The 143,589-nt window shown below is 50.0% G+C and overlaps 1 protein-coding gene across 1 annotated transcript; it reads left to right on the top strand.

Moving 5' to 3' along the window:
- Positions 1–29,027: 29,027 nt before the first annotated feature.
- Positions 29,028–81,126, top strand: Tmem132e (transmembrane protein 132E). Its single transcript, XM_074046355.1, has 9 exons — positions 29,028–29,161; positions 68,698–69,628; positions 71,150–71,296; positions 71,545–71,737; positions 72,122–72,265; positions 74,540–74,745; positions 76,521–76,809; positions 77,985–78,176; positions 79,027–81,126. The coding sequence occupies exons 1-9, from the start codon at positions 29,095–29,097 to the stop codon at positions 80,080–80,082; spliced, it is 3,225 nt and encodes a 1,074-aa protein (XP_073902456.1). The 5' UTR covers positions 29,028–29,094; the 3' UTR covers positions 80,083–81,126.
- Positions 81,127–143,589: the final 62,463 nt, after the last annotated feature.

Here is a 143,589-nt window from a genome sequence, read left to right as displayed (position 1 = left end):
CCTCACAATACATGATAGAATTCTTAACTGAAACAGGATCTTTGAGATGCAAATATAACCTGCAGTAGCATACTAGAATATGAATAAGTCTACTTAGATTTCCAGCTGCCTCCTCCTCCTCCCCCAAAAATACCCCTGAAAACTAGGATGACACACCGTGCATTTGATCTCACAGGACCTCTCCCCCGGAAAGGAGCATCCAGGGTGCTGTGGAGATCAGGGAGGCCTTCCCAGAGGAGGTGGCTTTGAGCTGTGTCCTGTAGAAGTGGGTAGAAAACTTCCAGGCAGATGGGAAGGTGAAGATACCCCTCACTTGCCTCTGATAGATCCACTCTCTCCACCCTGCTCTGGGACCCTTCCCCTGGCTTCCTGCCATGTTTGTCCAAAAAAGACACTGATGCACTCTCTGTCCCAGCCAGCACTGATTGCTGCCTGAACATCCATTGGAAGAATCAGGGGAGGGCACCTATGGCAGAGCTAAGGTGACTCCAATTGGGAAAGGTGACATGAAGTTTCCAGGTTGCACATAATCCCTGATCTGTGTGGGAAAGGATGCTAGGATCTTTGAAGGTGAGTTATAAACAGCCTGCTCACCAAACCTCCCAGTTACGCCAGCCTAGAGGTAAAAATACCACCCCAACCCACTGCAAGGGTCTTGGAAGGGGGCATTGCTGACCACCTGAGTTCTAATCACAAGTCAGAAGAGGTCACTTCTCGTACCTGGCATTTCTGCAGAAAGGACTAGAATGCTTGTCTAACACAGATGAGGTCACAGCAGGGCCAGTCACAAAGCCAGAGCCTGTGGTCTTGGAGAAGCTATGAGGGAGCAGCCTGGCTTCCGCTCTCTGCCCTCACATCCTTGGTCTCGTGGCGTCTTTCCAGATACCAGGCCCAGAGAGACTCAAAGACCAGGAGAGCAGCACTCAGGCTTCCTGCACATCAGAATTCATGGAGCTGGTGACAATTTGAACATCCGGCACAATTTGGATGGTTCAGGGCAGCTGTATGGTTCACCAGCTCTCTGGGTGACTCTGGGGAAAGACCCATGGGGCCAGGGTAATTCTGAGTTAGAATCGAAGGAGGGAACTCCTCTATTTACTGAGCAGTTATCATTTTTATTGCTATTATTGATATTATTGGAGGACTGAATTGTGTAGCAAGTGTTTATAACAGTCAAGTAATTGAGTAACGCTCTGTACTGCTAGCCAGGAGCCAGTGTCTCACACTTGCAATCCTAGCTACTTGGGAGGCTGAGGTTGGGTCAAGATTGGAGGCCAGCCTGGACAAATAGTTAGCAAGACCATATCCAAACTCATCAGAGCAAAATGGACTAGAGATGTGGCTCAAGCAGTAGAGTGCCTGTTTTGTAAGCTCAAAGCCCTGAGTTCAAACCTCAGCCCAACCAAAAGGAAAGAAAGAAGTCCTACTAATAATAATACCACATAACTTGCACCTACTAGGTGCCAGGTGTAAAATATATCCTTACCTAAGCAATGTGGTGTATTCGTAGGATGGAATATCATTCAGCCTTTTAAACACAGGAAATGTAGGCACGTGCTTCAGTGTGGATGAACCTTGAGGACTTTATGCAATAATGAAGTCATTATCATTGTTATTATGAGGTCATCACGTAGCTGTGAACGAACCCTGGCTCTGCCGATATGAGGCGCCTCACATAGTCAAATTCCTAGGAAAAGGAAGCAGCGTGGCGTTTCTCAGGCCGAGGCAGGGAGGAACAGGGAGTTACTGTTTTAATGGTACAGAGCCTCCATTCGGAAGATGGAAGGTTCTGGAGATGCATGGTAGCTAAGGTTGCACCACAAAGCAGTGTACTCGGTGCCACTGAACTGTGCATTTAGAAATGGATAGGATGGTAAATTTTATTTTAGGTATATTTTACCACAATTAAAAAAAAATCCTTACAATAAAGGGAGCTAAGAAAAGAACCATGAACTTGAGAGTCAGGCAGGTCTGGGCATGGATCCCAGCTGCCTGAGTGCTATTTGCAAGTACAATTTGACCTCTCTGAGTTTCCACTTTCTCTTTGGTGACATGAACTAACGTCTCAGGGTGCACATAATGGCAGTCGTTTTACAGATATCTCAGATAACTGTCCCCTGGCCGCGTGAGGTGGCTGGTTAATTATCAGTCTCATTTTGCTAAAGAGCTTCAGAGAGGTTGTGTGATGTGTCTAAGGTCACACAGGAAGTGGTAGTACGAGGGCTCAAAGTATAAACAGCCCAAATGTACACGTGAGAGTACAATAAGGCTCTGGTTCCATACGCTGTAATCCTCCAGATACTTCTGGAAACGTGCAGACTCTTACCTTGGACTTGCAGCTTTGGAGGGCACACACGCAGATGCCCGATTTAGGGACTACCCTTCAGGTTTTGATGTAAAGTGTATTGTATTTGAGGCTGTTACCCAGCATCTCTCGGTTTATGGGCCTCTTTTATAGTTCCAAGTCCTATGAATGTGCAATTGAAATAGACCAAAAAATGTGTCTCTGAAATCTTACGTGCTCGGAAATCAAAGCAGGACGCCCCGGCCGAGGGAGAAGCTGTTCCAGAAGCCGAAGTCTGAATTATGGGAATCAAGTTGAAGTCTCAGTTCTCAGAGTAAAGTTCAAATACACGAGAGGCAGACAAGATAAGGTAGCGCTGCCAAGCAAAGGAAGAGAACTTCCACGGGAGACAAATGAACCCAGTGGGGTTCTCAAACTAAGGATCTGGACATTGCACAAACGCCTCCCTGCCGGGGCGCCACCCACCGAGCAGAACGGCCTCCCCTCCCCAGGGAGGCCACTCAGAATATGAGCAGCAGCAAGTCAAGCAGGGCGCCAGGTATCCTGCCTTCACATTGTGAGGAGTTCTGAGGAGATCCGACATGGCAGGACCTCAAGGAAGGTGAAGAAAAACATGGGAAATGTCCTGACTTCCTTAGAACTTGGAGACCAGCTTCTATTTATTGACTTATTTATTTTGCAGTATTGGGGTTTGAACTCAGGGCCTTGGGCTTGCTAGGTAGGTGCTCTACCACTTAAGCCACACTGCCAGTCCTTTTTTTGCTTGTTTTTCAGATAGGGTGTCAAGCTTTTTGCCAGGTGCCAGATCGTAGACCAAGATCCTCCTACCGCCACCTCCAGTGTAGCTGAGATTACAAAGGAGAACTACCACACCCTGCTTGTTTGTTGAGATGGGAGTCTCACTTTTTGCCCAGGCTAGCCTCAAACTGAGATCCTCTTGAGCTCTGCCTCCTGAATAACTGGAATTGTAGGCATAAGCCACCACATTGAGCCCTGGGGACCAGATTTTAGAAGGAGAAAATCATATAATCAATAGGTGTGGTTCATGCCTCCACCGTCCAGTCTCCTCTAATCCTCAGTATCTCCTCCTGTCATGATAAGGAAAGAAGCATGGAGAGCTTTGGTAATTTGCCCATGGTCACACAGCTAGCTTTGATAGAGACAGAATTGGAACCCAGCAAAGTGACTGAACACCAGTCCCTCCCCATCCGGCCGCCAGCTGAGAAGACAGTAAGCTGATAGGAAAAGGAAACTAAGCCAGCAATATAAAAGGCTGGGGGAGGAGGGGGAGGAGACCCAGATCCTCTAAGCCTTAGGAGTGGGAGGAGAGGAGTTGGGGGTGGGGAGACTGTTGGTTAGCATCTGAGAAAACCAGCAGCAAGGGGTGAATCTGCTCCTCCTCTTCCCATTCCCTGAATCTGTCCTTTCAGGTCTTAGTGATGGATGATGAGGCTGTCCCCTGGGTCCTGTACATCCTGGAGATGGCTTGGCTGGAGCTTTGGGGGAGGGGGAGGAGGGAAATGCTGAATGCAGAGCTCTGACTTTGGATCTGGAAGCTGATCTCAGACACTCAGGCCCAGAGACAACATATGAATCAGCATGCCTGGGAAGGAGAGGACTAAATTCTAGTCTTTCCTCCACCATATTGAGCCTGACATTGGGCACGTGACCTCCAGCCAGCACTGACCTCCCTGTGGTCCACGGAGGCTGACTTAGAAGCTATTTCCAAGCTTTTACTTTCTCTAATACACTTCGGTTCTGGAATCTGCCTCCACTTCCATCAGAAAGGCTGAGTTGGCCTCATTTCTCAGGGTCCTTGGTGTGGGGGCTCAGGTGTGCCTGCCCTTCTCCACTACCCACACTTCTCCAGGTTCTAGCCTTGTTAGCCAATGGAACCAAGAAGGACAGAATAGGGGCAGAATCTTCCTGCCTCCCTGTTTCCTGACACCTCCCTACCTTTCTGAATTTTTTAAAGTGCCTTTACTCAGAATTCATCAAAGATTCATCAGGCTTGGGATTGGTCCAAGCCTTTGCCTGAGGAGCCCAGTGGAGGAGGAAGAAGGATGGAGCTGGATGCCAGCAGGCTACATGGGCACCTGGAGCTGCACTGGGGGTCTGCCCAGGCACATCTGCCACCCTGGAATCCCATTATGTAGAGAGGAGCTAGAGTTGATGCCCAGAGAGGGGCAGCTGGCTCACCTTCCCAGAACGGAGTCTGAGCTCCTGCCTTCCCTTTGGTGGAGCAAGAGGGCAGATGAGAAAATGGGTGGGACCCACCCCCTACATAGTGCAGGATTCAAAGTGGGGAAGGGGATTGCATGCATCCTAGCTGATCTTGAAGGAAGGCCTCTGAGGCTTGTTGGGGGATCCACATTTCCAAACTGGGCAGAGTTGGATGCAAAACTCTCTGCTCCTGGCTTCCAATAGCTCCTTCCTTCATCTGCTGTGTCTTTGGCTGCTAAAAAAGATTCTGTTTAGAAAAAAAGTGGGAGGCATTGTTCATTTCTTTAAAATTTCGCAAGCCATTTGAGAGTCGACCCCTTCTTTTTGCAGAAGGGGAAACTGAGGCCTGGCTGATGCCTTGGCCTAGGTGTGTTCTGATCTCCCAAACCAGAAGGCAGCATGCCAGAGCACAGGAGGACATTCAAGTCAGCACAATTAGATTGGGCAGGTGAGGGAAGCTTCATCAAAGGCCATGACAGAAGGTTCTAGTTGGTGCGTGCCTGTAGGAGAGAGACTGGGGTCTCTTTGTGGACAAGTGGATACTTGAGTGTCATCTCTCAGAGCACTGGGTCATCTGGTCCAGATCTCTGGTTTCCAGATGAGGGAACTGAAGTCCAGAGAAGTCACAAGTCACGCTGGCACTGGTCCCCCAGGTGCCAAGTTAGTGCACCTGGCCACTGACCTGCCTCAAAAGTGTCCTCAGCTCCCACTGCCACCAACTCCCAGAAGGTGTGACAAGACTGGGAAAGCATGTGGACCCTCTCTTGGGGTCTCTTCCTTCTTTCTGTTTCACAGAGGCTCGGCCAGCTCTCAGTACCGGGACACCCACCGAGGACCAAGTGAGACAATAAACCTCGATAATCACGTTTTTAATAATCGCCTGGAGTTTGTTTAACATACAATCACGGCCGGCAATAAATCCAAATTAAAACCCAACCGGGAGGACTCAGTGAAGCTGCTTGGGTGGAAATGGAGCAGCTGAGAGGATGGGGAAGGAGGAAGATGAAGGGTGGGGCTGGGAGAAGTGGCCCTCCTCAGAGGCCAGGACATCCTCAGGAGGGGTACACAGGTGACCTCTAGGGGGTGGCCTCCAACCTGGCCTCGGCTCCAACCCCAAACCTGGCACAGGTTTTGTTTTCTTAACTCCAAAGGGTTTCTAGACGGTTCTGGAGGAAGAAATGTTTAAGATCTAAAACCTTGGGACTGTAAAGGAGACAATATGCACTGTCTGCCAATGGGCAGTGGCCTTCTTGTCACATTCAGTGCTGTGTCCTCAGGCCTTGGCCTCCAGCCAGTAATCAGCAAATGTCTGTTGAGTAAAGGAATGCATGAGTGGATGAGGGAATGAATGAATGAATTAACATGAATATGAATGAATGCTTCCATTTCCATTTATTCATTCATTAGGGGTTACCCCCGCCCTGTTCCAATATGTACCTGGGGATACAGATGTGAGCAAAATCCCTGCTGTCTGGGAACTCAGTACCAAGGGGACAGATGACAGACAATTCCAGTCCCTGTGATGTGTGCCCAGAGTCCCCACAGGGGCCCGGATGACCAGTGAGGAGCTCATGGTTCACAAAGGGTTCTAGGAAGAGGCTTCTTGAAGCTGAGTCCTAAAGGCAATAAAGTGACAGCTAGACTGGCAAGAACCTGGTCCCCAGGTATGGTGGGTGACAATGACAGAACAAAAGAGCAGCATGTGTGAAGCAGGGCAGTGAGATCTGAGGAGAGGTCAGTGGGATGGGAGAACAGAATTAAGGCTGGCAGGGCTGGGGGTGGAAAGTGGCACAGGTAGGACTGGACCATATGGGGCTGTGTGAGTTTCAACTTTGTCCTGAGACCTTACTGAAGGCTTAGCTAGAGGACAACATGTCCGAATGATAGTCAGACAGCTATCTCTGACCACTGGTATGGAGAGTGGGTAAGAGGTAAGAGCAGCAGAGCCTAGCAGAGCAGTTAGGAGCTGCAGCAGAGTGAGGGTGGGGCCCGGGGAGGAGTGAGGAGACTGAGGGACACACTGCAGTGAAGAATCAAGGAAGGAAGACCAGGGCTATGGCGACTGAACGTAGGAAACAGCAGGAAGGCATCCTGTGGACAGGTGGGCAGTTGGCAGCAACAATAGAGACAGAGGCCAAGATACAAGGTCTCCTGCAAAAGAGCCCAGTGCCGGCCTCTCAAAGGAAGGACATACTCCACAGGTCTGCCTTCAGCCCAGTCGGCGGCAGACTGGCCCTTGGGTCTCCATGCCAGGCACAGATGTGCAGAACTCAGATGCCCTGCTGTTCTCTAGACTCCAGCTGTGGGCAAAGGAGACGGGAAAGAGGAGGGGACATCAGCAGATCAGACCTGAGTTCTACCTGTTCTGTGACTCCTGCTGTGCAATATCTTACACCTCTCTGAGCCTTGGGATTTCTATCTATAAAAAGGGAGCCAAGTGGACTCAAGAAAATATGTATACAGAGGGTTTTCAAACTAAACTACCTGGATAGAATCGTGGCTTCTAATTTGCATTGCAACTCCTTTAATAAGTGTTTAGCCTGTGCCTGCTCCATGACAGACACACCTGTAAACACCATGAGGGGTGAGAAGGTGTCCCCTCTCCACTGACCTGGGCTGAGTGAATCAGAACAAAATCAGTGGACTGACACACTTCAGCAGTTGGTCCTTCCTGCCAAGGTCCCCACTCTCACTGACGCCAAGATCCCACTCAGACCCCTCACCCCAGAGACGGGACTGCCCTGGGGCCATCCAATACTCATTCAACAAACTCATAGCACTGAGGTCTCTGTCCTCAAGGAACTTAAAATCTGATGGCCTGAGGTGCATTCAGTTCCTCTCTGCTAATAGCTAAGGACAGGTCCCTACTGGAAACCCTCCTGCAATGCCTAGGATACAAACCCCACACCTGCCCTGACTCAGGCCCTGCCTGCTACACTGACCTCATGTCCCAGCGTGGCTCCTCCCTCATGTCACTCCAGTGGCATGCTCTTCAAATGGTCCTAGCACAGGGCCTTTGCACTTGCCACACCCTCTGCCTGGACTGATACTCCCCAGATGCCCTGCATGGTTTGTTTCCCAATTCACTCAAGTCCCCCCCACCCCGAGAGACCTCTGTGTTCATCCTAGTTAAAGTAACAAAAACTCCTGGTCCTTCTCCTTCCTCCTTTCCTGCCATGTGTTTCTTCAAAGCCCTCACCATGTCCTTTCTTCTAGGTTATTTAGATTACATCACATTTTTACTTATATACTCCCGATGCAGTGTCAGCTTTATGGGGTCAGAGACGTGGCTTGTTCACTGCTCCTCCTGCGTGCCTACAACACAGCTTGGTGAAAACTGAATGAATGATTAATGAATGAATGAATGAACTTGTAGTCTTTGTGCCATGAGAGAAGCCCTAACTGTATCCTACTGATGTTGCAATGCACTTTTCAAAAACACTTGCCGGTTCCTGGGAGGGAGATATGCACATTAAAGCAGGGTTTCTTTTCCCCCAAAAGCTATTAGGAAATCGATGACATCTCACAATTGAGGAGATGCATAAGAACCGGGAGAGGGCAAAGATTCATCCTCCCCAAGGAGACTTCCCCAGGCAGAGAAGATTCTGCAGAGCCCTAAGGAATGAGTAAGCATTTTCCGCAGTGAGCTTGTAGAAGGAGCATTCCAAATAGGGAAGTGGCATGTGCAAAGGCACAGTGGTCTGGAGCAGTAGCTCTATGCTGCAAGAAGAGTCCCGCCTCTAGAGTGGCTACAAGCAAAGACATTGGGGGTAGTAGATAAAGAGAGCAGGAGACCATTTAGAAAGGGCCTCATCTGTTCCCCAGGGATGGTAGTCATGGAAGGGTTTGAGCCCCCACCCTCATATCTCATGTCAACTCCATGTCACACCACACAGAAAAGCATCCTGAGGGATTAGTAAAAGAGGCTAAGTCCAAAATCTAACCCTCAGAATTCCAAATGCAAGAGTTCATCTTTTCTCTCAACCACCCAAGTTTTTTTATTTGATCCTAGTCTCTATTTCCATTGGCCTTCAAAGCTTGTGGGGCACAGTCCTCCTTCTGGCATCCCAGAGATTCTGGCATCCAGGAGCCTGGGGGATGACAGAAAACCCTGATCCTTGTCCCCTCCCCAGGATGGCCTTACTGCATCTGATGGATCAGTTTCCCTCCTGTTCTACAAAAGATAGGCAGGCAAAAGTGGAGGCCTAGGCTCCCTCCTAATTGCACCATGTGCCAGGCACACCTACTGTCTTTTCTTCCAAGAGGTGGGTAATTTTATTATTCACATTCTGTAGGTGAGAAGATTGTGGTTTCCATTCCAGCACCTGTAAATGCCTGGCCTGCAATGGACTCATACTACACTTTGCATTTTTTCCATAAGCATAAATTGAACACCTACTGTGTCCCTCTTCAGAGCCCCTTCACTGCCTGGATAGCTCCACAGATGCTTCAAGATACTGCTCAGATGCCATCTCTGCTGCAAGGCTGAACCTGGCTTCCCTAAGCAGGATCTATGGCTCTCAGCTCAACTTCTCTCCCACTGCAAAGTGTGAGGGATCCCCTCTTAGGCTCTCCTTCACTTAGGACAGGGACTGGGCCCACACACCGCAGCACACAGTAGGTCTCCACAACACATTGGCTGAAGGTGGCAAAGGATTAGTGAAAGAACAAAGAATGAACAAGGGGGGGTTAATGCAAGGCTGGGAAAGGAGTCTCCTCGGGAGCAGGCACTCAGCTGCTCAGAGAAAGGAGGAGGGGGTGGGGGTTTCTTCCAGCTGGAATGAAGGATGAGGGAGGTTTCCATGGAGGAGGTAGCTTTGAGCAGGACGTTAAAGGGGGGCACAGTGGACTCCCTAAAAGGCCAGGGAAGGCCAGGCCGGCATGTGCTGGTAGCAGTTGCACCTGAAAGCAAGGAGTGGGGTGTCGTTTAACAAATGGAGCCCGCCATTCAACAGCCTTTCACGGAGCACCAACAGAACAGAAGCAATCTTTGGGTTTGCAATTAATTTGTTCTTTTAATGGACCCATCTTGTTATCAGCTACTAACATGGCCTTTCCCATTAGCTGTGAGCCCAGGAAGGCGGCTGGTTTTCCAACCCCTCTGCCTTGACAGGGGTGGGTACCTATGTGCTCAGGGCTGGGGGGGAGTGGGGCTGTTCACTCGCCCACACACCAGCTCCCGGCATTGGTGCAGACCCACACAGTGAAACCAAAATACAGCACGCTGTGAACACAGACTCCAGCCCAGGTCATTTAAATCTGAACCCCACTAATGTCTACATATGTAGATAAAAAGACTCAGCGATTCCTAGAGTCACAAAAAGGCAGAGCTGAGTACGGCCTTAGTGAGCATCAAATCCAAGCCTCTTTTGACAAAGGGAAAAGCTCACAGAAGAAAATTGGCTACCTGAGACTACACAGCACCTTGACATCAGAGTCAGGCCTGGAACCTGGGTCTCCTAAAGTGTCTCAGGAGTGTCCTAAAGTGTGAGCGCCAAGGGCCAGGGCAGGGCCTAAGAGCTGGGACTCCCCACAGTCTCTAGGGCTCACGTTCTGTTCATTTCCCACTCCACCACCTGTCTCCTCACATAAACCTACTTACGACATCAGAGCTCAGCTCACAATAATTAGCTATTGTGACGTATTTGCAACATGTGTGCAGGACTTTACAGTTTATAAACTGCTATATCTCATGACCCCTGTCTCAAAGGTAGACAGAGCTGGTATTATTTCAATCCCCATTTTCCAGATAAAGAAGCCAAGCTTCCAAGATGGTAAGGAATTTGCTCAAGCTCACAGCTTGGAAAGATACGGCAAAGATTCAAAGGCAGAACCTCTCAATCCGAATCCAAGCTCTCCCCAGAGCCGTTCTGCAGTTGCTGGGTACAGGAGCCAGGGTTCATTTTCCTAAAATGGACTCAAAAACATGAGCAGAAAGAAGCACCCACATGGCCATCTCCCCAACCCATGTGCCTGAACAAATGAGCAAGGCTGGAATGTGTCCACAGGCCGACGGCCTGCCCCTCCTCACACACTCCCTCCACAGCCCAGCCAAGGCTGGCCCACATCTCCCTACACTCCAGGCACTTAATAAGCAAAAACATCAAGTCACTCAATCAATAAGCTCAGATGTCGACAACTAGCGAGGGCTGAACACTCCTAAGAGCTAATAATGCTTTGAGCTATAAACATAGCCATTAACTGGGCTCCTGCCCTGCCAGGCGGGTTCGGCCACTATGGGCAGGGGCGCTTGCAGCCAGAGGCTGTGGTATTTCATGGTTGGCTGAGCTCCCCTGCCCAGGCTGGGCTATGGCTATCGCCTCCCTTTCCTGACATCCTTCCAGAATATGCGGAAACTTCAAGGATCATACCTGCAGGACATCTGACTATGAAGCCTGAGCTGTCTCTACAACTACACAGTGCCACCTCCAGAGAGCTGCCAGGAAATGAAGTCACACGCTCAGCCTTATAGGAAACCCTAGTCGGACAGGATGCCAAACTGTCTGCATTTGAATCCTGCCATTTACTAGCTGTGGGACCTTGGGCCAGTTACTTAACTTCTCTGTGCTTCAGCTACTTTGACTAAAAAACACAAATAACAATCAGTTCTCAAAGTGATGGCAAGACTTAAACATGACTTCTGTACCTAGCAAACTGCTGAGATGCAAGAGAACAGTGATCCATGGAGCTCCCTACACAGGTGAGAGAGCAGCATGGCTGAAAAGGGAAAAGATGTGAGCCAAGTGGACTATTTCTGCACTCTCTGCCTCCTGTGCCTTGAGGTCAAGTGTGGCCAGCAGCAAACAGGGGGCTTGCATGTTTCCAGTTGGCCTCTCCAGATGATCTCTGGCCTTTAAACCTTGTTCAGCCAGGGCAGGTTGGGGAGGTTAGGGGTTAGCAGTCCTGAATGGCACAGGAAAACAGTGACCTCTCAGAATGCCAGCCTCTGAGACCCCATCATGGATCCCAAATCCAGAGACAAGGTCATACTATCAGCATCTTCTTTTGAATGCACCTCAGCTCTGGCAAGGAGTTGGAACATCTGAGGGTTGGCCTTCATTTGTCATTGTTCCAGCTTGGAGAATCAGGGGGCACACATTCCCCCAGCTTCCCAGAGGAAAATAATTTGCTCTCTTAGCAAGTAGAGTTATTTGAAAGCGATGTCAAAACAAAAGTAATTTTTTTCTCTGAAATCTCAGAACATTTTTGCCTTTCCAGTGACTTCTTTCTCTCTCTGCCTGCCTCTGTCTGTGTGTCTGCCTGTCTCTCTGTCTCTGTCTGTGTCTCTTTTCTATGGTTCTCTTTGTCTCTCTGTGTCTTCAGGTTCTTTCCTGTGCCTCTTTATCTTTTTGTTTCTCTTTTACCTCTCAGTCTGCATGTGTGTGTGTTCGATCTTATTTTTTCTATATTATTTTTTTCACCCAGTTCAGAATTCCTGAACACTTTAGGGTAAGAGTTACCACTATTATCCCAGGGTTAAGTGGAAAAATATCTACCAAGTATGATGGTTCAGGACCATGGACAGAGCCATGCATCCTGCCAGGATCTCCTGCCCTGAGGGAAGGGGGTAGGGGTCCTGAGAAGGGGCAGGAGGAACATGGGGACAAGCTTCTGGGCTGGAAAGTGTGGAAGAGTGGGGAACTGAATGGGTGTGGAATAGGAAAACTGAGAGCACAGCAACGGTAAAAGGATCATGAGGCTGCCAACTAGGCATAAGCAAAGAGGCAGGGAGAGTACATGGGGTGAGGCTATGAGTTCTGGTGTACCTGAGTATAAGAGGGAAGTGAGCGAGACGTGAGTGCCCATGTGTGATACGGGAGCACACCTGTTAACCTGAGATGACATGAAGGCACATATGAGGGAAGGCAAATGGGTGCAATCCACATCAAGAGCCAGGGTAGCCTCAGACTCTCTAGTATTTCTCTCCTCACTGACTCCTGGGAGGCCAGAGTCCTAGGGCCAGCTAAGCCAAGTCCCAGGGACAGCAGAGTGCTCATCCTTGGGACTCCATCTGTGGAAGGAAAGCCAGGAAGAGAAACAGGCCGTTCCACCAGGCTGGTGGGTAAATATTTAAGGGCTGTTTCCACGTGTGGAAAAACTCAGCATGTCTGCTAGGCGCTGTTTGCAGAGGGAGGTGCAGTTGGGCCGAGGCCAACAAGAAGTCTGTCTAAACCCTCTAGCTGGAGACTCCCCCAGCCCACATTGCACCAGCCTTCTGGCTTCCCGAGACACTCAGGGCACTCAGCCCACGGGCACACCAGCTCACACATACCAGCACCCCGCACATAGAGACATAACTAGGCACACAACCAACTCCTTGGTTCCTGTACAGATGCACATGCGAACACATAACTACAGCACCCACAGACTCTCATCCTGACAAAAGCAGACGGCATACTGCATGCATACCCACTGAAATGTGCACGCACACACACACACACACACATATGCACGCACCAGCTACACAGTACCCAATCAATAACTGAAGATTAAACAATATTACAGGAGGACCAGAACATACACAGAAAGTATAAAAGATCACACACATTTTAAAAGCATGTCTTTCTCACATGCACATACATAGGCACACAAAGGCAGGTAACAGTCGTGGACTCACACAGCTCACACATCATTGTAGAATGTGTTCTGCAATGTTGCGCACTATTCTATACACACAGTTTGTCACCACCCAGAAGGGGTCAGAATGAGTACAAAGTTAATAGGCTGGTCGTTAACAGATGCACTCTGGAGTCAGGTGGCCTCTATTGGAATCCCAGTTCTACTATTCACAAGCTGATCTTGGAGGGACTTCTAAGAATTAAATGAGTCAGCAAACTCAAAATGGTACCAAGTATATGATAAGCACTCAAAAACTCTATAATATGACATGGCTTGCAATAATTTACTATTCTCCTTTCCTAGGTAAAGAAATTGAGGTTCAGAAAGTGGAAGCAACTTGTCCAGTGTCTGAAGAATGATGATGATGCCAGTAGAGGGGAAGATTGTAACAATAATGATGGTGATGACATATGACAGCATAGACTTTGCATTAATAAATGCCTGGCACTATTCTGCCATAACAACAATATGAGATAGGCACTATGATAACCTTCACACTACAGCTGAAGAAACTGAGGCACCAAAATGTTAAGTCACTTTCTTTGAGTTGCCCAATGTGTAAGAGGAAAGCAGAGATTGGCTCCAGACTCCTACAGTTACATGGGCATTGCCTGGGCACTCTGGCTTCTTTTCTCCAACCACCTCTATACCACAGGAAGAAAAAGGCAGTAGCTATGGCCCACACCAGGAGAGCACCATGTCTTCAGCCAGAGCTCCTGGGGCAGGTCCAGCCCTGCTGTGGCAGGCAAGCAAGCTAGCCCAATGAAATGTTCCTTCCCAGGGCAACAAGTGGTGGAGGACAAGAACTCCAGAGGCCAAGATTTGGACTCTGATCTTGCAATTAAATGCTGTGCATCAGTGTAACTGTGAGACAGTTATGCCTTCTCTGAACCTCAGTTTTCTCATTTATAAAACAGAGTAAATTCTCTGCCCAAAAGGTTATTGAAGAGAGAACATTATATGCTACCTGTTGCCATGCCTGACACACAAAGAGCACTCCCTGAAGGGTGGCTACTATTCCCAAGAGCTAAGGCATGGAAGAGACCATCGTGCACCATGGCCCCAGCTGCTGAGCCTGACCTTGCTCACCTCCTCAGGCTATCCCATCCTGTCTGCCTCCTCTGTCATCAAGTTTCTGCAGTCCTGTCAGGACTCATGTGAGGCTGGCACATCCTTTGCTGGTGGTCCCCACCCATGGAAGGACAGGGGAAGGGCTGGCTGCCTGCAGATGGATGATCCAAACAAAACTTCAGCAGCACCTTGGCATGCTCATTCATGAGGAACTCATCTGCTGAGATGAGAGAAAAGGAGTGTGAGAGAGATGTGCCAAGCAGTACAGGATAAGATGCTTGTCCTGACAGCCTTCACCCCCAAAACTATGGCTGCCTCTAGCCCCAGAATGACTGGTAGGTAGCCCCCAGCTTAGGGCTGGAGAATAAGGAGTCTCCTCTCTCTATTCTTTCTTCTGAGCACATGTGCACACACGTAGAGTTCTGACTATCCATAGTGTGCAGTTTCCAAAACTCTCTCTGGCCCAACCCTGTCTCCTGAGCTCAAGTCTCATATACTCCTTGCCTCCTGTCCAAACCTAACTCATCTTTTTTCCCAACCCACCCCAACTTGGTCTTCTTCCCATATTTCCAATGTCAATGTATGAATGTTAGAAGCCATTTATTTATTTAATTCATTTATTTAACGCAACTTCAATGCCCCCTCCAGGGTAAGTCATGTACCAGGAGCTGTGGAGACTGAGATGAAAAGGCATGGTTTCTGCCCTTGGCAAGTTCTTAGTCTCAAGAAGATGTATTAAGATGAGTGCCGGTGCTACACCTGTAATCCTAGCTACTCAGAAGGGAGAGATCAGGAGATCACAGTGTGAAGCTAGCCCAGGCAAAGACACCCTATCTCAAAAAATATACAACCAAAAAAGGGCTGACAGAGTGCCTGCCTAGCAAGTGCGAGGCCCTGAGTTCAAACCCTACTACTACCAAAAAAAAGAAGAAGAAGATAGATTAGGACCAGGCTCTGAGGGGCAATTTCAGGAACATGTGGGGACATAAAAGGCTTGATTGGCCCTACAGGTGAGGCAGGGGTGGTCAGAAAATCTTCCCAGAGGAGGCCTGAGGAATGAGTGTCTGAGAACAGGCAGAAGGTGGCATTGCAGCAAAAGGAACAGCAATTGCAAAGCAGTTAAACACCCATCATCACACTCAGACAACACAGACTTCTGTGGCTGAAGCCTCAGGTGCAAACCTGGAGGAAAGGGGAGAGTAAGAGAATGCTAGGAGCAAAAGCAAGCAGGGGACAAGTGGTTTGGTGTCACTGTGCTGGGTCCCAAGACAGGCTTCCTCTACTAATGGGGGCCTTATTGTCAGAAGAAGCAAGAGACAGGATGTCTCATCAGGGAGTGAGGGTCTCCCCCAAATCCCGAGCACAGTTCATGAGTAGGAGGCCCTTTCCCTTACCTGACAGCTTCTGCCTCCTCCTGACTTGTGCTGACATTGACCCCTAGGGCCCTGACCCCTCATTTTCCAAGACTCCTCCATGAACTCCAGTCCTTCGGGAACTTTGGTTTGCCAGCCATGGAGTCAAGTCTATGCCAGGTCCAGCCACCTGGAGCCCAGGGAGGCCTGTGGCTGCCCTTTGGTAGTGGGTTAGCGCAGGCAGGAGAGTTTGATAAGCCCAGCCACTTTCTCCTCTTGGCAGTGGGGGGTCCCGAAGACCTCAGAGGAGCGCTTGGACTTCTTCTGAGGACAATGAGATGCTGTGGGAAGTGAGACAACTAGATTTTTGAACTGAACAGATGCACTGAATGCTTGGCAAGTATAGGGGTCTATCAGAATATTTGGAGGGAGACAGCCCTGGAAATCAGGGGCTATGGAGCATAGAGGGCACTAATGGGGCTTATTGCTAAAGAAAGTCTATTTCTCACGCTCATAGAAGGTAGAGCCCGCCCATCCCCCACCTCTTCCAGTAGACAAGGAGCAAGACCCTTGCTCAAGGTCATTGTACAGTGAGTGCCCAGGCTGAGCTCAGGCCCATTCTCTAAGCCAGTGTTGCAAGCGTCTATGTCTGAGAGTGGACAAGGGACCCTCACAAGAGGAAAGAAGCCATCTCCAACTTTGCAAGGAATGGGGCACTCCCACCACAGGTGCCTTATTGATGCAGCTGAAACCTGCAGCCCCACTTCCTATATTCTATTTTTCTGAATATTCTGAATCAGAGGGAGCTAAGTCAGTGGCTGCATTGCTGTGAGGACCAGGCAGTAGGGAGACAGGAATCCTAAGAGGGGTCCTGATATCTTCCCTAGGGTCTGAATAAAAACATCCTGGATCCCACAGTTCAAACACATAAATATACATAAACACACTGGAGTCACTGATTCTGCCAAAGCCCTTCAGAGACACTTTGAGATTGCCCATTCACCCGTTTTTAGCCAACTTTCCCTCTAGAAACCAGGCTAGGGGTTCTGAGTACAGTCCACCTGCAGAGCAGCAGACCCTTGGTCCTGCTCAAAGACTTCCTTTTCCCCTCTGAACCTTTTTCCTCTTAAATTTCCTCTACTGTGTGGGCCCAATAAGGGGAAGAGACTTGCCCACGAGTGTGTATCTAGTTTTGTACTACTGTGGCTGAAGCTGTTATTTTATCAAAGGTAGAATCTTCCTTGCCAATTTGTGCTGATGCCAAGTAGAAGGAGGAGAAAGAGTGTAAGGAGAGCAACAGTAAGTCTGCATCAGTGAGGGGTAGGAGGAAGAGCTCTGGACCAGCAGGAAAGAACTCAGTTTTAGTGATAGCTTGTCTGTAAACATGCTGCTTAATCCTGCCATGTCACTTACCAGTTTCCTCTTCTGTGAAATGGATATGCCTAGAGTATCCCTGCCTATTTCCCAAGCCTCTGGCTAATTTCTTGTTCAAGGAAGGATGTGGAAATGCTTTGGGATATATTGTAAAGCATCATGCAAGAGGGAGGGCAGGTCAGTGACTGCTGATTGGTGATGACAATGACTTTGATGATGGTAATGATGGTAGTGGTAGTGATGATGGTGATGCTGGTAGTGGTGATGGTGGTGGTGGTGGTGGTGGTGGTGGGAATGTGGTGATGATGGTGATAAGAACTGTGACAGTGGTGATGGTGATGTCAGTGATGGTGGTATTGATGGTTATCGTGTTCATGATAACAAATGCAATGCCCTGCCTTTAGCCCTCTGACACCAAGATGTGAAACAGTGAGCATGCATCGGGGGACAGCTGTTACCCTACATTCATGTCAGGAGCTTCTCCCCATCTTGTACCAGCCCACGCCTCCAATACCTCTCCCACACACCCAAACCGCACACTCTTCAGTCTGCCCCATCTCCTCCAGTCCTTTCCTTTAGGGACCACTCAATGATGAACCCATATGTGTCACACCTTCTTAAACCCTAGCGTCTTCCCCTTGCCACCTCCAGTTGTTCTTTTCTCTTACCCAGGCAAGGAGCATGTGCACACTCACCACAACTATCAGACCCAGCTTACCTTTCCCTGCCCACACCTTCTTCCCTTCAACACTACCCTGCAGCTCACCTTCCAAGACAAGGACAGGTAGACAGAGTCCTACCTGCTGCCATACCCAATTCTTCCTTGTCCTGGAACAGGGGGAAACCAAGCCCAGCAATCTGACTCAGTTTCTCTCACAGAGGAGAAACCTCTTAGTCTCTGGGACCTATGAGAAGAGCTTCCCATCAGAGGCTTCTAAGTTTTGCTGCCACCCTGCCAGTCCTCAGTGGGCTGGAGACAGAGGAGCAAGGCTGTAAGGGGGCTGTTTTCTCTCTGCCGTGTGATACTCATTTTTCCCCAACCCCCACCTCTACAAAGGAAGGGGACCGAGACCAGTGAGGGGATCCAAAGTGATAAGGAGGAGGAAGGAAACAGCTGTCTGACAGAGCTGAAAGGCTGAAGGGTGCAGCTCCTGATCCTTATCCCAGAAATGCTTCCCACTTGCTGGGCCTCAGTTTCCCCTTTGTAGAAGGCATATGGCCTAGCAGAGACAGAAGCCTCAGTGCAGAAGTGCACAGGGCCTTGTTGCCTATCTCTGCCCTAGCCTCCTCTAGATCCCTCACAGACTCCTGCACCCCCTACCTTGCAGGGACCACTTCCTCCACAGCCTCTAGAGAATCAATCACTGCAGCCCTGCAGGCTGGCCCCTGACATTCCAATTAAACACTTCACTCTGACCTTGGTTGCATCATCTCGTTGTGCAATAATGTCATCTATCTTCCCCAGACAGACGGACAGACAGAGCCTATGGGCCAGGTGTGGGCACCAGCAGCCACCCATCCCCAGAATCCACCTCAGCTCCAGCTCCACAGGGACATATGTCAATCATGGGGAACTGCAGTGTTCTCTGGAAGAGAGCGTCAGCCTTCCCAGGGTCAGGCATCCATCTCTGCAGGGGAGACAGACAGCCTTGGTCCCCACCACAAGATCCCCACATTTATCCCACTGCCCTTCCCATTAGTCAGCCATTGCCTATCAGCTGGAAATTCTGGAATCCAGGTGGCAAGTGGAGGGAGGGAGACCAAGAACAGGATCTGGATGGGGGGGTGATAACCCCTGGCAGGTGCCTCCTTCCTGGTGGGGGGGAGATTCAGCCCTTCCAGAAGGGAGCCCCCAATCTGAGAGGGGAGGGAGACCCCTGTTCTGAAATCTCCTCCTTACTGATGGGAGACAGCCTGTCTGGGGGCCACCCCAGACTAAGGAGGGAATCCCACCCTCAGGAACCCCCTTTTGATGGGGAGTCACAGTCCTGCCTGTGGACAATCCAGACTGAGAAACACAGACAAGATATGGCTCCTCCCTGACCACAGAGACAAAGCGCCTGTCTTGGGACACTCAGTCTGAAGGGAAGACATGATCTATGCCCATGTGCCTATTGTGAGCAGCCCCTTCCCCTATACCCCATAATGTCGGGCCTGGGGAAGCCAAGGCCCTTCCACACAGGGCTTCCCGGAGAACCTTTGCAGCCTCTGTCCTCAGGCAGACCTGCCCTGAGTTCACATTCCAGCCTCCAGCTTTCCTTCCTCCTGCATGTCCTTAAACCAGGGACTCAGCCTTTCTCAGCCTCACCCTTGATCTGGAAGGCGGGACCAAACTTAAAGAAAAAGGCTGAGAAAAGCATGTGACACATAGGAACCCTCCGAGGAGAGGAACAGGCTTGGGGTCAAGCCAGCATACAGGACAGGGTAGGGAGGTGGCTGGGCCCACCTTGGGGATTCTGGTCTTCAAGAGGAAGGAAAAAGGGAGCCCCCTAGGAGCCACAGGGTGGTAACAGGGACTAAGAGTAGGGCCCCCACCTTGCCCTGCCAAAAGATAGCACAGGGGCCAGGTGCCCAGGAGGAGCCCTGAAAATGACCTAGGGACCCAGGCTGTGGTGTGGAGGGCAAGACACAACCCCAAAGCAACCTCCGGATTAAAAATTTGACTCTATTACCCTAGAAACAACGGGAAAGTTGCCTTGGACGCCCCCACCTCCAAAGAACTGCTTTTGAGCCGGCGCAGTTTCCTTCAGGGTTATTTTTAGTTTGTTTTCCCAGTAATGATTCTTTTGGGTAGATTTCAGGGTTGTAGCTGTGTGTTCTCTGGGAGACAGGAGCCGTATCCATACAAAAAGAAAAAGGGAGAAAAAAAAAAGAGGTTGTTATTCATAGTAATTCAACTGGATTTGTAAAGTTATTATTAAGCATTTGTCACCACAAAAGTCACTTTGATTTGGTTTTCCTTGGAGCTGTTCTCCCAGCCCAATTTTGCTTTCTGGTCTTACACCGGAGGCCTGGAATGTTTAGGGGCCTGTCCAGCACACATAGAAAGACACGGAGGTGGCTCCTTGCAGCAAGACAGAATGAGCCCTTCGGGCCTTGTGTCTCATGGTGTGGATAATGGTGACAGCAAACATTTGCAGCAGCACCTACCAAGCTAACCACTGTTCCAAAGTGCTTATAACACTAAAAGGGAGATGCAGTCAGTAGCCCTATGTTACAGATGAGGAACTGGGCACTGAGAGGTTAAGTAAGTTGTCCAAGGTTACACAGCTGGTAGTTAGTAGAGTTAGGGTTTGAACTCAGGCAATCTGACTCCAGAGCTTAGGTTCAGACCATCCTTTACACAACTGAGTAGCCACCCAAGAGGCAGGTGGGGGGACAGAGGTTGGGCCACTGTGAGACCGTGCTGTTATCTCTGTCTGTTCCTTAAGCCTAGAATGTTGCTTCACTTGGCCTGAGGAGGACTTGGGGCCTCAAGTAGATGCCCTATCTCCCTTTGTGTGTCCCCTCTGGTGAATTTGAGATGGACACGAGAGGTTCCAGGATGATCAATTGGCCTCAGAGGGCATTTGAAATTGGCTGGACTACACACAGGCTACAAGAACCAACAGACTTGGGGTGTAGTCTCAGCTCTGCCACTTCCCAGCTGTGTAACCTTGAGCAAATTAATTTGCCTCTCTGAGTCTCGCTGCCTACTCTCTAAATGGAGATAGTATTTACATGCTATTCAGGATTCTAGTGAAGATTTTAAGGTGGAATGGATAGAAATACCTGACATAGTGAAAGACGCTGGTATCCAAACTATTGTCTCTTGGGTCATTCATTCATTCATTCACTCGCTCAGCTAACATTCAGGAACATTACTCCATCTGTGGATCTTTTCAATGTTGCAAGGGATTTAAAGATGAACAAACTTTAGTCTTTGTCCCTAAGGATTTTATAAGTGAGTTGAGGAAACTAAGACAGAGGTTGGGTGAATTCTAGCTATGAAGCAGACAGTGAATGATTCCATCTGGGTTGGTGGAAGCAGCCTTTGCAGAAAAGCCTCCACAGAGACAGGGAAAGAGAAACAGGTGTTTCAACAGAGAATGCATGGCAAAAGGGTATACTAGCAGAACAAGGCACAGTTCATAGCAGGAAAGTGGCTAAAAAGAGAAACAAGCTGGAAGGTCTATGTCATGCTATAAATGCAAATTTGGGACATTTGGAATTAATCCTGCAGGCAATAGGGAGTCATAGATGGTTTTACAGCTGGATTAAGGCATAAGGAATCTGAGATTGGATTTGGGAAATGGACTGGGGAACTGAAGCAAGGATTCCCATTTCAGGGGAAAAGGATTCAACTCCAGTTCTAACCTGAGAGCCCGCTGTCTGAAATCAGGCAAGGTATCTGATGCTCTGAGACTCTTTGCCCCATAACTCTCACAATTACCCAGGTGGCCTTTACTGGCTGTTCAGGCATACAGTCTGCAGTAAAAGGGTTTCCTCTTTGTCTTCAGGCTGTCTGGCTCCTCCCTCACCCTCCCCAGAACAGCTCTCTTTTCCCATTCAGTACTCCTGGGCAGTGCCAACCCCAGGAGCTGGATGACCCTGTGGGGTCCCAGGAGCAGCTCAGGAGGCTGGGAATGGGGCAGTGAAGCCCCTGGCACTACACCTGGCAGCGAGGTTGAGGAAGTTATAGTAATATCAAGAATCTACTACTATTTAGATGCTGGACTGGAGCAGGGATAGTGTTCTTGTTCTTTCTCTCTCTCTCTCTCTCTTTCTCATGCACACACACACACACACACACACAGGAATTAAATGAGACCATATGGGGGTGGGGAAGAAACGAGGTGAGGAACAGCATCCAGCCTGCATGGCCTAAGTCCAAATCCTCCCTTGGCTGGGAGCCCAGGGTGGTCCTAGCTTGCCATCCATGTGTGCCTGAGGGAGGAAGGACAGAGGACAGATAGAAGGAGGTTGGGCATGGGTAGGGTCTGGAAGGAGTGTGCTGTCTGAAAAGGAACCAAAGGCAGATGCTAGGGAAATGAGAGTAAAAGACCCACAAATGACATTCCAGAGAGCAATTTGTTTGCAGAGCACTGGTGTGTGCATGTGTGTGCATGCATGCATGTGTGTGCACACATGGATTGCATGCGCTGCTAAGGTGTCTTCAGCCCTTCCTTCTTGCATGTGACTGAATATGACAACCCTAAGCATGTGTCATCACAGGCATGGACCTTTATGTGTGGGGATGGTGTGTTCACTGGCCTCTCCAGCCTCCTTTCCAGCTCCCCCAGGTCACTGGTGTAGCCACACTGAAACCTCAGTCCCCAACACACTGGATCCCCATTGGCTCCAGTTTTAGGATAGCTGCTCCCTCTTCTGGCACTGCCTCCTCTCTGCTCCCTTTTCTGGTCAAGTCTCTGGCCTACACCAATTTTTCCTTCAGTGCACCTCTTCCAGGAAGCCTTCCCTTCCTGCCCATGCCCACAGCCCCTGGGCTTCCTCTGTGGTGGTTCTCATTGTCACACCCACCACAATCCCTGTGTCTGCCTCCTGCCTCCCACTTGGTGAGCTCCTCAAGGCCAAAGACCATCTTGCTCACCTATCAGAGCTCCAGACACATAGTGTGTGATTAACTGTTCATTCATTCAAAGGCCATTAACAAAGTCCTCAACAGATGTCAGACAAGGGTCATACCAAGGGGGTCAACATAGATGGCTTGCCTTCCTGGGTGTCCTCTCTAGAGAGGGAGACAGATAAGTCAATGCAACCAGATAAACACAGGGACTTATGAGAGCACACAACAGGGCCAAGGTGTGGGCAGTGTCAGGGAAGGCTTCACAGAGGAAGGCGAGTCCAAGGTAGGGCTGAATGAATGAGTAAGTAAACACAACTTACTAGAACTACAGCCCAAGGTCTAAACTAAGCCAACCTCCACACCAACTAGGGCTCCGAGTCTCCAAAACAATGATTTAGGGAGGCTCATTCCCTCCAGAAAAGAAAGGATGGGTTCTTAATTTGTGTGGAACTGAGCCAAATGGTGAAGCTTCAGGATGGACACATTGCGGGACAGAGAACTCAGCCCATCCTTGCTCTCACTGTCAATAACTGGCCTTGGGCCCATAACTACCTCCCTAGGTCTTGGATTTCTTATCTATAAAAAACAGGAAGGTGGATTGGGGGCTGTAGCTCAGTGGAAGAGTGTTTGCCTAGCTTGTGGGAGGCTCTGGGTTCCATCCCCATACCAAAAAAGAAAAAAAAAGTGGGGTTGGATTCTGACCTAAAATCCTAAATTGAGAGTATGTCTCCATGGACATTACTATGTAATGGTAAGATGTAGAGGGGAGCTGAGCAGAGTAATGTGTTAGTGGCTTTGGAGAGATGAGGCAGTTTAAAAGTTTAAAGCAAAGATGTAGGATGAGTGATGGGGCCAGGATGTTAGGGGTCAGTGGTTCCAGTGTGCGCTGGGTGGTCTACTTAACTACCAAGGTGGTTATGAATAGCATCACCTTTGGATGATGAATTATAGTCACTGTTATGGGCTAAACTGTATCCTCCTAAAATTGACTAGTTGAAGTCCCTACTTTAAGTAAGTTGGAATCCAGTTGTATTTGGAAACCAGGTCTTTTAAGAGGAGATTAAGTGAAATGGGGCCATTAGCATGGGGGCCTAATCTACTACCTAGTGTCCTTATAAGAAGAGATTCATGAGCACAGAGAAACGGCCATGTGAAAACACAGCAAGAACATCCAACCGCCAGCCAAGGAAAGAGGGCCGACCCTGCCATCACCTTACCTTGGACTTCCAGCCTCCAGAGCTATAAGAAATAAACTTCTGAGGTTTAAGCCAACCCCTCTGGGGTATTGGTTATGGCAGCCAGAGCAGACTGCTGCAGTTGCCTCGCCTTATAGAACTAGAACCAGGTCTCTGCTTGGGAACCCGTGTGCTGGCCATCACGTACTGCCTCCCTTAGCTGGTAACATTCTCAGTGCATCAGTAATGGTCCTGGAATGTCAGCCAAGAGCTTAGCCTGAAGGGGGAGACAAAGCGGTCCAGCTACAGGGTAGTCTGGGTGATGGTTATGATAAATAAGTAGGTTAAACTGGACGTAGACCTAACACACGTAGGTGTGTCTGGAGGCTAGGGGAGGGAAAGCAAGAGGCTGAACTACTCTGGACAATACTGTAGAGAATGCTACTCTCTCTCCAGAGTCCTCTTTCTCCCAGAGACCCTACATTGGCCTCTTTCACTGCACTGTACTGCCCTGCCTGGGCTGAATGGCCTGTTCATGCCTAGGGCCCCACTGTCTATAAGCATGTACAGCCAGAGGTGGTAGCTTGTCATTTATAAAGCCCTGAGCACTTCCCCATCACTGTAAAAGTGGTCAAGTGGGTTACTTATCTGAGCTTTGGAATCACATACATGTGGTACAGAGTTATGGTACTGTACTTTCTAGCTGTGTGATCCTAGGGGAAAAACCCTACCTTCTCTGAGCCTCAGTTTTCATATCCAGAAATGGTAATAATAACAGTAGCTACCCCCAGCACTGCAAAAAAAAAATAATAGTATCTACTAACAGGGTTATTGTAAGGACCCAGGTAACACATGAAAATGCTGAGCACAGTCCCGCATATAAAATAGCCTTCCTTAATGTTACCTATTAGTATCACCAGTTCTCTGTATGGGTTGGTGGAGGCTCTTGAATTTCTGCTGTCTAAGTCTTGTCTGTCTTGCTCAACCTATGCATCTACTACCTAGCACAGTGCTTCACACATAATTAAAGATCAATTAAAAAAATCCAAATATTTTATAAAATGATGGAATTAGCAGGCTTTTTTTTTTTTTTTGCATTGGTAAAGAGGGGCAGCTTAAGGATTCTGGAGCCCTCCTGCTGACACGGATGAACAATCTAGGGTGGTCCCAGGAACATCCTCTCAGTGATGCTCCAGTCTGGCCTGTCCTCTGGTCTGCAGATATCCTGAAACCCAGGGACATGCCCAAGGGCAGGGGTCACCAGTCTCCTGTAAGGCTGGTTGGGTAGGGGAGGAAGTGGGTACCCATTTCTGTGTGGGTCTTTGAGCTATGCAAGGCACTGGAGCTGCCTGTCTACTTAGAAGGAGGCTAAGGCTCCTTCCAGGCATCACCCAGGAGCTGGAAATGGAGACAAACACAGCCATAGCCAAGCCTCCATCCAGAAAGACACTCAGCCCCAACCAGAAAGAGAAAGCAGAAAGACCACAATATCATCATAACATAATTAGGTGCTCCTGGGAGACAGAAGCAGACACCATGCCAGATCCTCTCTCCAGCCTGGGCTCCAGGGATTGCTTCACTGACCTCTCCTATTGGGATTCCAAGGGCATTGCTAGTTGGGAACACAGGACAAGGACCCACAGATGGGCCAAGGGCAGCCTGTTGGTGTGATGGGGAAGGTAGAGGAATGCATGAGCTCCCTTCCAGGTAAATGGCATGTGAGGTTCAAACAGCAGCTGGCAGAGGTCAGCCCTAGAATGTGCACTGTGACAGGCCATTGGGGCACTGGAGTTGGGGTCATTTGGGTATTTTACTCCCCCAGCATCATCAGCAGTCCTTCCCTTCGACGGTGGATCAGATGGAGAGGGCAAACAGGTACCTGACCCAGCAGGAGGCTCCCTGGTCCATGAAGGGCAGATCTACATAGGAGGTACAGGAAGAACAAGGACGGAATGGAGTTCTCTAAAAATGGCAGGGTCCCCTTGCCCTTCCTGAGATGGGCCTCTGTCCTCTCCAGAAGACAAAAACAAAAGCACATGACTGCAGATATCACGACTGTATCTGGTCACAAGCTTAGTGTCTGCCTTCCATTCCTGAACAGAATTTCCGTGGGGGCAAGAGCTGGTTCTCTCCCTTGCTCACTGTTGTACCTATAATGGCTGTGATGTTGGAGATATTCACAGTACTGTTGCAAAAGGGAAGGAGGAAAAAGGGGAAACTGAGTTGGGGCAGAGAGAAGATGCCCATATCTAAGTCACTGACACCCTGACTACTGGAACATTGTGCTGTTTTCAGAATGGCCAGAAGGTGGGCTGAAACCCAACACCCTCCTGCTCTGGAGTCAGCTGTGGAGGACTGTAAAGGACAGCCTGGTCCAAACCACCAGCGAAAGCAGCCCTTGCCTCTTCCCTCTGGTCGTCCTGGGGTCCTGTGTCACTTCCCACTGGCCTGGCCAGGAGTGTAGGGGTAAAAGGGTCCCCTGCTTCCTTCCTCCCTCCCCACACCCTCCTCTGTCTAGGAAAGTGGCTCCTTCCCCTCCTCCCACACACAGCCTGATTGCTGGCTTTCCTCTCTGTGGGCTGGTTAATAAGCCCTTGGGTGACATTAATTGCCATCAGGCATTAGGGGCCTAATGAGAATCATCTTTGACTACTCCAGCACCTTCCGTCCCCAGGGCCTCCAACAGTCCAGCCCGCCCTCCCTGTGCTTGCACCTCTGAGTTCCAGACAGATAGGGGATGGGGGAGAGGCAAGAGCAGCTTAGCAGGTCCCAGTATCAAGCTGAGGCAGCCACAGCCAGCAGCCAGGGAGGAGGAGGGCTTCTAGGAGCTGTTGGAGCCCATTTTTCAAAAACAAAATGTCACTTTCCTAGAGGAAAAGGAAACACAGGATCAAGAAGGTTAGGACCAAGTCAGGCATACAGTGCTTGAAGAACTGAGCATCCTATAGGGCATTGCTGGGGGAGGGGGAGGGGGGGTGAGGACATGATACCCAATGAAGCTATAAAATCACGGCCATTGATTCAATGCCTGATTGACGGTTGACTTGTCGGGTCTGATCTAGGTATTGCTCTAATGAAAGGGGCCGGACACTGGGAATGAACTGCTACCCCAGCCACCCCTCCCCCACCTCAGCAGGCGACTGGGTGAGTGTGCAAGAAAGGGCAGCTCCTCATGTTCACCCCATGCCCCTTCAGAGGCTTGCAAAACAACCTGTAGACCAGCAGTCCCCTCTTCTCTGCCAACCTCCCCGCCACCGCCCAGCCACTGGGTCTGCCCCCAGCGGTGCCCCCGGCCCACTGAGCCGGAGAGCTGAGCGGGAGAGCTCCCTCGCCTCCCGAAAAGAGCTGGGCGCGGCAGCTAGGCTCATTCCCACCGGGTGCCCTGAACAAACCCACGCAGACCCTAGGGATGGGGGTAGGATGCCCCCTACCCGCGCCTCTGGTAGACCGCTGAAAACACCTCCGGCACCCGAAAGGGAGCTTGCATCCTTTGACAAGGGACGTCGGCGACTGCGGTGGCGTCTACAGGAGAGAAACGCAGCCGCTGCAGCTAACTGACCCCACTCGGGTCCCAGAGCTAGCATGCATCCGGGAGGAAAAATTAAACGTAAAACAGAAGAAGGGAACCGCGAAGCCGGCCCTTGCCCGAGTCTCATTAAGGAGCGGCGCGCGCCCCCAGGCTGGGAATGCGGAATGGACACGTGGACAGAAGAGGGGGAGTTGGGGGGCGGGGGGGGAGTCTCCGTGGCGCGCGAGCCGTGGGCCGCGCGCTCAGGGGCCACGTGACCACGGGGAATCTGGGAGGGGAGGGAGAAGAAGGGAGCGAGCGCGCCAAGCTCGGCGCCCGCTACCGCCCGGGTGGGCGCTGAATCCCGGACCCGGGAGGAAGGCAGGCGAGCGCGAGTGTGTGTGTGTCTCTCGAGTCATTTACCGCGGAGCTGCTGGCGCGAGCACCGAGGAGGAGGCGGCGGCGACTGCTTCGTGCAACTGTGGCTCCCCCCCCCCCCCGCCTCCTCTTTCCTTTTGCTCCTTGATTCTTCTCCCCCAACACACGTCCATGGGGAGCCGGCCCCCCCTGCCGGCACCTCCTCTCTTCTCAGCCGGGTAGCCACTAGCTGCAGCCTCCCGGACCCCGGGCTGCGCAGGTGCCGTGTGCCCTGGCCCCTGGCCCTGCGCCCGCGTCTCGACACCCGCAGCCCGGACTGGCGCGGCGGTCCGCTCGTCCAAACTGACTCCGAGACAGCGAGAACCGATGCCCTGCTGCACGGAGACAGCGGGCAAGCGGACATCCAGGGGCAGGGCGAGGGCGACGGTGAGAAGGAGGCTTCAGAGATTCTGAACCCCGGAAAAGTTCAAGGTTTGTGCAGGTGCCCCCAGGGAAAGCGAGGAGGGGCAGCGTGCCCCTCTGCTGAGACAGCGAGACCTGAGAGGAGACGGGTGGCCCGGAGCAGCCACAGGCTGGCCGAGCCTCTCTCCATCCTACAACACTTACGGACGGGAGGCTGGAGTCGACGCTCCGAGCAGAAAGGGCTTGGGTCAGGGCGCAGTAGCTTGCTTTCCCGCCTCCCTCGTTTCTCCAAGCCCTGTGTCCATGGGGCAGCCGGTTCCGGCTGCGCCACCCTCACCCCAGCTGCAGAACCGCTTCCCGGCCAGGCGGCGCGGAGCCGGCTTGTGTTAGCGCGGGCCTCGGTGGAGACTGGAGAGAGCGCGCTGGAGCCCAGGAGCGAGCTCTGCGAGGGGACAAACATCTGGCCACCCGCCTCGGGCATTTCGTCTGGGCGTCGCCTAGGGTGGTGGCGACCCGCGTCGCCTGTCTCAGCACTGCACGGAAACTTTTTCTTTTCTGGATGGATTAAAGTTGCCTGGATTTTCTCTTTCTTTGCGAAAGAAATCCCACTTGAACCTGACCTGGGATTTTTATGCTGGGGCTGCTGCAGGGCGCTTGGAAGAAAAGCTGCGCTCTCCATGTGAGGTTACCACCGAAACCAAGGCAATCCCAGCTTGCGCTGGAAATCTGCACCCTCGAGCGAGTACGGATTCCAACGGGGTCGTGAGGCCAAGGGATTCGGCACGCGATTCTAGGCAGCCCCCGGGACGCCCGAGGCTGTGGATCCCGGGACCGCACGTGCGGCTCCCCCCTAGCCTCGAAGATCCTGCAGGGGGCACCAGCCTAGGGAGGTGGAGGTTCCTCCCGCCCGGAGCTGCGCCTCCACCAGCTCCCAGCGTGTGGTCGGCCGTGCCTGGGACGCCCCCTCCCCGTAAAGTGTCCCCGAATTGCGCTCCCTGGCCCCCAAAGCCTCAACAGAGACAGCTGGGTGCCACCCTGAGTTGGATGTGACCGAGTCCAGACTGGAACCAAGTCGTTGAGCACTGTTGCCCCCTCGGACCCCTCCCGCCCCCGCCTCGGCCATGGCCCCAGGGATGTCGGGCCGCGGCGGCGCCGCCCTGCTCTGCCTCTCCGCGCTGCTCGCCCACGGTAAGTGTCGCGGCGCAGACTTGGGGATGAGGATGCGGCGGGCGCCACGGGAGGGGGCACAGGGAGGACTGGAGGGGACACAGGGAGGACTGGAGAAAGAAGAACCCCCATCCTATCCCACCCCACCCCGAGCCTGGACTATTAGCCGCGGCTCTCAGCCCGGTGGCTGGGGCCGCAGCTCTAGTTGCTTCCGGCCCTTAAGCCCTCTGGCGGGAGCGGAGCCTCGAGCTCGCGGAGGGGACCGAACCCGGCTCAGGGAAAGGGTGGGGGGAAGGGGCCGCTTCAGTCCTCTCGGGGTTAGAAAGAAAGGTCCAAACCGGAAAATCTGGGGGCGTGTCCACCCACGGAGATCTAGAGGGATCCGAGAGATCCTCTAGATCATGTCCCCGCCGTCCGCCCCACCCGTGGTTCCCCTTGCAGCCCACCGGGCTGTTGGGATCCGCGGGATCGCATCTTCCCCGGCCCCTGGCGCGCAGGCCGGTGTGGGGCCGCTCGGCAGGCTGCCTGGCTTCCTGCTGTGGTCTTCGGGAAGGGAAGTGGAGTGACAGGGGCCGGGAAGCCGCGGCGGCCCTCCCGCCCGCGGTCCTGTGAGCTGCATCTAAATGGCCGGCTCGGCCGAGCCCGGAGGGCGGGGGTCTGGGCAGCGGGCTCAGGCCGGGCGGGCTGGCGGCGCGCGGAGGGAGCCGGCTCCGCGCTCTCGCGTTCTGCAATCTGTTGCGTCTGCTCCCCAGGCTCGCCTGGGGCTCCGCGGTAAAGGGTGGGAGAGGGAGGGGCCCTGGTTGGCGCGCTTTGGCAGTGGGACGGCGAGGATGCGGGTGGGGGATAGAGGGTATCTGAAAGCCCCCCCCCCCCCGCTACCTCCCCTCCCCAGTGGGAACTCAGATCAGAAGGGAGGAGGCTGCAGCCGGCCTTCCGCAAGCTGGAGACTCTCCAGGAGACGAGGGGCGATGAAAGAATTGGGAGGGGGGCATCTGGGAGAGGAGAATGGAAAAGAGCAGTCCTCTGCCCCTTGTTAACAAGTAACCGGCAGACCTGGGACACATTTCCCCAATCATCAAGGGCGGTTGGGAAGCTTCAGTTCCCCACGCTGAGGGGCTGGCCTGGGACTGGATGGAGAAGGACCTCCTAGAGAGGGCAGTGGGCTCTCTGCGTTGATGGAGGCCCCTCTATGTGTGGCCGTTGTTTTGTCCAGTCCCTAGGAACCTGCCCAAGCCCTCTCTCATTAGCAGCCTCCATCACCCAGATGGCTCACCCTGACCAGGGTGCATTCTCAAGGTTGAAAGAAGAAGAAAAAGAATGGCTCTCAGAATCCAGAGGCTAGGAGGGGGAGGGGATTAGGCTGACCTCCCTCTGTGGGTGGATTGCATCTTCCCCTGGGGTGACTCCAAGGGTGACTGTTTTCCCTTTAATTCATCCACACAGCTAGCCTCAGCTCTTTATGGGAGCAATGGACAGGACAGAGCACTGTCCTGGGGGTACAGCAGGAACCAGAAATCACCACCTGTATGCAAGAGAATGAGGATCCATGAGGAGTTGGATTGCCTGGATTGCACTGTAGCTGCATGTGCTGACTTTGTGACCTAGTCCTCATGGTCAGGGAGTTTGAATGGCAAGCAGGAGGAGACCTGCAAGCTCAAACCTGGGTCTAGGCATGATTCTTACATTTTGCTGTCAGAGTTCCTTCCCCAAACCCAGTCATGGCCTTTGGACAGCTGTCACTAGGTCCCCACTGGCCGCTTCCTGATCCCCCAGTCTGGCATTAAAGATGCTTTTACCTTCCTCACCTGTCCGTTCCAAGTACAGGAGGACCTTCCTCTGCATCCTGCCTGCAAGTTGTCCCTAGTAGTGTCCACTCTGTCTTATTTTCCCTAGGCTCTGGAGCCTTCTGTGTGCCCAAGAAGCCCTGGTGCATTGGGGCAGAGCCATGAGCTTAGACTTCTGTCTGTCCACACAGACACATGCTAGCACAATGCCCGCAGACACAGGACTCAGGGCCTGGCTACAGGAAGAAGGTGCTTCAGGGGACCCACTGAGAACCATTTCCCCTATCTGGCTGTCTTTTCAAGCTTCTTCCCTGAGTCCTGAAGTCTCTTCCCATTCCATCCTCAGTCTCCCCAGGTGCCTGCATACACTTAAAGTCTGGACATCCCCAAGATGGATACAGCTATAAAAACAGAGATCCACCCTCCTCAAAAAACATAAATGAATAAAAAATAAACATGTTCCCTGGCCCTTCCTATTCCAGGGCTTCCTGACACCCATCCTACCAAGACTTCCCTTGGTTAGGAAAATGTATTAGGACTTAACCTCACTCCAGGCTAACTCTTGGTTGGGTGGTTTGGGGTTGTTCAAAGATACTGGGGGTGGAGGGAGGGGCAGTTAGAGGGGCCATTGTGTATTTGATGCCTGGCAGGGTACTGAGGCTGCAAGGTTCTGACCACACAGCTAGACTAGAGGCCAAAGCAGCCTTGGTTTTTGTGCCTCTAGCACCATCGGGTAGGGTGACCTTGGCCTGCCTGCCTGTGTTCCCCATCTCTACAGCAATGTGGTCTCTGGCCCACAACCTTCCTCACTTTCTACCAGGACTGCTGGACAGAGGCTATGTGTAAACAGAGCCCCAAGCCCTTTTGAGGGCCCAGCTCATCCCATGGGGTGGACAAAGTGGTATGTCTGGGTGCCCCCTGCACTGTTTGAAGTTTCCAGAGAACATCTGTGAAGGCCATTTTCTTGTATGTCTTTGGAAAGACCCCACCATTGTTTAGTGTAAATACGAGTTTGTAGGGTGCACAGTGGCGGTGAAGTCTGTCATCAGCTCCCTTAGTAACCTTCATTGGCTCCCCACTGCCTGAAGGATGAGGATACATTCTTTGCCCTGTTACCCAAGACCCTTTATGGTCTTGTCCCAATCTGTATCTTCCCATCCATGGTCTTGCTTTCTCTCCATACTCCACCTGTTTTATGAGGTGCCCCCTTCTCACTTTCCTGCCTATGGCTTTTGCACCTGCCGGCCTTTCCATCAGCAACACCCTGCCTCCAGAAATCCTTACCTAGCCTTCCAAGTCCAGCTCTAAAAGCACCTTCTCCAGGGAGTCTCCCTAGGTTCCTTGGCTTCTTCCCAGCCACCCCAGCAGAAGTACTTTAACTGTCTTGTGCTCCTGGGGTACTCCTGCTGCCTTTCTGCACTGGTCATGGGCTGGAGTGTATGCATGTGAAGGAGGTGCAGCAAAGCGTGTTTACCTGGGTCGCCCTGATGCCTACAGTGTCGCTTTAGGACAGAAGACATGTCTTGCCCATGTCTGCCTCACTCCCCAGTGCTCCAAACACAGTACGTGCTCAGAAGAAATGGACTGAGCAAGGCAGGAGCTTTGTAGTAGGAGGCAGAAGAGGGGAGGGGAGGAGACATGCAGACAGCGGCTGGAGACGGGAGGAAGGAGCAGGCCTGCACTGTGCCCCTTGAGTGACACACACAGGATTCAAGGGTCCCAGGTGACATGTTGTGACACAGTCTAGGTTCTGAATGGAGTGTCCCTCATCGCCCTGGGTGTGTGATCTCAGAGGCGTGTGGTACCCAGCCTGGCAATCCGGAGTTTTCCTACAGGTTGTGTCCACACCCCTCCATCCCCCACTGACCCAAGCTGGAGTCCTTGGGAGACAGAGCCAAGCAGCAGGTCCTAGGAAGCTCCACCTCTGGGAGGGAGGAATGCGTTGGCCTGGCCTCTCCTCGCCCAGGCCCATCTTCCTTCTGGCCACGGAACCGTGTGCCACCACACAGCTTTGTTAATGTTTAAGACCAGTAGGTGGGGATGTGTTATAAACTTGGTGGCAGAAAATGAGCTTTATTGGAATCTCTTCTGAGGACGGCTGGGTGCAGGGCTGCAGGAGGGAGGTGAGGCACAGTGGAATGTCAACACTGGACCTGGGCATCTCCTTAGCCCCTGCAGGGACTCATCTGAAGCCACAGACTCACGAGACTGGGGGTGCGCTGGATGCTGAGCTGCACTACCTCCCACCACCAGGCCTGGCCCACCGCCTGGGCAGGGCCTCACTCTGTTGCCCTGCATGTAATGATGTACAGACACTGAGAGATCACAAAACCAACAAACCCACCGCACATGGAGATGAGGAAATGAACATGGAAGGACAGGGACTGGCTAAGGTCACTTTGCAAGTTAATTCTGGAATCAGAGCTAGTCCCGAGCCTAAACAGGATTCCTGGATTGGCAGCCTGCCCCAGACCCCTAGGTGGATCCTACCACCTCTGCCGTCCCTTCTGCAGCCTCTTCCAGAGAGGCTTCCAGTCCCAGGCTAGCTTCTGGTGGCCAGGAGTCCAGGCCACCATCCATTAGTAGCATTTGTTAACGCACTCGACCAGGCTGCAAAGGGAACGTGGGCAGGGCTGAGGGCTCCTCCCCAGCTTCCTGTCTGCAACTCCAAAACCAGCTGTAGGGATGACACAAGGCCCCCGATTGTTGACATCCCAGGCAGTTTAGAACCACAACATCCTCAGAATGCAGGACACCTGGGTTCAAATGCTGACTCCCCTCAATTTGCTGCATGGCCCAGGAATGCTCCCAACCCCTTCAGACTCATTTTCTCCTCTGCAAAGGGTGACAGGGTGGTGCTCTTGGTCACTGATGGGGAAGCCCCTTCTTACCCCTCTTCCTCCCTTCTTACCCCTCTTCCTCCCTTCTTACCCCTCTTCCTCCCTTCTTACCCCTCCTCTTCCTTCCTTCTTTTACCCCTCTTTCTTCCTTCTTACCCCTCTCCCTCCCTTCTTACCCCTCCTCTTCCTCCCTTCTTACCCCTCCTCTTCCTTCTTACTCCTCTCCCTCCCTTCTTACTCCTCCTCTTCCTCCCTTCTTACCCCTCCTCTTCCTTCTTACCCCTCTTCCTCCCTTCTTACCCCTCCACTTCCTCCCTTCTTACCCCTCCACTTCCTCCCTTCTTACCCCTCCACTTCCTCCCTTCTTACCCCTCCTCTTCCTTCCTTCTTACACCTCTTCCTCCCTTCTTACGTAACCCTCTTCTTCCTCCCTTCTTACCCCTCTTCCTTCCATCTTACCCCTCCTCTTCCTTCCTTCTTACCCCTCTTCCTCCCTTCTTACCCCTCTTCCTCCCTTCTTACCCCTCCTTTTCCGCCCTTTTTACCCTTCTTCCTCCCTTCTTACCCCTCCTCTTCCTCCCTTCTTACCTCTCTTCCTCCCTTCTTGCTTCAGCTGCTGGTGCCCGCAGCAGACGTTAACAAGCGGATATGACTCTCCACCCCATCCCCTCTCCAGGGTCTTTCTCACTCCTTCCTTGCCTATGCTCAACACAGAATTTTCATAAGAAATTAATGAACCCATTGTGTTTGTGTATTTTTAAGAAAATATATGTCTTTTTCTGTTTTCCTTTCCTGTCTTTTTAAATGCAAAGAAAAGTAGGCCTCCTTATCATCAATTCAGCCAGCTGTGCCTACTCCAGCAGTCCCCAAGGACAGGGCAGTGTAGCACGGAGCACCCACACTCAGCCATGCACAGTCTCTGGAGGATAAATGGGCTGCCAAGGGAGGGGACACCGAAACAAGTGAAGCCAGCGGGTGACAGAGGGAAAGTCAGCCATGAGAGTGGCCTGGCACCCACAGGCTTAGAGTTCAGAAGTCATGTCTTCTCTACATTCTTTGTCCCTTTCTGTTCCCCCTCCCTCCATGACATCTCTTACCATACCTACCTTACCACCTCAGGCCCTGCTGGCTAGCAGACAACCCAGCAGGATGAAGTGGAAAATGGAAGCAATTACCTAGATAATTCGATGCTTGTTGTACGAATGAATGAGTGCAGAAATGAATAATTCAGTGCGAAAAAAAGAGTAGAAAAGATAATTGAAGAAAATCTCCTTTTTCCCCTAAATTATGTAGATAATTATCCTCCTTTGGAAAGTTCTCCTTTTGATCAAACCTGAGTCCTTCCTGCTATAGTCTCTCCAGCACCTTTTTTGGCTTGTAAGGATGGGCAACTGGTCTTCTGTCAAATGACTTTTCCTATTCAGTTGAAACTGGGGGCATTGGGCAGATGTGTACTTGCTGGTGGAACTTGACAGCTTGTCTTTCTTTCCCTGGGCCCATCTATTGTGATCCTCAAGGCTGAGAGTAATGTGCTTAGGGTCCCCAGGATAGAGGGATGCCTCTTAAAATGGCCCAGGTTCTCTGGGTCCTCTCCACCCAAGAACCTTAGGCCTGAACACCATTGGACCATTCTGAGGAGGCCTCAAAGAGAACAGGCATCCAGGACACCCACCCCTTTCCTTAATTTGGAACCCTGCTTAGGACACACCATGGAGGTAGTTAATATTTAAATACAGTTGGCCACAGTCACTGAGTGAAACCTCTCTGTTTTTCTGAAGGCCAGAAAGAAGGATAGCTCCTGCCCCAGGGATGGGGGGGAGGGGTGCCAAGGCTTACCTTCAGCAAGGCCCAGTCTGATGAAGGAGGCTCAGCTCCAGCCCTTTGTCCCCTTGCATGTGAGGGTCTGCCAGTGAGAGGTGATAGACCGCCTTTGCCCAGAGGTTGTAGGACCGCCCCACCCCCCTTGCAGGACTCTCCTACTCCTGGCCCCAGGGTTGTTGGGAGCTTGGCTCTGGCCCAAATCCAATGTATTTTTGGCATCTGAGCTCAGATAAAGCAGCCAACTTGTCACAGCAGAAGCAAGGTATTGGTGCAAGGCACACACTCATGCTCACACTCACACTCAGCTCAGGCATGCACACACCCTGCCACACTTCAATGTTCCATCAGTTCTCTGCACTTCAGATCTGGAGTCTCACTTGGTTCTCATGGTGGCCACTGCAAAAAAGCAACATCGTGATCCCCACTTCACAGAAGGCAAAGGCAAGACTCAACAGAGTCCTGGCCACACCAGTTCTGAAGTCAGGTTTTGTGACCCTGCACACAGAGGTCTTCTTGCCACCCCCTCTATGTCCTGCAAAGAGGAACTGAGCACTGGTGTGGGCAGATGGACAAAAGAGCCACACACCTGCTCCAGGCCTGTGTCAGTCTAATCTTCAACCTCTCTTGCCCTCGTTCTTCTGGCTTCTCCCACTCTCTTGAATGAGTCACATCAGAACCTTTGCACAAGCTGTTCCCTGTGACAGGAACGCTCTTCCACCCATTCATCACCTATCCAGCCTTCACCTCCTCCATCAAGTCCACCCTCATTCTCAGATGAGCTAGGACCCACTGTCCCCAGCCACTTGCACAGATTTGCCCCGTTTTTAATTACCCACTGCCTGGCTTCCCTACTGGTAGGGAGCCCAAGTGTACATGGACAGCATAAAACCACCTCCCTCCCAAAGGTGCATGGCACATGGTGGACATTTGATAACAGGTCAGACGAACCATGCATGAGTCCTGGAACGCATATGTACACAAAGACATCCTCCTGTCACTCAGTAAGTGTTCAGTTGGTGCTTACTACACAGGGGCCAGACATCCTTCCAAGGGAAGAGTGGACTGTAGAAGTTAATAAAAACATTCAATAAGTAAATGATATGTGTTAGGAGGCAAAAGTAGGGTAGGATGAATGAGAGTGTGTGTGGAAGGACACAGCATAAAAAGTAATCATCGTTTGATAAAGCGTCATTAAGTGTGAATTGAAGGAGGGGAGAAAGTGAGTATCTCCCTAGAAAACACACTCGTGAGAGTCCCTGGGTGGAGGGAGGGGCCAGTGCAGAGCCATGGGGCGGGGCGTGGGTTTGACCATTCAGGGAACAGGAAAGAGGCCAGAGGGGCGGGGCACCGGGAGGGGCGGTGGGCTCTGTTTGAACCTATGGGGCCCCGCCCACCCTGGCGAGGGCGGCTGAGAGAGAGGGGAGTGGGAGCGGTCCTGATGCAGGCCAACTGCTGCTGTCCTCATCTGCGCAGGGCCTTTGGGAGGTTGAGCAACTTTCTGTTTCTTTCTCAGATTCTGATCTTTTAACTAATTATCTACCTTTGCAAAAACTCTGCACTCAGGGCCCACGGGGATTAGATGCACTTGTTTGGCCTGATTTTACACCACTCTGGTTTGGAGAGATGGCGGTCAGGAGGTCTAGGGCCCTCGTGTTCAGGGGCTGCAAAGCCCCATTTCCCTTGAGTCCTCGAGTGACCCTCAGCGGCTCTGGCTCCGGGTCACCTGCTACTTTGACCTCTCTACCTGTCTCTGCTTGTACGCCTGCCTCTTAGGTGGTGGCCTCTCCTCCCACCGCCAGCCACTGCAGGACCACTGCAGCCCACGTCTCTCAGGTGGCCTACAGGAGGTGACCATCTCTCCCTGACCCTGTCCCTCCTGGGGACACACAGAGTTGTGGGGCATTATCCAATAGGAAGGAACTTTTGGATTGGAAATAGGAAAAATTGCCATTTTCTCAGCTGCCAACACAGCAGAGAAATGATCTCAATTTTCTGTGCTGTTCTCGGCAGGAGAAAAACTGCCAGCAGCCAGTCCATGCGTGAGAGGGCTGAGCCACTGGGGACAGGAAGCCGGAGCTTGGGGAGGTGGTGGGGTGAGAGGCAGTGAGCAGGGTTGGACCACCTGGGCTCTACCAGACCTGCCTGAGACATTCTCCCCCACCTCCAGCCCTTGCTAACCACACACCTGTGTCTGAGCAGCCATTGAGCTATCCAGTTACCTTAATAGCTACTCATGACTGAGCATCTGCTATGGGCTACAGTCTGAGCTACACCCTGGGGCAAGGAGTGAACCTTGCTCTGCTTGGATATAGTCACAGGGTTCATGACTTTCTTCCTCCACCCTCACCCTTTCCTAACTCAGCTCTGAAACCCAACTGCCTGGCCGTATTGCTGCTGTGCGATCCAGGGCAAGTTACTTAACCACTCTGTGTTTCTGTTTTCTCACTAGCAAATTATTATAATACAGGACCCCATTTGCAGGTTTATTGTGATGATTCAATGAGCGAATGTGCAGAGTGAATGTGCAAAAGTGACTGTTGTCAATATTATTGTTATTGATGCCCTGCACAGTGATGAGTGTAATGGTGAAAGAAATAGGAAATCTGTCCCGTGAGGGGTTTCTAGTGTGGGGTCTTAGTGAGATGAGCTGCCTCTGCAGAGATGGTGATCAAACATAAAGTCACAAACATTGTGGGAGGGATCCAGAGTGTTGTGATAAAGAGGGAGAGATCTCGTTATTGTTAGCGGGGTCAGGGGAGGCTTCTCAAAGGAGATGCCTCTTTAGGAGTCCCTGACCAGGTTCTAGAATTCTGACTGTGAAGATGAATCAGTCAGCACATTCTGTGTGTGTGATACTCTGGGAAAGACAAAAGCACAGGGCAAAAATGGTTGCTGCTGCCCTTCTAGCCCTCGGAGTCCAAATAGAGGAGAGCCAAAGTTGCTTGTGAAGAATACGAGATTTGAGGTGAAATGTCAGGTTCGTGGTTGGTAATTCTTTACCCAGGTGATCTCTTTAGACCTCTCAGAACTCTGACCCTGTGTTTCATGGAGTGCTTGGGAGCCATTGAGAGTTATGGAGGGAATGATATAATCGAAGCAGGATTCTCAACAAGTACTAGGTCAGGGGGCAATTTGCAGATTGGTATAATGTGGAAGGACGCTGTGGCAACCAGTGATCTGAAAGTGAAGGTCTTGGGATGAGAAATGACCATGAGAGTCATTCAAGATACCACATGGCAAAGAAGCCAGTTTTAGAACCAGAGGGACAGATGTGAGTTACGAGGACCACTCTGCCAAATTTCCCAACAACTCAGTGGTTCCGTGATTTCCACCTCCCTAAGGTTAGATGGCAAACTGGAGGTTTGGACCTTGCCACCTGGCAGCTCTGTATGGAGGAAATGCCATTATTATTTCAGCAGCCAGGCCTGGAGGGCAGAAGAGACTGGCTTGTCACTCATAGCCAGTTCTGACCCCCTGGAGGTGCAGGTGTGTCCTTATCAAGTCTTGGAGAAAGTGGTTGAGCAGGAAAGTCACTTTCTTGCTCTTTGTAATGGAAGCCCAGCCAACCTCCTCATTCCACAGCAGGGAAAGACCTTCCCTGGGAGTCCTCTGAGCATGGAGACCCCAGCAAGGCCTCATATCAGGGAATGGTGGTGGGTTTTGGAAGCACACCGGCATGTTCAGATCCTTAGCAACCACTGTGCAATTGGATGGCCCAGGAGCAGGACTTGGGGGACTTATCTCCCTGAGCCTCAGTTTCTCCCTCTACAATATGGAAGTGATAGCACCATCTCTCAGGCCAGCTGCTGCATGGGGTAGAGCCCACTGTAGAAGCAGCCAGAACAAATACCTGGCACCTGCCCCAGGCCCAGTAAACATAGGTTTGTTTCATTCCTTTCTTGTCTGGAGCCAGGCCTCACTGTCTGCCAGGAAGACATTGAAGACATTGCCAAGGGCTTCCCGGAGAGCTGTTTTCTGGTGGCTGGATTTTTTGTTTTATTTTGTTTGGGGTCTTTTTTTTTTTTTACTTAGCCCTGATTCCTCCTAGCAACATGCTGCTGGTTTTTAAAGCACTGGTGGCCAGCTCTCCTGTCCTCCCTCCTTCCGTTCCCAGGAAGACAGCCCCATGTCACAGTGCTTCTCAGTCCACCTAATGGAGGAGACATTTCTGGGTCCAGCCCAGCAGCTGGCCTCTGCCACCATGCAGATGAGCCTTCAGCTTCCTGAAATTCACATTCTTTCCCTGATGGCATAAAGGTGGCCCACACACCACTAGGGCAGGCAGCCCGAGCCATAGCCAGGTGTCAGGCCCAGGGCCATACGGCATTTCTGACAGGGAGCCCAGGCCTCCCTGGTTCTGCAGCCTCAAAGCATACATAGGCCAACTCCAAGGACCCTGGTCCTAGGGCCTCCTTCTCTACTTCTAGCCAGTGACCAGGTAATCATTAGCAGTTCCCTCTTCCATCTCAGTTTCCTCAGCTACAAACATGGGAAGAAAAACCTCCCCATCTTATAGGGTCCTTGAGGGTAGACAGCTGAAGTGATTAGACTGCCTAGCCCTGTCAGCACTCAGTCAGGAGTCATTGTAACCACTGATTGGTTCTTAGTTGTGTCATTGATACAGGAAGCACTTAGGAATCACCCCAACAGGCCCAATCACTCAGATGGCCCCCCATGCCTCAGGCTCCCACCACATTCTTCCTCTCTCTCTGCTCTTCTTTCCTCCCTATCTGTTCTCCCTGACAGGTGCACAGACTAGGATGAAACTCTTTTACCCGGTGGGGTTCAGTGTCCTTGCCTTTGAAATCCAGGTTGCCAAGCTGGATCCACACTGCCTAAACAGAAATATAACAGGAGCCATGTGTCTGATGTTAATTTTTCTGATTATCACATGAGAAAAGTCAAAATGAAACAGATGGAATTAATTTTAATAGTATATTTTAACCAGTATATCCAAAAAATTGTCATTTGACATTAATCCTTATAAAAAGTTATGAATGAGATTTCCAGACTTCTCTCTCCATTTCTTTTGCATTGCATCTTCAGAATCCCACATGCGTTCTACACCGGCCCAAAGCATATCTCAGCTCCAACGTGCCCCAGTTCACTGGCTCCTCAGCCTCACTTGCTTGGGCAACAACAAGCATGCCCCATAGTGCAGGGCTGGAAGCCATCTAAAGGTTACCATGTTCTCCTCTTGGAGGAGTTCCCAGCCCTGGAGTCAGTGCACTGGCCCTGGTGACCAGGCCCATCTCCTCCTGCAGTCCTTCTTAGAAATCCCCTGTCCGCTCAGATCCTACAAGGCTCTTCCCAGTTGGCATGATTCATTCAGTAATGGTGACCCCACTCAGACAGAGGCAGCTGCATCCAGGCCACGAGGCGGCTCCTCCACTACCTCCCAGAGGCCACCTCCTCACCCTTGCAAGGTGACTCTGGAAACCACAGTCCACCCCAAGTCACCCTTCTGCTCAGAACCTTCCACCTCACTGGGAGTAAAAGCAAAAGTCCTTACAGTAGTTCCCAAGGCCACCATGATTTTGCCTTTTCTTAACAGTGCCTCTCTGACCTGCTCAGCCTGGCCACACTGGTTCCTTTTTTGGAGGGAGGTCGGTACTGGGGGTTGAACTCAGTGCCTTGAACTTGCTAGGCAGGAAGGCACTCTACAACTTGAGCCACTCCACCAGCCCCACACTGGCTTCTTTGTGTCACCGGCATGTCAGGCATGGAGCCTTAGAGGCTCAACTTTGCTGTCCCTCCTCCTGACCTTTTCATTTCCTCCATCTCTTTCAGGCCTCCCCAAAATGCATCTTACCAGAGTACCCCCCATCACAACCTCTGTCACTTCACTCTCCTCTCTTTTCCTTCACATTACATATTACATGGCTGTGTGTCTGCTTTCTCATCGACTGACACCCACCCCCTAGGGGGATGGAAGCCCCTGCCAGCAGGGACCACATCTGTTTTGCTCAGTTCTGTGCCCCAGCACCTGGCCCAAGGCCTGGCACAGAGATACTCAGCCCATATTTGTGAGCGAGGGGATAGATCATGGAGGTGGCTTCTTCCTGTCCTCTCAGCCTTTCCACTCAGGGAGCCACAGGAAAGACAGATCAGTAGCTAAGTGGGTGACAGGGACCAGAGGAGGAAAATTTATTCCTTCATCTACCGTGTACACATTCGTCTTCCGAATCCTAACTGCATAGTCTGGGGAGAATCGCTTGTTGTCTCTGTGGCTCAGTTTCCACATTCACACGATGGGATTCAAGCATAGGATCTTCAGGGAGTTGTCCTAATGAATAAGTGAGTTAATGTACATTTGCAGCAGTACTTGGTTTGGGGTATGTGCTCAACAAATGGTAGCTATTGTTTCATGCAGTGGGTGCTTTTGAACACTTTCTCTGTGCCAAGCACATGGCAGTCACCAGACATATGATGAAGACAGAGTTACAGGCTGATAGGGGGCAAGGATGAAAGCAATTTCAATGTAGCACAATTGCTGTCAGGTGGCAGAGATGCCCAGCAAACACCTGGGACTCACCTGGACTCTGGAGAGGCCAGTATGGCTTCCTTTCATTTTGCTGTAACCACTGCCAAAATCTATGTGAAGCAGTGAGTTGAATTCCAGAAGCTTCGTGGGGTGGCCATTTTTCAGTGCACTGGAAAGAGTACCCCTAGGGGCTTCAGGTGTGACTGAGTGGTGGGGTGCTTACCTAGCATGCACAAGGCCCTGGCTTCCAACTCTTCTATGAGTCCCCGTCTTATTTGTAAAGTGAGTGAGTAAGGAACAGTGTTTGCATCTTAGATCATGGGATTCAGACATCCAACGTGTATGCCTGGACACTCCGTCTATAGATAAAAAGTAAGGGGAGATACTGTTGGGCTGAGTGTATGGCTCCAGTGGTCCAAAGCCTGCCTAGCAAGTGCAAGGCCCTGGGTTCAAACCCCAGAGAGAGAGTGAGAGAGAATAGAAGGAGGAGGAGGAGGAGGGGAGGGAGGGAGGGAGGGAGATTATTATCCCCTTATTATCAAGACTAGCCAATAGGAAGAAAGAACAGCCTGAGCCTCCTTGCACTTGCCCTGCATGTGGCAGACACTCTGACCATGCTGGGCACTGCCCTGAAAGCTGTCTGTACTCTGCAGTCTTCTCTGGAGTGTGTGGCATCCCGAAAGTCAAGGAACTTGTGCCAGGGAAGCTCAAAGGTGGCTTCAGTCCCCTCTCCTGGAAACACCCTTGTTTTAATGATGAGAAGATGGAGGTCAAGAGAGGAGAAAGATCTTAGCCCCAGTTTACACTGCACTCAGGAGCTGCCCAGCCAGGGCTAAGAGCCAGTCCCTGACTCCCAGGCCAGTAGCTGATAACTAGTTTGGAATGTGGTGTTGGAGGCAGGGCAGCACAGCCAAGGATCACTGGAGGAAGCTGGTTGGTCACAAGTGGGGTACCCCACCTGCAGCTGCCCCAGGCATGTCTGGGAAATAGGCCATAGTGGGCATGGTGTTTACATGCAGTAGCCAGATCCCATCTGCAATAGCACATCACACGTAGCACTAGGCATGAACTATGGGGATAGCTTTGCTAAGTGTGTGACCAGTTCACTTGTTTTTCCCTCCACCTCCCTTCTCTATGACTCCCACATCATGTACAGGTGTAACACACACACAACCTGTGCTCCCTAGGCATCAGGGTTCAGACCTCTGACCCCAGCCCAGTGTCCTTGTGCAGCCTTGGAAGAGCGTTCTCCTTTCCTATCTGGGGTGTGGCAGGAGGAGTGGGCATTTGAAGGTCAAGTTCTGACTCCTAAAGCCCCCATGCTTGCCTACTGTAAGGAGCATGGAGCCCTTGGCAGTTCAGTAATGGCTGCACACACCTTATCTCCTGGCAGCCTCTCTGTCAAATTGGTAATCATGATCCCTGATATGTGGATAGAGAAACGAAGGCTTGGAGAGGGAAGTGACTACCCAGGTCACAGAGACAGGAAGTGGTAGAGTGGGACTCCAGCTCTGGGGGTGGCCTTCCACACCCCCAACACTGACCACCCAACTCTGGGGTTCTGGGTCCCATATCATAAAGAATATGCCATTCCCACTCCACTCCATCCCAGTGTAATCAACTCTGCCCGTGTAGGTACCCCAGACATAAAAGGGGAAAGTGAGGCATGGTGTGGCTGGCTTATCCCTGGAACCAGCTTCTCTTCTCATGTTTCAGACCTCTGTCCCTGCTGCTTCCTTTTCCTTGGTCCCTGGCTTTCTCTCAGGCTCACCAGCGCCTCCTCCTACACACCCCTTGGAATCAAGACTCTCCTCTCTGCATCCCTGCAAAGCTCTTTTGCATAAAACCATCCCCCGGCCCCTGCCTCTAAAAGTCTTCATCTTTTCTCTTCTCCCTAAACGGCCCCTAAATGATTTCTGTAAATTGCTCCAAGTAGCTCAAAAAAAAAAAAAAAAAAAGAAAGAAAAGAAAAAAGAAAGAAAGAAATAATAATAACTCAGCGACTGGCTGCCTGACCAGAATGTTGATGGCTCTCCTGCCTGGCCACAGCTCCCAGCTCCTTCTCCGCAGGGAATCCAGACATGGGGCCCCACTGCTCCAAGGCCAAAAAAGTAGGCACTTGCCTCAGCGCCTGAGGCCTCACCTCTTCCCTCAGGCAGATGGCTGGCTGCTCCGCTCCGGTCAAGGCCATGACCCCCATCAGACAGGGAGCTCTGGGGCAGCAACACCCTCCTCTGCCTCCCCTCCCCCCACACTGTGGGCTTCCCAGGGGGTAAGTGAGCCTCCCCCATCAGTCTGGTGACTCCTCCGGAGAGACTATGCCTCTCTCATCAGACTAGGAGCTTTCCAGGAGAGGTTGTGCCTCACACAGAGATTCCCTCTGGGCAGATTCCTTGTTCTGCATTTGCTTTTACTTACATTTGGTTTACTTTGATTCCTTCCTAGACTGAGACCTTATGCACTGATTCACTAAAGCACACATTCATTCATTCATTCATTCATCCTACAAAGCTTTCCTGAACACCTACTGTGTGCCCCATACTGACTGGTTATGTGTCCTCCCGCAGCTGTGGTCCCTTGAAGGAACTTCTGTGTCCTGGGCTCTGAGGTGCAGGGGCAGGGCATGCAGCCAAAGGTCCAGAACTGAGGCCACACCCATGCCATGAACCCAGCCTCAGGTCCTGGCCACCATCATGACTACAGCCTCTTTCAGTGTGGGCCAGGGAGGGGCTCCTCTGAGGGAGACCCTCATGCTTCCTAGGGACCCTGTTCCTCATCACTTCCCTCAGAATTCCTCCCACTTCCTTCATACTCTGACCCTGCAGTCTCACCACAGGTCTGGCACCAGAGGCTGAGATGAGAGGAACTCTCTCCTAGCAACCCAGCCCTAAAGTGATTGCATGACCTTGAACAACTTCCTTTCCCTCCCAACCTCAGTTTCCCTGTCTGAGATGTGATAGAATTGAATGAAATCAGCGATTTTCTAAAACATTTTTAGCCAGAGAAATATATAATGTATACAATATGTAATACATCATAATATTTTTATATAACGCTTATCTAATATAGATGATCTAAGACACAGATCAAAGCAGACTGCTGGCTGAAGGGAGTGTGGAGGGGCCTCCCCATGGTCTCATTTGTCCCCTTCCCCTGTGACCCCATGGCAGCCTTGAGGCATCCCCAAGAAGCCAGCTGGCAAGTACTCAGCCCACTTCCTCCTTCCCTGCTATTGCTGTACCAACCAGGGGTCCAGTTGGTGCTACTGATGAGGTTGGTCTCATACCTCTCTGCCCCCATTCCCTGGCACCTCACTCTATTTTCCAGTAGGGGTGAAGCCTGGGAGACAAATTGGCTCCTGACTTGGCACCCAGTACCCCAAGCCCTGGAGTAAATCCAGCTCCTGATTAGAGCCTCAAATGAGAGTAGCTTGGGAGACAGTGGACAGGTGCCCAGGCCAGCCCTGCCACCCCAACAGCAGGCAGATTGTTCCAGATGAGATGGAGCTCCAGTTTGTCATCCTCTACACGCTCCCTTTGATGTGCTGAGAAAGAAGGAGGAGAACAAACACAGACACAGCCCTCTGCTCCCTCTCTGACTTAATTGGAACCCAATTAAGTGAATAATTGTTACAAATGTGAAATCACCTTCCACCAGCTTTGGGATGTGGACCTGCTCACAGCAGAAGCTGTGGACCCTGGCAGGGATGGCCCCCAGCCTAATAGTTAGGACTCCCCCAGGGTGGGGCAGTGAGGGCTTGCAGAGCTCTCTGCCTTTCTGCGAGGTCCTGGAAGATCTGGGCCAGGCTCTGCTGCAGCCCAGGCTGATATATCCAGACACACTGTCTTCACCCTCAGCCAAGGTTCACCAGCCCAGATTTCACAGACTCCTGCTCCTCGGATCCTGTCTAAACTCAAGCAGATGGAAATAAATGGCACCCAGATATGGGTGCTATGGAGAACAGAGGGAGGGGCCCAACTGGAACATCACAAGCCTCAGCAAAAGCTTTCCAGTCGGAGAGAGTGGGCTCCTGGGGGTGTCCAGAGCGGTTCTCTTCTGAGGAAGCAGAGATGAAGGGCTCTTTATAGCAAGAGGGGGTGCAGAGAATCAGAGAATGGAAGAGAAATAACACACATCAGGGAGCATCCAGAAACCTGCATAAGGAGCCCCCCACCCACAGGGCTCAGTCCTCACTGTCCACTGGTCAGTAGTAGCATCATGGAGTAGTCTGTGTGATGTGTGATGGGAGCCTTTGCACTGGGACTTTCAGGGTGTAAAGACCTCACTGGTGACATGTGCAAAAGGAATGGCAAATGCTGCTGCCACTGTGCAATGAGGAAAGGCACAGTTATGAATTGTGGTCACCTGGATTCAGGCACAGGGAAAGGGAACGCTTTTGTGAGAAACAGGACAGACCAGCCTCCATCTTGGCTGAACACTGAGGAGTATTTTTTGAAACCCTGGAGGTTGTGGTCCAGCCTAGAGATTCCAAATTTGCTCTCAGGTGATGGGAAATGAAGATGGAGACCCACTGCTCGAGCAAGACTTCCCAATGAGGCAGGGAGACCCCATACCATCCGGATTAGAATGGCAGGGAAGCCTGAGGACCTGCCTTGTACAAAGCTTTCCAGCATTAGGACAGACCTAGGGAGGTCCCCCCAATGTGAAGGCTCATGTGGAAAGGGGGCAGGGAGGCTTTGGGGGCTAGACAACAGGGCCCTGGGAAGAAAAAGGGAAGTAGAAAGTGTATTGAAGATGGGCCTGACATGTTTTCAAATGATTCTGAGCTAAATTTTAATTTTTTCCTTTGCTCTCTCCTTCTCCACCTCTCTCTCTCAACACACACACACACACACACACACACACACACACACACACACACCCCTAGTCCCCTGGCCTAAGCTCAACATAACCCTACTATAACCACTGTTCATTCTCACTATACACATAGTAGGTTGTCCAATGAACATTTACTGAATGAATTATGGGTAAAATCTGGTAGGCTAGCATGGGTATGTAAATGCTGATAACTTCTACAGGCCAAGCATTCCTGATCTGAAGGCCTGAAATCCAAAATGCTCCAAACTCTGAAATTTTTTGACTGCTGATGTAACACCACAAGTGGAAAAATTCCACACTTGACCTCTCTCTGTGACGGGTGTCAGTTATAATGAAGATGCATAATTGCATACAATTAGAGCCAGGCTGTGTGTGTGAGATGTATATGAAACATAAGTGAATTTTGTGTTTAGGCTCGGCTCCCATCCCCAAAATACCTCAATATTAATAGATGCAAATATTCCAAAATTCAAAAAAAGTCGAACCTGAAACACTTCCTGTCCCAAGCGTTTTAGATAAAGGATGCTCAACCTATACAACTGGTGACTACTAAGACATCTCTCTACAGGAAAATGTGTTGAAGTGTGTTTCCAAGTGCAATAGCCAATTGCCAGTGAACTTGGTTAAGAAACCCATTTATATGTGTGAAATGTGCAGTGTGTGTTTATGAGAGACAGATACTCTGCTTTTACTGAACTTACCAAGGGCTCCCTCCTCAGGGAGGGCTTCCCCAAGGTGTCATTTGGTACCTGGGTGGAACCCAGTGGAGTGTTTTTGGAGATGGGGTAGACGGTTGTTAGAGAGAAGAGGGCCTGAGTGGCCAATGAGAGAAGGGCTGATGGGTGTAGGCAGGCAGAGTCCTGGGCCAGAAGAGACCCTGGGAGAATTAGGGGTCCAGGATCCAGCTGTGAAGACAGAACAGTGGACACTTTTCTTGTGGTCTTGGGGAAATGTGCAAGAGCAGCCCCTGCAGATCAAAGATTTCAAGCAAGAAAAAAGATCAGGACAACTGGAGATGGGGAGCTGTGAGATGAGGCTGTGAGGTCACAGGGCAGGGAGATCACTGGGAGCCTGGTGCACCCCGGCCCAGGCCAGCTCAGCACAGGCACTCCAACGGGGTTTGCTGTGGAAGAGAAGAAGATCTCCACTAGGGAGCAGACACGAACCAGAAGCACACTGGGTGAACAAGTAGCCTGCCTGCCTTCTCTAAGTGCAGAATCTTGGCGGGAACAGCACCAGGAGTCCTGGAGAGAGTGTCCCAGAGGCCACACAGGCTCTCTAGCTGGCCACCTTCTAAAGGTTTTTCAGGAGGTCCCCACTGACTTTGCCAAGGATTGGTGAGGAAGGCAGTGAGGAGCCAGAAGAGGGGAGCAGCGTGGTTCTGAGGCCTGGGTCCTGGGAAACCCAGGAGGTGGTCAATATTTCCACAGAGATCTTATGGTCAGAGTGGTCACAGGCTGCCACTGACCTCAGAACAAGGGGCTTGAGGTTCAGGACAGGCTGTCTGCTCTGTGGGGAGCTCTGGCCTCTGGCCAGAGACTGTCTTTGTTCCCAAAGTCTCAGCCCTGCTTCCTGCTGATAGAAGACTCCAGAAAGGCCACCATTCACAGGAGAGATGACCCTGATAGTCCTGGGGGAGGAGGCTGTCCCTGACCACACAGGGTGACAGTGATTAAATGCATCAGCAGCTGGGCCATCTCCTGGCTGCTAATTTGGGTCAATTAGGCCAATTTGTCTTTGTTGACTGGAAGTCCCTTCTCCTAATGGTTCTGGCCTCTCTGGGGCTTGGAAGGACAGGAGCGGGGAGGAGGCAGCCCCTGACTTCAAGGCTCCTTTCCCTCCCCAACCCCAGGCTCAGGGACCTTCTGGAACCTTATGACCCCTCTGTTCTCCTGGGCCTTTCACAGCCATCATCCCATAGCTGCCCCACCAATGAGCAGTTAGGGCTCCTCTAGATCAGAACCCAGCCCTGGGACTCAGACCAGTGCTCCTCTGCTGGTACCATTTGGCCTTTGCAGTTTCTCTAAGTCACTGGGTCTGTGATCTGGCCCAGGGGATCCCTGCTGCCTGAGTCCCCCTGAGGGGTTCCAAAAAACACAGTTTGAAAACATTTCCCCAGTTCATTAAGCTCAACCTTACACACAAAAAAGGGAGAAATGGACAAAAATTGGTTTCACCCGAGAGTCTTTGCTTGCCCAGCTGCCTCTGCTTGGCCTCCCAGCCCCCTTGAAGGAGGATTAGTGTTGACTTGAAGCTGGGCCAGGAACTATAGAGAAACCACCTCCAAGCTGTGTACTGTAGGGACACCACCCATGGACTCTGCCTAGCCCACAAAGGTGAGAGGCCAGACTTGCACGTAGCTCTGTCCGTGTAGCTGTGAGCTTGGGCAGTTCCTTCACTTCTTGGGCCAGCTTACCTATCTCTAGCACTGAAAAGGACCATTGGGCAGACCCCAAAGCTCTCACACTTGAGAGTTGGCCTGGAGATGTGGTGGGGGAGGTGGGAGTTGTTCTCTCTTACCTGCCTAGGAAGCCCAGTCCTCTCCCTCTCTCCACTCTGGACAGGTAAGAGCAGGACCGTGCTGTCACACTGGGAGATTGGCAGGAATCAGGGAGACCCAAGAGCATCCCTGTGTCCCCTGTAGAAGCTGCACTATCCCCACAGAGGGGAGCCATTGTGGTAGAAGGAGGGCACAGCCCAGGGCAGCAGTCACAGAAAGATGCTGCAGCCCTGGGAGAGCAGTGCCTAGTAGAGTCTGTACCCACTGTGCACAGAATTAGTCAAGGTCCATTTTACACCCAGTCAAATGGCTTCCTTAGCCTGTTCAGAAGAAGAGCAGGTCTGAACAGACCATCTGCACAGGGAGAGGTGAGTGACCTCTCGGAGGGTCTTCGTGGATGTGCTAAATTCAGAGCCAGCTGCACAGGGCTGATGGTGGTGTGGCCTTGGGGACAGGCCTCAGGGACACCTTTCATTAACCTATGTCCTGCAGCCTAGGCTGGCTCATGTGGGCTGGGTTATCTCAAGAATTTAGTATGGTCATCTTGGTGACAGAAGACAGAATGAGCAAGGATCATGATGCGAAATGATGATGGAGGAGACACTTGCGTCCCAGGCTGCCTACCTGGAAAACAAGCCATGTTTCATCTCAGATGTGTGACATGGCACTCTGCAGGCATGCAGATTGGGGCTCAGAGTGGGAGGCTGACAGATTCACAGACCACTCAGAGCCCTGGGCAAGGGTGGTCAGGGCTGCAAGGAACTGGAGAGAGGAAGGTTGTGTGGTGGCCACTCTGGCTCAGAAGCTCAGCACAGTGATGTTGGGTGGACCTTGGCCTGAACCCTGGAGGGTCTCTCAGGGCCATTCCTTCCCTGAGTGTGGTCCTGGCATGGTCTCCTCAGCCAGCTTTCTTCTCGGAGTGTTTCTGGGTCCCCACCTCAGCCTTGCAGCCTCTCTGTGGCTCAGTGCCCATTCCCTTGTTGACATGCCTTGGTGGCTCCTCCCTTGGTCATCTTAGCCACACTCAGAGCCCTGAGCTCCAGCTGGCACCAGTCCTCACTGTAGTCACCAGCCAGGCCCTCACTTCCTGCCCATCACCCCCCCAGGCCTTATCTCCTCTTGTCCTCCTGCTTCTCACCGTGGAGCCACCCTCCTTCCACCCAGAGGCCACATGAGAAACCTGCCCTTTATCCTGCCCCTTTCCCTATCCCCACTCTCCCTCTCCACACCTGGTAGGAGTCCACCAAGTACCTGGACTGTACTAGTGAGAAGTGTCACTAATTAGTGCCTACCCAGTGCAGGCATTCATCTAAGGGTTTTGTATGTTTAATTCATTTAATCTTGATACAACAACACTTTGTAGGCTCAGACAGGGTGGCAACTTGCCCAAGACCACACAGCCTTGGTCAGTGGGAAGCTCAGAACGAGTGTCACACCTGGGCCCTGAAGTCTGTGGTCTTCGGAAGGGCCTGCCTCCTTACTCCCACTCATGTTCCTGAACCGCAGCAAGCACACCCTGAGTGTTCACCCTGCGCCCTTCTCTCCCCGAAGGTCTCTCTCCAAGAGGGCTCCTTCCCAGTCAACAAGCCAGCTAGCCACCACCAGCTTCCATTTCCCACTGCCCGCGCGGAGAGGAGACAATCCTGGCTCGTCATGGTGACACCCAAGGCCCTGTGGTATGGTCTCACCCACTGTCCTGTGTCATCAACCCCTTCTCCACTCTCTTTCCCAAACTCACACACACATACACTGTGCTCCTCCCTACACGGGTGAGCAAAGGTGCTTGAACTCACTGAGCCCTGAGGATGCCAGGCTGACACTCTGGCACACAACACCCCCTTGTTCTTCCCGGCAGTTTTTCATTGTTGTTGTTTTGGCAGTACTGGGGTTTGAGCTTAGTAAGCAGATGCCCTACTACTTGAGCCATGCCTCCAGCCCTTTTTGTTTTAGTCAGATAGGCTTTCATGTTTTTAGACCATGATCCTCCTACATCCGCCTCCTGTGTAGCTGGGGTTACAGATATGCACCATCACAGCCGGCGTGTTCTTTGAAATAAGGGCTCACTAACGTTTTGGCCAGGCTATGCTAGAGCCAAAATCCTCCTGCCTCAGCCCTCTAAGTAGCCAGGATTACAGGCATAAACCACTGCACCCAGCTTTCTGGCAAACACTCTCCCTGCTGGAGGTCAGCTCAGCCTCCTAGATGAGAGTCATCATCCCTGCTTTGCATGCTTCAGCATTTCTGTTGGCTGCTTACAGGTCTGTCCTCCTCCAGAGCAATTGTGACCTCTCCATGACCTGCCTGGCATACAGTAAGTCCCTTAAGGACCAAATAAAAGAAAGAGTGCACTTTGAGGAAGAAAAGATCCAAAGTCTAAGGAGAATTGCCAGTGTTTATCACCAAGTGCTTGATTTGTGCCTGACCCCGTGTGAGGCCCTTACATGAGATCCCATGAGGCAAGAGGTACTGTTATCAGCACTTTACAGGACAGGTGGACAATACTCAGCAAGATTTAGCGGCTTGCCCAAGGTCACACAGCTGGGAAGAGGCAGCACCGGAATTAGAAACTAGGCTCCTCTGAGTCCAGAAGGGAAGTTGACATCCTCGGAGCCTGAGCCCAGCTGCCAGGACAACTGGGCCGTCCAGCAGGAGCCAGCAGACCCTTGGACTATGTGGAGAGGGCCGTGCCCATCTTCTGCTCCCTGAAGTGCTGCTTGTACTTCCTTATGTAATCAGCCGTGAAGTTCTAAGTGAGCAGAGTCAGGTCTCTTGTCCCCAACTGTCACACGGGCAATTTGGGGCCCTTAGAGCATGAACCGTGTGATAAGTGAGGCCCGGCCCAGCTGCAGAACTACACTGTGCTTCCAGGCTAGGCTAAGCAAAGGCCCCTCCTTTTGGAATAGGGGATCAGGTATACTCCACACCCTGACATCACTGGGTGGGGACAGGTAGGAGGCAGCCCCTTTCAGGCAAGCACCCACTGAAGGCCTCCCCACCCCAGATACCCTAGCCTCACAGCATTCTGACCTGGCCCTGCCTCATGGTCCCACTTAGAGTTCAGACAGACAGGGCGCTGCCCTGTGGATCTTATTCTGGGCTGTGGCCTTGCCTCCAGGCAGAGGAAGAACTGAAGTGGCCCTTCCAAAGCCCCCTTGTAACACCGGGATTCCACACATCTAGGAAAGATGATAGATTTGTTGGTCAGCTATTGTCATGCTAGTGCTACATAACAACTTCCCCCCCACCAAAAAAAATTGCAATACCCTACAACAAGGAGCATTTGCTTCTTGTGAGCTGTCCAGGTATTTGGGGTGTGGCTGTGCCAGGCTGGGCTCTAGCTACTGGTTGGGTCCTGGTTTGCCCACCTTTCTCCCATCCTCTTTGCCCCAGGCCCTACTTGGGTTGCATTGGTGAAAAGGCCATTGTACTAATACATTTGTATCCTCTGTGTGTGTCCGGCAGCCTAAGGTCTCATTACGTAAAGCAAGTCCATGGGCAAGACAAGCCCTGGCTCAGGAGGTGGGGAAGTGCTTTCACTCCATAGACCATGGCCAGGCTACAGGTCCTGCAACTTCAGGGCCTGCATAGAGGCACAGACCTGAAATTTCAGCTACTCAGGAGTCAGAGGTAGGAGGATCACAGTCTGAGGCCAGTCCAGGCATAATCATGAAACACTATTTGAATAACAAACGATAAGAAAAAAAAAAAAAAGGAGGGGATGGGGTCATGGCTCAGATGGTAGTACCACAAGGTGAAGTTTAATCCCCACTATTGCCAAAAAAACAAAAACCAAACAAGCAAAAAAAGAATTTAAGTAGTTCAGTCTATCACCCAGGAACACAGTGGTCCAGAGGCCAGAACTGGAAAGGGCCTGAGCGGCCAGAGGCACACAAACTGACAGGAAGGGACACACCCAAGTCACACAGCAAGGGCTGGGCAGAACAGGAAGAGTCACTGGCATAGAGTTCTAGATTTGCTCCGACACACAGCTCCACTTCTCCCTCTCCTCAGGGGATGCTGGGAAGCCCATTCCTGAGAAAGGACTGGGGTACCCTGCAAGAGGGAAGGACTGAGCCACTTAGGTCCGACCCAGCTGATTATGTGTCCGTTGTCTAGCAAGCAGCTGAGACAATCAACTTAAGAGAGAAAAGGGTTTTTTGGCTTACAGTTTTGTAGGTTGCAGTCTATGATCAGAAAGACCATTGCTTTTAGGCCTCTGGGTAGGGGTAGCATGTCATGACAAGAACAGTGGCAGAGCAAAACCACTCCCTTCCTGACCTGAAAGTAAAAGAGAGAAAGATGAAGGACGTGGGGCTCTCTATGCCCTTCTAGGGCCTGCCCCTAATGACCTGAATACCTCTCCCAGGCCCCACCTCCTTACACAGTGTCATTCTGGGGCCCTTGGGGGGACATTCAGACTCAAACTTAATAGCAGCCTCTGATTCCATGACCCCCCACTGCTGAACAGAGATGTAGCTGTTTGAGCCACTCCAGCTCCAATCAGAGGCCTCCCAGAGACTCACAGGTGAAGGCCATCCAGGCGGGCCCTCTGCCTGCCTGATAAGACACCAGTGAGATGGAAGTGACAGGATCCTTCTAGGGATGGGGAGCTCATTACCTGACAAGGCAGTTCCTTCTGCTGCTGGGCAACTGAGAAATGACGATCTCAGTGTCAGCTCCTAGTTTGGCCTCCCCCAAATTTCATTCCCTGATCTAGTTTAAATCTTATGGTATGTCACGGGGAATGGGGGCTAGAGAAATAGAGTCCATGTTCACCTCCTCAAAGGCCTCACAGAGCACAGGTGGGACGGGCAGATCAGGACACTGTGACAGCAAATGTGTGGGGTTTTTCTTCCACATTAAGTTCTTCCAGTTCTCTGCAGATATCCAAACATTAGTCCTATAATTTGACTCAGTTCTGACACTAACTGCCCAGAGTTCATGCAGACCTCACGGGTTTATTGCTCAGTCCCATAAGACTGCCCCTACTTTAGAACCAATTATAAGTATGGGGCGCTCAGGGTACCCACACTTCTATCTATCTTGGCTACTGCAACTCTCTCCTCAGATTCAATAGTTTGTTATAACAACTCAAAGAACTCAGGGAACACTGCTTTCTATTAGGTTACCTTATTATAAAGCATATCATAAAAGATCCAAATGAATGACCCAATGAAGAGGTACATAGGATGAGATCAGGAAGGGTCCCAAGTGTGGGACCCTCTGTCCCCGTCACTCTCCTGGCACACAATGTTTGTCAGCCCAGCAGCTCTCCAAGTCCAGCAGGTTAGGGGTTTTCTGGAGGTTCTGTTACACAGGCATGATTGATTAAATCATTGACTATTGGTCAATCAACTCAGCCTCCACTTCTTGACTCTGCCTGGATGTCAGAGGGCGGGACTGAAAGTTCCAACTGTCTAATCACCTGGTTGGCTCCTTTAGCAACTAGAGCATTCTCCCAGAATCAGCTCATTCACATAAACTCAAGTGTAGTTGGAGGGCTTGTTATGAATATCAAAGGATGCTCCTCTTACCTCTACCCCTGGGGAATTCCAAGGATCTTAGAAACTGTATCAGGAAACAGAGGACAAAGACCAAATATATGGTTCTTATTAAATCATAGTACCACTGTTCCCAGGGCACCTTTCAGGTGCTTTGGTGCTAGACCGAGGTTCAAATTCCAGATCTGTGATCTTGGACACAGCCGGTTTGCTGGGTCTTCTGTCTAAAGTTGAGATCATGAATTTGTTCTCTGGTGGGAGAATGGAGGGCAGAGGACCCAAAGCCTTTGGCCCAAGCCAGAGCTCTGCAAATGATAGTGTTGATGTGTTATTACTGTTAATGAAGCACTCCTGGATGGAATTAGCACATCTGCACTCATGACGTTCAGCTGGTCCTGTTATTTATTTGTGGTGCTGGGAGTGGAACCCAGGGCTTTATGCATGCTAGGCAAGCACTCTACCACTAAGCTACATCTGCAGACCAAACTTTGACTTTCTGAGTGGGACTTTACCCTTCTTCTGAGTTGGAGTTCACAGAGACCCATTGGAAACAGGACTCCATTATCTGCCTTCTCATGTCTTCCTCTCAGAACCAAGGATCAGAGGTGCATGGCAACAAGACCCAACTGCGGACATTTCAGAACATATAAAAGTTATCTTTTCACAGAGACAGGGGAGCAGGTGGTCTTTGCATTGAAGAGGATGTCATCTGCTTTTGTGTGGCCTCTTCCAGAGTCTGAGTGCTGTAGGGAACCTCAAAAATACCTAGTTGAACACTCCATCTTAATGTTTGGAGTCCGGAGGATAAGAGCAGTAAAGATGTGGTGGAAAACTCCCATCTCACATTGGCCCTCACAGCAGACACCACCAAGCAGCTACGGCTCAGCTCTCTTCTTCCCCTACGATGGGACTCAGATCCAAATCTCTTTCTTTTGGGCATGAAAGAAAAATCTTTGAATCAGCCTGGGGCAGGACAGGCTTTCGGGAGGAGTGATTTCAGAATCTTTTGAAATGGTGGGTGAATTGATTAAACAGGAGTGAGGAAGCATGTTCTAGGAGTTGAGAGTGTTGAGGATGTCCTGTGTCTACTTCTGCCTGTGCCTCCCAGAGCACTGGTGAGGCACAGGGAAAGAGCAGGAATGAGAGAAAGAGGACAAGAAGGACCAGCGTGGAGTGAGATGCGGATGAGGGAGAGAAGGGAGGCACGTGTGAGCAGAGGCATCCCTCCCCTCAGGGTTCAAGGCAGCAGAGCCCTAGGCAGGGGCGTCTTCCTCCTTGGCAAGGCCAGCCCTCCTCACAAGTAATGAGCTTCCGAAATTAACTAGAGCTTCGGAAATGAACTACAGCACTCAAGCTTTCCATCAGTCCCTTGGAGTGGCAGCTTAATCATCTCCCCTACCTTTGCCATGCTATATGAGTGTATGTCAGGGTGGGGGCAGGGCAAGCACCAGCTCATGGTGTCACTCTCCTGCTCAAGAGCCCTGGTGGTTCCCTATTACCATCATATAATGGGCACACTTTTCAAGACATGGGACTTTTACTAGTCATGTAACAACCTATGTGGAAAATGCATGAGAACAAAAGCTGCCCCAGCACTGGAGCCCCTCCACAGCACCCCAAGGCTCCAACACATATTTGAGAACCCCTGAGATCAGTCCACAGACTCCTCAGCCTGGCATTCAAAGCCTTGGCCCTCTTAGTACCATGCTGCCTGTCCAGTCTCGGCACTCCGTATCCCTAACACATGCCACTCAGTCCCTGCCTCATTTCATCACCCTGTTCTCCCCCACTTCAGTGTCCCTGACCCCTCCCAGAAACCACCGCACCCAATCCTTTGTTGAATTTCACCCAGTGCTCGGCACCTATGCTCAAATGCCTCCTCCCTCCGAATGCTTCGTGCACGTGGGCGGCTGGCTCGCTGAGAGCACCAGGGAGCCTGCACTTCTGCGAAGGCGCCCAGCACTTCCCACCTTTAACACGGATATTTATGTACTTGTCTGGTCTCCCCCGTTAGCCAGCAAATTCCTTAAGGGCAGAAACTATCTTCTTCATCTCTGTCTCCCTGGAAGTTCCCAGCAGGGTGTTTGCAGAGCAAGGCTGGGTAAATATTTATTTGTTGAATGTCTTTGAGCATCCGTCAGAGGCTGCATGGGGAAGACCGGGCCCCTGCCCACAGCAAAGCCTCCATCTAAGAGAAGGCAAAATGGGCAAAGCGACTGTCAAAATGCTGATAGAGACTACGGAATGATGAGTGTGAGCAGCTCAGACACCAGTGCTACCCTTGCTCTCAGTAGTCAAAGAAGGCCTCAGAGAGAAGCAACTTCTGGGAGAAGTCAAAGAACAAGTAACACTCATCAGGTGCAGTGTGTGGGGAACAAAATGACAGAGGAACATGCTGCCAAGGCACAGAGGCAGAGAGGGTATGGTTGGGGATGCTCAGAGGTATGGGTTGGGGAGTGGGAAGAGAGGATTGGAGAGCACTGTGTGACAAAGGAAGCACTCGGGGGGAGTGTTATTCTGGGGAGCAAGAATGTTATTCGGGGGGAGCATCCTACAGGCGGAAGAGTAGACTGAGGTGAGATAGAGTGGTGGGGTCCGAGAGGCTGTGACATCCTGGGTAGGGTTTTCCTCCTCTCTGGACCTCAATCTTTGCATCTTTTAAGTGGGTGGTATGAATCTGAGAGTCTTGAAAGCTAGACAGTTGTCAGTCTATCAATATGGCACCAGGATAAATAGGTATGATAGAGTTTGAGGGGTGGGTGGAGCAGGGCAGAACCAATCAGGGAGGGCCCCTGGGGGAGATGAGACAGGTAAGGGGGACAGGTCACATGTGATCTGGGGTCTTTGTGAAGTCTTGTACATGAGTTCCCATGTTATTCATCACAACTGTGCACAGGTGAATTTCCTCAGTCCCATTTTGTACATGGAAGTTGAGGCTCAACAAGTAGCTTAAGTTCAAGTCTCTGATTCTGATCATCTGCAGGCAGGCCTGGTCCTCAGGGACTCCTATCCCCACCCCTTACCCAGGAAACCAATGGAGCTTAGTCACCCTGCACACCACAGTGCTCTTTTTAGGCCCTGTCACCACCCTGTGGACAGAGGCCTTATTCTTAGGGTAGCCACTGTCCCAGTTTCTATCAAACCCATGATAGTCTGAGGAATCCAGGACAGACTGGTCACTCTGCTCACTCTACAGGAGGCAAACTGAGGCCCAAGTCCTTCAGAATTTCCCACTTCCAGCATGCACACCTGGGCTATCCTTGCCAGGCACCCAGTTCTTAGATTCTTTCTTTAGGGTCCTGTGACCTGGCACTGAGTTGGGGCTGCTGGGACCATTAGGAAGGTGGAGAGCTTGTAATTGAGTCAAGGAAACAAGTCAATGTCCCCTGAGTCAGAGGACATTAAGAGGTGAGGAAGGGGGGAGGTGGGGTTCCTTCTGCAGAGGCAGGGACCCAGACCTGCCTGGGACTGCTCTGCCTCCCCACCTGAAAAGTCCCCAACAGGGGCCTTGCAGTAGCAGTGGGGATCAGAGGCAGCTTACCTCACAGCAGTACTGTCAAAACAACTGAACTCATTCAGAACCTTGTGAAAGGCCCACCTTCCTAACTATCCCTGCCACCAGCTCAGGGCAGGGAGCATAGCTCAGAGCGTGCCTGCTCCCCGCTGCCACGCCCAAGTGCACCCACGAAATGAGCCCAGGTCCAGGGAAGTCAGGATGGCTAAGGAGACTACTTCTGGCTGTGTGTCCTTGGGAAAGCCTGTTAGCCTCTCTTGAGCTTCAGTTCCTTTATTGGCAAAAACAAGAGTGCCACTTCCCCAGGGTTATTGTGAGAACAATAGGTAAGGTGACGCCCTTAGCCCAGTGCCTGGCACTTGGAGGCTGCCTCTGAATGTTAGCTGGACCCTACCTACCCCACCCTACAAGCTAGGTCCTGCTGTTTCCTGCAGTCTTCACTCTGCCTGGGGCTGAACAGGCTGGAGGAGCAACAAGACTCTCCAGCTCTCCCCTGAGCCTCCCCTCCCATGGTCCAGCTCCAAGCCCACCCCCACTCATGGCAGGCATACTTGAGTGAATTCAGGCTCTCTCTCTCTCTCTCTCTCTCTCTCTCTCTCTTTTTCTGTTGTTAGCTGCTAATTGTTTATTAGGAGATGCGGGTGGCTGCGCCAGTGGGGAGGCTCAGCTTGCTTGGCTATAATTAGGATAATGCACATTAGTCATTTAGTGTAACTCTTGGCCTCCCTCCCCCGCCCCACCCTCCCCTGCACCCCCAGTGCCTCGCTCTGCTCCAGGCCAGGCAAGCAGGTTCACACAGGTTCCCACCTCCCTCACAGCCCTCCCCAGTCCTCCTCCTGCCTGGGCTCTCCCTTCTCCCTCACTCCACTCCCCATCCCCACCCACATCCAAGTTGGGGTTCTCCTGACTCTCCTCTCTTTCCATTCCTGCTTCCTGTATTCTTCCTTTGCCTCTCTCCCCTCCTTCCACCACTCCCTCTAGCGTCCTGGGTCCTGCCTTACTTATTTCTGGTGTCTTTCCCTTCTTGGGCCCTGCTGCCTGAATCTGAGATGTACTACTGTTGGGTTGGGTAGGCAGGTCTGCAGAGCAGGTCAAATCCTGTGGGGGATGGGAACTAGTGGTCTCCGATGTGCCTGTGGAGGGTCCAGATCCCACCTTAGCCTGTCCCTTGCAGGTTGCTCTCTTTGCTGCCCATCCTCTTCCTCATCCGAGCCCCTAGCATTTTTAGGGCTAAGGCCTGGGCTGACCAGAGCAGGCCATCTCCAAAAGGCTTTTCCAAAAGCCTTCCTGTTTAGGGTGAAAGCTGGAGCTTCTGTCATGCCTGCTGAACAAAGTGCTTCCTCCCGCCCATGGGGCCTGGGAGGGCCACAGGTGGTGGGGACACTGAAGAACAAAGAGCCAGGCCCATGGTTGCATTTTCTCTCTAGACCTACACTTACTGACCAGCTTCAGACCTGGACACCCAGGAACCCCTTGAGTCCCCCCCGACCCCCCGACTGGCCCTCTCCATCACAAAAGGGACTTCACATAGGAACTCATTATAATTGGGCAGACCAAGAGCAAGGCCAAGGGTTTGCCCCTGAAGGTTGCTGCTGGGGACGGGTGGGGGATGGGGGGGGGAAGAGGTAGGGGCCCTCCACATTTCCAGAAATAAAAACTGTTCCAGGGGTGAGATCTGCTCGACTGGAAATACAAAGCCTTCTTGTCTTCATAGGCCTGCTAGAGGCCTTGGGCACAATCCTGAGGTCACAGATCCAGACAGAGTTAACAGCCATAGGCCCCCAACTCCCAGGGCTGGCTCACAGAGCAGGCACTGAGAAGGCCTAGGGTCACTGCCTTTGGAAGGACAGGGCTTCTGTTCCAGCAGCTGATGCTCCTCCTCTGTCTGAATGTCTCCCCCCAAGTACTGGGCCTCTGAGCTCCAGGCCCCTCCTGCTTTGGGATCCTGCAGCCCAAGGACACTAGCCTGAGTTGTCCATTTTATAAGCCCTGCCCTGACTATGCCCATCCCTCCCCCCACCCTGGCTCCTGGTCCATACCTCTTAGTGCTGGCGTAGCTTACAGAATCACATGGAACAGAGGCTGGAGAGAAGGGAAGGACCTAGCCCCTCTCCCAGGTCCAGGAAGGGTTCTCGGTCTCCCCTTGGAATTGCTTTCTGTCAGAAGGGAGGTCCAGAGACTGGTAGGCAGGTGCCCCTGGAAACAAAAGCCTGGTTCTCATACTACGCTGCTCTGTACTATGAGGAAGTCTTTACTCCCTGGGTCTCAGTTTCCCCAGAAGCAGGACCAGGTGGCTAGATCTAGTATGCAGGGGCTGTCTAGGCAGTGGTCTCATGGGACCCTATGGCCACCTGTCCTTTGGGCTCTCAGGAAGCAGTCCTATCCCATAAGTGGCAGTGCTTGGCTCATTCTTCCATTCTGCCCATGTTTGTACTCCCCTCTCTATTCTAGGTCACTCCATTTCCTTTTTTATTCTCCAAGACATGGGTCAGCTGAGTGGCAGCCTCTGACCTGGTGGAGGGTTGGAGACCAAGGGAGCAAAAGGAGTGGCCAGTTAAGAATAGATGACTCTGGGTAGCGCTGTGGCAGGGTGCCTGCCAGGAATGTGAGTGAGCTGTGTGTGTGTGTGTGTGTGTGTGTGTGTGTGTGTGTGTGTGTGTGTGTAGGCACAGCTGTCCAGGACTGCCTCAATCATCCATCCATCCATCCATTCATTCATTCTACAACCCTTTATTTAGCATGGACCATGAACAAGTCCCTGTGCTGGGTGCCAAGCATAAAGAAAATAGCCAGGTCCATGCCCTTGGTGGGATACAGGTCAGCCTCCTGTCAGAGCACTAGAGGATTAGTGCTAGGGTTCCACACAGGAGAAAGGGGAGTCAGTTGCTGGTCTTGGAGGTCTCTGAGCCCTGACTTAGGAAGCTGTGTGGGGATCCAGTTAGTGGCAACAATGATGACACTCAAAGGACAGCATTTAAGGAGGGCCAAGAGTGTGCCAGGCACAGGGACATTTCCTTCTCCAGGAAATCCCAGAAGGAGGTGCTGTTTTCACCCCATTTTACAATTTAGGAACCTAAGGGGCATGCTAAGCCACCTGCCCATGACCTCACAGCTGATAATGACAGAACCAGTGTGATCCCAGCTTTCCTGACCCATTTCCTCCTCTAAAGTCAATGTGAAGGACCCTGGCATCCCTTGGGCTGAGAGATGGGGGGTTCCCTGGCAAACCAAGCACTGGAGGCAAGCAGGAGGTCTCCTGGGAGGGGTTGGTGCAAAGGGAGATCTGCCAGCCCCTCCCTACAGACAATTTGCTCCAGCCTTGGGTTCCAGACATTGTGGGAGTGGGGTCAGGGACAGTACTGGGAGGTGGCCTCTCCATGATTTATAGCCTGCTAGAAAGCCAGCCAAAGCCATCTGGGGCTGCTGGAGGCTTCTTGGCCTTTCCTTCCAAACATCACCTGGGCGTGGCCATAGCCCTGAGCCCTCTAGTTCAGAGTCCCTGGCTGCAGGCACACAGGGACTCTTGGTGTTGGGGACACAGACATCAGAAAGGGGAACCTCACAGCACCCATGCTGGCCCTGGAGAGGGGTCTGCAGCTCTATGGCGGGCAGTTCGAGCTGCCTTGGAAAGGGACACAGAGGCTGGAGGAGGCAGGCACATCCAGACAGCTCTAGAGTGGGTGGAAGTCTCTCTCTCTCTCAGCCACAGACCTCAGGGAGGCACCCTTTGTTTCTCTGCCTCCTGCCAGGGTCCTTCCTGTCACTCCCTCCAACCTGCGTGTGGACATGCCCATATGGACTGCCTCATATGGATGGTACCTTGGTGCTACTTAGAAAAATCCTGAAGTGAACCAGCAGTGAGGAGCTGAGTTGGGGCTGGTCTGGGCCCTGCTTGTCACTCCTCACCCTCCAACCCTGTTGCTGGGCATTTTTGCAGGAGGCACCAACTGTTCCAGGATAGAGAGGCCCTGTCTGGGGCAGAAGGAACCCAGCTATGGCTCCCCTATTCCAATTGACCTCCTTCCTTATGCAGACATAGTCCCTGCCCACCCCCCTAGGTCACCATGTGGCACACAAGGCAGGGACTATCCCTATCTGCCAGGTGATGAAGCTGAGCCCACAGAGGGGAGGGACCCTGACCAGGTCACACAGCATGTCAGTGACAGAGCCTGCCGGCTAGGTCCTAGGGCCCACAGTAGGTACCGCTTCCAGACTCAGTAGGCCCTAGGGCTACTGCTTTGTGGGCTTGTCACCTCTTACTTGTCCTATTTAATTTAATAAATGTTGACAGAGGACCTGCCATGAGCCACAGTGCACCAAGTGCTAGAGGAAAACAGGCCAGCACTTCCCCTTCTTAGAACTAAATGTTGAAGAACTAAGTGTTGAAGGAAGGAAGGAAGGAAGGAGCAAATCAATACTGAGCTCCAGCTCTGTTCCATAGACTACAGCAAGCAATTTACTTAATTACTCACAACAACTTTTCTTCTTTGGCCCTCATTTTTACAGGTGTGGAAATGGAGGCTCAGAGAGGTTATGCAATTTGCCCAAGGTCACAAAGCTAGGATGTGTCAGTTCTGGTATTAGAATGTAACTCCAAATCCACACAGGATTTTTGTTCCTTTCTATTTAAAAAAAAATTCCTTTCTTTTTATTCTTGGAATAGCTTCAAACACTTTCCTTCATTTTTAAAGGCATTTATTGTTTTTTTTCTAATTTTACAAGCAATACATGTTCATTGCAGACAACTGGGAAATACATAAAAGCATAAAGTAAAAAATAACAATCACCCATAATCCCCATCCCCCCAGAGATAAACACCATTAGCATTTTACAAATGTCCTCCTAGGATCTACATCTTTTTAAATAAACCAATATTGTGCCATAGAGCCCCCTTTTCACCCTTTTTATCAGTTCATACTATTTTGTGAGTGTTTTCTCATCTATGTAAAAAAATTTTTTTGAAAACTTGGTCGGTAATCGATGCCTCTTTCCGTTCTTATGCATTTATTTTACCCACCTCTAGTTTTGGACATTTAACCAGTTGCTTCTTATTTTTCACTAATAAGCATCACTGTGTAAAAACATCTTTTTATGTAAATTTTTGAGCCGATTTCTGCTTATTAGATTTCCCAGGGGTATTTGCTATCTAAAGAGCATGAATAGTTTTGAGGCCTTTAAAGCATATTGCCTTCTAGAAAGTTGGGCCAGTTTATGCTTTACCAGTGTACAAGGAAACACCCCATTTCTTCAAACCCTTGTTAATACTGGATACCACTCCATTAAAAAAAAGTCAGAAATCTTTCTAAAGACCCAGCTCTCCTCACTGCATCACTCTGCTCCCTAGGAGTACTCAGTGTCATTGTTTATTAAGCACCGCCCCCCCCCCATTGCCTTTGGGGAAGTAGGGCACAGAAAGCAGAATTGGCATGCAATGTCAGACTCACTCACCAGCCAATGAAGTGCAAGCCTGGGATCCATGCACCCTCCTCCCATGTCAGAGCCCTCTTCTGTGTACCCTGGGCCTCAGCTTCCTCCACTGAGCTCTCCTGGCTCAGGGGTGCTTCCCCAGGTCACACCACCCTGTGGTCCTCTGAGTCCGTGTTGGGGAGGGGTCACTAGGCAGAGCCATCTCTCACCTCCTAAGCACAGGCCACATGGCCCCTGGGATCCTCACTTGGCTCTTGCTCCTCCTCATCCACTCATCCATCCATTCTTTCATAGATCTGACCACAAAACCAGGACTTGTCTGGCACCTCTGTGATCCAAGCACTGTTTGTTACTGCATACTGGCATCATTAACTGTCAGCATTGCCATCCATCCCCTATTCAGAGTCACAGCATCTTCAGTGCCATCACCACTCCTTCCAACTTAGCACTGTTTTCTGAATTTCTGTGATGGTAACCAAGTCTGCGATGCTGACATGCCCACACATTACTGGAACTCTCCTCTGAGAGTCCCCCTTATGACCGCCTGGATGGGTCCCTAGGCTCCGTTTGCTGTTGTTTGTTTACTGGGCCCGGGTCTTATATTCAGACAAGCTCAGCAGCAGGTGCGAAGGGGTCCCCACATCCTCCCACTTGTGCGCACACACGGGTGAACAGGCCCAGCCTCTTCTGGCTCAGCCCAGCACCCTTAAGCCTTGCTGGCATGCCCTGCGGGGCCCCTCAACCTTAAACTCACTGAAGCTAATGACATTTTTTTTTCTGATTTGAAAATGATGAGTTTTAATTGGGGGACAATTAGAGGTAGAAGCAGGAGGCATCTGATCCTGATTAGAAGCAGGGAGATGGCTAGACACACCCCCACCCCAGTCCGCCCCACCCCAGCCACCAGCAAGACTCATTTATGCACTCAGTAAGGTTGGGAGGGCCTGGTCTCTGCACCTGGGGAGAAGGTCATCTGAGAGCAGCCAGAGGGTCCCACTGTGCTCCCAGACACTTAGAACTAGCCTGAGCTAAAAGGGGAGGGACTCTGTCCACTGGTCCTAAGCAAGGACCCCCAGCCTCACAAAGGAGTAGAACTAACACTTCTTAAGCATCCACTTACATTGTGAAAAGTTGGTCCAGCCCACTGTATATCCATACCTCAGTCCAGCTGGAAAGGCAAAAGTGTAAAACACACACTCAAGAGGCAGAGGCAGGAGGCCAGTTCCAGGCCAGACCCTGTGCCAGTAAAACAAAATACAAAAGTGTGAAAACACATGCTCATGTCTCTGGTGGTGGAGGTGGCTTGAGAGACCAAGAGGCACAGAAGGCAGCATCTCTGTCCTCAGAGGAACAATCACAGACTTGACTAATAACAGCCCCTTGATGGTCTGTATCTCACTGGCCCTAAGGTCAGGCTTCCTGATCTGTCAGAGCCAAAGCTACAGAGAGAGAGAGTGCAGTGGAAGGCAGAAGAGGGGCTGTCTGCCAGTGGCAGCATGAGGGAGGAGATGATGCCCAAGCTGGGCATGGAAGGACCCCCCCATCACCACCCCCCTGTGCGAGTCTTCTCCCAAGTCCTGGTGGATGAGCTGCCCTTCTGTAGGGCCTGTGAAGCTCTGTTCTTTCCTTTGTCTCTTTCGGTTGTGGAGAGGATGAGCTGGCCCAGCCTGTGGGAGAAGGGTTACATGCTAGGCACAGTCTGGCAGGGGTCGGGGATACTGTGGGGAGCTGTGAACATGTCAGTGGGCGTTACTGTTTTATGTGCCAAGGCCAGGTGATCCCAGCCTGTCTTCCTCCCCCTGCATATTGCCTACACATCTTCCTGGGGACACTGAGGCTGTGAGAGCAGAAGTCGCCAATCCTTGTGTATCAGTTTTCTAGGACTGCCATAACAAAGTGCCATGGGCTGGTGGCTTAGGAATTGGGATGTATTTTCCCACAGTTGTAGAAGCTCAAAGCCTGAGATGAAGGTGTTGACAGTATGGACTCTGGTGAGAGCCTCTACCTGCCTGCCTTTCCCTGTGTCTCACATTGTCTTCCCTCTGTCCCACTCTCTCCTTATAAGGACACTTGTCACACTGGATTAGGACCTCCCCCAGCTGAAGCCCCATTTTAGCCTCATTACTTCTTTAGAGACCTTATCTCCAAACACAGTCACCTTCTGAGATCCTATCCTGGGCACTAGGGTTTTAGCATGTGAACTAGGGGGACACAGTTTAGCCCATAACACCCATCATGAGCCAGAGATGACATGAGCCACTTCTGCAGACTTCCTGAAGCCAGAGGAAGAGTAGAGTCCCACAGAAGTCAGGACCAAGCCTGCTCTGCTGGTGAGCTGTGGCTGAAACAGAAGTGCAGAAGCAGGACCTTGAGTCTGGAGTACAGAGTGGGCCAGGGTTCAGAACCAGGGCCTTGCAATGTGCTGCCTGCTGTGGGGCTAAGGGATAGGCATGTGCCGTGTGTGTGTATGCATCTGCACAGCTCCCAGCCAGTGTGTAGAAATTATAGACAACTCTTTTCAGCCAAGTGAGTCCAAGTGGTCACTTCTACACCATCTCACATCTGAAGTACCTCTCTTTGCCACCCTGGGACCTGGTCAGACACTGGTCTTTGGATCTTCTACACCCACCCCTACCCGTATTCCTTCAAGGATTCTTGTAGCATCTTCTCCCCAGGCTGAAGCCCTGATCTGTGATATCCAGAGGTCAGAGCTCTGTGCTAAGGTGCAGGCCCACACACATGTTAGCACATACACAGACATATGTTTAGTGTCTTTGCAGTCACTCAGGCCTCCTCAGTGACCTACTGATATCACCAGTTCCACTGCCCATTCTCCAACCTTATCAGATTGCCTCCAGACCCTCCCCATCTTCCAGGGAAACCAAGGCCCAGAGATTAGGCAACTTCCTTTTGACTGCAGAATAAGCAAGTGGAGAAAAAATATTAGTACAGAAATCTCAGGGACCCACATTGCTGAGCCAGAGAGGGTACCTCAGGGGCCAAGAAGGATGTAGTCACTTGTGGTGGTAACAGGTAGGGGTGTATTCCACAGGTGACATACATAAATACAAAAACCTATAATACTCTTGTCATCTTTCTAGCTCCCTTTGTGAATGTCAGCTGATGTCTTAGTTTAGGTACTTTTCCTTCCCAGAACTCAGTATTGTTGTTTTTGTTTTTGTTTTGTTTTGTTTTTAGTTCAGATACTTCTCCTTTTAGAAACTCAGCAAGGTTGCTGAAAGGGGACAAGGGCCACTCAGTCTAGCACCAGGAGCCACTCAGCAGCTTCTTGGGACTCTTGGGATGGCTAAGGACAGCAGCCATCCAGTCTTCCCTCTAAAGTTTCATTGACAGGAACTTATACTCCATGGCATCACAGCCCAAGTTGGGCAGCTCATTCAGAGAATTTTATCTTTTCAGCAAACTTTGCTTGAAGGCCTACTATGTGCCCGGCCATGTTCTAAGCACTGGAGTAGAGCAGGGAGCAGAGTGATGTCTGTGTCTTCAGGGAGTCAATTTCTAGTGGGAGGGACAGCAACGACAAACATAGCATATGAAGTTAAGTGGCGATGAGTGTTATGAAGAATATAAATCAAGGAAGGGGATGGAAAGAGATGGGGGTGGGGGCATGGTATGTTGATGGGGTGTTCAGGGCAGATGTCATTGAACAGGCTGGAAAGAAACTGAAATATGTGACTATCAAGGGGAGAGAGACCCTGACTAGGAAGCAGCACACACAGAAGCCAGAGGCAGTAACGTTTGCTAATCAGGTTCAGCCAACAGCCAGGACAGTTTGGATGATACAGAATCTTGGTTTGCCAGACCAACTCCTCACCCCAGGAGGCAGAGGGGGCACACAAACAAGTTCCCCAATCCCTTCCTTCATGCCCTTCCAAGTGCCTCCAGGGCCCATATGGTGACTTCCACTCCCACTGGGCCTCCAAGGGGATTGCAGATGGTCAGCAGGGAAGCTGGGATGATGAGAGAGGGCAAATGGGGACTAAGTGCCACTCAGCAGCTTCTGGGGACTCTTGGGATGGCTAAGGGCAGGTTCGGTGTTGTGACCCTCCACCCCCCCAGCCTGTCCCACTGTGTCTGCATACTGAGCACTCAGAGCCCACTGACCACAGCTGCCCTCCTCCAAGCCTGAGGGTGTAGATAAAGGTTGGGGTTTGAGAGTTAGGTGGCCTTAGGTTCAAATCCAGCTGCTGGCCCTTTGCCCATGTGACCTGTGGAAGTGGCAAGTGTCCTGCACCTTAGTTCCTTTATCAGTCAGATGCAAGAATAGGTCCTCAAAAAAAAAAAAAAAAAAACAGGAACAAGCCATTGATAGGGCAGTGATTGAGTGTCTAGAGAGCATAATAATTCCTACTTTAAGGATTGATCTGAGGATCAAACCAGCTAATGCTGGTCCAGCACCAAACACAGTGCAGTGGAATTGTGGGAAGTGTCAGTCTCTCGTGGTGTCAGAGCTCACTCAGCCCTTCATGCCCAGACTTCGCAAAGTCCCACCAGACACGTTGAGGCGGAAGCCATTTTTATACTCATTTTGCAGGTCTTGAGGTTTTGAGAACCCCAGGAAACTTAACCTCACCAAAGCCTCACAAGGCTTTGCTGTTGGGTTAGCTTTACCCCTGGGATGCAGATGAAAAAATGAAGCAAGGGTAATTAACACACCAGCAATGGTAATGCCAGGCAGGGAACCCAGACAGCCAGCCAGTCCAGACTGGCCCCCGGGAGAGCCGAGTGCCCACTGCAAAGATGGGGAGTGGGACTGGCAGCTGGGCCACCCTGGGTTCCAACTGCAGCCTCTCCTGACAATCCCTGGCCTCTTTGTCTGCCCCCAGCCTCCGGCCGCTCCCACCCAGCCAGTCCCAGCCCCCCAGGACCACAGGCCAGCCCGGTTCTGCCTGTCAGCTACCGCCTGTCCCACACGCGTCTGGCCTTCTTCCTGCGGGAGACTCGACCCCCGTCGCCTGCGGTGGCCAACAGCTCCTTGCAGCGCTCCGAGCCCTTCGTGGTGTTCCAGACCAAGGAGCTGCCTGTCCTCAACGTGTCCCTGGGGCCCTTTAGCACCAGCCAGGTGGTGGCACGGGAGTTGCTGCAGCCATCTAGCACCCTGGACATCCCTGAGCGCCTGACGGTCAACTGGAAGGTGCGCGCCTTCATCGTGCGAGCCCGCGTGCCCGCCTCACAGCCCGTGGCGCAGGTGCTCTTCTACGTGGCGGGTCGGGACTGGGACGACTTCGGTGTCACGGAGCGGCTGCCCTGCGTCCGCCTGCATGCCTTCCGGGACGCGCGCGAGGTCAAGAGCTCCTGCCGTCTCAGCGGGGGCCTGGCCACCTGTCTAGTACGCGCCGAGCTGCCCCTGGCCTGGTTCGGGCCCCCAGCCCCGGCTGTACCGGCCAGCGCCCGCCGCAAGTCCCCGGACGGGCTGGAGCCCGAGGCGGCGGGGGAAAGCCAGCAGGCCGAGCTCTTCTACACGCTGCACGCCCCGGACGCGGCGGGCGGCTGCGGGGGCGCGCGGCGGGGCGCGGGACCCGGAGCGGGGGCGCGCGCTGAGAGCCCGACGCAGCACCCCCTACTGCGCATCGGCAGCATCAGCCTGTTCCGTCCACCGCCCCGGAGGACCGTGCAGGAGCACAGGCTGGACAGCAACCTGATGATCCGCTTGCCAGACCGGCCGCTCAAGCCGGGGGAGGTACTCAGCATCCTCCTCTACCTGGCTCCCAACTCCTCCTCGCCCGCCAGCCCCAGCTTGGAGCGTTTCACTCTCAGGTAGTGGAGCTGGAGGGGTGGGGCTGATTTGGCTTCTGAGGTCAAAGGCATCCCAGATCCCAGAGCCAGGGTCCCAGTAGGGTCCTTATCCAGCATCCTTATCCCAGCACGCACTTATTTAAGCCTCGGTGTTCTTACCTGTTTAATGGCAACCACAATTTCTGCCTCTCCGTCTGCGTCTCAGAGAAATGGAGTCAAAGGGAAATGGCAGTTTTCACAAATATGAATGTCCAGAATGATAGGATTGGGGCTGGGAGGGTCCTTAGACATAAACTGGAATAGCTCTCCCATTTTACGCTAAGGAGACCGAGGCCAGAGAGGAGAATGGAAATCAGAGAGCAGCCCCTGGATTGGCAGCCAAAAGATGAACAGGACCTTGTGCCTGCTGGGATTAAGACCTCCATCCTGGAGTTCGGAAAAAGTTCTCAGGAATGCCGGCTTTCTATACTTTCGGAAGGTCATGAATTCAGAAATGCCCTAAATCATATCCCATCCCCATGAAACATAATATTTCACAGTAAGAATCCATGGTTTTGAGTCATGGTGGGGGAGTCTAAGGATATATAAAAGGCCCTACAAAATGCTGCCCCCCCAGTGTGCTAGGGACCTGAATCATCATCTCTGACCTTCAACTTCTCGGTTGAGTCCTGCCCTCTCTTCTGAGCATACTACTGTAAAGTTCACATATCCCTAGAAAGGGCCATCCCTGACTCAGTTATATCAGACATCTGGGGCTGCACTAATGGGAGTAGAGTGTGTAGACTTTGAGAGGTGACAATCATTGTGCTTGAGTCAGTGTTAATGAGCAGAGCTGAAGCATATAGAACGCTACATCTCATGTGTTCACAGTGCCCAGAGGATGGTGACTAGGCTATGAGGTTCTTTGAAACTACAACAATTAACCATTGGAGGAACTAGTCATCTGAAGAACAATTATCTTGAGGGTGGTGGCATACAACTGTAATCTCAGTACTTGGGAGAAAAAGGCAGGAGGATCACAGGTTCAAGTCCAACCCAGGCAAAAAAAAATGCAAAAGACCCAATCTCAAAAACAAAATACAAACAAAAGAGCTGAAGGCATAGCTCAAGTGATAGGGCACTTGCCTAGCCTGTGCCAGGCCCTGAGTTCAATCCCCAAGTTCTGCAACAAACAAACAAAAACTGTCACGATTAAGATGGAGACCAATTGTTCTTTGTTGCCCCAGTAGAGCCCAGGGCTGCTCTGTCTCACCCAAGTGAAAGGAAGAGGTCCTAGATCCTTATGTCTTCCTAAGGAAGGACTGAGACGCATGCAGAAGTCCTACCACTGAGGCATGCGAGCCAAGATCAGGCAAAGACTGGGCAGGATTATGGTGGACATGATCACAGTTCCCACCAAGCAGCAGGGATACAGTCCCCAATCAAGTCTAGGACTGGAGTTACTCAAGCTCATCTGCTCCTGCTGCCCCCAGCTCTAGTCTACAGCTTGTGGCCAAGTGGGCAGTCTTTGGGCCCCAGCCTAACCCTCTTCTTCCTCCCCAGGGTGAAGGCCAAGAAGGGCGTGACCCTTCTAGGCACCAAATCACGAAGTGGCCAGTGGCATGTGACCTCGGAACTGCTAACTGGGGCAAAGCACTCAACAGCCACTGTGGATGTGGCCTGGGCCCAGGGCACACCCCTGCCACCCTGGTGAGCCCCCCTCTGCAGAGCAGACACCTAGAAGGCTGGGGAGCCTCTATAAAGAAGGTCAGGAGGTGGAATGCTGAGACTAGATTGGTGGGAATCTGAGGACTAGAGCTGGGGTACCTGGGGGGCTGGGGAGGCTCCAAGGGCCACAGAGGTTGACAAGGAGGAGCAGGGTGCCCACTGTGGTTGCAGAGTCCCTGGGCTGCCCCCTAGCCCCCTGTCGTCAGCTTCCTTCCTTCCACACCCTGCAGGGAGGGCCAGAGTCCCCTGGAGATCCTGCAGCTGGACTTTGAGATGGAGAACTTCACCAGCCAGTCAGTGAAACGGAGGATCATGTGGTACATTGACTACCGTGGCCACGGCTCCCTGCCTGATCTGGAGAGGGCAGTCACAGAGCTGACAGTCATCCAGAGGGACGTGCAAGCCATCCTGCCCCTGGCCATGGTGAGTGGGCGGTGACCAGGTCAATGGATGCCTGTTTCTATGCATGTGTGATGGAACTGTAAGTGGCAGGGGGTGCACACAAATAGATGTCTGAGAGACCGCTGCTGGTAGCAGGTTGCCCTGTGGGAAAGGGCACATGTGCACACATAAGAGGCCTAGGAAAGGGGTGCTACAGCAGAGTGTTGCTGAAGCCACCACAGCAGCCCAGGTGAGCAGACCATCTGAGCAACATCACGAGGCTCAGAGGAGGTCACCCCTGCACATGTGCCAGTGTCCCCATGGCAAGGATGTATGTCTGAGGAGTGGCAGAAGCCAGGGCCTTGGCTGACATGTCCCAGGAGAGAAGACCAACACCATAGCCCCCTCTTCCTTTCCTCCCTGCAGGATACAGAGATCATCAACACAGCCATCCTGACCGGCAGGACAGTGGCCATCCCTGTCAAAGTCATTGCTATCGAGGTGACTGGCCTGGTCCTAGATGTCTCTGCTTTAGTGGAATGCGAGTCTGACAATGAGGACATCATTAAGGTGGGCTTTCTGAAGGAGGGGGCTGTGGAAGAAGGCTTTAGGCCTTTGGAGGAGCAGCACCTCAAACCTGAGTCCAAGTGGCTCATTTTACTCATCCTTGAAGACTGCACGCTCCCCACTCTGCTCTGGGCCAGCACGCACCCTGTCCCTCCCTTAGTCCAGACTGACTCATTCTCAGCTGCACCTGCTGTGTTTATCCCTGCACCTGTGGGCAACCTGGTGTTTTTCTCTCCCACCCTGGGTATGTCTCCAGCCAAGGGTACTTCCTGTATGAATATGGCAGGCCAGAAGGGAAAAGGCAGTGTGGACAACTTGAACTCAATTCAGCAAGTCCTTATTGAGCCCTGGTATGTGACTGAGCAAGGTCGGGGGGAGTCAGGTCGGGGGTGGGGGGCAGTTAGGACAGGAGTGAAGACTGCACTCCAGCTTCACCCTTCCTAATCCCAAAGGCCAAGGGCCCATCCCAGTTGTAACCCCTTCCTACCCTCAGTTCTATCTACTGAGTCCTACTCTGCCCAGGTCCTCCCCAGCCAACATTTGGGAAATTCACCTGACTCATGGGCCAATTTGCTACCTCTCCAGGAGGGCTCTAGGCTTGCTCTTTTCCCTGGCTTTTGGAGCAGAGAGCATAAGTCACTGAAGAGGGCAATAATAATGACAACATGTACAGCCCTGATGCCTGTGAGGTAGGCCAGCTTCTAGCAGAAGGGAAACCAGATGACATGACCCAATAGTTGGGTCTACTTCCTGTTCTTGTGGCCAGTCCACTTGGAGGAGAGCAGGAGTAGGGATACGGGGGTTCTGCAGGCTCATTGGGCTCTCTCATACTCACTCTCCATGCCTCTGCCTCTGGGTCCCCCAGGACTGGAGAGCCTGGGGCTCCCTGTCCTCCAGAGAGTCAGAGCAGAGCTCCACCCACTGCCCCATCTCCTCTGTCAGCATGGAAGCCTTACCCCATCACAGGCTGGGACAGCACCAGGCACATCTGCTCCCAAAAGCCCGCACCCAGCACCTCTCTGCCACCCAGATTCTTCCCCCATCCCCCATGACGGCTTAGATGCCAAAGGAAATCATCTAGGCTTCTAAATGGAATTTGTGACAAATCTCAATGAAATACACTCAGGCTCTTTATGGAGTTTGCCAGCCTTCTAAATGGAATCTGCCAGCCTGCAGATGGAATTCTCTGCCTTCATGGTGGGAAATGAGCATTTCTGGCAGGACTTCTGTCTCCACCTCCCTCCATCTACCCTCTGAGATGATTCAGGAAGCTGGAAGGGGGGGGGTCTGGTGGTCCAGGGGCTCATCCCAATGATAAGCCAGGGTCCCAGCACCCTCCACACCCCTCTAGAGACATCAAGGTGTCATCAGCCCACTAGCTTTATGCTAGACCTTTCCCAAACTCAGGGCGGTGTCCCCTGGTTGTATTCCAGCAGGAATACCTGAGTGTGTGTGCTCACAAGATCCACTCCAGCGTGTGCCAGTTGCCTGCGTGGGCACCATTCGCACACTCAGCCATCTGTATCTGTCCTGAAGCATTGGCAGCGAGCCTCTGGGAGTAGAGTGGGCACCGTTCTTCACCAAATGTGCCCAATAGGCATGTGGTTTCCACTGGGAGCCTCTAGGAATGCAGGTTGCCAGCCAGGTGGGCATGCATTTACAAAACCCACACACATTGGTGGCAAACATCCACCCGTCTGTGCTGGGGCTTCTCCCATCCTCAGTTTTCCTCCCCCACTCCCTCCTCCACACCTGACAAAAACAGCCCCTCACTTGATGTTAACTAGCTGCCCACTTGCCTGGGGCAGCCATGCCACAGTGTCACAGAGGAGGCACGGAACTGCACCTTGCCACATCTGTCCACCTCACTCCCTGCTGCCCAGTTGAGCACCCCCATGTAGTGGAGGACTACCTCACAGACACCTGGCTGCAGAGCCTCAGTTACACCAGGGTAGGGACAGCCCTAGGAGGCCCTTTCCCTGCAGCCCCCTCCGAGTCGTGGCTCTGGCAGGTTAGACAATCCTCCTAGTAAAAAAAATAAAACCATACACCTTGGCTGCTTGCCAGGAAACAGAACCCTCCCCCATGGGCACAGAGGTCTAGAGAAACAGTAGAAGCCTGACAGAGGCTGGCGCCCCCCCTAGTGGAATCACAGCCTTTGCCCACCTGGCCTCCTCCCTGCTCAGCCTCCAACACTGCAGGTCAGACCCAGTCCCCTACGCCACCCCGCAGGAGGACCCACAGAGCAAAACATGCTGCTTGCTCCGCTTTCCCCAGGTGTCCAGCAGCTGCGACTACGTATTTGTGAGTGGAAAGGAATCCCGAGGGTCCATGAATGCCAGGGTCACCTTCCGCTATGACATCCTCAATGCCCCCCTGGAAATGACAGTCTGGGTTCCCAAGCTGCCTCTGCACATCGAGCTCTCGGATACTCGCCTCAGTCAAGTGAAGGGCTGGAGAGTGCCCATCCTCCCCGACCGCAGGTACAGCCCTCACACACAGCGTGTACTCTGGACACAGCCTCAGTCAGCATGGTCCGATCTGCCTTTGTGCATGAAGCTCTATGTATACACAGTCACAAACTGTGTCAGTTGTGCAGTCGACAAACTTTTATTGAGAAACTACAATGTTCCAGGCACTGACAGGTGTTGGAGATGTGGGGGTCTGTGTGGCCAGTGCTTGATCCAGCCAAGCTGTGAGTACAGCAGGGCAGGCAGTCATGCACCAGCCATAGAGCATGATGGAGCGGGGAAATGAGTGACATGAATGAAGGAGAGAACCCCTCTTCCACCAGGAGAAGTCAAGGCAGGCTTCATGGAAGAGGTGATTCTTAAGCTAAGTGTTAAAGGATGAGTGGAAAGGGGTTGCATGGGGACACAGGGTTAGAGAGCAGTCAGGCAGCCAAAATGGATTAGGCATACCAACACTGCAGTACACACACCTGGACACGTGTGCCCTAGGCTGGGCACACAAAGGCATCTCCTGAGTCCATAGGCACAGGCAGACTGTGATGCACCCCCCGACTCCCTTCTTGGGGTGCAGGCTCCCACACCCAGTGCCATCTGTGGGCCACATATGTATGTACTCACCACACTCCTCATAGGCACTCAGAGCAGCCAGAGACAAGAGCCCAGCAGGGAAGAGAAAGGCAGGAGGCAGGCAGCTGGGGGTGGAGCTGGGAAGAGAAGCAGGCAGCCAAGAGAAAACTGCACTGGGTCAATTCCACAGATGGGCTGGAGCGCAGGAGTGCAGACCAGAGCCTCTCAGACTTGAATGGTTACCGGGTTACCTGTTAGAATGCAGCTTGATTCTGCAGGACTGGGACAGAGCCTGTGGCTCTGCGTTTTTGACAACTGCCAAGTGATTGCTATGCTGCTTCGAGCAGTGAGGACATGGTGCATTTGGAAGCCAGACAGCCTGGTTTAAATCCTGACTCTTAATTACTAGCTGTGTAACCTTAGGCTATTTACATAAACTCTCTTTCCTCATCTGTAAATTGGGCAAGCCAATACCTCATAGGATTGTAATGAGGATGAAATTAGTTAACACAGGTATAATACCAGAATACCTTGATTAGTAGATCCTTCCAAAGCACTCACCACAGAGAGAAAGACAGAGTTTCCTGGCAGCAGATCTCCTGATTTGAGTGTCTTTTTCAATCGGTGTAGGCTGAGGATTTCCCAAATCTTCAAGTCCAGATTCCCTTTTGCTTAACGGTTTCTCAATTTTCCTGTCTCCTCTCATATTTTACTGAAAGCAGCAAGAGGAAACCAGGCTGTGCCTTCCACACCTTGCTTGGAAAACTCCTCAGTTGAACATTCAGGTTCATCACTTGCCAGTCTGCTTTCCACTCCACTATATGACACGATCAGCTGATCCTGCTTGGCTTCCATAACAAGGGTCCCCTGCACTCCAGTTTAGAGCCCAGTGGTAGGCTTAGAGCTTAGAGGAGGCAATAGTTATTGTCAGGACTGGATGCCAGCTAGTCTGAGACATGGGGTAGGAGGGTCAAAGAAGGTACTTTTCTAGAAGAGTGGTCCCTCTGTGTCCCCTGGGAAAGTCCCTGGGACTCCTGGTTCCAAACTTAGTGATGCAAGGCATGGACCAGGGAGGAGGCATGCTGCTTGCAAAACTTCCACCCAAGGGGAGGGAGCCAGAGAGGAGCCGGCAGGACAAGCCTTTGGGAGGTAACTTGTGCAGGTCACAGGCAAGGCTGACCACTCTCAGCTGGGCCTGAGCTCGACACATCCCACCCTAGGTCAGCCCGGGAGAGTGAAGATGAAGATGAGGAGGAGGAAGAACGGCGGCAGAGCGCAAGCCGAGGCTGCACCCTGCAGTATCAGCATGCCACACTACAGGTCTTCACCCAGTTCCATACAACGTCATCTGAGGGCACTGACCAGGTGGTCACCATGCTGGGCCCAGACTGGCTGGTGGAGGTCACAGACCTGGTTAGTGACTTCATGCGGGTGGGCGACCCCCGAGTGGCACACATGGTGGACAGCAGCACACTGGCAGGCCTGGAGCCAGGCACCACCCCCTTCAAGGTAGGAAAGGGTTCTGTCCAAGCACAAAGGAGTGGTGTCAGGAGGCTGGATAACCTGCGGGTGGAAAACTCAGGTGTGCCCAGGGCCTTGGTCTGGGGGAGCAGCCTCCACCAGCCTCCAGCACATTTTCTCTCTGCCCTACTGCCTGAGATTGCACCTTCCAAGGTCAAGTTCTTCTAGCTTCCTCTTGGTAAAGTTCTCTTTTCCAGACTTATCTACCTTTATCACCTAGACCCCTCAGTGAGGGTGGCTCCAGAAGATACCCCTCCCCAAAAGCAGGTATAAAGAGAGGAGGGGAGCCACTGGGAGTTGCGGGAAGGCAAGTTTGGGAGTCAAGGAACTCAGCTTTGACCTTCCCCTCTGACAATTGAACATCTTGGTAGAAATCATTTATCTACTTAAGCTAGGTGTTTTAGCACATGTCTCTAATCCCAGCTACTCTGGAGGCAGAGGCAAGAGGATCTTGAGTTTAAGGACAGCCTGGGTTAAGTCAATAAGAACTTGTCTCAAAAACAAAATACAAACAAAAGGACTGGGGTCACCGCTCAAGCGGGAAAGCACTTGCTTAATGTGTGGCGGCCCTAGGACCAGTCCCCAGTGTGAAGAAAAGTTTAAAAAGCATCCACCTAAGAGATTATAATGGCGATACATGAGCTGGAATCTGCCGCAGACATATTTTGTTTAGAAAACAATTGATCCAATATTTCAAAATTGTGTTTCTCATTAAAAAAAAAATCTAGAGTTCTGGTTTTACAAAAAAGTGAATCTAGAAACACTGGGTCTTCATCCCCTCCTGGCAGCAATCAGCTGGAACTAATATGGGGGTTCCTTTTATGTGAGCACAAGGTCTCCCATTTGCCACAGTCCCCACTACTCCTTTTTGTCTCCCTGACATTGAGGCTAAATGTCTCTTACTATTTCTTAGTGCATGGAGATGGCTATTTTCCTTAAATCAGCCTCACCCCTCTCACCTGCATTCCTGCCTTGCTGCTATGAGTCCCTGACTCCCTGTTGTAACCTCTATACCTTGGTTCCCACTTGCAGAGTAAGGGTTTCTGCCTCCCGGCCATCTGCTCCACCCACCCCGCTGCAGTACTGGGATTCCTCGCTGGGTGGGACCCTGGGTGGGATCTACTGCTTTTCTGGCCCTCTCCCACCCAGCTGCTCTGCCTCAGGTGGTGTCTCCACTGACGGAGGCCGTGCTGGGGGAGACGCTGCTGACCGTGACAGAGGAGAAGGTCAGCATCACACAGCTGCAGGCCCAGGTGGTGGCCAGCCTGGCCCTCTCCCTGCGGCCCAGCCCCGGAAGCAGCCATACCATCCTGGCCACCACAGCTGCCCAGCAGACTCTCAGTTTCCTTAAGCAGGTAAATGGCTACCCCACCCACCAGCTAGGGAGTCTGGGGTGCGATCAGATGACTGGGGCCTCTGCCTTGCCCTATGCCATGAGTTCCCAAGTCAAGGCTTCAGGTAATAGAAGGTCTGTCCGCCCAAGGAGGGCTTTATGCCTGCCCCATCCTGTTGTCTGCCCTGCACAGGGGATCCAGGCAGGGTCCCAATACTCCTGCCAAGTATTCCCTCCAGGGCACTTACCTCTCTGCCCCACCCCAGGAAGTACCCAAGCCATCTCTGAAGCCCCAGCTACACAACCTGAGCTCTGATTGCAGGACAAAAGTAGAAAGGTGACAGGTGGAAGCACATAGTAGTGAAGAGGCAGACATCAGGGGTGAGCTAGAGTCAAGACACCCACGTCCTCTGTCCCCAGTGCCCTTGTGACCAAGGTCCATGGTGTCTTCCTCATCTGCAGGAACCTAAGGAGGCAGCAGGGTGTGTGTTCTCATTAGACAAGGATCTGATGGGGAATCCCAAGGCCAGGTGTAGAGATGAGGGTGCCTCTGCAGCAGAAGAAACTTGAGTTAAACCTAAGGCAGAACTTAACCTTCAGTTCATCAAAAAGAGAGGAGCAATTCTCAGGGTCCTACAAGGAAATCCTCAAGCTAATATGAGGTGTGGGTGCCCTGATGTGCTCTTCACTTTCCCCATAATCTGCAGGGACCACTGCACTTGGGCCAGGACCCTGAGTACCAGCTACAAACCAGCACAGCTCCAGGGCTAGGAGGATAGCAGCAGGCTCCTGGTCCTTGTCCTCAAAGAGCTCACAGGGTCCATTTGTCCAGCGGACTCTCTAACATCTGTCTCCCTCTCCTCCTCCTGCAGGAAGCCCTCCTGAGCCTCTGGCTCTCCTACAGTGATGGCACCACGGCCCCACTCTCCCTGTACAGCCCCCGGGACTATGGGCTGCTAGTGAGCAGCCTGGATGAGAGGGTGGCCACAGTTACCCAGGATCGGGCCTTCCCACTGGTGGTGGCTGAGGCGGAGGGAGCAGGGGAGCTGCTCCGTGCAGAGCTCACCATTGCTGAGAGCTGCCAGAAAACCAAGCGCAAGAGTGTGCTGGCCACAACCCCTGTGGGCCTGCGGGTGCACTTTGGGCGAGAGGAGGAGGACCCTACTTATGACTACCCAGGCCCCAGCCAGCCAGGGCCTGGTGGGGGCGAGGACGAGGCCAGGGGAGCTGGCCCTCCAGGTACCGCAATCCCTGCAGTGGAGGCCCCAGGCGTGGGCACCTCCAGCCCTCCTGCGCCCCCCACAGAAGACTTCCTGCCGCTGCCCACCGGCTTTCTGCAGATGCCCCGGGGTCTGACCGACCTGGAGATCGGCATGTATGCGCTGCTGGGTGTCTTCTGCCTCGCCATCCTCGTCTTCCTCATCAACTGCATTGTCTTCGTGCTGCGTTACCGGCACAAGCGCATCCCACCCGAGGGCCAGACCAGCATGGACCACTCTCACCACTGGGTGTTTCTGGGCAACGGGCAGCCCCTGCGGGTGCAGGGCGAGCTTTCGCCACCTGCGGGCAACCCGCTGGAAACCGTGCCTGCCTGCTGCCACGGTGACCACCACAGCAGTGGCAGCTCACAGACCAGCGTCCAGAGCCAGGTGCACGGCCGCGGAGACGGCTCCTCGGGTGGCTCAGCCCGGGACCAGTCTGAGGACCCCGCCAGCTCACCCACCTCCAAGCGCAAGAGGGTCAAGTTCACCACCTTCACCACGCTGCCCTCGGAGGAGCTGGCCTATGACTCGGTTCCTGCGGGGGAGGAGGACGAGGAGGATGAAGAGGACCTGGGTTGGGGCTGCCCGGATGTGGCGGGCACTGCGCGGCCCACTCAACCCCCGGACCTGCATAATTACATGCGCAGAATCAAAGAGATTGCATAGAAGTGACATCAGGGTGGCGGGGATGCCCCCGGCCACACACACACACACACGGTCTGCTCTGGGTGGGGCTCAGCTGGGACCCCCGGCTCACACTGACCAGGGCGGCTGAACTGATTTTATACACCCTACCCTGCAGCTTTGCTCCCAGCCAGTCGCTGCCTCCCTGGTCGTCCCTTCCCCCACTGCTGTCATTATCCTCTCCTGCCTCCTGCAGGTGGAGGGCTCCTAACTCCAGTCGCTTGGAGGAAAGCCTTGCTCTACCCTGTCAAAATCTCCTCCCATCTTAGGTAACTCCCTGCCTCGAGAGTGAGGCACAGAGGCCAAGCTCTGGGCGAGGTGGGCCCACACTGTGCTGCGCTCTGCCATCTATGTCCCCATCTTCCCCTTATGTGGGGGACCTGGGGGGGGTTCTTGTGTCACAGGCTGCACAAAGACTTTTTTCAAACCAATATTCAGGGATTTCTGTCCTGCAGGGTGGGAGTTGACAGCTGCCTGCCTTGCCAAGGATCTTGCTATGGACAAAACATTTGGGGGTCAGGAGACCATGCGGTATCTGCTGGCTCCCAGGTACCTCCCAAGCCTGGAGCTGACTACAAGCCAGCACTTTCCTGAGGTCTCCCCTGGACTCCCTCCTGCCCCATGGGCTGCAGCAGAGCCCAAGCAGAGGGATCCTCATCCCTCCCTGGCCAACTACACCCCTAGCGCTGTGGTCCACAGGCCCAAGGAGGCCTGGGTGCCGCCCTTCCCACAGCAAGGTCAACACTACTGCGCCTTAGCCGCCTGGCTCCGTTCACCACTGCTTCCCTCTGCTTGGCAGGGCAGGCAGCCACTGTTCCCCCAAACAGAGTCCCTGGGGCAGGGAGGGCACCGGGAAGTGCTGCAAGGGTCCATGGGGGTGGGTGAAGGCAAAAGGAAGCCAGTGCTCCCCTTCCTCATCCCACAGCCACTTTTCTCTTGGGTTCTACCCACCACTGTGTTGGATTTTTCATAAATAAAAGAAGGCCATCAGCCTGGGGTGGGGGCAGTGGCTCCCGCAAACAGAAAGTACGTGGTGGCTGGCTCTGTCTCTTCCTTATGTAGACAAGCACATGCGTGTGTGCGCTTACACAACACACGCTGTGAGCATACCACATGAGATGAGGCCACACTGGCCAGACCAGACTCCAGTCCTGCTCTTTCTCCTGCATACAGGTCCCTTTAGACCTGGGGAATGGCCACATCAAGGGACGAAGGATCCACCTCTGTGAAGAAGGGGCTCCTCCCGGAGTCTGCTATGGTTGGCTCAGAGGAGAGAGGGAGAACTTTGGGCCTGCAGAGAAGTGTCTTTGGGGCTGGAAGGGCACAGAAAAATAAGGAGCAGTGAGAGAATTGGCATGCTCACCTGAGCTTCCTCCAGGTTTCCTTCACTTCCTCCAGCCTGCCTCACAAGGGAGATCTCCTGGCTCTTCCTTGTGGGGTCAGTGGGGAAAACCCCAGGTTTCCATGCTGGAGAAAACAGGCATGTTGGGAGTATCCCTCTCTTTCAGTCAGCTGTGTCTGGCCTGCAGCCCCTCATGGTCTGTGAGCATGCACTAGGCTTCCCATGGCCCTCGGAGACCACTCCCCAGCACCTGTGGTCATGGCAGGCACCAGAGCTCTAGGCCAGAGGGGAGGAGCCTGGCCAAGGTGGCTACCATCAATCACCTTGGAGATGTACACAGTGGAAGACAGGCTGCACTGGTACCACCCAAACATGCTTCTGTCCACCATGGAAAGTCCCAGCTCCCAAGAACACCTGCTCCACCCATCACAAGCCTGGGCTTGTTGAGAATTAAATGAGACCATGTATGTAATTGCTTTGTATGGTGCCCAGCAGCAGGCAGTACAGCTAGCGTAGATAGCATACATAGAGGGTCTCAGACACAATCAAGTCTTCACTTCCAGGTAAGGCATGGATCTGAAAGAAAGACTGGAAAGTGACCATCTCCACTCAACAGACCAGGTGAGCTCAATAACAAGGGCCAGCTGCCTGAAAGCTGTGCACAGGGCAAAACCATGGGGCTCACATGAGGGCTCTCAGTCACTTTTCTTAAGCCCTTTTGATTCACATGGTGTCTGGAATTGGCAAGTGCTCAACATTTGTTAACTAAATCCAAATGCAAACCACAAGTTCCATTTGCACCCCCCGGTCTGGAATTTCCTATATTCTACCCCCTTATTAGTATAGAAAATCACAAAGATCCAAGCCATCCCTGGGGCTTAAAGGGAGAGAGATAAGGACAGACATGAGTCAAGGAAGAGCGTCCCAGGCTAAGGTCGAGGGGTTGCTGGTGTTAAACTTGCGGCGTGGGGCCATTTTTTCCACATGTGCTCCTACTCTGTGCTGGACTCTGCCAGGAGCCTGGGAAGCAATGTGGGCCTATCCTCAAGGACCCCCCCAGCCCCACAGGGAAGACAGACAGGCCAGCCGCCCACCACCACCTGGGATGGCAGTGGAACTTTGCTCTGGCTTGGTGGGTTACAAAGGAGGGGCACATACTCGGGCTGCATTTTCTGAGAACACGCCAAGAACATTCCTGGAATGGGGAGAGTGCATGTAAAGGCTGGCAGCTGCGGCTGCACGCCCGCCCTTGCATGTTCAGCCACGTCTTTGCACCTGCTCTCCCTATGCCTGGAATATGGGCACCTGGTGACAGGGAAACATGAAAGCATCCGTGCATAGGTGCATGGATGGAGAAGCCAGAGAGTGTGGTGGACTCGGCTTGGGTGGGGGAATCAGGCTCAGACCTGAGGTCCAGACACTTCCCTCTCTCTGGATGGAAGAAGGAAGGATGGCCAAGTAAGGGAAGGATGGACCGGTAAGCAGAGAGGATGAGGCCCCAGCCTAGGCAGGAGGAACAGAACTGGTATGTTCAGTGGTGTTCAGCAGCAGGATTCACCAACTGCTTTATTCACTGCGGAGACGGGACGAGAAATGAACTTGACTGCTTGACTGGGGAGACTTCTTTCCCAAATGAGCTCCAGAGCCCAGGCTACTGTGGGAAGGACATGGGTACTGTTATAATGGCTTTCCTCCGTCTATCCTTTCAATGACTGAAGACCAGGGCTCAGGAGAAGCTGTGGGCCAAAAGTTACACAGCAAACGTTGGAACAGAATTAGAGCAGGACCTGCTGCCCTGTCCTGTAATTTGTATCTCTTTCTCTTCATCCCTCACCATGTGAGAACCCAGAAGCAATTTTTAGAAACAGTAATGCCTGACCCTCTCGGAGTTCAAGCAGAAGCAGGCTGGGTGGAGGCAGGACATTAAGTTAACAGCCCCTCTGGAATGGCCCTGGCACTGAACTCCTCTTTAAAAATTTGTCTTCAACCCCGAAAACAAATCGAGGGACCTTGTAAAGTATAGTTATTGACAGAGTGCTGTTCAGGGAGCACCAGGGAGCCAGGCCCATGAATCAGCTCACTGGCAAAATGAGATTTCTCAGACAGCCAGAGTGGGGAGGGCGGGACAGAAAATGCTGAGCTGGTCCCTACCCCAGGGTCTGCTCCCTACCCAACCCCAGCTCCCTTCCCCACACCCTGGGGCACTCTGCCATGCCTGTCTCCAACAGATGTTGACTGAACACTTACTTCATGCCAGGCTTCATGTTCCCCTTAAGAAAATGCACTGGGGGGCAGGAAGACAGATTCTGGAGCCAAACTGAGAAAATCACAGATGGAAAATCTTCCTTGAAGGGATCAAACTTCCCAAGACAAGTTGGCAGGGGTTCCTGGGTTCTTAGCAGTACATTTACTGTGTGACCTTCAACCAATACATCACCTACTCTGGGCCCACATTTCCCCATTTGTAAAAAATATGGAAATTACCACTCCCGAAGAGGCCTCAGGGGTTTAACACTTGTATTTCTACCAAGAGTCTCAAACAGTAGGAATTCCTGTGACACAGGCCCAGAGAAGGCGAGGAACTTGCCCAAGGGCTCCAGCTTGGACACAGAATGGAGAGCGTTCCAAACTGTCTGCTATACCCAGAGGCAACTGATGACATTGGCAAGTGAAGAGGGACAAGATTGGAGAGATCTGAGGTGGCAGAGAACTAGGAAAGTGTTGCTAAGAATTCTGTGTGCTCAGTGATGGAACCAAGGCTTCAGGTCCCCATTTAAGGCACAGATGATAGTGTTTGGTGCAGATGGAGGACCATGGATCCACCATAGATGCTGGCCTCTCCGCCATTGCTGGAAGAACACACTCCCTCCCACCCTACGACCTCCAGCATGACAATCATCCAACCCCTCAGAGCAGAGCTCTCACAGGACTTTTCCTGGGCAGCCGCTAAGCTGAATTTGTTCGGGGAGTTGGTGGCACAGCAGAGATCCCCAGTGTAGGGAGCTGGACATGACCCTGCACCTGCCCTTTCTTTGAGGACACTGGCTGTCTTTTCAGCCCCTGAGGCTAAGCAAGAGAAACTGCTTAGGTTCCGAGGACCCCTAACTCTGTCACATTGACTCTGTGTTTATTAGGCCTTGCCATAGATCCAACACAGTGCCAAGCCCAGAGAGAACAGGCGTGTTCAGTAATCACTAGCATTTACTATAAGCCCACTACCTGCTGGCTTCTTTATAGCCATTATTTTATTGACTCTTCATAACTACCAAATAAGGTAGATACTGTCATTATACCAATTTACAGATGGTAAAACCAAGACTCAGAGAAGCCTTACCTCAAACTTGCCTGATACCACACAGCAAATCCATAGCAGAGCCAAGATTCAAAGCCAGGTTATATTGGCTCCAAGTTCCGAGTGCTTCCCCTTGCCCCACACTTCCCTCCTCCATGGGAACTTGCTGGGAGTTCTCTCTCACTCTACCATTGATTGTTCATGTTGCAATCAGCCTGGTGCTGCCCATGTGTGACATAGGACAAGACTGTCCATTAGCATTCAGGGACCAGGTGGACCCTCTAGTGTTCTCAGTTTTCGTGTTCCTTAAGCCTCAAGGCATGAAGCCTGGGCCCATCCAGTCCTGTAAGTTCACAGTCTGCCTCTCTTCCTCCACTCTCTGAAAGAGGAAACTAAATGACCTTATGCACTCAGGAAAAATACAGGTAGGTTCACAGGAGTAAATGTACTCAGTTTGCACCCAGAGCAGAGGAAGAGAGTAAATGTGGAAGGAAAGGCAGATAGTTAATCCAAAGGGCAGCCTGGATCAGAGCTGTAGATGACTTAGAGAAGACATCAGATGGCCAGGACGTTAGAAGTGAGACTGGGGATTAGGAATTGGGATGAGCCTATCCCTTCTCAACAACCAGGGAGGAGGAGCCCACTGGAGGGGGCCTGGACAAGGCTAGAGAGTTGGCTTCAATCTCCAGATCACCCACTTCACAGTGTGACCTTTCCTGCGTCTCAGGCCCTCCTCTGTGAGACAGGGCGTCTGGACTCCATATCCTCTAAGGGCCCTCCCTGGACTGCTGCTCTGTGCCCTAGGCAGGAGTCCAGTCCTGACCGTATCTGAAGAGCAGGTTCCAGAATCAGAGTTTCGTGACCCTAATGACCCCACCTAGGAGCTGAGCAGAGGGGGGCAGAGCAGCCTCAACCCCTGCACAGCCTCCAGCTCAGGGAGGTAGAGCAGGCAGCTACAAGGCCCCTGCCCAGCTACACTTCTGCCATCCTGTGCAACCTCAGATAGCACCCATCCTGTCCTGCTTCTTTGGGCCCCACTGTGGCTCTGGAAGGGCCCTTTCCCTTCTGACCTCCTGAAATTCTAGAATGATGTCTTTCTCCTCTGTTCCGAACATTCCTAACAGGGATCCTGCCTTTCTACTGGGACAGGGGCACTGGCACAGCTCCTCCAAAAAGGGAGCTTGCCAGCTGGGAGAAATATAAGAAAGAAGGGAAAGTGAGCTGGTCCTGGGGATCTTCAGCCCCATCTGTAGTGGAGCTGCTCCCTCCCACCCCATCTTAAAAGTTAACTCCACCTGACAGACCTCACCCACATATGAGAGGAAAGAGGAGGGAGGGTGGGAGAGGACATAGAAGGTTAAAGATGGGAGGTGGGAGATGGCAAATGATCACTCTTTCCTTCCCCTCTGCCCTCCTTACCTAATTACCAGTCACCTTGGCACAGACTCCACCCTCCATGAGGTAGAAAGAGCTGAGTTTACCCCTAGGGGATGCTTTTTCCATCCAGAGTCCAGGGTCTCCTCCCTCTTCCCTCTTCCCACACAGAGACACACACTCAATTGCACACTAGATCCAGGTCCTCCTTCTGAAGTCCCCCCTAGCCCACTCCCCACCCCCTGAGGTTACTTCTAAACTCACCCCCTGTGGAGGGCTTGCTATCAAGGGAATTGCACTAGACTTTGGTTAGCCCACTGGGCAAGTGACTGCATCCCCCAGGGATTGGGAAGAGAGGAGAGGAGGGGTGGAAAGAACATTCCAGCAATACAGTTCCTCTAAGAACTCTCCAGTGACCCTCCACCCTGGAAAACTCCACTCCAAAGTACACAAAAAAGCAGCTGTCTGTCTAATTAGGTGATTAAAGTGCAGGCTTTGTCAGAAGACAAGAAAATGGGCTGCTGGCCAGCAGAGCACACATCACGGATGCACATTCAGAGCACCCTACACAGTCACCTACCAGCCAAACTCGTGGAGTGCGCAAATGGGCTTTTGCACACATATATGCACACACAATACATATGTGTACACATTCCACAATACACATGCACACACTTGCACACATGCACACACTCCATGCTTGCACACATGCACATACTCTACATGTTCACACACTCCACACATGCACGCCCCCAACGCTTGCACATGTATACACACTTCATGCATGTGCAGGTACACACACTCCACACAGGCACACACTCCACAGTTGCACATGTTTACACACTCCACACATGCATACACTCCACACGTGCACATATACTCACACTCCACATGTACACATAGTCTTTGCATCCATACCTCCACACCCTTCACACGTGCACACACCCTACACTTGCACACTGCACATGCTCCATGCATGAACACGCACCACATTTGCACCCATACACACAGGCAGCTGGAGCCGCCCAGCACCAGAGCAGCACTAACCAGGGACAGCTGGTGCTAACCCACATCATCAGGGCAGAATGGATGATGGGAAGGAACAGGTTAGACCCAGACAGCACTGTGAGTAAAGGAGGGGTGGCCCAATGGAGGAAATAGAGTAAAGCCAGGCCAGGGAGCCCCTGAGTTCTAGCACATGCAGGGGTCTCTGCAGAGAGAGGCTGCTGCGCATCTACATAAATAACCTTCAGGAGTCCCTGTGCACCTAGGAGCTTTCAGAGGCAAGGATGGCCAGGCCCACATTCATCTCATATTTAAAATAGCAAATACATGGCCTCCTAGTTTTCAGAAGGATACCATTTACATGCAAGCCATCACTGAGTTAATTACAAAAACTCTTATCTGTTCGTTAAAGCAGAGTAGAGGGCCCTCTATTTGGAAACACTGCATTTAAAGGGAATATGTTATTAACTGTAATGAAATGATTTCTTCAGGGCTGGTGCCTAGTAAGGTGGAACCTAGGGACAGAAGCCCTCCTTCAGGGGTAGCCCTGGTCCTCCAGGCAGGTATTCTTTGCATGGCAGTCAATAAGACTTCTGAGAGGAGAAGAGAGAGACCCTGTGGATGGAGAGAGACCATGTGGATGGAGAGAGCCTCGTGTGAGGCTGGCTGGAAGGAAAGGACAGCTAGGTGATGCAGCCCAGTCAGCCCAGCCATGGAAAGAGTGGAATTGATTCTCCCCGAGCTTCCCCGTCCATGAAATGGGGATAAAACACCACCTACCTCATAAGGTTCTGTGAGCATTAAATGACTTATTGTGCATGGATAGCAGAAAACATCCAACCTGCAGCTCACTTCGGTGAATTCAAGCTATTATGTTCTCGTTTTCCAAAGAAAGGTGAATTTCCTGAAGTGAGGCGGGCATAGAAATGTGGTCCCATCCTCCAGCTGATGCTACCATTCTTTTCTTTTTGGCTTGGTGTTCAAGGAAGCACCTCCTTCTTGAACTGGATCATCTCTCCGGAGGTTTCCAATGATTTGGAGAGATGTTGGAAGTTCCCCAAAGAAAGATGTTGATGTTTTGTAAGTTGGGCAGAAGTTGTTGGAACGATTGGTTAGACAACTCAAGGAAGGGTGCTGGTGAGCTGGTATTGGGGACATCTTCCTTTAAAACATTCTTCAAGACCCACTCTTTCCTGTGGTCCTATTCCCTGGAATTACTCTAAAATGAGGGATCAGAACTGAATCTTGGGAGTGGGGGATAACACAGGCAGCCAGCCTTCATGATCAAGGTGCCATTACAGGGGATAGCAATGCTTAGAGAGGGCAGGTCCCAGGAAACCCTGCACTAAAATAGGCCAGACCATGCCCCACGCAGCCCCTTCCCACTCCTCAGCCTAGCACTGAGCTCCAAGGGCCACTGAGCATCTCAGTGCCCATCAGGGAGGAGATGTCTATCTGCAGGATGCAGATAAGGCCTAGGCCCCAAGGCAGGGAGCTTATCTCATGCTGGACTTTCTCTGGGCTGTGTTTGCTGGCTGGTGAGTAGTGGCCAGCTGGCCAGCTGCCATTTCTTCCCACTCAATCCTTCTGTTTCTGTCGTCTTCCAAGGCTTGCATCTTAGTCTTCCTAATGGGGCCGTGCACTGGAACAGGGACTTCTAGACATAGCGGCCTGGCCTCTGGCGCCTTCCAGAGGGAAGGGCTTCTGCAGTAGGATCAGTGAGGGTGAAAGAAAAGAGGAGTCTATGGTGAAAGCCAGTTAACTCCTAGAGCATTGGGTATCTGATGGAGATGGGAGGTGGTTCCCAAGCCAGGACATGTCCAGGGAGTAATATGCCTTATCCACAAACACTCTGTCCTTGGGATAAGCCTCCTGGTATACCCACATATCCAAGATGATGCAGACTTTGTCCCAGGCCTCCAGGTCCCTCAAGGCAGGTCCAGGAAGCCATCTTCTGCTTATCCCCTCCAAGAGATCCACTGGCTTCTGAAGTCAATTTCTGAAAACCCAACTTCTGAAGAGTTCTGATCTTTGCTTTGCTGACCCCTCCTCCCCAAACAGTACCCCCTTGGCACTCTCTGTCTCTCTAGCTGGCCACTGTGTCCTTCACTGCATCTGCCAACACCTGACTTCTATTAGCTAATGTTCTGTGTGTCTCCCCTACTAGGTTGAAGGCTCTGCGAAGATAAGGAACTTGTTTTATTCAGCTCTATATCCCTACACCTGGCTCAGGGCCTGGCATACATGATTCTATATGCGTGTTATAAAGGAGACCACACAGAGTTGGCTGGAGTGGGGGGCAGGGGCAGAGGCTGGCTTTTCACACTTACCTGGAGGGAGGAGCAGTGGATGAGTTTTCTCAGGCCAGTATGTACCATTGGAGCCATCTTCCTCTCTGGGTGGAGAGGGAACCCCTAAATAACAAGCTCCCAGGGTCCACACCACTTCTCACCCAGTGCCCTAGATTTACTCTGGTGGCCCAGAGTCTGTGAGGCAGCTGGAAGTATACCCAGGCCAAGAAGGGCCCACCACCCCACTGCCAAAAAGAACTCAGTATCCCAATGGTGGTCAGTGCCTAGGTGGGGCAGGGAAGGGTGTGTGGGGTGGCAGCTCACAGGCAAGGATGCTACACTGTCAGAGCAGAGAAAAAGGAGATCTAGCCCAGGTGATAAGCATAGGGATGGGGTCTACATTCAAGCCTGTTTTCTAGATTTCACTCCATTCTCAAAGTGGCCTGGACTCTACAAAGATCAAGAACTTGAGGTAAGGAAAAGGAGAGTGTTCAAGTCCCATCTCAAGCCCTCCTTGCCTCCTCTTCCCCCTCCAGGACCTCAGCAGGGACCCCTCCTAGTCACACCTAAAGGGGCTCCTTTTAACAGTAAACAAGGCCACTTAGTTATCTCAGCAGGAAGTGGAATTCACAACCAAGACAAAATAAAATCTCTAACCCCAACTAGCCCACAATGTATTCCCAGGCAAAATAGATATGAATTGGAGCACGATGATTCTTTGCTCTGCTCCCCTGCCTTCTAGAAGGGGACTGATTCTATTTCTCCTGAGAGCCCACGCAGGCCTGGAGTGGCTCCTATAGGCATTCACTGACCAGTGAGGACTTCTAGTCCCCCTAGCCCACCCATGACCTACAGCCACCAGGCAGGCATAATGGCAACAGAAGACCAGATTATGCCTAACTACTACCTGAGTATCTGTCTCTTAGAAGAGAGGCTCAACCTTTTTGTTTTGTTTTGGTTTTGGTTTTGGTTTTCTGAGAGAGAGACTCACTATGTAACCCAGAGTGGTCTCAAACTCAATCCTCCTGCCTCCAACTCCCAAGTGCTAGGATTTCAAGCATCTGCCACCATACCCAGCCTGAAGCTCAACCTTTTCACCAAGACAGCTTCCTGGAGGAGGGAATGGGGAAGGAATGAGTCCAGTGGCCAAGTAGATAGGAAAGGCACAAAACTCTGTTTGGGATAACATAAGGAGAACTCATGAAGGCAAAGGGGAAAACTCAGACTCCAGAAGAGACTCAGAGGCAAGAGAGGGCCTGGGGAGTTTTGGATCCTCACCAGAGTGCTCTCAGAGCTCAGTAAGCAAACTGGGAATGGCAGGAGGCAGAGATGGGACCGGCCAACCAGGTGGGACTAAGAGTTTGGATTTTCTTCTAACAGTAAAACAGAGAGTGGCCCAAGCCAATTATCCCAAAAGGTTTGAGGAAGGAGTCCATGGTGCAGAGGGAGGAGAGAGGATGAGGATGGATGAAAAATGAAGTCAGACTAAGTGTTTACTGAGTCCAGGAAGAGAATCCCTTCCCAAATGACTCAAGTTTCGCAAGTACCTCATTTCAATTATTTACTCCTCTGTAAGTTTTCCTAAAGTCCCAAGAGCCTCTGTGTCCCAGAATAGCCAAGAAGATAGCAGGGAGAAAGGATTTGAAGTCCAACAGCGCTGAGTTTGACTTTAAGTTCTGCCATGTCCTTCTTGCACACGACTTCGCATCCGTAGCTCAGGTACCCAAGCCATAAAATGGGGTGAGGTTGGCTTTTTCCCAAGGTAGTTGTGGAGACCAGGGATCTTATCTATACAGTCTAAGGCACACAGTAAGTGCTCAATAAGTGCTGAACATCATTGCCCTGTCTTTACCTTCCCAGTACATGTCGTCAGTCTGGAGTCAGTAATCCCTCATGCTGGAAGGAATCCATTCCAATTTTGGAAGAAACCAAGACCCAGAACAGTGGAATGATTGTCCAAGGTTCTTGAGTGTCACTGCTAACTGAGCTGTGATTCAAACTCAAGGCACCCTCTTTCATCTTCCCTGCTGTCTCACTCCCTAGCAGACTTGGCCTTGAGGCATTTCCTCGTGCTTCTGATTGTATGGGGTGAGCAGGTCTGGGGTTCTGGATCTAGTGCTTTCTCTTGGCCCCTCCCAGGCTGCGGCCTCAACTCTCCTTGTCTTGGGGCATCTTTACTCCAAGGTCCCCCAGCAGCCGCAGCCAGGGTAGACGGGGAAGGGCCACAGCGAGGAAGGGAGAGATACTAAATGTGTGCAAGCCTGTCCCCTGGGCTCTAGTATGGAGCGGGGGGATGGGCCTGTGCTCTGTCAGCAGCCCCAGTCCGCGATGGATGTGAAACCTGGTAGGCTGGTGTCGGCAACACTTGGTGAGATTCATTTTCCTGCTGCTGTGGGAGAAAAATGGGGCCTCCGTATCATCCATCTGCTCTGCAGTGAAGTGGCAAACAGGCGAGCCTTGCAGAAAGCAGCCCTGAGCCAGCTCAGCTCAGCTGTTTTTCCATAGGGCGGGGAGGCAGGAGGCAGTGCAGGACTCATTTCCTTGGCTGCCCATGACCCATAGGACTTGCCCCGTCAAAAACCAAATGTTAGCAAATCAGGCAGTCTGTGATTCTCTATCATAATCATTCTTACCTCTGAGATGGTCCATGAGAAAAATGACTGGGTTTCCCTGATGCTTCTGAAGCATGGCCTTTATCCCCGCTGTCCCCTCTGCCTGGCCTATTCTTTTGTCTCCATGTTACTAGGGGAATCCTACCCAAGCCAGCACACAAGTCACTTCCTCCAAGGAGCCTTCCAGACCCTCCCAACCTTCCTTCCCAGTGCCCCTAGGAGCTATCTTATTAAATTCAGTTTCAGGTAGTTGAATAGTGCCCACCAAGTCATTTTATTTCTGAACCTTCTTCCTCTCACCTGTAGGGAGGTATTTGCGTTTCAGTGCAGTCAAGGCTGGGCTGAAACACATGAAAACCAAAGTTCCCATTTCCCTCCCAATCCAGAGGCCAGCTCCCAGACTGCTCTGTCAAATCCTCTTACAATTTGGGGTTATGTTCCGATTAACTCATCATAAATTGAAAGTATCATATACTGACAATGGATTTAATCAACCTAATTATAGTTTCACAACACATTACACTGTAGAGTGCCTGTCATTTCCCCCTTGTGATCTCATGGTGGCCTGAGAACTGGGGTCACTGCAACTGCCCAGCCTCTTCACAGCATATTTTACTGGGGGGAAAAAAAATTCAAAATTTCAAACTCTAATGAATGTATATCACTTTCTAATGAATGTATATCACTTTCACACCATCATAGAGGCAAAAATTGTAAAGCAAACCATCGAAGTGATAGACTATCCCTAGACACTTTGAGCAGGGTTTAGCCTATCAAAACTCAAAATTACAACAAATTTAGCTTACAGATCTTGTTGTATTGTATCCACAATTCTAGAATTGAGCAGCCCTCAGAACCAGAACAAGTTCAAAGAACTCCAAGACTGCAACGTGGTCAAGCAAGACTTATGGATAGAAAGCAGAAATGACAACAGAGAAAGAAGTGAGGTACAGCGCTTAATTGGCCTAGAGTTTGCCTTGGTTAAATCAGTTGGCCACTCACCATTGACTAAAGCTCAGCTGCTGTAATTGACCAAAACTCAGTCATTTGTCACATGAGTGTACTCCTAAGTTCATTAGCTTTATTTAGCATGAGTGACTCCACATTGGTTTGGTCTGTTGGACCCAGTACAAGGGCCTAGTACAAATCAATGACCTCCTACAAGTTGAATTTACCAACTCCTCCTCCTGAACATCCACTGCCTCCCCTCCCCACCACTTCTTCCTGTTAGAACTTTCTCAAGTCTTTGTCATCAAACCTTCCGTTTGTTCTCCACCAGCATCAAAATGTTCTCATGCCCGTTCTCTTGTCTTCAAGTCTCATTTGCTCAGAAGGGTTGCACTATGATGATTCCCCATTAAAGAGATGGAGAAACTGAAAACAATGCAGAGATGGATCTTGCCTAGAGTGACTGTAAGCCAAAGCAGGGACTGGGGCTGGTTTCATTCTGAAACTTCAGAAGCAATCCTTTTCACATTTTAAAAGTTCCCAGCACCAGCATGAGGCCCTTGCTGGCTTCTCTGTCACCAACAGGGACAGGGTCCACATCAACACTCCTTCACCCTGTCCTCTCTCTCCCTGTGCTCACTAGGTCAGCTATGACACCCACCTACCTGGCTTCCCTGCCTGGCGCTCCCCACCTCTAGCTTCAAAACCATCTTTCTGGTCTGTGTCTGACCCTGCCACTCTCACTCCCCCTGCTTCTCCAGGTGTCCTTTGAGGTGGACCAGGCCTATGCCAGCCAAGGGGAGGGGTCTGTGCAGGTGCTCTTAGTCTGCCTTCTCCAACACAGGGCTCCTCTCAGTTCCTAAGGCCCTTCGGTAAGTGGGAATGACAGCTCATCCACATGACAACACACACCAGACTGTGCCTGGATCCTGGCTTGATCTCCATAACTTACCCAGCCCCCTGGCCACCCCAACTAGCCCTTCTGCCCCACAGTTCACAAAGAGAAAGTGATATAGGAGACAATAGGAGTCCTGGGTTCAAGTTCCCCTCATTCAATGTTCCGCTTTAGCCAGAGGCTACAGAGACCAAGGGGAGGTAAAGACAAAGATGACCATCACCCAGCCCAACCCCCCAAGCCCCACCCCATCCCTTGTGACACTGGACAAACTCTGCCTGTTAAGTCTAGGAGGTTATAACTTGGGTCACAGCCCCTTTAAAGAAATTGATGAAAACCAGAAACAACCCCACCACGCACACACATCAACCTAACTTTAAAACTTATGCAATATTTTACATGCTATTCAGTGGGGGTGGTTTTACTAACTGGGAGTGATTGACCCACTGAAGACTCTCGGTTAGAGCTGCAGAAAGGCCACTTGTTGGATGGTTCCTGAGATCCTTCGCAGTTCTGCATCTCAGGAGAAGCTAGGCAGAGAATAGTCCCTCCCTGTCCCCTAGTGGCCAGTCCCAGAATGGGCAAAGGGAGGGGGCCTTTCTCCTCTCATCCCTCACCTGGGGTGTTAGTGGAACCGGCAAGGCCATTACTCACCCAGCCAATCTCTTGCTTCCATGCTGCTCCAACCCCACCCCCTCCTCCAGAGAACAAAATTAAAAGAGATTTGTCCCCCAGCAGCGACAGCTCATCTCTCTCACCAGAGGAGCACCCATGACTCTGGCTCCTCTCCCTGTGAAAGGACTGCTAGTGAGAAAGTCCTGCAAGAGCCCAATCCATCCCTGGGCCCTAGCCTCCGTCTTCCTGCTCTCAGAGCTCCTTCTGCTCAGTCCTTCCCTCTAGCCTCTCCTGTCCCACTTTTAGCCCTGGACAATTTGACATGGTTGCCACTGAGATTTCAGAGGCAATTCCTTCCTGTGTTTTTAAAGTTCACAGCTCCAGCATCAGGCTCATTTGTTCACGGCTTTGTTCAACAAGTAGCTCAATTTGTCACCTCCTTGCTGAAGCCTCTGGATTCCTCCAAGCTGAATTATGGAGCCTTGCTTGGAAGTCTCAGGCTGAGCTTCTCCTGGAGGCTTCTGTCTTCAGGAAAAGAGTCTGCGACTGGAATTCTGGTCTTGCCCCCTGGGCTGTAAGCTATTTGAGGGTATGGACCCTTTTAATTTATTTCCGTGACCCCTCCTTGGGCCTAACATGCAGCCTGTGTCAAAGATAGCTGATTGCAGCTACAAACTGTGGACCCACTGTATCCACAAGATGCTGACCAAGAATGATGCACCAAGGGGAGGAGGCAGATGCAGAAACAGACAAAAATGCCATCATGATCATTGTCACAAGGGGTGAGCATCATCACCCTGACATGCTCCTTATATAACCCACACTGGCCACACCCCCTGGACAGAATCAGGCAGACAAGGGGTACACTTCTCCTACATCCCTTAGCCATTACCATCACCACCCGGGACACTGGAGCCAAAAAGAGCCCAGTGCTAACTCAGCCCTTTAAGAGTAGAGGACTGTGGGAAATTCCCTCCTGGCTCTTCTTTCTGAAAGATGAGGAGGGGCTGGCATAAAGGGAAAAGTGAAAAGAACCATTCTTTTGGTCTGTCCCTGACTACTTGCTCACTTTGGCCTCATTGTGAGGGAATATTGTCCCAAATGCCATGGGGACAGCAAACTCATTACAGAAAATAACAGAAGCCTCAGAGCTGAATGTGGAGGACCAGTTTTGGAAGACCTTTCCAGCCTCTATCCAGACCTTCCCAGCAATGGTAGCAGAAGTAGCTGCTCAACCAAATCTTCATTGCATGTGAGATAGCTCAAGGAGTCCCAAGGAGGAGAACAACTCAGACTCAGGCCAAAAGGGGACTCTGCACAGAAAAGGCAAACTCTTAAAGGACCAGCTGCTGAACATGTCAGGCTTGTAGGTCACTTGATCTCTGTTAAAAATACTCTGTCCTTGCAGCTTGGAAGCAGCCCTAGACCACACGTGAACGAATGAGTATGACTGGCTCCAATATAAAACTTTATTTATAAAAATAGGCAGTCATCTGTAGGCAATCTCAACCTCTCTCTCTCTCTCTCTCTCCCTTTCTCTCTCTCTCTCTCTCTCTCTCTCTCTCTCTCCCTCTCTCTGTCTCTCTCTCTTTCTCTCTCTCTCCTTAAAGAACACAGGGTCACCTCTTGTCACTTAGGATTATTAAGTTCAGCATCACCATGGTGTAGCCTGAGTCCTCAGTGTCTGCTGTCATGATTAGCACTGCTCAGGCATCATGGAAAGACTTCACATCTTTGGCTCTAGGTTCTTAAAATAAAAAAACAGCAGAGCCCAATGCACAAAGGTTGCCGGGATCTGCTGCTGGTGACATCAGCCCCACTTCAGAATGTGGAGGGGGTTTGAGCAGCAGAAGGCCTAAGGTGAGAAGAAGATGAATTAATTAGCTTTTAGAATCCTTGCTCACTGATAGCATGAATGCAACAGATTCTTGCAAAACAAAGTATCACTTCCAAGTAATGCCAAGTGTCCATTTTGTAGCTGTCTTCCTGTTCCAGTGAATGGTTCTGGAAGGACCCACGAGTTGTCAAATCAGTACTTGTAGCATTTGCTCCCATTGACGCTGCAGTTAAGGAACACTGCTGCACCACGAGCAATTCATATATTCATATGGAATATGCGCAGGTCTAGATGTAAAACAGTAGGACACATTAATTACAGAAACAAAAACTGGGACATTTAATGCTAGAGTTATGAACAGTTTTATCTTTATCAAAATACTTAAAATCTTTTCTGAAATTTCAGCTATATTTAAATGATTTGTTTTTAAATTATTGATATTCATATCTTGTAATGTGAATTTCACCTTTTTAATTTTAATACATTATTTGGAGTTCTTTTTTGAAAACATAGGAGATAAGTCTAATGTTTTAACTTTTTACTATTACTTGAACTCACGTTTAATGGAAATGCATTAAAATTTTGGATACTGAATTAAATTGCATTTTATTCACTAATTCTTTTGTCTGAGTGTCTACATATGGCTGTTGAGCCCCTGAAACGTGGCTAGTTTGTATTAAATATAAAATACACACCAAATACTGAGACCTATTATTTTAAAAAAGAATATAAACTCTCTAATTAGTAATGTTATATTGATTATCTGTTCAAATAACATTTGGACATCTTGGATTGAATAAAATGTATTATTTAGATTAACTTCACCTGTTTCTTTTTACTTGTTTAATGTGGCAACTAGCCACATTTGTGAACCATGTTTCCATCGGACCAGGCTACCCTGGATCATCGTGTCCCAACACAAATCAGATGAAAATCCTGATTTTAATCACAATATTGGTGATTTTGCGGCATCATGGCAAGAAAAATAAACTTCATGGAATACGTATGCAATCATTTAAGCATTATGCATATTTATTTTTGTGTGATTTCTTAACAATGATTTGTTCTAAATTCCTCATCTTTGGTTGTTGGTGGTTGAGGTACAATTTGCATACAGTGAAGTGTTATCATTTTAAGTATAGCATTGCATGGGTTTGTATCAGTCTATACACACCTTATATACTACCCGACCTAGATATGATGACCCCATGAGCCCAGACAGAGCCCTCATACTCCTTTCTAGTACTCATCTCCCAAGCTACTGATCCTCTGATTCCTAACACCATACAGTCATTCTGACCATTCTTGAAAGTCCACATAAACAGGATCATGCATTATAGACTCTTCAGGGTCTGGCTTCTTTTGCAAGTCTTTATTTTATTACTCATATGAAGACGAACATGCCACCAAAAGCACACTGGGATATGCATAGTTAAAATTCAGTGGTCTTTAATATTTGTTACCATAGCTTTATAATATAGTAACCCACCTTACTCATAGTTCTACCAAATATGATCAGAAAATAATTCATTTTTAAAAATCAAAAGAAATTTCAAAACCAAAAATTTTTAATTCCTTTGTATGCTTTACTCAGTTCAGTTGATATGGAGAAGCTCTTAGTGCCTTGTTATTGTCAGTTGTGTTTAAATCATGGTGTGATCTGCTGTTTCCCTGAAAATATGCCTCACAAAAAGCAAATGCTGCTCAAAAAGCAAGGTAAAAATGTGCTTAATTAAAATGATAAAGTGAACATTTTAGATTTGTTGAAAGGCAGCATGTCTTTAGTGGGAGTTGGGTGGTGTTATGGGGAAAAATAATTAAGTACCCACAGTACAGCACTGCATTCTGTACACCCTGAGCACACGTGGGTTTTCTTCCATGGCAGTCTCCTTGAAACCATAGACCTGTGGATGCCAAGGGTCTACTGTACTTTGCAGTTTTGCCAGGATAGAAGCATGTTTGCCAAGGGCAGGTGATAAAACATATTTTGTTTCCCATTCTGCTTGCTGAGTGAAGAATAACTTTTAGGTATTTAGACATATGGTATGTGGGCCTTCCTTTTGTACTCTTGCCCTGGGCCCCTCAGATAGTAAGGCCTAGGCTGGTGGAGGAGACGGAGAGACAAGAAAGCTGAGGCCAGGGTTGCAAAAGAGCCAGGATCTCCAGCTGACTGAGGAAATCCCTATCTAGGAGGCCAGAGTAGAAAGATGAAGGAGAGCTGGATGCCGATGAAGGGAGAGGCAGAGGAAGAACTGCTGCCCAGCTGAAGCTGGCCTTCCTATATGATTGACAAATCTTTATTGAGTACCTAGTATTCACCCACAGGGTACTAAGTTTTAAAGTTATAATGGGGGGGGCGGGCAGAGAAATAAACAGACACCCCCTCTGGCCTCATGGAGCTCACAAATTGGTAGAAGAGAGAGATATTAATCAAATTGTCACATCCACAAGAGATGAACCTACCCTAAACATTCCTGATGGACATTCAGGCATTTTACCTGCCACCTCTCTGTTACAGATGCCCTTCTGGCTCTTTCTTCCACCTATGGGAGTCTCTACTCATTCAGCAAATGCCTCGCCTTTGTGCAGCCTTCCCTGGGGTCTTCCATCTGAATTTGCAGCCTCTTCCTCTCACTGCTGTCACCACATGCATCAGGCTGGGTGGACATCTCCGCCTCCGCATCCTCACTTGCCCTCACTGAGCAGTGTCTGGGTCTTGGTGTACTCATCTTCACGGTGGAGCAATATGGCTACTTCATGACTTATTGTCAGGATATGGCGTCTACAGGCACACACAGACCCTGAGAGAATGTTGCTCCCTTTCCCTCCTCCTGCCCACCTTTGTTCGGGAGGCCAAGGACCCCCTGACAAAGGAGCTGGCCATCTTCACCCGGCCTTGTGGCTTCTGTATCCAGGGCTGCAGAGCACCTCAGTGCAGAGGGGCAGCTAGGATGGGGAGTGATGGAGGCTAAGACAGCCAAGGCTCAGGGCGCCTGGATATGTGAATGGTCCCTACTTGAAATGTGGCTACTGGAGGGGGAAAAGGCAACTGCTCTCAGCAGCATCCAGGCTTGGGGTGAACTGCAAGAGTGGCCCTGGCATGGGAGGGAGAACAGACCCAGAGCAGCTGGAATCCAGGTAGGCACTGCCAGGAACAGGCCCAGAACGCTGGACTTCTGCCCAGTGCTGCTTCCCGAATCCCATCTTCTCCTATTCCCAGAGGGTGGCCACCACACTGCCAACAAGCCTGGCAGCCTCTGGCAATTCCACTTCCAGAGCAGCCCAGGAGCCTGGGATGTTGCCCAGCCAGCTGCCTGCACCCTGAGCCCCTTATCCACCCCATTACAGAACTCTGGGATCTGAAGCCTGATTAAGAGCTGTCCTGGAGCAAAGTTCCCAAACCAGACCCAGAAACAGGCCTCCTCACAGACAGAGAAGCAGCTGGGGTCCTACCTTGCACCCACTTCTTCACTGACTCATTCTTTCACCTGGGCTGGTGCTTGTCAATTTTCTCATCCATGAAATGGAAATAAGCTCTGTCCTCCTATTTCCCACAGCTCTGTGACTGTAAACGAAACCATGCAAAGGAATGCATGGACCAATGTACTGTATGACCTCAGCCCAATTATTGCCCCTCTCTGTGCCCCAGTTTATGTGATGCAGCATAAAAACTAGACAGACACTAAAGAAGCACTCACCCCCACCTTGCTCCCTAGCAGGAGCTGCTTAGAACAGATGTCAAGTTTTCTTTGCTCCCCCTTAGAGAAAACTCAGGTTCCATTCCTTCCCATCGCCATCCAGCCTCAGGGGTGTCTGGGGAGAGTTTCTGTGTCTGGAGTAACTCCAGAGGGCTCCTATCCTGAAAGATAAGTCCCCAACCAGATGCTACCAGCAGCCAGGCTCGACTGGGCCCCTCGCCTTCCTCCTGAGGTAATCATCACAGGTGCTGGCAGCTCCTCTTAGGCAGCTCAGACTTGCACACCTTGCCCAGCTGGGTCTCTCCTCCTTCTGTCTCTCCTTCTCTGTTCCTCCTCATCTGTCCTCTATTTCCAAAGACTGGCCTCTAGTGGGGATTCACTGAGAGCCTTCTGAGGTCCTTGGGGACACAGCCCTGCACTATGGGGCTTGTGGGCAGAGCCATGGAGGCTGTGTGCCCTTCTTTACAAGTTAGAGGCTGAGACCTAGAAGGGCTCCACTACCTAGGCAAGGCAGCGCTGGTGTGGGACCTCAGCCCCAGGACTCTCAGGTTGGGACTCTGACTCTCTTCTTTCCTTCCTCCCTCTCCTTTCTTCCTGCAAAACTTCCCTCCCTTTCTCTTTCCCCACCTGCTACTAAAGACACACCAAGTAGGTTCCCACCCTCCTGCCCTCTCCTTCTCTCCTTCTCCCTCTGCCTCTTCTAGACCTGCCTTCCATTTGCTATCCCCCTCCTCCACCTCTACCAGGCTTTGTCCAAATGCTGAGGCCACCTCCTGGGCCAGGGTGAGGTGGCAGAAATTGCTTTGCTATTCTGTGTCCATTGCTCAGGCCACCCACTGCTCACCAGCAGGTATCATACATGTCGCAGAAAAATTTAACCATTCATGCACAGTGCACAGCACGTGTAAGCTGCAGGAACAGGCAAGCTATGCCTGGATAGAGGGTGCCCAGTGCAAAGATGAAAGTGTGAGGCCACTTCTGATCTCTCTTCCCTCCCATAGACCTTTACTCCACTGTTATTTGGGTCCCAACTGATAATAATGCTGGTAATTCTTGTCCACAGAATTGCTATGAGTGTTGGCCTGTGGATATGGATAGGGTGGCCAGTGTATGGACCTGTGCCTAAGCTCATTTCAGCATAGCTTATTTGGTGACATATGTGACTTGGAATTCTCCTTTGAACAGGTTGTAACATCTCACCGGGTTGTAATATCTCACAAGGTCCCTCACTAATTAATGAGTTGATGCACTTTCATTTTATTTCTGCATGTGAGTCATGACTGCATTCTCCAAAATAAGTTATCCTTTAGTCCTGCAAAGATGGCAGCCAGCTTTCATCCAGAAACTAACATGATGGGGGTCCAGGACAAGATATTCCCTGGCAATGGTGTGCACCCCAGTCTCCAACTGGCCCCAGCTCTGCTACCCCTGGTTAATTGTTCTCTTGCCACCTGGCATGGCCAAGAAGGTGGGGTCTCGCAGTGGCCCCAGCCAACACTGCAGAACTAAGTTTGAGTTAACAGACACAGAGAGAGACTTCTGTTCCCTCCTGAAAGGCCTGCCCACGTTCTGAGCAGAAAGGGAACTTCGTCTTCCTGGTCACGCCCAGTTCCCGAAGTCCCACGGAAGGAACGCTGGAGGCCAGAGGCGGGAGCATGACATCTTCTGTTATGTTCCTCAGTCAGCCATTTATCCCTGAAGATTTAACTGACCTCCTGCTGTAAGCCACATGCTAGAAGAACAGAGTCCACCAGGGAGCTCCCCCTTCTCTCATCTTCCGTTGGCCTTCACCCTGCTGAACTCATGTCCCCCTTGGCTTCAAGGGGGCCCTTAACAGCCAGAGAGGCCCTGTGTTCCAACCCTCACCTTCCTCTTCCCCCAGCAAACCTGGCCAAACCCTCCACAGAAACAGAGCTCCCATAGGATTTCAGGGGAGCTGGCCTTCCCGGGTGCGGGGAGTCTTCCTTACAAGAGGACCTCCTTCTCGGGGAAGAAATTGCCACCTTTTCCACACTACAGCTCTGGGGTCTTCAGACCCCACCCCTCAGTATGATTCGGTGGAGAGAGCAGTGGGCAGCAAGAGAGCAGTGGGCGGCTCCTCCACCAATCTCACACTGTGAGAGCTGGCAGCCGCAGGCTTCACCTCTCCGTTTCCTAAGTACAGATGGAGACTGGAACAGGCCTTACCTCATGAGGCTGTGAACATTAAACATGCAAAAAGCCTTAGCCAGCGCCCAGCACACAATAAGTGCCCAATAAACGCTGGCTGGTATTCATGTCGTTATTAATTAACAATCTGCCCCCCATAAAAGGCTAAATGAGGTCAGGCTGTTCATTTCATCCTATAAACTGGGAAATAGAGGTCCAGATGATAAGGAGATTCGAACTGTTTCCAAATAGAAAGTCAAGAACAAAGCCAGAAAACCTGAATAGAGGACCCCCGTCCCCATTGATTCGAACTCCTCCATTCTTTGGGAATGTAGAATGACAGGACCACTTCACACAGACGAGGCAGAGGGTGAGGTTGGCCATAGAGGCCTGGGCACCCCAAATTCCAGAAATTCTGTGCCCAATTTGCTGTGCCCACCTTGGAGTAGTAAAGGGGACATGTAGGTGGCACAGTGCTCCCGGGACCATGGCCTGGGGTTCTAGGCTCCCAGGGAGAATGGGGGCCAGAGGACCTCCCAGCTAGGCTCCCATCTCAGAGGCTACACTTATCCCTGTCCGGCCCTTCTGAGCTGCACCTGCCAGCAGGGAGCGGCAAACAGGTGATCTGGAAAGCTTTGGAGGCTCCACTGGACTCTGCATATAGAGGGAGGATGAACAAGAAGGTGGACAGAGATCTTCCCCGAAGACCACAGCCCTCCTGCTGTGGCCCAGGTGCTTCCCTCACCTTTCTCCAGGTAGTTCTGGAAGAGAGGAGGAGCAGGATGGCACGTCTCTGGTTATTACACTGTTTCCTTTCAAGGTGAAGGTCCCACAGAGGAGAATAGGAGGAATCAGAGTCCATGGGAGTGGGTTTGCATGGATCTTGTCTTATGGGCCAGCCCCTGTGCTAATAAGCATAGGCAACCTTCCTTTGATGCTCACTCTGTACAGGCACTGCCCACAAGCTTTGCATGCGTTATTCATTTAGTCCCCACAGTCACCTTTGCGGGGGAGCACAATCACAATCCAATTTTTACAGATGAGGAACTGAAGCACAGAGAGTTTAAGTAACTTGTCCAAGCTAAGCACTGCACATACAAAACCTCATTGAATAATTCTCCCAATAGCTCTGTGGAGTAAGGGACCCATACTATCACCAAAGCATGTGGCTCAGAGAGGTTAAGAAACTTGCACAGGGTCACACAGCTAGAAAGTAGAGCAGTATGAATTAGAGTGCAGGGGAATTTTAGCCACACCGCCCCATGACTCATTGTCATACCATGTCACATTGACATCAACCGGAAATGAAAGCGCATTATCACCAACTCCATTTTCCACAGGAAGAAACCAAAGCTACAAGGAGTGACATGTCTTGCCCAGGGCACAGGGCACATGATCAGAGCTGCTTTAACCAGGACTGGAGCCCCAGCCTGTCAGTCATGCACGGTGGAGGCTCTGGCTTCTGGTCAGCCTAGGCCCTCTCAGATTCTAGCTCTCTGGTCCAGGGTTCCTGCACATGGAGACCCTGCTCAGCATGAAAAGGTTGCTTCCTCTGGCACAGCTTCTCTAAAGAGATGAATGGGTGGAGAGTTTTGTATCCTCAAAGGTCTGCATCAGAGACTAGAGGCCCCAGGGAGTAGGGACAGGAGAGGCCTAAGTAGGGAGGGCCTTGGTGGGTTTGATCTCAGAGAAACTTCAAATCTCACTCAGTTCCCAAGAACTTCCTTGGAATTCTTGAATTCTGGGAGTCCCTCTCACTGCCTCAGGCCTAACTTCTGGTCTGTGGCTGTCAGCCTGAGTGGTCACCGACTCCCAGTCTGAACTATCCTTTCTTCTGCTCCAGCACTGGGCAACCTTAGCCAGCAGGCTGTCCCCACTGTGGTCCTTGCACTGTGGGGGAAGCAGGGAGTCCCTTCCTAAAGCCCCACATATATGGAGCCATGAGAGTGTCCATCCAGAGAGGCCACCAGGCAGAGGATGACCAGTAGCCCACCCACCTGCCACTCACACTGAAAAAGACAAAGATGAAAGACCTAGAAAGGAAGGAGTTACCCACCTTGCCATAGCCTGGCGTATTGTCTAGACAAAGTGTGCAGGATACAGCTGGAGGGGAAAGCGAGAACGGAGACAGAGAGACAAAGGACAAATAGACCCAGACAGGTGGAGAGGGGGATACTTATCAAGGCAGAATCAGAGAAAAACATCCTGAGAGAGTCACAGAGACAGAGAATAACACTGAAACAGAGAAACGTCAGACAGTACAGAGACGGAAGGGAGAAGGGAAGGGGTGTGGTGGGAGCCAGAGAGAAAACTAAATTCCAAAAGAGAGACTGAGATGGATGCAGAAGAGGAAGAGCAGAAGCAGGGAGCTGGGAAGAAGAAGGAGTGAGACAGAGGAAGAAGCAGAGGCAGGGCAGGGGTAGAACCACCAGCCCAGCCCTACTATCTCATCACCACGCTGCAGCTTCCGATCTCCTAAAGGCATGAGAGCCATAACCATTAATCTCTATAAATAATTTTATCCATGAGCCTCCTAAATGGCTTCTCTGTGTCTGTGAAAGCTTTTAAACCCCATTTGCTTGGTAAACATGAAGACAGCAAACAGAGGCCTTCCCCAGCAGGGAGAGAGGGCTGGAAGAGCAATTAGATTGAGGGGTAATTAAAAGGACAGCCTGTGTCAGGAGTCCCCTGCCCACCTACTTCCCCTCCCCCGAGCCTCCACGCTGAGGCTGCTGGGATCCTGTCAGAGGGAGAGTTGCCTGGTCCTTCATTCCTCCCACCCTGTTCCTCTCTTCTGGCTGGGTGGCACTGAGAGGACGTGCTGTGGGCATCTCAGCCATTGCCTGCCCTGATCAGCCTATCCACACACAGTTGAGGATCTTCTTAATTGAAGCCTGAAGGAGAATGAAACTTTGGCTAGTATTCTGAAGGGTTTAGAAAGTTCTTCTAACCTGAGTGCCTCATGCTATTCCATGCCCTCCAGTCTTTAGACCGGACGTGTCACTCACTGCTCATAGTTATCCAAAGACTGATTTAGCAGCCTCCCAAGTAAGATGTTTCTAATTCTTTTTTTTTTTTTTTTTTTTCAGCACTGGGGCTTGAACTCCTTGAACACCTTGAGCCACTCCACCAGCCCTTTTTAGTGAAGGGTTTTTTGAGACAGGATCTCGCTGGCTTCAAACCACAGTCCTCCTGATTTCTGCCTCCTGAGTGGCAAGGATTAAGTTGTGAGCCACCAGCACCCAGCATTCCCAAATCTTGAGTCTAAACAGCAGAGCTCAGTGTTGGTCCCAGGCCACTCTTCCAAGTAGGATGTTTCAGGGTTCCTCCTAGCCCTCAGTGGGCACATTCCATTTGGTCAATGTCTCTAAACAGCCTAAATTTACACTAGGAAGTGGACTTATCCAGAAAGACGCCATCTTGCCCAGAAGCGGGTTCTCTGTTCAGGTATCTATACCGCCTCCAAAAAGAAACTACTGTCTGGTGTCAGGTCTTTTGTCATGTCCCCAGCCTTGGCTCTTGAGACCACCAAAGCAGGACTTGCCCTTTGTCCATGTTAAGTTTGATTTTGTCACATTCTGGACTTGGCTCTCATCAACCAAAATCTTCCTGGATCCTGATTTTGTCACCCAGCTCATTCGCCACCCTCAGGCTTCTGTGCAGCCTCTGGAGGCTGGGCTCTTGAGCATGGCTGGGAACACTCTGGGTGTGACTGGGAATAAGGAGCTCTGGTGTCCCCGAGGTCTTCAGGGCTGACTGTTTGTGAATGTCCCTGGCTCCTGAACTGCCCACTATTATCAAGGCTTCCATTAGTGCTGCACACAGCTTACCAGCTGTGCTGCAGAGCCCCTCACACACACATGGTCCTAACCTCATCAGCCATGTTTCCACATGGTCCTGGGGCACTGTGTCCACCCCCATCTCAGCCAGCCTTCCCTGACCCTTAGCCTCACCATTCCCTGACTTGTATTACACCTGCTCACACAGGCCTCATACAGCAAAGGTGATGCGCCCAGCCGAGCTCTAGGAGGCGCTCTAGGAGGCGTTAGCATAAGCTGCCCGTCTGGTCTGAGAGGTCTTTGTGAGAAGGCTCTACCAGCTGGAAGCATGCCTCAAGTGGTGGAGCACTTGCCTAGCAAGCTCAAGGCCCCGAGTTCAAATCTCGTAATCCTAATAATAATAATAATAATAATAATAATAATTAATAAAATAGAAGAAGAGCCCAAAGGAGAGAAGGGTAGTAGGCAGCAGACCCTTTCCCAGTGCTGGTATCTAACTGCTCTCTGCACATGGTACAGGCCACCCAAGGACATGCTAGTTGTAGATCCCAAACTCCACCTGCATCACACAGAACAAAGGAAAGAGGAGGAGCTCAGGGCTCCAGCCAGCCCTTCCCTGAGTCCTGTGCCCAGCAGGCGCCAGGGCCAAGGCAGGTATGGGCAGGGCACAAGTCACTGGGTAGAATTTATCCTGCACTGACTCCGAATAATGAGTATTTTAGTTAAGCCACCTGATAGTACCTAAGACTGTGACTTGTTTGTGTGCCACTTAAGAGCTGGGTGATCTGACAATGTTCCCCAAACTTTCCGAGCCTCCAGTTGAGGATATGTAGAATGGCACTCTACTCCTCCTTGCAGGGTTCTGTGGACATTTATGTGTACCCATGGTGTCTAAGGAGCCGTGAAGATGACTTCCTTTCAGCCCCAGAGAGCAGGTGTGATAGGCCCAGATCCATTTTTGGAAACCACATCAGCTGGGTTTTGGGAAGTAATTCAGGGCATCTTCTATTTATTTCATAACTCCTCCAAGGTTGTGCCATATCATCAAATGTATAAATGTACCCGCAGTGAAACATGCACACAAAGCAAAATGAGGAAACGCTGTGTGTTTCCAGCCTCCTGTTCATTCAAGTCAAGTTTCGTCACCAAATGAGCTTTGAAAAAGCATTTGGGGTTTAGAGATTTACTGGTTTTTCTGGATTGCAGGGAGGAGAGGTAGACCTGTGTTATGGTCCCCATTTTATAGATGGAACAAGGCAACAGGCCTGAGTGTCCCCAGCAGGTTTGAGCAGAGTTGAAGCCTAAGTCTGTCTGATCATCTGTCTGTCCATCTGTGCTCAGGGCCACCTCACCTCCAGAGGGATGGGTGTGTGATTTTTGCCTCTTGCCTTCTATTCATTGCTTTCATGTCTGATTTCCACCTTGATCTTTGTAACCAGGAAGGTCTGATTTCTGGGAATGAGGCCTTCTGTCCCAGCCTGGAGGGGGCTCACTCAAGGGCACAGGCACGTGGCCTTGATGCTCCCTTCTTTCCTTCCTAGAAGGAAAGCCCAGTCTAAGCCTTAACCTGGACAGTGCTTAGCCCCCTGGTCTCACTCAGGCTTAGGTCAAAGGGCCACCGCCACTGGAGCCAAGAGTTGTACCTGGACACCTAGGACATATATGAGCTTAACTCTGAGCCTCAGCAGGCTTGGAGGGACAGATCAGGGCAAAGCACCCACAATGCCTTGGGACTGTGGTCAGGGGGTGTGGTTTAATGGTGCTCAGGAGAACGTTCTCCACCCTGTCCCCCACCAGTAGCCACTAGGCCTCCTTGGCAAAGGAAGTACTGCCATTGTCAAGGTTACATGTTCAGGTCCTACTCCTGCTGTACCTCTAACTTCTTATTCGTGGAACCACATGCCTCCTCTAATTGCTGGGAGTCTGAATCCAGGACACTGACAGCCTGAGAGTTGTGCTGTCCCCAAGTCACTAGGGCTCCACCCCGAGGTTAGGCAGCTTCCAAGCATTATGGATATTACTTTCCTATCACTGCTATAACAAAATTATCACAATACAAATGTATTAATCCTCTAACTCTGGAGATGGGCTACAATTAAGGTGGCAGCAGATCTGTGTCCTCCTGGAGGTGCTAGGGGAAAACTTGTGCTTGCCCCTTCCAGCTCCTAGAGGCCACCCACATTCCTGGGCACACGACCGTCCCTCCATCTTCAAAGCCAGTAATGGCAGGTAGAATCTTCCCGCTGCAGTCTTCCAATCTTGTTCCTGCCATTTCTTCCTCAATGACTCTTCTGCCCTCTTCTATATTTGAGGACCCTTCTGATTATTCTGGTCCACTTGGAGAATAGAGGACACTCTCCCTGACTTCAGGGCAGTTGTTCAACATCTGTTCAGGGCAGCTTAAGTTCCACCTCCAACCTTAGTCCTGTGTGTCTTGTCACTTAACACACAGGACTCAGGGATTAGGACGGGGACATCTCTGGGATGATCTCTGCCTCTCATGACAGCTGGGGCCTCCGAAGCCAGGGAAACTGTGTAATGAGGGTGAAATGATGTGGACTGCGGGGCAATGTGGCCTGCCTCATATCTTGCTTTGTCACTTAATGCTGGGGTGCTCTTAGGCAAGTGACTCAACACCTCTGACTCAGTTGTTGCTTTCTTTCAATAACTATACCTGGAAAACCTACAATGTGCTTATATGCTAGGTGCAGGCATAAGGCAGAAGACTATTCTTCTCATGGTCATTACATCCTAGTGTGCGGGGGAAAACCAAATGAACATATAAAATGTCAGGTAGTGAGGATAATTGCCACGGAGGAAAATAAGCAGAGGAAAGGTAGGCGGACCCAAGGGCAAGGCAGGTTGTTATTTTAGGAAAAGTAGTCAAGAGATATCTCTATGAAGAGGTGGCATTTGAGCAAAGTGAAGCAAGTGATCTTGGGGAAGGATGTTCCAGGCAGGAACAACCAATAAGTGCAAAGGCCCTGAGGCAGGAGTGTGCCTAAAGTGTTTAAGAAGCAGAAGGGAAATCAGAGTGGTGGAAGGAAGCAAGTTGCAGGTGCAGACATTGAAGGTGACAGGCCCAGTTAAGTAGGGCCTTTTGAAGCATGGGAGGACTTGAGTTTTATGCTGAAAGATGATCAAGTTGAGAGTAATAAATAACTCGGACATTCATGTTGTTTAAAAACACCTAGCACAAGGCCTAACATAAAACAGTGCTTACTACACTCAATTTCCTAATCCTCCAGGGCAGAGGCCATGTCTGCTCAGTGCAGCCAGGGGTTCCCTCGGGATCCTCCTCTGACTAGAGCCTGTGAGCCTGCAGGGCCTTGTCACAGGCTCGGCCGGCAGCCCACAGCCTCCGTGCTGTTGCCGCCTGTGCTTTCTTCACATTTACACACGGCCCCCGCAGCTCTGCTAGTTCTCATTGCTCCTTTATTAATTGGCTTTTCTGTCCTTGGGATTATTTGATTTCCACTTAATTGCTTGATGATGGCGAGGTTTATTTTTGTTCTTTTCTTTCTCAGAAAAGGGGTGGATGCTGAAGAATGGCCAGGCTGGCTGCTCAGTGATGTCCAGGCTCCCCGCTGGATTCTGGGATCTCTGTGCACCAGTCACCCAGCAAAGGAAGGAAGCAAGGACCCCTTGAGGCTGCCATGGCCCAAAGCCCCAGGCCCCTCCTCTGTTGGGGCTGTGCCCTGAGCCACTGGGCAGGGTTAAACACACACGCCTTCACTCATTCTGTAAGGGGGGAATGGGGCAGTAACGTCCCACATGAGGCAACAAAGGTTCCCAGGGAAATTTCCTGGGGCCACAGAGCCAGCATGGGCAGGGCAGAACCTTCCCTTCCCCAGCACAGGGGGGAGCATCAGGTTGCAGCTCCTTGGAAACACACATTGGCTCATTTATCCAATGAGTGTGCTCTAAACACTTACAAAGTCCCAGACATGCCCTTGTCATTGGAAATGAAAGGGTGACCATGGTATGCTTGGATCCGATCTTCTTGGACCTTAGAGCAGATAGACTTGTCCAGACCTGCCCCCTGGGGGAGGAGGTAAACTGAGTCTCTAAAATGGGCCGGGCATGTGCTGATTGCTGACATTCAGCCTGTCCTTTAATCCTCACTGCAGCTCTGAGAGAAAGGACTCTTGTCCTCCATCTTTACACACAAAGACCCCACAGCTTGGTGAGGTGGAGGGATTTGCTCAAAGTCACATCGCTGTATATGGGAGCCAGAATTTTACCCCAGATCAGTCAGAATCTACATTCTGAGCTTTCATGATGCCTCATGCTGGGAGCTGGAGAGGGGTCTTGTCCTGGGCAGGGAAGCAATGAACCTGTGAAAAGTTGAGAATCACTGGGTACTGAAGGGGGAGTGGAGGAGGGGGAGGATGGGAGGCTCAGGGGTGGAGAGACATTAACCATGATTGACAAGATTGGAGCGTGGGGTGTCATAGGGGATCTGACAGGTATCTCCTTCACCCCTGGGGATCAAAAACTACACCTTCTTTGCATGGTACACTCAGCAAGACTCTCTGAACTGTCCCCAGCCCTTGGAGCATTCTCACTGCAGACACATAGGTCCTAAACTTCAGGGTGACACCCCTTCCCTTCCACTGCATATGGGCTTCCCGGGCTGCTCCAACTTCAATGACCTGCCCCAACCACCCACCCACCCCCCTCTACAGACTTACATATGACTCAAAGCCTGGCTGTCACTCAAAACCGAGCCTAATGTGACCCCAAACTCCTCAGGCTCATTTCTAAATACCTCGGACCCTCCCCCCTACTCCATCCTGACAGTACACAAGCAACACCTGCAGCAAGTCAGGGGTCTTAGCCCAGGGGTCCTTGTGGCCAGGAATACAAACCTGCCCATGCTAACACAAGGACTCCACAGGACCCCTTCCAAGAGATCCCAGGGCTTTGCTTGGCCCTCCCTTCTGCACCCCAGCCTGCTTCCCCTACTCTGTGCTGCCACCACCTTGTTCTGCCTGGGACTGGCAGGTGCTTTGCCTTGTCTGGCATGGTTTCCTGCTCCCTGCTCTGCCTCCAGTCAGCTCACCTGCTCACCACATCCTTCTGACTGGTTCTCAGCATTCAAATTCTAAATTCCTAAATGCAGGGTTCTGTGGGCTCAGCATAGGTCAGGGGTTCACCTCTGGTCCAACCAACTGTACCCTTGATGGATAGAAGCCATTGGAACTAGGACTGCCCTTGCTGAGGACCCTGGGTCTCTAACAATGCCTAGGACAGTAGCTACCTCCTGTTCTTCAAGCAGACCTGTACTGGCTAGCCTCTGAACTTGAATTTCAGTTGTCCCTCCACCTGGAACAGATCTCTGTTCTTTGCAGTCCAATTCACATTATTTGATTTCTTCAGTCCTCTTAATTGGGTACCAGCCCCCAGGTCCAAACAACTTTTGATGCCCCCTCTCCCCACCTCCTGCATGGTGACAGTATCCAGTGCTGTGCTCCTGGCCTGCACACACCCTGATCTGGAGCAGTGTGACACTGGCACCTCACACCCACCCTGATGCCCAACACCCATGCTCCAGCTAATTGAGTGGTGGAAAACCAAATTCTGAAGCCCCAGTCAGGCCTGTGATAGCACCTCACTAGAGAAAACCTACTCACAGCCAAGCGGACTTCCTCTTTACATTGAGAACAATCTAGACATGGCTGGCTCCTCCAACTTCAATGACCCACTGACTCCTCCTCCTTCTGACACCTTCTCAACCCGGCCTCCAAGGCAACCTCCACCCTCAGACCAGCCAATTGGACCAGATTCCCCCTTCCCTGTCCAAGTTCCCACTCTGAAGTCCACAGCCTCCCCTTCCTGACACCTGAGTTACTTTACCAGCCCCTTGCACACCTGTCAGAGCTTTTAAATCCAAGTCACAAGAGCACAAATCCTCAGCTGACCCCTTGCCTGCTTTGTCCAAAGAGCAGGATCCCATTTGGACTTTCCATACTCAGCCCAAGATTTCTTCTCTTTTTTTCTTAAACACAGGGCAATTTAAACCCTCCTTTCACAGATGAGCAGCTTTCAACCCTGGCATCAGAACTTGGCTTTGACTTTTTTTTTTTTTTTTTTTGATCTTCACAATAGATTTTCCCCAGCCAGAGAGACCCCTGATCCTCTGGGCCAAGCTGAAGCTTTGACAAAAATGATTGCTCAGACCTAGGAAGGAGAGGTGATCTGCCCAAAGTCACACAGCCAAAAAGGGGTGAGGACCCAGATTTCCTGCTTCTTCTTATTTGGAACCTCCTCATTCTGCTGCAGAAACTGTGCACTTAAAGAACAAAATAGGAACATTACCTTGGAGAACACCCATGCAAACTGTTTCCAACAACCAACCCACATAATTAGGACAGTCTCTGTGCAGTCTGCAGAGCTGCAGCTGGACCTGGGATGCTGGGGCCACAGCCATTCCCAGAGCCCCCTGGGCCCTGAGCAGTATCTTAGGTTCTGGTGGCTCTGAGGCCTCTGCCTTCCTGACACACAGGGTGAGGCAGGGATCCTAGGATCACCCACCGGTCCTTGTGCCATCACAGCAGAAACCCGGGTTCTCTGAGGGCTTGCTATACACCACGCCCTTTGCTTGCATCCAGCCTGCTTCATGAATCAGGTATTATTATCACTCTGCCCACTCTACAGATGAGGAAACTGAGGTTCAGAGGAACTCAGCCACTTGTTCAGCTCACAGCAGGAATATGGTGGGTCTAGGACTAGAAATTGTCTGACTCCAGAGCCCAAGCTCTTCCCAATGCTCTCTTCAGATTAGATTTGTTGTTGTGTTTTTAATTTTGCTGGCTAGGAAGGGTCTAGATGGAGAGGGACCAAGTACGACAGAGGAGTCATTGCAAGCACTGAAAACCTTTCTGTCTCTCATGAGTGATGGCCTTGCAAGTCAGCGGACATCGACCTCACTACCAGCCTGGGAGGACCCAGCTGGCATCACCAGTGGATCAGAACCTCACCTGGGATCAGGTCTGCCTCACTTCCTCCCTGTGGCAGACTGTGGGCAAGCCCCCGGGACTGATGGTGTGGCCCTGGTCCATGGGTGGACTCAGAGTAGAACTAGATGGATACAGAGTGTGCCAAGGCCATGGAAACACCTGCCACCCTCCTAGGCATGGCCGTGAATGAAGAAGGGAAGGAGAGGGGAAGAAGGAGACAGCTGAGACTCTGGCAGATGAAAAATGAAGCTTCTCTGTCCTTTGAGCTGGGGTCTTGGAAAAATGCTCGTTGAGCTTGGTGCTTACCCAGAGTAAAAGCCAGCATGGTCTGGTGGTGTTTTGGCTTTAGCATATATTAATTGCACAGAGTGAGGGGTTTTGTTGTGAAATTTCCACATATGCATATAATGTTCTTAGATCATATACATCCCCTCTTTTACTTTCTTGTATCCCATCCCTTATTTAAAAAATTCTAAGTGGGTCTCATTATGACATTTTCACACGTGCATATGATCTACTTGAATCATGCTCACCCCTGCCAGTCACCCTCTCTTCTGTCCCCCAGTCCACTGGCTCCTCCCCAAATAGTCCCCCATTTATATTCACGTCCATTTTTTCTAAGATCTTGATTCCAGTTACAAGAAAGCATTCAATACTTGTCTTTCTGAATCTGGTTTATCACACTCAACATCATCACTTCCAGTTCCTTCCATTTTCCTGCAAACAGCATAATTTCATTCTTCTTTATGGCCGAGTAATACCTCATTGTGTATATATGCTACATTTTCTTTATGCATTTATCCATTGTTGGGAACCTAGGCTAAGTCCATGGCTTATCTATTGTGAATAGTACTGCCAACAAACATGGGTGTGCAGGTGTCTCTACTGTATCCTGACTTACATTCCTTCAGATATATTGCCCAGGAGTGGTATAGCAGGAGTATATGGAAGTTTTATTTTTAGTTTTTTGAGGAACCTTCATAGTGATTTCCTTGGGGGAAAGCCAGCATTCTTGCAATGACTGTCGAGCCCCATAAGACCCAGGCTCTGTGATCTCGCTGACCTTGCCCCCTGCTTCCGTCTCTGTGCTCTCTGCTCTCCAGTCCTGTCAATCACTCTGCTGCTTCTCAGAGCCTGCAGGCACAGTCCTGTCTCTCTGAGCCTTTGCAACTGCTGTTCCTTTGACTTGTACTTCCCCAGGTACCATGGGGGCGGGGAGGGCTCATGTTCTTCCAAGTAGCCCTAGCAATACTACCTAGAAGTGCTAATCCACCCCACCCTCCATTTTCCAATCTCCGCTGCTCTGCCTGTTCCCTTTCATACCTCTGGCCTTCTAACCTAAGCTATTTTGTTCTCAAGCCTGTGTGTGTTTGGTTGTCTCTGCACATCAGCTCCACAAGGGTGGAGATTTTGTTCATTCCATCCACTATTCTATCCACTATTATATGGCAGTACCTGGCATGTAAATGTATCATCATCCAGTGGAGGTCTGTGGCTTTCTGCAGGCAGGAGCCAGCCCCACCAGGGTCACAAGATGGGGAGGTGTTTGGAAGTAGCTAGAAGATGTCACAACCAGACGCCTGTAAAATCAGCCAACTGTGAATGAGTGTGTGAGTGAGGGCAGTGGGAGCCTGGATGAAAGGCCAGGCCAGGGAGGAAATTTCTGAGTGGCCTCAATTAGTATGGGAGTTAGAGACACACATTTGTCTCCATCACAGCATATGGTTCTATCTAATCAGGAGACTAGGTTGACACTGGGCCAGGGGTGCACACAATGGAAGAAAAAATTAGAAAGGGATATTCAGAGTCAATAGAGCCACACACAGGCAGCAAATGCGATGAGAGGGAAGTGAAAAGAAAAGCCAGGCTGTCTAGAATCTGTTGCAGAGCTGCTCGGCCTCAGACCTCAGGCTGCTGGGATTCCCCTTGCACCACCACATTGTATATAGTTGCAGGGGTATTTATCTCTCCCCTACTCCTGCCATAGTACCAGCTTTTTGAGGGTCCAGACAATGTCACCTGGCCATGACCCCCTATGTGTCTGGCTGGGGACTGGGGTGCAGCCAGTGCTCAGTAGAACTGTGTTGACTCTACCTGCCTTAAACTGCACTTACTTGACTAGTGCAGAGACAGGTAGGCTTGGGAGCCCCCTCCCCAGGAGCAATGGTGGCTGTCCAGGCTCCACCCCTTGTGAGGTGAGGCACCAATGGAAACACCCTTTGGCCTCTTTAGACCTCCTTCTGACATTTGTGAAATAAACAATTACACTGGCTGCTCTCTCAGAGAGTCTTCAGCTCCAATATTCTCCCCTTACCCAGAGGGAAACTGAGGCACCACTGAAAAGCAATGGTGTGCCAAGGGGTCAGCACCTCTTCTCCCTGGCGGCATTGCCTTGCATGGGGTCATTGTCCTTTCTTATGCATCTTTCAGACCAGGAGTCCCCAAGCCTCCTTTGCCTGCTTCACTACTCTTCAACCCTCCTGTCGCAGCACCACCAGAGAGACCACATTGAAGTCAGCTCTGACTCCACTTCTCCTCTGCAATGACTCCTACTACCTAGGGGACTGGACGCGATCTCTCACCCTGCATTCAATGCCCTCCACGATGTGGCACCAACCTCCCTGTCCAGCTCAGGCTCCCTTCTTGTCCCTCTTCCCAAGGTCCTGTGCTCTTCACCTCATCCCTGGGTCCCAGTCAGTACTGCTCCTAGAACACCCTCCCATCCCAGTAGTAATCCCTCCAAACACCCAGTCAGAGACCCCCCTCCCCCTCCCCAATACCCCTTCCCCGACTCTCCAAAGGCCCAGCCTGCCCTCTATCTGCATTCATTAAGGACATCACGGAGGATATGTTGAGGACTCTCTGACCGACCTGTGTGCCCTTCACATGCCAGCCAGTGACCTGCACACACTGGGTGGTCTGCACACTTGGCAGAATGGGACACCAAGGATGGCAGGTCAAGGCAGCAATAACCAGCAATGCTGTGGCTATTAATAGTGAGCTCCCCTCAAACATCCCTGGATCTGAAATAATGAGGAAACTGTTGCTGCTCCTCCAGATAGCTTCAGGACAGGAGCCGCGAGTCAGAGAGGCCTCCCAGCAGGGTTGTGGAACTTCCAGCCCCACCTTCCAACCTCTGGGAAGAGGAGAAGAGATGGAGATGGAGTTACTCACCAAAGGCTACATCGTGCCTATGCAATGAAACCTCCAGAAAAATCCCCTAATGGTGAACAGGGCTCTGAGAGCATCCATATGTGGTGACCGTGGTTTTGAGGCAGACTAGACAGTTAGGGAAAGTTTGGGACTTTTAAAAAACACACAGCCTGATTTAGATTGGGAGTGACGTGTGTTTTCTCCCCACCTCCAAGTTAAGGATGATATAAAAACAACCTAAAATAAAAATTCTTCCCTTTTTATTCCTGCACGCGGTGCCTCCATTCCACCTGGCAGATATCAACACACCTGTATTCCCCTTCCCCTTTTCTATAATAAAACTCAGTTATTTCCCTGCTTACATCCTGCCTGGATGCTTCCATGTGGGACACAAAGATCTTGGGAATCTTGTGATCAGAGATCACAAGCCTACAACAGTTTGAGGGTGGTGCACCTGAGCTCCACAGAGCAAGAGGTACCCGAACTCAGAACTTCATTCTATGCATCTCCCATCTTGCTGTGCATTTTTGTATCTTTTATAATCAACTGTAATCATAAGTACATTTTCCTGAGTACTGTGAGTCACCATGGCAAATTATAAAACTTTTGGTGAAGTTTGTAGGAACCCCGACTTTGAAGCCGGGTCCAATGAAGTGAGGGTGGCCTGAGCACCTAATGCTTATGACTGATATATGATGTGAAGACCAACTTGTGGGTCTGAGCCCTTGAATCTGTGCTATCTGATGCTAAGTCTAAGTCATTAGTAGCAGATTCATATGACATTACAAGATCCCCAGTTGGTGTCAGAAAGTCAGGGAATTGATTGGATGAAGGAAAAACTCAGCAAGCTTTTACCTGCTTTAACTTATTTCATCCCACAACAATCAGGAGACAGACAAAGTTTCCACTCTCCTATTCAGATAAGGATACTAAAGCTTGGGAACCAACATAAGGCCACACAGCTGGGGTTAGAGTGCAGATGGCCTAGCAGCACTCAGAGGCATCCCTCAGCTCTGCATCTGCAGCAGGCCTCACCACACCCTGGCCTAGCCCACTAGGCTCCTGGGCCCTCTAGGCCCTGCCTCTCCTCAGCCAGGAGGCACAGAGACCCAGCCCTTGCCAGGGTTGGGTTGGACTGGGCTGGTTTCTTAGACTCAATCTTACAGAAGGAGCAGTTTGGGTGGTGGAGCCTTAGCCCAGCATGGGGACAGCACCTAGAAGAGAACCAGGAGGAAGGATATCCCATGGTAGGTAGATATTTAGCAAATCCTTGTTAGGAAAACAAGAGTGAGAGAGGGGGTAAGTGGGGACTGAGCTCAGTGCCGTAAGGCCTAGGAGGAGAAGTGAGTAGAGTGAGGGATGGTCCCCTCTGTCTCCTGCTTTAACCAAAACCCCAATTGCTCCAGCTGGGCAGCTAGCCACATGGAAGGAGACACCTTCTCAGGGCTGGAGGCTCAAGTGATACAGCACTTGCCAGCAAGAGCAAGATTCTGAGTTCAAACCCTAGTACCACCAAAATAAAAAAAAGATGAAAAAGACACCTTCCCAAAGCACCCAAAGGGAATGTGACTGCCACCTCCCTTCTATGAAGTTCCTCACAGGGTCTTGAGAGACCTCAAGTCAGTAAGATGGTGCTCTAGGAAGGAGCAATTAAGGACCCCAAGGCTCTATTTCCAGGCATTTACTGTATGATGGGCTGGATGACTCTGCTTTTCATCCAGATGTTCTGTGCGCTCCAGGTTCAGCTGGAGTGTGGCTGCTGTAGAGACAGTTGAAGGCTGAAAAGTTGGGGGTCTGGTTGAGGACACTAAGGGAGAGGAGGAAGAGAAGGCAGCAGTCTGCCCTGTGGAATCTTTTGTCCCTCAGCTTATTCACTACTGGTCAGAGACCTGACCCTTTGCCAGGGATTTGTTTTCCCCCTCACCCTTTCACACAGCCCCCATGTTGCAGGGACCTGAGAGCCACCAACATTTATATATCTTCCACTGGGAATCAGCTGGCCCAGCACAGAATTAGCTGGCGTCTTCCCTCTCCTGGATTATGCAGGCAGCAACTTTGATCGAATCTGGCAACCAGATTTATGAATCAGTCAATATTTATTGCAGGGAACAATCCATCTTCATGTCTTGTCTGTGCATACAGAACTCTGCTCTGGGCACAGCCAGGGGTCTTGGTGCTAAATGTTGGAACAGTCCCTTTGAACATATCTAAGGGAGGGAGAACCAAAAGAGGTTCAAAAAGAAAGAATCAAAAATGAGACAAGATATAAGGTGGGGATTGTCAACTGAAGCAGAGGTACCTACCTCATCCACTCCATGCTTGACCTGATCTGTCCCCTCACACCCTCCCCCACTCTCCTTTCCACTTGATTCAACACAGCCAATTAATTGTTACATTGCTTGAAGTCAAGTATAATGCAAAATTCTGATATAATGCAATTCAGTACAAACTGAAAGCATGATGTCGGTTCCTTTTAATTATGTACTCTTTTGTTTCCTCCCCTGCCCAGTGGCCCATTAAAGAAAATAATGGTGCCTTGAACACCCTGTCTTCTGATGGACCAATCAGAGAGCAAAGATTATGACTTAGCTGCTGAGTGACCAAAGACAAGGCTACTCAGGATTCTCTCATTTGTATACCTGCTCTCATTGGCTAAATCACTGCTCCCTGTTGTAGAAAGCAAGCTCCCAGTTTAGACAGGAAATTCAGGTGTTCATCCACCCACTGGCACCTTTAGAGAGGTAGGAGTGATGTTAAGGATGGTCTCTACAGTAGAGCAAAACTGGGGCTTCTCAACAAGGGACAGAGTTTAAGATGAGTGGAAAGAATGAAAGTAGGTTTCCCAAAGGCCATCCTCTATAGCCTGTTCTCAGCCCTAATTCTCTCTCCTGCTCTGACTACTCCTTATACCTCTGGGCCTGTGCCCCAAGATGACCACACTTCAAGTACTGTGCATACAGTTCACACCCATGAACCCTTTCCAGCTTGGGGCTTCTTGAAGGAAATTCAAGGCAGTAAGAGGCAAGAAGGAAAGACAGGGAAGATGTTTGGGAGAAGCTTAGCAGCCTTCCAAAATTTGTAGAACAGAGCTTCTCCCAGTGGAGACATCAGCTTCTGCCTTTCTCACTTCTGCAGCCTTCACACCATCCAGGCACATGGAGGCTGTTCTCACAGTGATGGAGGAGCTGAGAAACAATGACTGGGTAGAGAAAAGTAGTCTGAGAACTGCCACACCTTCCCTCCCCAACACACACACAAGTCCTAGGCCTGAGGTTAGCAGGAGAACCATTTTCTTGCTTTACAGAGATGGTGGACAGGTGGAAAGGTGAAAAGGGCAGCTCTGGAACTAATTCCATAGCAGGTACAGAGCAAGAAGTGGGCTAGACCAGCCCCTGGGAGCCCAATTTCCATCAAGGAAAAGAATCCTTGAAGGATGGGTTCTCTGGGAATCCAGTGGATCCCAGATACAGCCCCGCTTCCCTCAAATACTGACTACGGCCGGGATATCTGTGTGCCTGGGTTCAGCCTCTGGTCACCTCTCCAGAACCCTGTAAGACAGGGAACCATCTCTTCTCAAACGTCCCCCAGAGACAGTCCTCAGAGAGAGGCAACAAGACAGTGAAAGGCTTGAAACTTTGTGGCTCCAAAGGACAGAACCAGGACTACAAGTAACACTACAGAGAGGCAGGCTAGAAGGATATGGAACTAAGCAGAAGAACTTTCTGTATTCAAAATGTCCTGCAAGGGGCTGGTGGAGTGGCTCAAGAGGTAAGAACACCTGACTAGCAAGCATGAGATCCTGAGTTCAAACTCCAATGCTGCCAAAAAAAAAAGTGTCTAGCAAGCAAAGTGATTGAGCTAGTGATCTTCCTGTCACCAGAAGGATCCAAGTGTACTTGGGATGCCCATCTGTTGTGGAATACAGTTTCTGGACACTTTCCTGTGCTAGATGGGAAGTTTGCATAATGTGCTGCCTGTCTCTAACTCTTTATGATTCTGAGTCATCCAATGAGTGTTATCAGCTGCCCGCTAGCCCCAGCTCTGAGGTTAATTGCATGGCTACCATTTTTCCTGTCAGAACCCAGTTTCCCATACAAAAGAAAAAAAAAATATGAGTGTTAGGTCTATGACCTCTGAGAACTCTTCCATCTCTGACCAGCCACCCTGACAGTGTGATCAGAAGGAAGCACACACACCCACACTCCTCTCCCATCACCCTCCTCCTGCTTCTTCTTGCACTGCCCATAACTTAGTCGAGTTGGGACAGAATGAACCTCTCCTGGCCTGGGATGCTATGTGAAACAGATGGCCCTGTTGCCATGGAGACCAAGGAGATCTTTGTCCTGGGGGACTAAGGATAGGCGAGTAGGGGGAAGAAGCAAGCTATTGCTTTTGCAATAGCCCAGCCTGGAATCCACATGAATGTTAAACAGGGGTGGCTCCAGGCAATCGCTCAGCCAGACAGATCAGAAACCACTTAAGATGAAAGGCCCAGAAGATTTGCACATCTCTTCCTGGGGGATGCCTGCAACCTTCCCAGCTCCCTACCCCCACTCCACAACCTTGGACAAGCCAGACTCCATCCTCCCACAGGCAAAGCTGGAGACCTTAGGAAAGATGTAGGCAGCTCTGGAGGGAACTTGCTGGGGCTGAGGGAGGTTCATTTGGGGACTCATAAGGAAAAAAATAAAAGAGTTCTCTAGTGTGGTCCAACCACAGATAGACTGCCCTAGGAGGGAGTGAGCACCTCACTCCAGGAAGGATTCAGGCTGAGCTGGGAGGATCCCGTGTCAGGGACTCTCAGAATGGCTTACCCCATCAAGAAGGAGATAAGGACTGGTGACTTCCAAAGGTGGCTGCTCCACGTCTGAGCACTTGCAATGGCAAAAGCAGCAGAATGCAACAGTAATGAAAAAGCACTTTGGAGTTAGAGAGTCCTGGGCGCTGATCCCAGCTCTGATTCTTACTTGCTCATGACCTTGAGCAAATTCACTTTCTCTGAGCTTGTATTTTCTCACCTGTGAAATGTGAATCATAATACTGGCTTTATAAAGATTCTTTTTGGAAAGGATGAAAATGAAGCAATGTATCTAAAGTACATAGCACAGAATCTTATATGTATTAAATACTCAGTAAGTGGTAGTTATTATTCTATAATTAGTGAACCAACATAGGAATGGAAGCTCCCCAAGATGAATTTGGCTTGGGCTCAGCTAAGATTATTGGCTTCTGATCTGCCATTTACTGTGTGACCTTGGCAACATTTTTTAATCTCCCTGTGCCTCAGTTTCTTCTTCTGTGAGATGAGACTGGTAATAGTGCTTACCTCATAGGATAACTGTGAGGATTGAATTCTCCAACAGCCTTAACTCTGTGCTATTGCAATGAATTCAATGTTCGTGTTTCCTCCCCAACTTTTATGTTGAAATCCTTGCTCCACAATGTTATGGTATTAGGAGGTAGGGCCGTCAAGAGATAATTATGTCATGAGAATGGAGCCTTCATGAATAGAATCAGCACGCTTATGAAAGGGACCAGGAGAGCTCTCCCACTCTCTTCTCACCATGTGAGGATAGAACAAGTCAACAGTGAACTTGACCATGCTGCCACCCTGAGGCTCAATTTCCAGCTTCCAGGATCATGAGAGATAAATTTCTAGTGTTCCTAAGCCACCCAGTCTGTGGTGCTGTGTTATAACAATGAGAACTGATGAAGACAGCTGTCATCTTCATCACCATTATTGCCATCACTCTCGTCCTCATCTCAGGGTCCCCACCACCACCGCCAAGGCCTGGTACTTGTTAAATTTCTTCAAAGATCAAGTGAATAAAGGAGCCAGAGATGAGGTGAATGGAAAGCCTGCACCATTATCAAGCATTGGTGAGGGATGACTGTGCTTACAGCCCTGTGCTGACTGAGAGGATGCAGAGCAGCTGACCTTAGGGCTTACACTGAGTTTAAGTAATAGCAACTTCAGGGAGAAATGCAAACAGCAGTACACAGAAGAAGTCATCATATCCCTGATGGCACAATCTGGCAGGCTTCCTGGAAGAAGGGAGAGTGGTATGAGGCTTGAAGGAAGGACAGAAATTTGACAAGTATTCAGACATGGGAAGGAAGGCAGATAGTGTCTTAGGTAGGGAGACAGTGAGACAAAGACCCAAGATAGTACTGTATGTGATTTTTCTAGAAAGCGGTGATGCTGGAAGGCCTCAGGGTTCATATCCAGGGCATCCATACCTGAAGATGGGGTGAAAAGAGAGATAAGAAATGAGGAGGAGCACTCCCCAGGGAAGACAGAGATCTGGACTCTTTTGCCACTTGGCAGGTGAGTGACCTGGAGCAAGTTACTTCATATTTCTCAGCCTCTGTTTCCTTATCTTTCCAATTAGGCTAGCAAGAGTAAATATGAGCTAATATTTATGCCAGCCTGGCATGTAGTAGATACTCACTAAATGGCAGTTATCATTTTTCCTGTGAGCAGTAAAAAGCTGTGTCCTGACACAGTTCAGGGAAATTAATCATTGGATGGCACACAGAGCATGTTGGAGTGAGACAAAGGGATCAGATGAGAGATAGTGGTTCATGAGTGAGGCAAGACTGCTTTGAAATTTAATGGAGACAATAAAAGTGGAGGTAATAAAAAGAAAGGGGGCCACCCAAAGAAGATTCAGCAGAGAACTTGGCAACTACAGAGAAGAGCAAGAAGTCACCAGTGGCCTTACACTGTTAGGGGAGAGAGGGAGACTGAAGGGACAGTAGAAGAGGCGACTGATGGGGGAAAGGCTGAGTGGCTCCACATAGAAATCTGATCTTCATCAAAATGGTACATATTCAGTCAAAAAACACATCCTGAGCACCTACAGTGTGTGGGTACTAAGGATATAAATATGAACAGACATGGTTCTTACCCCCAGGGACTTTTTGGAATCAGTGGGGGAAGTAAAGCCATTGGTAAATGCATTCAGTGAAGTATAACAGGTGCTTCTACCTATCCACAGTATCTGTCTACATATACTGCAGAGTAAAGAAGCAGCCAATTTCACCAGGCTTCCTGGAAGAAGTTATTCATGAGCTGGATAGATATTCTCCAGGGAGACTCCAGAGGAAACACACTTCATATACAGAGAAAAACATGAGAGAAATACCAGTGAGAGAAAAAGCATGGCTTGTTCTAGATTTGTAAGTCACACTGCTACGCAGGGCTACCAGAGCCAGAGCTGAGCTGGAAATGCTTAAGGACAAGGACACCTGTGTAGGTCATAACATCAGAGAAGGAAGGATCAAGAATGTTGTGCTAGGAATGCTAGGACCCTAAAAATAAAGGAGACAGAATTCAGAACATGGGTCTAGAGTCAGATATACATAGGAAGAGTCAAGGGAAATTCTGCCTTTAAGGTAAGAGGAAGGAAGAAGATGAAAACATGTAGAAGTGAGTGGGCAGCTGAATCTCCTAGCTAGTCTATCTTTGACCTTTACAGAAAAGCCAGAAGTAAGGGAAGAAGAGAGAGAGAGAGAGAGAGAGAGAGAGAGAGAGAGAGAGAGAGAGAGAGAGAGGGAGGGAGAGAGGAGAGATGTTCAGCTAGTCTAGATTGATGGAGGAAAAAAGAAAGTATGATCCCAAAGACATTAATTAGAAGGATAAAAAGAGAATGTTAAGAACATCTTAGACAAACTGGACATATTTCTTGAAAACTAAAACTGATGTATGATAAAATAGATACTCTAAATAGTCATACATCTTGGAACTAAAGTGTATTTGTTATCAAAAACCTTCCCACAAACAAAACTCCAGAAATGGACAGTTTCACTATGAATTCCTCAAACATTTAAGAGAGAAATAGTGCCAATCCTACACAAATACAGGAAGATTAACATTCTCAACTTGTTTTTATGATTCTGTATAACCCTGATACCAGACAAATACTGAGTAATCTGATAAAGACATTACAAAAAGAGAGAGAAAAATGACAGACCAATATCCCTTGTAAATATAGATTTTAAAAATTCTTAGCAAATCACATCTAGCAATATGCAAAAAGAATAATACAGCATGATCATGTGGGTATACCCAGGAATGCAAGATTGTTTGAGCACACAAAACGCATTAATACAATTCACCATGTTACAGAATAAAGAAGAAACACTATGATTGTTTTTTAATAAAATTCCACACCTATTTATCATTAAAAGAAACTCTCTGAGCAAATAAGAAAATTTCTTCAAACTGATTAAGGACATCTATAAGGAGACTAATGTAGAAAAATAGAGGAGATGAACCAATTTGGGTTATAATACATATATACATGGAAATGTAACAAGAAAACTGTGTAGCTATCTTAAACAAATAGAAATGTCATCTTTTCCCCTCTTTTACAAAATTGGAGAACAGGAGGGCAGAACAGGTCCTGTCCGGGGGATTGGTACCAGTGGGAGTGGGAAAGAGGTGGGGAAAGAGTGTCAGAGGGTGAATATAGTGCAAATAGTGTGTACACATGTGTGTAGATGGAAAAAAGGTGCCTGTTAAAACTATTCCAGGAGGGGATAAAGAAGAATTATGGAGGGGGGTGAATTCAAGAATGATAGATTTGATTTATTGTAAAAACTTTTGTAAATAACCTCAATGTAACCCCACCCTGCACAACAATAAAAAATTAAATTAAAAAAAACTCTAAAATTCACTATTTTCAATAAAACAAACATCACAAAAAGGACATCTATGAAAAACCTACTGTTAATATCATTTTGAATGATAAACTATTGCACACATTCCCCCTAATAACAGAGCAAAGAAAGATGTCCATGCTCAATGGACCTATTCAACGTTTTATTAGATGTGCTAGCCAGGGTAATAAGACAAGAAAAAGGCACAATAGTCAGAAAGGAAGAACTAAAACTGTCTCTATGTACAGAACACAATATGATTTATGTAGAAAATTCAAAATAATCTACAAAATAGCAATTAGAACTAATAAGTGAATTTAGTGGTCACAGGTTAAAAGGCACTATGGCTAGATCAATTGTATTTCTGTGAGCCAGCAGCAAACTCCTGGAAAATTTCTTTTTTTAATTTTGAGATAGGGTCTCACCATAGAGTCCTGCTCAAACTTGCTATTCTCCTGCCTCAGACTTTCAAGTGCTGGGATTACAGAACAGACATGCACCACCACTTTAAGCTAAATTTTTAAATAATTCCATTTATAATATGGCCAAAACCCATAAAACACTTAGGAAGAAATTAAAACTGAAAACAACAACAAAAAAATCACTGAGCTAAATTAAGGACAACTTAAATGAACACTCTCGTATTGGAAGCCCTGGTATTGTTGAAAATGTTAATTCTCCCTAATCAATAACTTCCCTTTTAATTCCACAAATTCAATGCAACCCCAATCTCAATTCCCAGCAGGCCTTAATGAGCCTTAGTTATAGAAATTGATAGGCTTGTTCTAAAATTTATATGGAAATGCGAAGAACCTAGAATAGCTAAGGCAATCTTGACAAAGTCGGAGGATGTACACTCCTTAATTTCAAAACTTGATGTAAAGCTAGTATACTGTCATCAAGACAGGATAATAGAATGAAAAAATAAAAACAGACATGTAACCCAATGGAAGCAAACAGAGATCCAGAAAATAGACCTATAGCTATACAGTCATTTGATTTTCAGTAAGGAACCAAACAATTCCGTGGATAAAGCAGTCTTTTTGACAGGTGTGATAAGTACTATCCATATAGAAAGACATGAACCTTGACCCCTATCTCACATAATGCATAAAATCTAAGTTGAGCTGAATCATAGATCTAAAAGTACTAGCTAAAACTACAAAGCCTCTAAGGACTGGAGTGTGGCTTAAGTGGTAGAGCAACTACTTAGCAAGAACAGGGCCCTGAGTTCAAACTCCAGTACTACCAATAAATAAATAAATAAAACTATAAAGCTTCTGGAATAAAACAGGATCTCATCATTACCTCCAGATAGGCAAATGTTTCTTAGATAAGAGGCAAAAAATAATTATTATAAAAGTTTACAAAATGAGAATTTAGATTTCATAAAACCTTAAAACTTCTCATCAAAAACGTAGTTAAAAATGAGTGCCAAGGCACAAACTAGAAGAAAATATTTGTAAAACATGTTTCTTAAAGAACTTGTATGGAGAATATATAAAAGAACAACAGAACAATAAAAACACACAAGCAATAAAGAAAAAGGAGAAACAATTTGCAGACGTATCACAATAAGAAGTGTTTACTAAATGTATATCTACCCTACAACCCACAATTCCACTTTTACGTATTTACCCAACAGAAATGAAAACATATGCCCACAAAAAGGCTTGTCCAAGAATATTCACAGATACTCTGTCACAATAGTCCCCAACTGGAAACAACCCAAAACAAACTGACCAGGAAAGGGGATTTCATTTTTGTAAAATTCTAGAGAGGTTTGGGGCTTTTTGTAAAAGAACTGTGATGTTCCTGCAAGGAAAGGTCAGGAACAGACATTCTGGGTGATAGAAATGTTCCAGATTGTTCTAGATCTTGGGGTCACACATGTGTCAGCATTTGTCAGATCTCCTCAAAGGACACAAGATTGGTGCATTTTGCCATTTCATTGATGTGACTTTGCCCCTCTTCCCATGAACACAGGCGAGCCGCTCTACTCAATGATATGCATACTGGAGTGTTGGAGGTGAGGTGTACAGATGGTCTGTATCTTACTTTCAGATATACCAAAAATAAAACTGAAGGAGAGATATACACATAGGCATTTGGTGAGAATGTAGCAGAATGTTGACAATTATAGAATCTAGATGCTGGGTGTATGAGTAATTCCTCCTATTGTTCTGGATGTTTAAAATGTTCATAATAAACCATGTTTGGGAAAGGGGAGTCAGGAGAGGAAGTGTAGGGCTGGTCTGGAATGGGGGGAAAAAAAGCCAAAAACCCTCTGAATAGCCCTAGGTGAGGGTAGGAAGGAAGTGTAGGATTGCCCAGGGGAAGGAGAGGAAGGCTAGGATCCTGTCACTTTTATGTGTTAGAGGGCTGTTCCCTGAGGTTGTCCATCAAGTCACACCTAGCCAGCCTGAACTCCTTATCCAATAGGACACCTGGGGACAGGATGGCCCCATCACATTCTGCATCTCCCGAATGAGGGTGTCTCCTCTATGAGACCAGAGGCTGCCCCTGGACAGGACTATGTCTCCCACATCAGACTAGAGCTACTTTGACTAGGACCAGGTCTTTCCCATCACACTAGAAACTTCTTCAGGACAGAGGCTACTCCTCTTCCATGCTTGGTAGCTGCCCAGAAATGAGGACCACCTCCACCATCCCACCACCCCTCTGAATGTACCTCCCGCCTGGTACAGCTGCTAGAAGGACTGGCAATAACTTCTCTGCATTTCCTCAGGACTCGCATTTGGGATTTGCAGACTGAGTGTCCTCAGCCGAGAATGAGGGAGGCATGATTGACAGGCTCCAAATAGAAACGCTCTAACTTCAGTCATCCTAGGAGCCAACACTCATGAGTTTCACATTTAGCCAGGAAAACAGCATTAATTCACTGTGGTGATTGAGGCTTTACACGCCCTAAAGTGGAGACAGTATAACTTGAAGTTCCCCCAGCAACTGTAGCTGGGCAACATAACCCCCCTGGTGTTGGCAGGAGGTCACAGCACTCAGAAACTCATCGGGTAGATGGGAGCACAGCCATCTTTGTACACCTGTGTCGGCAGGAACCCAGGGTAGAGAGCTCCCAAGGGTCAGGAAATGGGAGACAGTGCTGAAGTGCCAAGAAAGCAATGCCTGTCACTCCCGTTTTCCAGAAAGTCTGCATGTGAGGAATGGTTCAAGAAAAGTGAAGAGAATTGTATGGAGAAGTTTAGGCAAGAGATGAAAAAGCAAATGTTGAAAGTTTTTTTTTCTCTCTCTCTCTCTCTGTTTAAAGTGTGACTCATGTTCACAAGGGTAAGTTCCCTAGCAACTGGTGACACATTTCCAAAGTATTGAATGATTGCATTCCTAATGACTCCTGGGTGAGAATGGAACAAATTTGGTTATTGTATGGAATATGAGATGTATTTGTCTCCCATCCTTCCAGCCAGTTTCCCAGAGCTCCTCTTCTCCACTAACCCCCCTAAATTTGACTAGCCTCTAGATTCCCTTTGACACTCAAGAACTATTGTGATACTTGAGCTGTTTTTGTTATGTGGGTAGAGTGGAAAGGAGGCCTTCAAGCCAGGCCATGGACATTAATCTCCCCTTTTGGTGTCATCAATCCATTTGATTGTCATTCAGGCTAGCCTGGGCAGAAAGCAAGACTCTAGCTCTAAAATAACCAGAGCAAAAAGGGCTGGAGAATTGGCTCAACATGTAGATTACTTGTCTGGCAAGTGCAAAGCCCTGAGTTCAAACACCAGTATCATCAAAAACTAAACAATAGTTTAAGGGCAGGTGTTCCCTGGGAATTGGTGCTGAAGTCAGTGCTTCAGGTGGGAGAACTACTAAACCTTGGAGCATTGGGAGGGTGCAGAAACTGAGCCAAGACTCCTACTTTAATCAGAGTTCTCAAAAAGGGTTAGACTCGTTCCTCAGCTCCTAAAAGAAGCAAATGCAAGTCTTCTTTGGAGGAAAGCATCTCTAATTTAGGTCCTTTGCATTCCCATGGATTATGTGTAATCAAATATGAACTCACAATCAAAGCTTTTAAATGTATGGAGATATAACCTCTACAAGTGACAATTACCAAAAGAAACCAACAACAAATCCAGGCTTTCAAAGACTTCTGAATTGAAATTATTCACTAGAATATTAGCTCCATAAAAACAAGTGTTTTTATGTTTTGTTTACTAAAATAAAAAGTGTATGAAACATTTAAAGAAATTTGAAAATCAGAAAACTGAGCAAGCAGTAAAACCACAAAATAACCAGAAATGTTTGTTAAAAAAAAAGAAAAGATTCAACAGTACTTCTAGAAATGAAGGAGATACAGTAAATTAGACACAGTTGGAGAGAGAAGTTAGGTGACTGGAAGATCAATCAGGTCAGAGATAAGATGCTGAAAAACAGTAAGAGAGATTAAGACATACAGAAGACAAAATCGAAAGAGCTAGCATATGTTTAACCAGAGACCATATGAGGAGAATACAGAGAATCAAAGAAAAAGAAATAAATGAATAAAGATGAATGTGTAAGTAAATTTTATAAAAATATAGACTATTTACATTGTTGTGAAATCACAGGACATCAAACCTAAAGAAACCTTAAAAGAGCCCAAGAGAAAATCCAGATCATATATAAGAGAGCAAGAATTAGACTGAGCAGTAGATTTCTCGAACAAAACAGAGCACAGAGCATAGTAGACTGTCTTCAGAGTGTTAAGAAAAGTAACTGCAAATCTAGAAATGGGTGCCCTGCAAAAGTGTCTCTCAAGAACAAAGGTGAGTCAGGTATGATGGTGTATGCCTGTAATCCCAGCTACTCAGGAGGCAGAAGCAGGGGGATCACGAGTCCGAGGTTAGCCCACACAAAGTTAGGCAGACCCTATCTCAAAAACAAAATGCATACAGAGGGGCTGAGACCCTGGGTTCAAACCACCGTGCAACCAAAAAAAAAATAGTAAGAAGAAACAAAAAAAGAATAAAAGTGAAATAAATCAGGAAATCTACCACTGACAGAGCTTCACCAAAGAAACTTCTCAAGACTTACTTCAGGAGAAAGGAAAACAATTTCAGAAGGGAGATCACAGATTAGCAGGGTGGCAATCAAAGACACTGGCACATGTGTAAGTAAACAAAACTGTAGTTCATAGGGAATAACAGCTATTGCAATGCTTGTTGGGCAGATTAAAACAAAAGACAGACCAAAAGGACCACACCATAGAAATTCCCTTTGCCTCTTTGAAGTGGAGAATGTCAACAGTGTAACTGAAACCTCTGAAGTTGGAGAAAGCATTGGAGCCCCTGACGGACAGACCTGACTCTGTGTGAAGGAGCCCACCCCAGACCCTGCATTCTTGATCTGCTATTGGACTGTGGAGACATTCGCCTTCAAAAATCTCAGCTCTCTGACCCTACACAAAAGTCCTGATCTAGAATATCCCCAGACATGTTTGACAATAAATCTAAATGTGTATACTGGCCCTCTATAGTGACGGCACTTCACTGTGCTTTTCACTGATACAGATGTAGCATGTTCTTAGAATGGGTACTTAGAAACTGCTTTTCCTGTCTATAGCCATACCACCCTGAGAGTGCCTGATCTCAGAAACTAAGCAGGGTCAAGCCTGGTTAGGACTTCCATGGGAGAAACTCCTTTTGCTAAAAAGCACTGACTGACTCCTCACTTGGGCCCATGGGTAACTAAAAGCAGGAGCAAAACTTAGCATCCCTGGCTCCATTTTACATCTCTCCTTTACCTTGAGTCTCTGTCACCTTGGGTTCCAGAAAGGTCAGTGCCCTTATGACAGGGCACTGAAACTACCCCCAGGGAAGAGCAGAGCCTCACAGAAAGACCACCCCAATTGAGGTCGCTTACCTACGAAGATGAAGCTGTACCTGGAGCAGATTTGCAGGAATCAGCTTGCTCTGCTTGAATGATGACAATGATAACTTCTCACAGAACCAGACCTACCATAATGATCACTTTGGGACTATTTATTAGGTGTACCTCTCTCCCCCAGTTCTTCCTCTATGTCTGTGCCCCAGGATGGGCTGAAGTGCTTATTTTACTCTGCCTTTAGCCTGCCCTTGCCACGATAAGGTAATAAATTTCCTCTCTCTGCCCTTCACCACTACTCTTATGGATATCATGGGGAGTGGCAAATTGTGATATGTGGAACCCCTGGAGTTGAGCCTCTGGCTTAGGACTCCAGTTACAGAAAGAAGATGGAAGGTTTTGAAGAGGCAAAATGTGAACTGACTTATGTTTTTTAAAAACCACTTTGGAGACAAGGAAAAAAAATATGGAAACCAGTTAGGAGACTACTGAATTTACCAGGTAGGATAGAATGGTGTCTGGATTCAGAGTGTAGCCGGGGAACTGGTAAGAAGTAAGTGGGTTTCCAGTGTGGTTTGTAAGGAAACTAGTGTATAAGAGAAAGAGCAGAGTCAAGAACGCCACCAAGAATTTTAGCCTGAGCCAAAGATGGATGGACTTGACATTAACAGAGGAAGGACATCAAGAGAGACACTTGGTAAATGTGACTTGCCTGTCAGATGCTTAAAGGGAGAAGCTGAGAATGAGTACCTAAACTTACGAGTGTGGAGAGAGGTTTGTATCTGAGATGAAGAAACTTACGGATTCAGGACTGTTAACATGCTTGCCCAACATCACACAGCTAAAAAATGACCTCCTTGTTATTCTGCTTCCTGCGTAACTCAAGTCGAACCAGGGTTTGGTTTTTCTGAGGAGAACAGAGTGCTGACCCCTGGCCATGGTGACCAGTTCTCCAAGTCCTATCTTGAGTTGTTTCTAGGTTAGAATTCCATCTGCTTTCTGTCTCAGCAACAGCCACATTTGCCTTTCGAAGAAATCATTTCCCAGGAAACGGGCACCCTGCGTCTCTCCGTGCATGTGAATAGAGAGGGAGGAAGGGAGTCTTGTTGAGGGTTTTCATCTTTTTCTCTTCCTTTCTTTCTCCTATCTTTATTTTTTTTGGAAACTTGTCTGGGGGACGTGGTGTTGCTGCTGCTGGTGGCAGCAACTGCTACAATCAGAGCTATTTCGAAGCAAAGAACTAATTTACTGCATGAATGACTTTAGCTCAAAAGAAGAAATAAGGACGATCAGGAGTCCTAAGGGAGCAGAATAATAGGGTAATTTACATGGGGAGATGAGGGAGATGGGAGAAACACGCAGGGTGATTCTTTTGCATAATCTTTATTTTATATTTTTGCCCTTTCTCTCTTTCTCTCTCAGGGGGCCAAGCCTCAGCTCAGGGTTGCTCTGGCCATCCCCGGGGGCTGATACCTGAAAAGGATGAAAGAGCAAGGAAGCTGGGGCTGCATGGACTGGGAAAGAGAAGGGTGGCCTAGGGAGGTTTCATGGGGGCTGGCGGTTGTGGGAGACCTGGGATGAGTCTTGAGAGTGGCAAGAGACTGCAAAGGACCACTTCATATGCAGAAGTGCCTGCACTGCCAGCACTGGATAACCTCAAAGTAAAAGCCATCATTACCCTAGACTCTTAATTTCTCAACACAGAGAAGATTGGGGCTGGCAGAACTCTTGAGGAGCCTTTAGGCCAGGATCTGCATATTCCAAGACAAGGAAGCCCAAAAGGCCTGGGTTCCAGGTCTTACTCAAGCAGGTATTACCTATGTGACTTTGGCCAGGTCCCGTCACTGAGTTTCCTCATGTGTAAAATCAAGATTGTCACCTTCTTCATTGAGAGTCATGAACATCAAATGAGAAAGCAGTTTACAACTGCAAAGCACCACATAAACATGAGTTATTGTTATTGCTATTTGTCAATGAAGGAAACTGAGTCCCAGAGGTAAAATACGACTTATCCAAAGTCACATTACAAGTAAACACAGAATGAAGACGTGAAGCTGAGTCTCCAGTGCTCTCCATAGGAAGAGACTGTGATGTAGTGGTACAGACCAGCCAGGTGTGGTGGCTCACCTTTGTAATACTAGTTACTCAGGAGGCAGAGATTAGGGGGATATCAGTTCAAGGCCAACCTGAGCAAAAAGTTCTGAAATGCCATCTTGACCAATAGCTGGGCATGGTGGCACACATCTGTCATTCCAGCTATCCAGAAAGGGTAAATAGGAGGGCCATGGTCCAGGTCAGATCAGACACAAACACAAGACCCTAGGGGGCATGGCTCAAGTGGTGGAGCATTTGCCTAGCAAGCCCAAGGCCTGAGTTCAAACCCTAGTACAACCAAAAAAAAAAAAAAAAGTACAGACAGGAGCTGTTAAAGGAAATATTACTCATGACACTTGTTAAAATGATAAGGCTAATTTTATTCAGGATGATCAAATTGGCCTTGGGACTATTGAGATGGGGTGTGCAGCAGAAGAAAGAGATTGGGCTCAACTCCAAGTACAACACAGGAAAGTGAAAATTCATAGCTAAGGAGCTGGGGATGGGGCTGAAGGATGGAGAATCCTCAAAGAATCTTTAGAGGTAAAGGGGATTCTGGCTAAATGTACCTACCAGGCTTCTTGCAAAAGCAGGGCAGTATGAGCTAATGTCCCCCTGGGGATGGTGGAGGATGAGATGTTTGATGAGGTATTAAGGATGGAGGATTCAAGATAAACCAACTCAGCAGGACTCTTGCTAAAATTGAGCAATGACAAGACCTACTAGGGGAAAGAATTCAGAAGGGTCTGATTAAGGTTTCGTCAAGGAAAGACTCTGTCAGAGCCAGGCCACCTGGTCTACCATATCCCAGCTATGGGAAATTAGGTAAACTGGTCATCTCTGCTTCAATTTCTCCATGTGTAAAGTGGGACTAATAATAGCACCTAGCTCATAGAGCTGTTGTAAGTTATATGTGTACATGTGAAGTGTATGGGTATACTTATATACAGGTATGGAAATATATATATATATATACATATATGAAGCATTTTGAGCAATGCCTGCAAATGGTGTCTAATAAATGCTAGATGTTGGATTGGGCATGGTGGTACACTTCTATAATCCCAGCTACTCGAAAGGCAGAGGTAGGAGGATCACAGTCCAAGGTCAGCCAGGGTAAAAGTGGGAGATCCTATTGGAAACACAAATTAAAAGTAAAGCATAAGGACTAGGGGTGTGCCTCAAGTGATACAGTGCTTGCCTAGCAAGTGCAAGGCCCTGAGTTCAATCTCCAGTACCACAAGAAAGAAAAAGAAAATGCTAGGTGTTGCTATATTCAGGAAATATGAACTAAACCCTGAGGACTTCAAAGCACGTGGGTTATCTGGGATACCCCTCTATAGATCCTCTCAAAGACCAAGAGAAGAAAGGAGAGTCACATGCCACAATAGGCACTCAAGTTCAGCTAATGTAGGGCTTCCAGTGTGACAGAACCAAAAAGTCTTGCCTTGAAGACAGGATTCCTGAGTTCTGGTCCCAGCTCTGCCACCTAAGGCAGCCCCAGAAGCCCAAGCACCACACCTATAAAGGGAAACTAAAAACCCTTCCCAGCCTGTCCATACCATGGGACTTTGGTTAGACTCAAGGGGAAAGCCTCACGAAGTTCTGTGAACCTATTGAGATCACTGCTGAAGTACAGATCAGTGAAATACATTTTGCAGATAGAAGGGGCGCTAGAAAAGTGGATGGCACTTCCTGCTTCTAGAAATTAGGGACAAGAGCCAGCATCCAGGGAATGCTGGGTCACAGTGCATTCTGACAGTAACAGGATGTTCAGAGTCCCCTCTTTCAGGAGGCTGGCCAGGAGGCTCCCCAAAATAGACATGAAGTAGGTGGTCCAGGTAAGTCAGCTACAGACTACACACCAGCACCCCTCCCCCGCACACACACAATCCTCCCCAGCATGCTTTTGTTCTTTGCATAAATGTCTAATTCTCAATGAACTGGATCAATGGGACAAACATGGAAGGAAGCCACAGATAGGCTTGAGCCCACTATCCAGAAGGGACTTAGAAATTGGACAGGGATGATCAATGTGACTGCAGAAAGAAGCTAGTTAACCTTAGGATCAGAAAGTAAGAGTGGTGATAGAGATGGGGAGTGAGGTTTGGATAGGAACTTACCTGACCGCATGGAACTGTCCATGGGATCATGACAGTCTCTCTTCACCAAAGAGGTTTCGATATACACTAGTCACCTCTGCTAAGCCCCTTTGGGGGAGGTGAGCACATCAGCTTCAAAGTACTTTAGCCACAGGTAATGCATTAATTATCCTCCCAGATACTGCTATGACAATGGTTTTACTGCTCTGTCTAGCCCATTATATTGCAATTTGCAACTTATTTGTCACCTTTACAACTCCCCTACCAGATTGGAAATACTTTGAGGGGAGGGAGTCTGTCTAATTCACTTTATACCCACTGTGTACAGAACTTGGCATGCCATAGGTGCTCAGCAAAATTGTGTTAAGTAAATACTTGTTGAATCTAGAGTACAGAATGTGTCATTAATTGTGAGAGACATTCCTGGGTAGCTTCAGTTGTACGTCCTTGCCTTTTCCAGGTTGTGGGAAGCAGCACGAGACATCCCGCATAAATTATCCTCTGTCCTTTGACCTGGACAGATCAGAGAAGGCCCTAGAAGCCATCAGCATAAGGGAAGGGAAGAGCCTAAACTCAAAGAACAAACTTGTGGCTAAGTTCTGAATGCTGATAGAGACCATGAGTCACTGAATCAAGACGTTAGGAGCCTGGCGAGGGAAAACACAAGAGATACTTTAAAACATCATGCTTCCTAAGTCCTCAAGTGGATATCCCAATCTTAACTAGACACCAGCTCATCCATGTGGGAAGCGGTAGCATGAATAAATTGACTTGCTTCCTGGGTCACAAAATTCAGATTTATCTACACCTTTATATATACTGGCCTTCTCCATCTCAGACCTCTTTGTCCATCCACCATAATTAAGCAGCCCCAAAAACTCAATAAAAGACCAGTTATTGCCACAAACACAAGAGTAGGAGTTATTTTTTGTTACCTGAACATAAATGTTCCCACTTAATGTGCAACAGCACCTATTCTATGATTGAATGGGTTCTATGTTTATGGTTTAGTGGTTGCATTGCTGTAGCCTGTGGTTTTATAGCCTTAATTCCATAATAAACCTTAGTTTTAATTTTTCTCCTTCTACCCTGCAGCCAGTGTCTCCTGAGTGCGGGGAAGGGCAAGGGTTCCTGCCTGATTGCTGTAGGCCACCTGTCACAGAAAAAACTCTTAGCTAAAGCCAAATCAACCCACCTGCTCCTCCATCAAAGAAGAAGGTCACCTACCCTGTGGGGAGAAGGCCTGAGCAGCCCAGATGCCCTCCATGTTGGAGGGCTGAGCTCTGAAAGCTACAAGTTCATCTTGTAAATGTGCCAGGGCAGGGCCAGCTGTTCATGGCCCCAGGAGATGCCCTTGGTGGGGCAGAGGGAAATCAGGGGTCAGATAAACAGGTCAGGAAAAGGAGGCCTGCCAGTTGGAGGACCTGACCCCAGCCATAGGCAGGGCACCAGTGAACAGGAGCTAAGGGAAGGGGTTGGGTAACAAGATCTGCTACCTGTGGTGCAGATTCATGCTTGCAAACTCTGTCCTGATTGTTTCTCCTAACTCCAGGATTCTGGTGACTCCTGTCTAACCTTCCTCTTCTTTTATATCCTCCCTTGATGGAATTTTAGTAATTTTTGCAGGATTGCTATGGAATAAACAGAATCATGACTTGTGTTTCACAATTGATGCAACTGGTTTCAAATAATGCTGGCAATTCTATCACATTTCCAATGTTTATAGGAAAGTATTTCCCTGTGGGCAATTTGGATGCTCCTCCCCCTAACACCCACTTCTATTCACATAATCCCTACACACAGTGCAGAGGTGAGAAGTGGAGATGATGGTGTCTGGTTGGTCCCACCAGCAGATTTACTATTCCAGGGAGCCACCAAATGACCCTTGTGGAACAGAGTGCATTGTTTGAACATTTCCAATTTTGTAAAGTCACTTAGTGTGACAAAAAATTCTCCCAAGAGGCATATTTGAGATCTAAAGGGCAAAGATAAGGAGAGAGAAATCCCATCCTAACTCCTTTCTTCAGAAAAGGAAGAAGGATTGACTCACCCCAAGAGGGAATCCGGTATTTCACCTGCTACAAGCAAGACAGAGACTGCAGATGGGAAAAGATAGGAAATAATTGCAGAGCCATTTAGGATAACTCAGTAGCAAATTCTTTTAGGTTCGTTCTTTTCTGCTTCTGTATGTGCATTAATATTGGAGTGGAAAAAGTATGGGTTATAGGCTGGAAACTATGTCTCCCACTTGCTATCTGGTAAGTTTGGGTTAGATAATTAAGCTCTCTATCTCTGCTTCCATATCTGCAAAATTGGAATGATAATAAAAATTATCATTTGCTATGGTTTGAATGTTTTTGACCCCTCCAAATCTTCATGTGTTGGAAACTTAATCTCCAATACAACTGTATTGGAAGGTGGGACTTTTGGAGAGGTGTTTAGATGTTTAGGTCATTAAGGCTGAGTCCTCATCAATGAACTAACACCCTCATAAAAGGGCTGATGGAGGAATTTTGCCCCTTTGCTTTTTCTGCTTTCTGCCATGTAGGATACAGCATTTCCTGCTCCAGGTGACACAGTGTTTAGTTCACAGTCATCTTGAAACTTGGTAGCAGAGATTGGACACTCACTGGACCAAAAACAAAAAAAAAAAAACAGTGCCTTGATAATTTTGGACTTTACAGTCTTTATAATTGTGAGAAATAAATTTTTACTCTTTATAAGTTACCCAGCCTGCAGTGTTATAGTATACCAGCATGAACAGAGTAAGAGGTCCTTCTTCACAGAACTCTTGTGAGAACTATGCGAAATATAAATGTAAAATACCAAAAACCATGGTGAGAACTCAATGAATGACAGATTCTCTTCTATTCCCCTTTCTGTGCCTCACCTTTCTCAGATATACCATAAGACACTGAATACCTCCTCAGAAATTCAAGAAGGCAAAGACCACTTGAAGTTCAGATTACTAAGGCTCAATCCCCTTTACCCCTGACCTTGAGGTACACAGCATCCTGCCTTGTGTGTGCTGTTGGTTTGAGTCTTGCATTTTGGCTTCTTAACTCAGCTCTGATTAACGTGCTTGCCACATGTATTTCAAAACGTCATGTTGCATACCACAAATGTATGCAATTTTATTTGTCAATTTAACAAATAAGTAAAATTGAAATTTTAAAATTTGTCAGCTGACCAATGGAAAAAAGTACGCCCATAATTGGGCCAGATCAAAGGTGAGTGATTCTCACCAGGCCCATGCTATTCAGAACCATGGACAGCCCCTGCATCCGCCAGGAAGCTGGGGAGGCTGGTTGAGAAGGATGGTGGCAAAACTAAATTATGAATGTCACGGACTAGAAAAGACCTGAGAGGTTTTCCAAATCAAAACAACCATTTTACAGACAGGAAAACTGAGGCCCAGATAGGGAGAAAACCTCTTCTGACATCATTTGGTGACCAGGTATGCCATTTTCTCACCTTTCAACAAAGAGTAAAAGCTTTAACAACTTCAACTTGGTAGAGTGAAATGTGATGTTGATCTGTTTTTCCTAATTTGAGCTTCTCTGCCCCCAATGGCTAGAAAAAGGACAAGAAAATCTCTTTCTCAAGGCTTTCTTAATATATTCTCTACCGAACAAATTTAGAAAGCAAGAGTTTCTGTCCTAGGTGTGAGGCTGGGCACATGTATGTGTACATGCACACACACACACACACACACACACACACACACAGATGCACACACATCCCACCTTTGATCTTCCTTATTACTGGGCTCCTGAGGGTGGAATTGAACTCAGCTCTGACCTTCTTCTTGCCTTCAGCATCCAGTTGAATACTATTTTGATATTTTTCTGAATCTGAACTTTATATTTTCCTCCTTCAACTCCCCTATCTCCTTCAGACCAACCTGTCCACTCCTTCTGCCCACAATGTCGAGGATAACACCTTCCTACAAGTCCAAGAGTTCACTAAGGGAGAGGACCAAACACATTGTCAGATTGGGCCCCCACCTGAAAGCCAGCCCTCTCTCATCAGGTTCAGACTTTCCACAGGATAAGAATGGGGTGTCTTCCAGCAGGCAGAGCCCTGTCTCTGCCTCTTTCTCCACAACACTTAGAATGATACACGGAGGAATGAGGTATTTATAAGAGAATTATACTCAAGCCAAGAGTCCTTTCAGGAATCAGACGCCTTCCTAAAAACATGAAGAAAAGTGCGACATCCCGGAACCTGAAATCTCTCTCACAACATTATTATAGGTTCACATCCTCTGCACACCCTCCTCATCCCAGCCCTTGAGGCATCTCCATTATTCAGCGTATCCCATGGCAGGAAAGTGTCTGAGAACCTCAGTGCTAAGGTGCTAATTGGGGTCTGTGGCTTGGTTAAGGGAGGAGTTACTGAGTCCCAGAGAAACTGTTCAGGTTTCCCTGAATGTAGGAGCCCTGATGGTGGGCTATCTCTTCACTCCCATCCTGGCAGCAGTCATATATCTGCAGAACTGGAAGCTATAGGCAAAGACACAAGGTGTCTGAAATGAAGAGAAAGGCTCCACTCTAGTTCACAAGTTCAGATAGACACCCTTCCAAGACACTTAGTCATTTAGACATTTAGTCTTCTCAACCTTGACCCCCAAACTCTCACCTCTTAGGCATAGAAAGATAGCACTAAAAAGGACTTTGGAAGTCACTTAGTCTAATCTTGTCTTTCAGATGGGTATTATAGGCCCAGAAAGATTCACAAGACAATGTAGTATCAGTGTCCATCTCTGAAATCCAGAACTTCCAACTCTTGGTCAGGAAAGAACCACCATGGATAAGTAGAAAGGGCTCTGGAGTCAGACAGGGCTGCTGTCCACCTGGCTCTCCAACCTAAAACGCTCTTGTGTTCTTGACCACATCACTTAACCTACCTGGGCCTGTTTCTTTAGTGTTTAAAATGGGAATGGAGATGGGTTATTGTGAGGATTAAATGAGATACTGTATGTGGAAGTGTTTCATACATAACAGATGATCAAAGGAGTGCATTCTCTTTCCTTAGTCTAAATTTCCTGAGCTCCTTGACCTTCACCAGATCTTTTGATCTCCCACCACTTTGGGCACCTCAGCCCTCACTTTTCCTGCCACCATCACTTCTCCAGGTCCTCCTCTCTGCATGAGTTGAGGAGGGAGGGGTGATGACAAGGGTCCTTGAGTCCTTTGTGAGATCCCCACCTCTCTGAGATCCCCGCCTCTCTGTTTCATTCCTTTTTTGTCTTTTCACCATCTCCAAGGTGTAGAAGTCCTTACCCAACCAAGTAGAGGCAGGGAGCAGAGCAGGGGTGGGAGGAAGCAGGCAAGGTCGAGTTGGCCTCTTTGTTCCCAGAAAATGAGTGCAATTTCCATTCCTTTCCACGGGAAGCTGAGTCCAGCCAACGAGTGTGACGGCTGCTGAGGCGTTGCCTTGGTGAGTAATAGCCCCAAGAATGGCTCTGCCCTCAGCTCGTACCTCATGCCCCAAAGATGAACTTGGGGCCAATGAGTCAGGGCAAGTAACAGCTTCGTCTCAGCCCTGGCCCCCACACCAGCTGCTCTGCACCCTGCATTATTTCTTCTCTCTGGGGAGCCGTCCAAAACTGATCTTCACAGAAGTTGCCAGGGCTCATTTCATTCAGTGCCCCCAGGGGGAGGAGGCCCAGAGGGAAGATGCTGTCTCCCGCAGAGGCTGTGGACTCCTGACACCCCAGTGCCCAGCCACTAGCCACACACTTAGCCACAAAGGAAAGACTTCAAACTCAGACGCACCTGCATTTGAATGTCAGGTCACCAGCTATGTGAGCTTAGGTACATTATTCAACCTCAATGCTTTCAACTATAAAAGTGATAATGATAGTGTGTGTCTGGTCATTAAAGGATAAAATGGGTCAGGATATTTGAAGTGCCTGGAACATAGTAAGTGCTTTATATGCACAATTTTCACCTGTCTACTCAGTCACAGACCCTGTCAAGTTTTTCTCCTCTCCATCTGAGTCTCCAAATGTTGCCAGGAAAGTCAGAATAGCCAGAGTGGGACTCATGTCATGGCTAATTTGTTCTCCTGCCTCACACTGGAGGAAATTTAAACCTAGAAATTGGGGAATCATGTTCCCAGGAGACACTCAGGGGTCCCCCAGGCCTGGGAGCCCACAACAAGGTAGGAGAAGTTCCAGCTGGATCATGTCTTGACCTTAACCCTAAGTTTCATTAGATGGGAGCAGAGCCAGGTAGAATATGTTAAATCTTGTATCTGTCACTGTTCCTGACCACCAGGCCCCTGGGGGGGCACTAAGTCCCACAGCCCACAGTCTGTAAGAATGGCTTACAGAGGCCTGAATGAAATGATACATCAGGGACAGATTTGACTGGGAAAAGAACAGAGGTCCCAACAGGACACTAAAGGAACCCTCCCAAGTCCTGTCTCCGATCACATCCACCCAGACAGGTCCACGAGCATGCGTGCTCAGAGGAGCCCTGTGAACTGCAAACCTGACGCTGTCTCTATGCACTGCTTTATTCCTGTGTCCCATGCTTCCCAGGGGTGCTGCAGTCTCATGAGTCTTAGTCCCACTCAGGAAGGTGCATTGAGAGCTCAGGTCTCAGTCCACGCCTCCCAGCACACAGCAACCTAAAAAGTCTCAGAGAAGTAAGGTGGTCCACCAATGTAACTCAGGCTAGAAATGGAGGATGGGAGACACAAGTCATGTCTTCTGATTCTAAGCCCAGTATTCTTTCCAGACAAATGCAGCAGGCACACAACATGCACATGCATGACCACATGCACACCAGTAGGTGGGTACAAGTAGGTGGGCTTCCTGTTGCCAGGCCCTATCCTAAGGAGTCTATTTGCACTCCATCAGCGAGGGCTCTTTCAACACCAATAGTAGGTAGGTACCCATCATCCCCATTATTCAGGTAAGGAAACTAAGGCACAGAGAAGTAACCAGTCAAGGACATATTATTAGAGCATGTTAGCTCTGCTATCCTGTCTCTGCACACGCATGCACGTACACACACACACATGCGCACCGGTTGATCAGGGAGCTCACTCTGGAAGCAGCAATGATACCTGCTATAGACAGAGGCTGCTGGAAGCTGGCTCAGGCCCTGCATGGACCCCTTCCTGGGGAAAATCATCAACACCTCTCTCTACCATCTCTGTCCCACTACATGAGAAAAATAAAAACTCTCCACCTGTGTCCCAACCCTTCTCCCTAAGGAGGCATCTCTCTAGCTCCCCCAGGGCCTCGGTTGTGTTGCAAAGATGTCCTGGCAGTAGGGAGGCAAGATCAGAATGAAATATAATGTAACATCTTATTAGTAAAGGACATCTGAGCCTCTAATTAAAATTTGCCTAATGACCCAACTTCTCTGTCATTTTTGCTCTCAGAGACATTAATTTAAGGTGACAGGTACTTAGGCAGGGGAAAATTAATTTTCCCTTTAAAAAATTAAAGGGGAAAAGAGTGGCCTTCTCTCTTATTTATTTGCCTTTAAAAGTTTTATTTTTTCAAGTTCCCTCCCACTCTTTCCCATAAAACCTAACACTAAAGAATGAGTCCATGAAAGAAGGGGATTGGAAAGACAGTGTCATGGGGCTGGGTTGCTTGGTGGAAACTGCTTTCCTGGGGAAGGGTGCTAGCAAAGGCCCCGTGTGGGACCATTGGCAGCTGTGGTGCCTAGGATTCCTGCGCTGCTCATTGAGAAGCCAGCTGGTCCAGCTGTAGCTGTCAGTATTTCAGGGAACTTGTTTGTATTTAGGCTGTTTGATTTGGCTGAGCCAATGGTATCTATTTCTCCCTGGAACAGATGGTGGGCTCCTCTCCCCTGACACCAGGCTACAGCCCAGCTTTCTGCCTGGGCAGACTTCCCCAAGCAACAGGCTATATAGCCTTGCATAATCCACCATGCAAGACCCAAATGCAAAAATCAAGGGATGCAGCCATGATCCGTCTGCCCAACCTCTTTCTCCATCCTCTGCCCCTCGATACCCAGGTCTCTCATATAGCGAGGACTTTTAGCCAAAGACAAAGCCTTCCTGGTAGGGAGTCAGGGACATTGGCTATATGATAGTCTGATTTCAGGATTCTGCACAAACCCACTGCAGAGGGATTAAACAATGTAGAAAATGTGCTTAATAGACCCCTTACCACCCACCATACCTCCATCACCCACCACAGCAGTCTCACTCTAATCCAGCTGCCCATCCCAGTACCCAAGTCCTTTCCCCTACTCTGTCCTGGATCTTCAGGAAGTTAGTTTTGAACCAGGGGTCCTTGGTAGACAGGGAAAAGGGAAAGAAAGGCAGGAAGAGAGGGGAGGAGGAGAGGGGTCTTCCTTTTTAGAGACCTGATTCCTATGACTAATTTTCTCTCTCTATCTCTCTCTCTCTCTCTCTCTCTCTCTCTCTCTCCCCCCGCCCCACAAGGCCTCTGACCCAGGGATCTTCAAACTATGTGGGGACAGAAGGAGGAAGAGGGGATCCCAGGGTCTCACTCCATCTCCTGGCCTAGGGGCCAAGGTCAACCTACAAGAAGGGCTGCTGGGAGGTGAGGATGGGTGGATGCTGCCCTAGGCTAGAGGATTTAAGGTCCTTCATCCACAGCTACCTTTCCCAGAGCCATAGGACCAGCTCTATCACTGTCAGGTCCCTAAGCTACAGTGCCCTATGGCACAAGGGCGAGGCAAAGAAGTCAGTGGTGAGGCTGAGGGCAAGGGAAGGAAAATGGAAACTGGAGTGAGGCATGACCCAGTTCTACTCCTTCCTTGCGTGTGATCTCTAGCATGTCTCTTATCTGGGCCCCACTGGCCTCTTAAGCAAATGGGGATGGG

The sequence above is a fragment of the Castor canadensis genome, chromosome 11 (assembly GCF_047511655.1).
Source record: "Castor canadensis chromosome 11, mCasCan1.hap1v2, whole genome shotgun sequence".
Lineage (NCBI taxonomy): Eukaryota > Metazoa > Chordata > Mammalia > Rodentia > Castoridae > Castor > Castor canadensis.
Note: the sequence above shows the minus strand (reverse complement) of the source record. Positions and strands in the feature narration are given on the sequence as shown.

Excerpts from the sequence above, each read along its gene's own strand:
- Tmem132e (XM_074046355.1), top strand. The coding sequence starts at position 29,095 with ATGGCCCCAGGGATGTCGGGCCGCGGCGGCGCCGCCCTGCTCTGCCTC. Across the intron at positions 69,629-71,149 it reads TTGGAGCGTTTCACTCTCAG|GGTGAAGGCCAAGAAGGGCG; the intron begins GTAGTGGAGCTG and ends CTTCCTCCCCAG. Across the intron at positions 71,738-72,121 it reads CCATCCTGCCCCTGGCCATG|GATACAGAGATCATCAACAC; the intron begins GTGAGTGGGCGG and ends TCCTCCCTGCAG.